This window comes from Phocoena phocoena, chromosome 5 (genome assembly GCF_963924675.1).
Source record: "Phocoena phocoena chromosome 5, mPhoPho1.1, whole genome shotgun sequence".
In the NCBI taxonomy this organism is placed as follows: Eukaryota; Metazoa; Chordata; class Mammalia; order Artiodactyla; family Phocoenidae; genus Phocoena; species Phocoena phocoena.
Window position 1 is genome coordinate 129,884,478 of NC_089223.1, and position 144,179 is coordinate 130,028,656.

Consider the following 144,179-nt stretch of genomic DNA (forward strand, 5'->3'; position numbering starts at 1 on the left):
TAATTCATTTGCACTGGAACGACACGTATTATGAGGAAGATAATCTAAGGTTAGCTGACAAGCAGTAGGTTTAGTTCTTAAATATTTAAGAACTCCCATAGCACTAATCAAATGACATGACCCTAAGTGCTGAATACAAAATATTTCATTAGCTTGCATAAAATAAAGAGAGATTATTTGGTAGACACTATTAAAAATATGTTATTCTGATATAATCGTGTAGACATTTCTTACTTCTGGTGACCTACATACACTATTTCAATGGAATTTAAATTACTAAATAAAAATAGCTTTGGGGATTTAGTTTGTGCTAGCACTGGGCTCAGTTCTAGTACTGGGTCCCTATAACAACAAGGATTAGTGATTTCAGGTAATCAAAACAATTTATTCTTCAAAAAATGCATGAAACTGCATAATGTGTCTAAAAAGAATTAGCACAGGAGTACATACTTCAATATACCACCATTTAGAAAATTCCATCTCTATCATATGTATCACATATTCTAACTGAGGAAAATTGCACACATGGGAATTAAATGATTATCTAAAGACAACAGGCCAAATTAATAATTGAGGTGCATGATTTGTATAATAAAGTAAATTTATTTAAGGGACTTGATAACCCATATTCATAATCTGCGCAGTGTGAAGTGCTCTACTTTTAATTCTGCTTTAACTAATGAGAACATCTTTTTACCATAATTGATGTTAAAACAATCCTGATAGATCTTATTATTTTTTATGTATTGATGTTACATAATTTTTTCCTAAGGCAAGCATATTTAGGTTTCCTAAATATTCACATATATGACTCTATGATATTTTAAAATATTAACCTCATGTTAACTGCATATTAATATTTTTAACTTTTCTATTATTTTCCCTGAATTTCCTGTTTCTTTGTTCATTTTCAAGTAAAAGATACAAAAAAGAACAAAACTCCACAGGTTGTCTGTAAGTTTGGGGGTTTGATTTCTAAATCCAAATTCCTAGGGGTGTTTATAAGGTTGTACTAGTTAGTTTAAAAAAGGGGGTGGGGGTTTCCCTGGTGGCGCAGTGGTTGAGAGTCCGCCTGCCGATGCAGGGGACACGGGTTCGTGCCCCGGTCCGGGAAGATCTCACATGCCGTGGAGCGGCTGGGCCCATGAGCCATGGCCGCTGAGCCTGCGCGTCCGGAGTCTGTGCTCCACAACGGGAGAGGCCACAGCAGATAGAGGCCCACGTACCGCAAAAAAAAAAAAAAAAAAAAAAAAAAAGGGGGGGTGGCGTGGATTTCAGATACGTACATTATGCACAGAGCCGTTAAGGGATTCCTTTATGAATTTGAGAGAGTTGGTGAAAACAAAATACTGGTAGTTTCCAGCACAGAGATTTGGTAGCAGAATAATGCTCCAACCCCAGGTGTCCTCCTACTTCCCAGAATCTGTGAATGTGTCTACTTTATCTATCAAAAGGCACTTTGCAGATACGATTAAGATAAGAATCTTGAGATGGGATGATTATCCTATATTATCTCGGTGGGCTCCATGTAATCATAAGGTTCTTATAAGAGAAAGAGGGATGCAGGATGGTGAGAGGGATGTGAGAAAGACTCAGCAGATCTTTGCTGATTTGAAATCAGAAGGAAACCATGAGCCACTGAATGTGGGTGGTCCCTAGAAGCTGGAAAAGACAAGAAAATGGTTTTGTCCTGGATCCTGCTGATACCTTGACTTAAGCCCAGTGAGATCATTTCTTGACTTCTGATCTCCAGAATTGTAAAAAGATATATTTGTGTAGTTCTAAGTTGCTAAGTTTGTATAATTTGTTATAGCAGCAATAGAAATAAATACAAACAGAAAGTCAGGAAGGTGAGAAGAAAACAGATTAAATGGCTCTGTGGTAGTTGTGCTTAGCAGAGGGAGGATTATAAATAGACTCACAGAAGGATTCTCATGGCCAAGCATGGCACAGAATCACATCAAGACAACGGATCTGAAGAGCTATACTATGAGATTGATGGGTATCTCTATGTGGACAGAAGTAAAAAATGACAGGATGAATTTGGGAACCAAAAATTAATTTCTATGCATAGTTCATGACATTATGTCTGATTTTGATATCATACTCATTTGAGAAATAATTATCAGATTCTTTGTTTAACTCATGTTTTATTCATGGACAAAAATTTACGAACGTTATTTATGTTTCTCAACTCCTAGTTCTTTTATTTATTGGCAAATCTCAAAATACTGACTTGATACTCCTTGATAATAAGCAATGCCAAAATAAAAATATCTATAATACACTTAATTTTATTGCAATTCTATTTTAGACAGGAAACCAAATACTCTGTTTTTTTCATTTTTCCTATCTCATTCTTATTTTGTTTTTCCTTCTTTTTTTCTTGTTTCCCATTTCATTACGATCTCAGTAAAATATGGTTATGGACATGTTAAAACTTTTAACATGTCCATAATTAAATTCACAATATCATAGTGTTTGAAATATTTAGAAACTCATATGAAAAACAAAATACACATAGTAGATGGAGAGTATTTGAGAGTACACACTTAAACAAAGATCAGAGTACTTATTGGGGAAGAATTTTACCAAATTAAAAAACTTCTTTAGTTAATCACTAACCTAAGATTAATGTATATAACTACATAGTTGGATTCACTTTTCTCTTAAATATTTTCAGTTTCAGGTTCTGGAATTTTTTTTAACAAAAGATAGATGAAACAAGGTCTTTGGCATTCAATTTGCTGAATTGTTAAAATTGGCAATTATATTAGAAGCACTAAAAATATCATATGTAAATAGCAAGAGCTCTCACTTAGTTTCAGATAGTTAAAACATTTGAAATGATTTCTTAGATGCATAACTTTACCCCACTCTTTCCTTTAATTTTAATAAATTCTTAACTTGATTCAGTGTTTATTTAATGAGGATTTTAATATTAAAAGAAGAATCAACTCTGCTAATGTCAAAAGAAAAACAAGACTTTAAGATTATTTGTAAGGGTGTATGTGGGGTGCAATTTGCTTCCATTAAATCAATTTGTACAGCCCAAAATATTCTTGTCATTATAATTGCACTTTAAAATTCAGGCAATATTACCAATTTAATATATGGATAACGTTTAGTTTGCTCTTGATTGCTAGGCATATAGTATTTTCGATTATCTGTACTAGAGAGAAAATAGAAAAATGGACTCAAATTTCATTTAGTGTCTATTTATTACATGATTATACCTGCTAGCTATTCAAATTAAGTTGGTTATTGAAGAAGTTCAGATCTTATTTTTCATACTAGTATAAAATATGAAGGAAATATTTTCACTGTAAGAATAAAGGTAATTAATGGCAACAAAATTATAATCCTATATTGATAGAGTATTGGTGATCATCTGATCTAAATTTTCTTTTTAATAGGAAAGAAAATTGAGATTGAAAAGTTTATTGACTTGCCCAAGGTTTTTAACTACCTAGGAGCATTAGAAAATATGAAACTTTATCCTCCCTTTGGTTTTATTTTCCTCAGATTATTGCAGTAAATACATTGATTTTTACATACAATACTGTAAGAATTTTATTGCACACAGTTTTTGAGTACTGTAATATATGTTATAAATGAGAAGTGTGCATTTTGTTAAAGCTGGTTAATGCATTTTTCCAATCCTTTACCTTACACTTTGACTGCAAAATCAAAGAAATTTCTTGAAGATGTTGCTACAGATTACAAAAAATGTACACCAAATACCTCTATCTTTTCCCCAGTCCCTCTTCCTACACTTCAACACTGGAGAAGATAAATAGGTGCAGAAGAAATAGAATGAGTGGGAAAGAAGAAAGAAATTAAAGATACCATGCTCTGCTTTATCACGTGGGCTGCCTGAATTTTAACAATCAAGTATGAACTGAAGGGATGGATGATAATTCAATTAAATTTAACATTAAAGTTTTAAATGAATTAATGTAGAAGAAGGAAGGTATCCAGGGGAGAAAGCTGGAAATAACCCTGGGACTGCATTAAAGGCACTGGTTTTAATGGCCATGTAGGGAAAAGGAGACCTTGCACTCATTCAACTGGCAGTGTTGGAACTGAAATGACTGTACAAAACCAGGTTTCTCAAAAATTCAGCTTACTCAGTGAATGATGGGTTAAGGAAAAAAAAAAATTAAATTGAGATAGAGGGTGACCAGAAGGGGATTACTCTATCTTGACTTCTATTGGAGCTGGATAAAATTTGAAAAAGAAAGGAAGGAAGGAAGGGAGGCAGAGAGGGAAGGAGGAAGGAAGAGAGATTTATTATAAGAAATTAGCTCATGTGATTATGGAGGCTGATAACTCCAAGCTTGAGTCCAAAAGCCTGAGAACCAGAATAACTGATGATGTAAGTTCCAGCCCAAGGCCAAATTCAAAGGCAGAAGACCGATGTTCCAGCTCAAAGACAATCAGGCAGAGAGAGAATTCTCCCTTACTCAGCCTTGTGTTCAGGCCTTCACTCAAATGTTAATCTTGTCTGGAAACACACTCACAGCACACTCAGAAATAATGTTTATCCAACTATCCAACCATCCAGGCACCCCATGACCCAGTCCAGCTGACACATAAAATTAACCATCACAAGACTTATATAGTCAAGGAAACAATGAGATGGTGTTTTCAGGAAGGTGGCTTTTTCAGATGTATCTATTACCCGTTATTGACTGTGGAGGTTTTGTAGGTTCACATTTCATGGTTCTAATGAAACTGTGAACATTTCTAGTACTGCATATCTGTATTTTCGTATGAACTTGAAATCTGTGTTGGTGACCTTCACAATTGTCTTAATTAGCTGAGTCTTACTAAGTGAGGGCAGTTCCACTGGTTTACCACATTACTTAAATATGTTCATAGCTTAACATTATTTTCTTCAAAGGAAAACTGCAAACATGCCCTTAGCTTGACCCATTCTATTCTTTTAAAAGTCTGGAAATCAAACAGAATATGGAATTAGGCTTTTGTATAAAATTGGGGTTTAACTAGAAACACATTTAGGTAGCAATGTAATGAAGCAGTGAAACTCTGAGAGAGTTTTATTGTTTGCTTTCATGATGCTGAGATCATATCTGCTGCTTGTGTATATCTATATAATATACACAGTATTTAAGCATAGACAAAATATTTATTTAGTTTATTATCTGAACTTACCTAAATCGTGGGTCTTATCTTTAATAGTTTACTTAATCCTCTTTTGCCAGGGAGGAGTAAACTGTGATCACTCTAATTTATTTAGAGAAATGCCTGCCTGGTATTTGCTCTACCTTCTCTACCAGGAAGTTAGGATGACACTTTGAACAACCAATCACATAGCCAGTGACAGGCTTATTCTCATGCACCATATAAAGAACATATTTTCATGAATGAAACCTAAAAGAAAAAAATTACCAAAATCAGTTTTAAAGCATTTAAAGTTTCTCTCTCTCCTATTAGGACATTTTAAAATGTCTCTCAAATAAATTCAGGAAAGCTATTTTTTCGTAAACCTAATGTGTACCTTGCACGTTGCATAAGTTTAATGGATATTAGAGAAAACAATATATGTGTATAGTTATTCCTTTGTATAACATTCACCATATGATTATATATATCTGCATATATGTATATATATATATATATATATATATATTTTAAAACTCCTTTAGGGCAGAAACACAATCCCCTGAGTTTCTAGTATAATTACTGACTCCTAGAAATCATAATATACATAGTGAATTTTTGGCAATAAATGAATGAATGGGTGAATGAATTCTAGAAATATCAGGACTTATATGTTTTGACTTTCTAAATCAAATATTCCCTGAAAGATAGTCATTAGATGTCATGGGTTAGCTTTATTTTCTTTTTAACTTATCCCTAATCTAAACAAACAAAGTATGATATTTATGAAAAACAATTTAAAAACCAAAATTTCCAAAGTTAATATTGAGTGAGTAGAAAAAAAATTAAATGAAAACTTTCCCATATGTTCAGTAGTAAAGGAAAAAAAAAAGAAAAAAAAAACACTTTAAATATGCCTTTAAAAACATGAAGAGAAGAGGAGGTCCTGAGAGCCCAAGATAGAGTGTTTCAAATGGCAGGGGGATAATATGAAAATGTGAAATGTGAAAATGAGTGAGGAACACAGTCCTTCACTCCATCAACACCCTCTGAGATGCTGTAAAAGGGACATATGGGAGCTCAGGCTTAACTAAGAAGTGGGAATTTCCTTGCAGTGATCATAATGATTTTATAACATTTCTTATACTTCTGAGGAGACAACGTGTTTTAAAGATAACAAAAAAATGTCATATTTATTATAAGCTGTTTAAATGTTTTCTTTTAAACATAACATTATTCTCATGGCATATATACATGAATATGAATATATACTTCCAATCATAATTATTTCAGAATATCTTATTTAATGTTGCCAAAAGATGTATTTAGATAATAAATTACAAATTCTTTCTTAAAAAGTCTGTTATGAGTCCATTTATTTTACATTAAAAAAATTTGAAGATGTTATCTGCATCTAGGACCATCTTACATAGAAGACACTGTTGCATACTTAATTCTTGATGAGAAGTGAATAGGATTTTAACTATGTCTAATCAACTTGGAAGCACATTGTTGACACAGATACCTACAGGGAATGTGGAAGTAGGAGTTGAAATATATGTTGATATAGGTAGATGATATAAAAAGTTAATAATGCTGAAGACAATGTATATTCACAGATAACATCCCCTGCCACATCTGTTTTGATAGGTGAACTGTGGACGTGATATGAGATGTATCTGAAGTAGTTCTACACAGAAGAACACAGAATATGCCAAGCTTAGTGATTTTACTCATGTCGATGTAAAAAAAAGAGTGGCATGTTTAAAAATTATATATATATGATATATATATGACATACACACATTCTATACATTTAAATCTATACATATATAGAGAGAGATTTGTATTTATATTCTTTTGTCATCCCCAAAATATTGTGAAGAGATTACTAATTGGCTAGTCTGAACTAGATTGAACACACCTGTACTTTTTATGGTTTCACTCTCAAACTATACAAAATGTTTTCATTACTAGAAAGATCGCAGTTCTCAAAAATCCGGGTTATATCAAAACAAATTTTGTAAAACAAATCTAGTTTTGTAGTTCAGTTAGTGGATTCATTCATTTGAGATCATCGGGGACATATTCTTTTCACATGCAAACATGGAGGTGGTGAAGAAACCTTTGAAATATTAGGTCATTCTCCATTTATATTGCATTTTTTCACTTGAATTCCCAAGCCTCTATCTTCCACCCAACTCCAGGCAGCTAGACCTAAGTCACTCACTTCCTCAAGGTAACTGTTGTTTCTGTGGAACCAGTATAGTACAGATGTCAGATGAATTGCTTTATATTTCATGCCGTTAGAAAAAATACTATGATCAACGCAGTGAATATTAAACACTGTCTGAAATCCCCTGTCTAGGGATATTTGGCAATACGTGGACTCATTTCTGGTTGCCATAACTGAGGGCGGAGGGGTGCTGTTGGCCTCTAGAGGGTAGAGGCTATATCTGCTATATTCTAAAATGCACATGATGGCTTCTACCACATACAATTATCCAATCCAAAATGCAGTAGTATCGAGGTTGACAAACCCTGGGCTGGAAGAAATGAGGAAAGAGGAACCTCTTTAACATGGGAGAAGAGGCAAAAGTAAGAGATCACCAAGTTCTTTGCACCCTTCCCCAGAATTAGGGAGGCCTGTTGGAACCCAGTCTGTTGGCAGAGAGCATGAGTCTCCATTCCTGTGAGTGCAACACCTACGCTAACAATAATTTAGCTGCCTTCTCTTTGCAAGCTAATAAGGATTTTCCTATAGACAAGCAGCAAGCATGTCACCCACTAATTGTGCAAGGAGTTCTGATGCCACTTTTGACCCCATAATTTGTTGCCTTATCAAACAAACACTCTATAGGCCACCCTTGTTTCGATGACCCAGGACACTAGACACTTTTAAGGGAAATGCTGTGGAAGGGAAAAGCCTCTGCATTTGACCCCAGGGGTATCAGAGAACATCATCTGAAGACTGACCCTTGAGCAGTGTGGTGACCGAACACCCTCCACCTCATCATGTACACATCTTCCTCTTGAAAAGTAAAAATTTTGCATGATGTTACCCTTCAAAAATGATTTAAAATTCTCCATCCTAGCAAACAATTAAAAAGAGATTAGAAAATTGTATTGAAAGTAAATATTTATTTGTATTGTTGTTTGCCTTATATGCATATTTCCCTTGTTAAGTCCATCGTAATTTCCAGGAAAAGTCATCGTGATGTAATTACTTTCATGAGATTGACAGCAAGAGCCAATCTATTATAGATTTTTATGACATGCTAATTTCCCATCTGTCCAGGGCACTTCTTTTCATGTGCCAACATTTTAGAGAAAAGTTATAAGAATTGAAAGCTTGCTCTTCTTCTAATTGCAGGTTGACAATTATTAATGAAATATTCTTGCTAAAAGAGAAGACATGCCTCTTCTTTTTCAAAAAGGTCAATTTTATTTAAAAAATTAATGTTCATTATAACCTCCAAACCGAAAATTATTTTCTAGTCATATAAGTAGGGTCTTATCCCTAATCCTAAAATGACTTCCTTTCTCACATTTATTATTCCCAATATTGTCTGTGAAATTTAATTGACATTGAAAACTTCTCCGAGAATTCTTCATTGAAACATACCATGTAGAAGATTATAAAATTAACCTAACTCTTTTAAAAAAAACATTGTGGATGCTATAAATGAATCAACCAGTGACAAACTGAATCATTTTTTTCCCGGTTATGAAAGAAAGCAAAGCAATAGGCATAGAAATCTTAAGAAATCTCAAGTCAAAGTCCACATTTAATCTACAGCAGAAAGCATTAGGAAAGCTTGTTTTTACATTTCACTCAGTGTGCTCTAAGTGGACTACAGTTATGCCAATATACTGCTTCTTTGTCTTTCTGAGTGGCTTGGAGGCTCTGGGATCACCAGAGTCCTGGACTGGTTGCTTCACATCATGAGAAATCTCATACTCTTACTCATGTATGGGACAGATGTTGTTTGAGTGAAACATTTGAAAAATGTTGAGAGGCATTACTTCATATTTCAATGTTTGAATACATCCTTTTATTATTAATTAATTTGGGGAAAAAAAACAACACAAGATTGATGGCACTGAAAGGGAAGAGAGGATACATGGAAAACTGGTAGGGAAACCATAGTGAAATACACACAAAAAAGGTACTATAGAAATCATTTTGATTAAAAACTATATAATGTTGTTATAAACTCATGAAGTTTTTGAAAATACTGTGTAAATATAGATTTTAAACAAGATTCCAGAATGAAGAAGAAAGAAAAGAGCTAACACTCCTAAGTACTTCAGAGGGATGGGTCTTGACAAGAGAAGCATGTATTTAAAAATGACCACACACTAGTTTTTCCCACTTAATAAATCCCTCTACAAATAAGGACATTATAGTCTTCTTTGTCAACTGATTCAGGGGGAAATCCTCAGTTTGACTAAAATGCCATTAAAATGATGTGACAAAAGAGAAAAACAATATTAGTGAGAAAGGTAAATTTAGCAGGGCTGATTAGATAAATACTCAGCTGATGTGACAATTATTGAAACCAGCATTTGCAAGTTACATTAGATCTGCACCTTTTTCATTTAATTTATTTGAATGCTCTGAATACAGATTAACTCTCTTAGCCTAATATTTCTTGGTTCATTAGCATTAAAATGAGAACTGCAAGTTCCTTGGAATAACCTTTAAATTGTTTCTTCTAACTTCAGCATAACTTCTGACAGTATCTCTAAACCTCCTTGAACTATTATTTTGTCATGCTCAACTCTTCTCAAGCTCTTTTTAGTTTAGTTTTTTACCAATGGCTAGAGTTTTAAAATTGATTTTTAAAAGCAATCCACAAATTTTGTCTTGGAGACTGGGGGCACACAGCAAAGAACTTCCAAGCCTTTATTTAGATATGCTAGCAAAACTTCAGGCCATATGGTAGCTTTGAGAGTAAGTCCCTAAAATATACCAAGGGGCATAGTCAGGGTGGTCAGACAAAATATTTTATGCATGATGTTTTCCCCAAATCCTCAGTAGCAGGAAAGAAATTGTAAACAATAAAGTTCTTGTTACCTTCTCTGCTGCTTTTTCGAAAGACTTAGAAAGGAAATTTGCTGAAGGCACTGCACAGTATAGGTTACACCAGATACACTGCACAGAAACCAAATCGTTTCATAGAAAAGTATTTTGAAAATGGAGTAAAAAATAAAGGGAAGAGAGGAGAGAGAAAGAAAAACTAATGAAAAGACTGAAGAAATATCTACAGGCAATGCTGGACAGAAAACAGTCTCAAGATTTTTCAGTCGACAGGCAGCTTAAAAGTATCATATAGAGTAAATCAACTATACTTCAATAAAAGAAAAAAGTATCATATGGACTACTCTCATTTAGATGAAATGACAGTGAGAATATGATTATATATATATATATATATATATATATATATATATATATATATTTGAATAAGTGTTGTAGTAGGGGTTTTGGAAAAAAATCTGGTTTCTGAACATTTAATTCAAATATTAAAGTGCATTTCAAACAGGCAAGCAAGTCAGATTTTCTAGGTCAAAACAATCTTCAGAAAATAAAAAGGAATTAACTTTATGAATGCTCCAATGTGAAATGGACCAATCTCAAGCTCCATGATTTATAAGTCTGAGAGAGAGTTTTTGAATGCACTTCAGGAAATTTCAATTTTATGCTTCTTTTTCAAATGTGCCCAACTAAAATAATCATTTAAAATATATCACAAAATCAAACATTTTGACTTGAGTTATCAACAAAATTGAGAGGTAGTTGTATTACTGATATGAAATTATTATATTTTACTAAATCTCATTATATGTCTAGTAGTTCAACAATATTAATTATGTCACCTAAAATAAATTACAAAGATTATCTATAGTTTCCTTAGTTTTCCTATTCCTATTTGCAATAATTTCTAGTTTTTTATAACACATGAAACAGAATTTTATATCTTTTTCTTTTATTAATGATATTGATTCTGAAATATATGATTGATCTGCTCCAAATTAACCATGCTACATGAAATTAAAGATTGACTTTTATAACAAATTCAATTTTTTATGTAAGTGAAATCTTTCAGTCTGTATGAGAATAACCATCAGGGTACACATGTCTGTAGTGGCCACATATCCTTTGCAGAATTTTATTACTTAGTAAGAAAACACAGTGAAATAAATAACTTTGTATTGTCACTTCTGGTTTCCCATTATGACCCTCACAGGGGTGTATTCTACTCTAGTCTAGTGCTAAGTGCTCAGAAAAGTTAGACCACAGATTCTACCCATTGAGAAAATGCTTTCGAATAAATTTCAATTTCTACAGAAAGAAGAGTTAACAAATATACATTTCTTACTGACCCTACTTTGAGGGAGAATTAACAGGTTTTTTTGTAGCAAAGAAGTACTTTTTCCATGCACTACTCCGTGTATGCTACATTGCATGCTCTACATTTCTATGCATTATATTTCACCCAGACACTTCCCATTTAGGCAAATAATTTCAAATTGATTTTAAAAATAACAGCTTGAAATCAATAAAGCAACTCTGATTTTGTCTGCCCAGAGGTAATAACATATTAGCTTGTATTTTGGCAATAATTTTTTTTTTTTTTTTGGTTGACATTATTCTGTCATTTAGTTGTTCCATATATATTTGAAATAATGCAGCAGGGTCAAACTTATTTTAAATATTTTCAGATACTTATGTTAGTCATAGGACATAGGAGTCTGGAAGAATCCAAGGGGCCTCCTGCTGGAAAGGACCACACAGTCCTTGAGGCTAAATTAAATCCCCACTCGAAGTTGAATGCCCTCTCCGGCATCCTTGCCAAGGTCATGTCTGATTGGTGACTGATCTGTTTTAGTTTGGCACATTTGAAAAAGAAGCATAAAATTGAAATTTATTCGAAAGCATTTTCTCAATGGGTAAACTTCTATTTAGTGAGTAATAAGATACAATCTTCTTCTTAACAAATAGCAGCATGTTACAAGAAAGTTTTAAGATCTGTGATTAGCAGCCCTTGTTCTGCTTTTGGATATATGAACTTTTACTTGTTGCAAGATCTTCAAACTCTTAGGAGCTGTGTATGCTTACCTGAAAATCACATCTTTTGTCCTTGTTAGGCAAAGGAGATGTTCATGAATTTTTAAATCCCTGCCATCTCTTAAAACAAGTGGGCTTTTTTTTTTTTTTTTTAGTAAAATCACCCTGGTTTCTTCATTTGTGGCAGATTTGATAATGGATCCAAGGACTCTAGGTAAAAGCCATAAGTTTTTAATTTTGGTTTATTTTTCTTTGTAAAGCGTAACCTTTGATAATTATTATAGTGGCATTCTGCAAGTGGTAAACTCTTTTTTTATAGTAAAAATTTAGCTATATTTGATTTTACCTGTAAATGATGGATAATTTAGATGTAAATTCTAAATCAAGAGGTTTTTGTTTTTTCCAACAGTTGGAATCTATTACTGCATGCTTTCTGGTACCTATATTTGTTAATGGGAAATAATGTCTTGAAATCATGTCTTTGTAGGTAATTTGTCTTTTCTCTCAAAAGACAAAAAAATTATGTTTGTTGAGATATAGTTTCAAAAATTTGTTGAGATATGGCTTCACTTCAATGAATCTATTTGTACATTTTTTTAAATAAATTTTATTTAGTAATCCAATGTTTAAGATGGTATAGCATAAGTTCTGCCAGTATAGGTATAGCCCACACCCAGGGGAATCAGACTTCATAAAAACTACTCTGGGGGATTATCTAAGTGTTAGCTTAAAAAACAAACAAACAAACAAACAAAAACAGTGGTTATGAGGATGGAGATTGTTGTTCTGGACAATATGAAACTCATTTTCTAATTTTTTAGAAAGCCCAGCCCTAACAGGCTGGACCCTTGATGCTGGGTAGCTAATTCCCTGTGATAGTTTAGGTGCTAATGTATTTATTCATATCACATCCAAAGATTATCTGTACATTTATTTTGCTTAAGAATCAAATAGACCTGCACATTTTCCAATCTAGTGCACAGAATCACTGTAAAAGAAAAGTGAAAATATACATAATATGTAATTCCCATCATCAATTCTGTTTGGAGTGTTTTATTCTGATTTTTTTTTTTACCATTAAGTCCATTATATATCAGTTTTGCTTTTCCCAAGAACTAGATGTTAGAGTTTAACAAAATGTTCATTTCTATATTTTAGTCATTTTCATTTTCTCTATCAATTCTGTGCTCTACCTCAATAAATTATTTTCCTATTTTTATTAGTCATCGTTTATTTCTATAGTTTGAAAATAATGAATATAACCAATAGACAGTTATTGGTTGGACATGAACCATTTTCATTTTTATGTGATCTCTATATCTCTCTCTCTGCACCTCCTCTCTTCTCTTCTCTTTACCAACCGTATCATTTTTCTAACGCATAGGGTTGTCTATCATTGTTTCTCTGACTTTTTGTATATCATATCCATTTAGATTTGCCAATTTGTCAACCCTAAAATTGGGCTCAATCATTTAGAATTTCTTAGATAAAATTCCCAAAAGAGAAAATCCAGTTCATCCATTTTTATTCATGTCAGGCCATAGGCATAATATTCTGGCCACACTACTGTTGGGCTCAATATACCTGGATTAGTCATCTACAGCCTAGGTGACTGGGAATGATACACCAGTCAAACAGTAATATCCTAAGGTAACTTCAGGGAGGACGGACCCATCTATGAGCAGAAGGGCAAAAGTGGGCTTGATTTTTGGAACAGACACAATCTGTGAAATCAGGTCCTTGAGATCCTTCTGACCCTTGGGGTCTTAAGCAGGAAGTATCAGAAAAGTTACCACAAGGATAACTGCAATGTGTTGGCCAAGTGTTCATAGCACTTCTGCTTTTTAGTCCTTAGATATCAGCTCTTCATTATGAAGCAGACCTTACCCAGTGTTGGATTGTTCACCTACTAATAAGAATGTGAGGTGGGATCAGGCCATCGTGAGATAAAAGTTTTACCTGACTGATGATGTGTTGTTGACACAGTAACCCTGATCAGCACAAGTGGAACAGCAAGTTCAAGTCTATGGATAGCACATATGGCCAGTACTATATATAAATAAAATTCAAAGTTAAAAAATTATATTCAAAATAAATTGATTAATGAAATGATCAAATGTCATATTTCTTCAAAAATGTATTTAAAATGTGTGTATACATTTTCTCATGTCTAGATGGGTATGTCTAAAGGAGAGCATAGGTGAAACAAGGTTGAATGTACAAAAATTATTCCAGAGAGGAATATCAATAGATCTTAAATGAGTGGTATGTACATTTAAGATTGAACTAATTATATTAATTAAAATAGAATAATTTTAATAAATGAATGGCAAAGACTGTGTATGTATGTGTGTATACACACTATACATTAAGACTATGTAGAAATTATTTTAGAATGCAACGTGATATAGTTTTTTTTACTATATGAGCTCTACTCAATTTAATTCATACATATTAAAATTTTTTATTATATGCAAGCTACTTTACTAGCTCCTGGGGATACAATTGTAAATGTAGTAAGTATTCTTCAGAAAACACATAAATTCAGAAAGGAGTACAGACAAGTACACAGAGAGACATATGGTGTATTACATGCTATGTTGACAAAAAGAATAGGAATTTTTAAATAGAAAAGTCTCATTAGATGAAGTGGCATACCAGACAAGACATAAAATACAAGTAAAAGGTCTTGTATATACAGGTGAAAAGGAGGTATAAGGAAGAGTATTCAAGGAGAAAATATGATACATGTAAATGTCCCAAAACAAGGAAGAAAGATCATGAAATTGCAAGCCACAAAATATTTATCTCCCCCAAGTAAAACTCATGAAGGCTAAAAGGTAGATGGTAGTAGAGTGATAAGATATGAAGCTAGAGAGACAACAGAAGGCTAGTTCATGTAGAGTTCCCATAGGTTATGTATAGTAGTCTATATGTAAATGTATAATAATCTAAGGCCAATGGCAAGTAAAAACTTGGAAAGTAGTGGGGGGAAGGGGGGAAGAGATACATGATTATGTTTGCATGTTGAAAGCCTTCTTTATTTCACCATGATAAATTGATGAGGAAAACATCTGGGAGAGGCAGGGAGGCCAAGGGGGAGGTAATTGCATCTTTCCATGTGAGCGTGAATCAGGAGCTTCAGTATTTTTTATGAATCATAAGCCAAATAAGCAATCTGCTACGTATATTAAGAAAAGGAATATAAGTGATTTAAAGTCATGCTTTATAAGAGGATCATCTTCAAAAAATTATTCAAAATATTACTGTTTCAGAACACAAATATTGGTTATTAAGTTGAATGAGACTACCACATTTTTATGACTAAATTCAGAGCTGTCCATGTTCTTAGTAGATACCCTGCACTAGTACTGAACACCATTTAAAATACAAGCAGTTGAAAATTTCTTTGTTTATTTTACTGACATTTAATCTAATAAAAATTTCTTCTAAAAACTATTTAGGACTCTTAAGTCTATATGGGATATGTCTGCCCTTAGCTTTGCCAGAGGCAAAATGTATTTTTCTTGATAGAGTGAGCATTATGCTTTCCTCTGAAATTCCCTGTTCATGGCTTATTCAGTAAGTCTTCAGTTTGTTCAAAGTAGTCTTCTTATCTTCTTATGTTTTGGGTTTTTTTTTTGAATACTGGTGAGAGCCTGTATGATTTTGTTTTCTGTGAATTAAGGTGATAGAGCATTCTTTTCAAAAATGAATTAAATGGAATATAAATAGACCCATCTTTTCTCAGTGACAAAGTAAAGCATTACAGGGAAACAATTCATGGGGAGAATTGTATTATGCAATAAAAATGTGTGTGTGTGTTCTATGACTTTAGAAAAATATAAACTGTTGATTCACAAAATGATATTTATTTTACTTTAAAATACAGTAATTAGACTAAATAGGGCTTGGTGACCCATCCTTCTTCCCCTCAAATCTTCTTCCCTCCTCTTTTGTCTTCTTTCATTTTATTTTGGAAGTATTTTTAAGCTATATAAATGTAAAGACACTTGGTTGGATTATTTGTTTAAAGTTATAAAGAAACATTTTAACATTTACCTCAAAATAACACTTTATGAAGGAAGTAATGGATAGACTTAATGTTAATTAATATTAAAACTTAATGCTCACCACCAGTGTGTTAATTCCATTGCACCAAATACTAACATATTAAGGAGTAACCACTTAAAAGTGTAGTAATTTTCAAGTTTGTTAGTCTTTTGTTGCCATAATTTAGGATCCCTTTAAGAAAGTGAGGCTATAGGTTAAGTTTATGTGATAATTCACTAATAAAGATTCAGATTTATATTTACAGTATGTGAAACAGGGAAACTACCTATTTTTCCTTTAAAAAGGATAGTCAATAAATTTAAAAGGCTTAGAAATAAAGAGAGCATTTTTCAGACCACATTAAGTGCAAGTGAAACCAATAACAAGGGGGTATCATGGGAAATACCAATTATTTAGAAATTCAGCATTATTCATATATATAATTGTTGGGTCACATAAGAAAAAATTCAAACCTGATGATAATGAAAAAATCATATAAAAATTCGTGATATATAGCCACAGTAGGCTTTAGAGAAAATCTTATAGTTTTTATTTGCTAACAATGGAGGAGAAAAAAATTTCTAGAATATTCAAAATCAATCACCCAAAATTTCACCTTAAAATATATAAAAAAAGAAAAGTAAATGACAGTCAAACCACAGAAATAGGATACCGAATACAGACAAATAGAAAAATTACAGAGCCACACGTTGATTCTTTGAGCAGATTTTTTTTAAATGCACCAATGAAAACAAAACAAAAACCATTATAAGCACCTACTCAGATTGATAAAGAAAAAAGAAAAAGAAATCCCACAAATTATAATAGAATGGATGAGAGAGGGGTTATCACTGTAGAGCCTATAGATAGTCAAAAGATAAAAGATATTTTGTCCAACTTAATACCAACTAATTGGAAAACTCTGTTGAAATGGACATATTCCTTGGAAATGCAACTGAGCAGAACTCACATTCTGTGAAATTGGAACTTGTAATTGCTCTGTATGTACTAATGAAACAGAATTCATCATTAAAAACTTTGCTACAAAGAAAATTTCAGACCCAGATGGTTTCACTGTTGAATTTTGTCAAATACTTAAGAAGAAAGACAAGTCTTACACAGACTCAACCAGGAAGAGGTATCCATCCCTACTTGCTTTATGAGGCTAGAAAAAGCATAATCTCCCAATCTCACAAAGACAAAAAAAGTAATTTATGAACTAATATTGCTCATAAATATAGATGCAAAAATACTTTAAAATACTGACAATTGAATCCAACAACATGTTAAAAGAATAATACATTATGACCAAGTAAATGTTATCTCTGTAATACAAGGTTGTTTTAACAAACCATTTCAATAGATACAGGAAAAGAATTTGAAAAATATCAACATTAATGTCTGTTAAAATCTCTCTCTAATTTCACTCTTTTACATGTAGCTGTCCAGTTTTCCCAGCACCACTTATTGAAGAGGCTGTCTTTTCTGCATTGTATACTCTTGCCTCCTTTATCAAAGATAAGGTGATGACCATATGTGCAGGGGTTTATCTCTGGACTTTCTATCCTGTTCCATTGATCTATATTTTTGTTTTTGTGTCAGTACCATACTGTCTTGATTACTGTAACTTTGTGTATAGTCTAAAATCAGGGAGCCTGATTCCTCCAGCTTCTTTTTTCTTTCTAAAGATTGTTTTGGCTATTCGGGGTATTTTGTGTTTCCATACAAACTGTAAATTTTTTTGTTCTAGTTCTGTGAAAAATGCCATTGGTAGTTTGATAGAGAATGCATTGAATCTGTAGATTGCTTTGGGTAGTATAGTCATTTTCACAGTGTTGATTCTTCCAATCCAAGAACATGGTATATCTCTCCATCTGTTTGTATCATCTTTAATTTCTTTTGAAGAACATAGGGGCAGGACAGGAATAAAGATGCAGACGTAGAGAATGGATATGAGGATGTGAGGAGGTGGAAGGGTAAGCTGGGACGAAGTGAGAGAGTGGCATTGACATATATACACTACCAAATGTAAACTAGAGAGCTAGTGGGAAGAAACTGCATAGCACATGGAGACAAGCTCAGTGCTTTGTGACCACCTAGAGACAAGGAGGACACTACATAATGATCAAGGGATCAGTGCAAGAAGAAGATATAACAATTATAAATATATATGCACCCAACACAGGAGTACCTCAAAATATAAGGCAACTGCTAACAGACAGCTATAACACAGGAAATCGACAGTAACACAATAATAGTAGGGGACTTTAACACCTCACTTACACCAATGGACAGATCATCCAAAATGAAAATAAGGAAACAGAAGCTTTAAATGACACAATAGACCAGATAAATTTAATTGATATTTATAGGACATTCCATCCAAAAACTGCAGATTACATTTTCTTCTCAAGTGTGCATGGAACATTCTCCAGCATAGATCACACCTTGGGTCACAAATCAAGCCTCAGTGAACCTAAGAAAATTGAAATCATATCAAGCATCTTTTCTTACCACAACGCTATGAGATTAGAAATGGATTACAGGAAAAGAAACGTAAAAAGCACAAACACATGGAGGCTAAACAATATGTTACTAAATAACCAAGAGATCACTGAAGAAATCAAAGGGGAGATCAAAAAATACCTAGAGAAAAATGACAATGAAAACACGATGATCCAAAACCTATGGGATGCAGCAAAAGCAGTTCTAAGAGGAAAGTTTATAGCTATACAAGCCTAAATCAAGAAACAAGAAAAATCTCAAATTAACAATCTACCCTTATACCTAAAGGAACTAGAGAAAGAAGAACATACAAAACCCAAAGTTAGCAGAAGGAAATAAATCATAAAGGCCAGAGCAGAAATAAATGAAATAGAAACAAAGAAAACAATAGCAAAGATCAATAAAACTAAAAGTTGGTTCTTTGAGAAGATAAACAAAATGATAAATGATTAGCCAGACTCATCAAGAAAAAGAGGGAGAGGACCCAAATCAATAAAATTAGAAATGAAAAAAGAGAAGTTAAAACAGACACGGCAGAAATACAAAGCATCCTAAGAGACTACTACAAGAAACGCTATGCCAATAAAATGGACAACCTGGAAGAAATGGACAAATTCTTAGAAAAGTATAAACTTCCAAGACTGAACCATGAAGAAATAGAAAATATGAACAGACCAATCACAAGTAATGAAATTGAAACTGTGATTAAAAATCTTCCAACAAACAAAAGTGCAGGACCAGATAGCTTCACAGGTGAATTCTATCAAACATTTAGAGAAGAGCTAACACCCATCCTTCTCAAACTCTTCCAAAAAATTGTGGAGGAAGGAACACTCCCAAACTCATTCTATGAGGCCACCATCAACCTGATAACAAAACAAGACAAAGATACTAAAACAAAAGAATATTACAGACGAATATCACTGATGAATATAGATGCAACAATCCTCAACAAAGTACTAGCAAACAGAATCCAACAATACATTAAAAGGATCATACAACATGATCAAGTCGGATTTATCCCAGGGATGCAAGTATTCTTCAATATACACAAATCAATCAATGTTATACACCATATTAACAAATTGAAGGATAAAAACCATATGATCATCTCAGTAGATGCAGAAAAAGGTTTTAACAAAGTTCAACACCCATTTATGATAAAAACTCTCCAGAAAGTGGGTATACAGAGAACCTACATCAACATAATAAAGGCCATATATGACAAACCCACAGCAAACATCATTCTCAATGGTGAAAAACTGAAAGCATTTCCTCTAAGATCAGGAACAAGATAAAGATGTCCACTCTCACCACTATTATTCAACATAGTTTTTGAAGTCCTAGCCACAGCAATCAGAGAAGAAAAAGAAATACAATGAATACAAATTGGAAAAGAAAAAGTAAAACGGTCACTGTTTGCAGATGACATGATACTATACATAGAGAACCCTAAAGATGCCACCAGAAAACTACTAGAGCTAATCAATGAATTTTGTTAAGTTGCAGGGTACAAAATTAATGCACAGAAATCTCTTGCATTCTTATACAGTAATGATGGAAAATCTGAAAGAGAAATTAAGCAAACACTTGCATTTACCATTACAACAAAAAGAATAAAATACCTAGGAATAAATCTACCTAGGGAGAAAAAAGACCTGTATGCAGAATATTATAAGACACTGATGAAAGAAATTAAAGATGATATCAACAGATGGAGAGATATACAATGTTCTTGGATTGCAAGAATCAATATTGTGAAAATGACTCTACTACCCAAAGCAATCTATAGATTCAATGCAATCCCTATCAAATTACCAATGGCATTTTTTACAGAAATAGAACATAAAATCTTAAAATTTGTAAGGAGACACAAAAGACCGTGAATAGCCAAAGCAGTGTTGAGGGAAAAAAAAATGGAGCTGGAGGAATCAGACTCCCTGACTTCAGACTATACTACAAAGCTATAATAATCAAGACAATATGGTACTGGCACAAAAACAGAAACGTAGATCAATGGAACAAGATAGAAAGCCCAGAGATAAACCCACATACCTACTGTCAACTAATCTATAACAAAGGAGGCAAGAATATACAATGGAGAAAAGACAGCCTCTTCAATAAGTGGTGCTGGGAAAACAGGACAGCTACATGTAAAAGAATGAAATTAGAACACTCCCTAACACCATATACAAAAATAAACTCAAAATGGATTCGAGACCTAAATGTAAGACTGGACACTATAAAACTCTTAGAGGAAAACATAGGAAGAATACTCTTTGACATAAATCACAGCAAGATCTTTTTTGATCTACCTCCTAGAGTAAGGGAAATAAAAACAAAAATAAACAAATGGGACCTAATGAAACTTCAAAGCTTTTGCACAGCAAAGGAAACCATAAACAAGATGAAAACACAACCCTCAGAATAGAAGAAAATATTTGCAAACAAATCAACAAAGGATTAATCTCCAAAATATATAAACAGCTCATGCAGCTCAATATTAAAAAAACAAACAATCCAATCCAAAAATGGGTGGAAGACCTAAACAGACATTTCTCCAAAGAAAACAGATACATGGCCACAAAGCACATGAAAATCTGCTCAACATGACTAATTATTAGAGAAATGTAAATCAAAATTACAATGAGGTATCATGTCACACCAGTTAGAATGGGCATCATCAGAAAATGTACAAACAACAAATGCTGGAGAGGGTGTGGAGAAAAGGGAACTTTCTTACACTGTTGCTGGGAATGTAAATTGATACAGCCACTATGGAGAACAGTATGTAAGTTCCTTAAAAAACTAAAATAGAATTACCATATGATCCAGCAATCCCACTACTGGGCATATACCCAGAGAAAACCATAATTCAAAAAGACACATGCACCCCAATGTTCATTGCAGCACTCTTTACAATAGTCAGGTAATGGAAGCAACCTAAATGTCCATCGACAGATGAATGGATAAAGAAGATGTGATACATATATACAATAGAATATTGCTCAGCCGTAAAAAGGAATGATATTGGTTCATTTGTTGAGATGTGGATGGATCTAGAAACTGTCATACAGAGTGAAGTAAGTCAGTAAGAGAAAAACAAATATCTTAGGTTACTGCATATATGTGGAACATAGAAAAATGGTACAGATTAACCAGTTTGTAGGGCAGAAATTGAGACACAGATGTAGAGAACAAATGTATGGACACCAAGGGGGGAAGCCACAGGGCGATGGGGGTGGTGGTGTGATGAATTGGGCAACTGAGATTGACATGTATACACTGATGTGTATAAAATTGATGAGTAATAAGAATCTGCTGTATAAAAAAATTAAATTAAATTAAAAAAACAAATAAAAATAAATAAAAGCCTAAAAAAAAAAGAAAAATTTTCCTTTTCACCCTCTGCCTGTCCTAACAGCATAACAAATTAAAGAGAAAGTTTTCTGATATTTAGCAAACATCATGTAAAAAAAAAAAAAAGAAATCACCTCTCCTCAAAATGAAAGATAGATTCAATACAATCCCAGTAAGCTTTTTTTCTTTTTGGTAGTAATCAAAAACTGTTTCTCAGATTAACATGGAAATACGAAAGACCTAGATGTCCAAATGTTGAAAGAAATCAAGGATTTATACCTGACTTCCAAGATGTGTATAAGTTTATATTAATAAAGACTGTGTGGCATTTGAGTGAGGGAAGACATATAGATCAATGGAATAAACCTAGAAAGTCAAAGTGAAAAACAAATCAACAACAACAAAGGGGTATTGCTTTAAATTGCAAATAATTCCCCTGTAAGTAAACCATTTTCTGGATTTACACCTGACTTCAAGATGCGTATAAGTTCATGTTAATAAAGACAGTGTGGCATTTGAGTGAGGGAAGACATATAGATCAATGGAATAAACCTAGAAAGTCAAAGTGAAAAGCAAAACAACAACAAAGGGATATTGCTTTAAATTGCAAATAATACCCCTGTAAGTAAATCTCTTTCTGAATATTTAATAATTACCCATTCAAATACAATATATTTTCATTTTATTTTGTTGTGTTTCCTGTATCCCTTATAAAGAGATATTTATTTATTATTATCTACTTTAATCATGTTTATAGTAATGATAAATATTTATCAAATGTCTCTTTATTTTTTCTGATATGTTGTTACATAAAATTCATTTTATTCTTACAATGTGAAATGTACCAGGAGATGTATACATATTCTTTCACTGGTTTTATCTCTTTTTTTTTTTTTTTTTTTAACGGTATGCAGGCCTCCCACTACTGTGACCTCTCCTGCCATGGAGCACAGGCTCCGGATGTGCAGGCCCAGCAGCCATGGCTCACGGGCCCAGCCGCTCTGTGGCACACGGGATCCTCCCAGACCAGGGCACGAACCTGTGTCCCCTGCATCGGCAGGCAGACTCCCAACCACTGCGCCACATGGGAAGCCCTCTCCTTATTTTTGATCTCTTTTTCTTCTCTCTAATAGTTTTCAATCTTTAACTTAATCTATAAAAATAAATTACTGGAGACCTTCAAGAGGGCAGAGGAGTAAGACATGGAGATCACCGTCCTCCCCACAAATACATCAGAAATACATATACATGTGGAACAACTTCTACAGAACACCTATTGAATGCTGGCAGAAGTCCTCAGACATCCCAAAAGTCAAGAAACTCCCCACGTACCTGGGTAGGGCAAAAGAAAAGACAAAGACAGAAGAATAGGGATGGGACCTGCACCAGTGGAAGGGAGCTGTGAAGGAGGAAAGGTTTCCACACAATAGGAAGCCCCTTCACTGGTGGAGACAGAGGGTTGTAGGCATCGGGGGGAAGCTTCGGATCCACAGAGGAGAGTGCAGCTACAGGGGTGTGGAGGGCAAAGTGGAGAGATTCCCACACAGAAGATCGGTGCTGACTAGTACTCACCAGCCCGAGAGGCTTGTCTGCTCACCCACCGGGGTGGGTGGGTGCTGGGAGCTGAAGCTCGGGCTTCGGAGGTCAGATCCCAGGGAGAGAACTGGAGTTGGCTGCATGAACACAGCCTGAAGGGGGCTAGTGTGCCACAGCTAGCTGGGAGGGAGTCTGGGAAAAACTCTGGACCCGCCTAAGAGGCAAGAGACCATTGTTTCAGGGTGCGCAAGGAGAGGGGATTCAGAGCACCACCTAAACGAGCTCCAGAGATGGGCATGAGCCGTGGCTATCAGCGTGGACCCCAGAGACGCGCATGAGATGCTAAGGCTGCTGCTGCAGCCACCAAGAAACCTTTGTGCAAGCACAGGACTCTATCCACACCTCCCCTCCCAGGAGCCTGTGCAGCCCTCCACTGCCAGGGTCCCGTGATCCAGGGACAACTTCCCCAGGAGAACACATGGCATACCTCAGGCTGCTGCAATGTCACGCTGGCCTCTGCCACCACAGGCTTGCCCCACATTCTGTATCCCTCCCTCCCTCTGGCCTGAGTGAGCCAGAGCCCCCTAATCAGCTGCTCATTTAACCCCATCTTGTAGGGGCAGGAACAGAAGCCCTCAGGTGACCTACATGCAGAAGCAGGGTCAAATCAAAAGCTGAACCCCAGGAGCTGTGCAAGCAAAGAAGATAAAGGGAAATTTCTCCCAGCAGCCTCAGAAGCAGCGGATTAAATCTCCACAATCAACTTGATGTACCCTGCATCAGTGGAATACCTGAATAGACAAGGAATTATCCCAAAATTGAGGTGGTGGACTTTGGGAGCAACAATATATTTTTCCTTTTTCTCTTTTTGTGACTGTGTATGTGTATGATTCTGTGTCTGATTTTGTCTGCATAGCTTTGCTTTTACCATTTCTCCTATGGTTCTGTCTGTCCGTTTTTCTTTTTCTTTTCTTTTTTTAATTATTTTTAATTTTTAATAATTTTTTTATTTTAATAACTTTATTTTATGTTTTTAATTCTTTGTTTCTCCTTTTCTTCTGAGCCGTGTGGATGACAGGGTATTGGTGCTCCAGCCAAGTGTCAGCCTATGCCTCTGAGGTGGGAGAGCCGAGTACAGGATATTGGTCCACCAGAGACCTCCTAGCTCCACATAATATCAAATGGCAAAAGGTCTCCCAGAGATCTCCATCTCAGTGCCAAGAGCCAGTTACACTCAGAGACCAGCAAGCTACAGTGCTGGACACCCTATGCCAAACAACTAGCAACACAACCCCACCCATTAGCAGAGAGGCTGCCTAAAATCATAATAAGGTCACAGACACCCCCAAACACACCAACAGATGTGGACCTGCCCACCAGAAAGACAAGATCCAGCCTCATCCATGAGAACACAGGCACTAGTCCCCTCCAGCAGGAAGCCTACACAACCCACTGAACCAACATTAGCCACTGAGGGCAGACATGCAAAACAACAGGAACTACGAACGTGAAGCCTGTGAAAAGGAGACCCCAAACACAATAAGTGAAGCAAAATAAGAAGAGAGAGAAACACACAGCAGATGAGGGAGCAAGGTAAAATTCCACCAGACCAAAGAAATGAAGAGGAAATAGGGAGTCTACCTGAAAAAGAATTCAGAGTAATGATAGTAAAGATGATCCAAAATCTTGGAAATAGAATGGAGAAAATACAAGAAACGTTTAACAAGGACCTAAAAGAACTAAAGAGCAAACAAACAATAATGAAAAACAAAATAAATGAAATTAAAAATTCTCTGTAAGGAATGAACAGCAGAAAAACTGAGGCAGAAAAACCAATAAGTGACCTGGAAGACAAAATATTGGAAATAACTACTGAAGAGCAGAATGAAGAATAAAGAATGAAAAGAATTGAGGACAGCCTCAGAGACCTCTGGGACAACATTAAACACAACAACATTCAGATTAAAGGGGTCCCAGAAGAAGAAAAGAAAAAGAAAGGGACTGAGAAAATATTTGAAGATATAATAGTTGAAAACTCCCTAATATGGGAAAGGAAACAGTTAATCAAGTCCAGGAAATGCAGAGAGTCCCAAACAGGATAAATCTAAGTGGAAACATGCCAAGACACATATTAATCAAACTATCAAAAATTAAATACAAAGAAAAAATATTAAAAGCAGCAAGGGAAAAACAAAAAAATATATACAAGGGAATCCCATAAGGTTAACAGCTAATCTTTCAGCAGAAACTCTGCAAGCCAGAAGGGAGTGGCAGGACATATTTAAAGTGATGAAAGGGAAAAAGTTACAACTAAGATTACTCTACCCAGCAAGGATATCATTCAGATTCAACAGAGAAATTAAAACCTTTACAGACATGCAAAAGCTAAGAGAATTTAGCACCAGCAAACTAGCTTTACAACAAATGCTAAAGGAACTTCTCTATGCAGAAAACACAAGAGAAGGAAAAAACCTACAATAACAAACCCAAAACAATGTAGAAAATGGTAATAGGAACATACATATCGATAACTACCTTAAATATAAATGGATTAAAGGCTCCAACCAAAAGACATAGACTGGTTGAATGGATACAAAAAAAAAAAAAAAAAGACCCGTATATATGCTATCTACAAGAGAACCACTTCAGACCTAGGGACACATACAGACTGAAAGTGAGGGGATGGAAAATGATATTCCATGCAAATGGAAATCAAAAGAAAGCTGGACTAGTAATTCTCATATCAGACAAAATAGACTTTAAAATAAAGGCTATTATAAGAGACAAAGAAGGACACTACATAATGATCAAGGGATCAATGCAAGGAGAAAATATAAAAATTTAAAATATTTATGCACCCAACCTGGGAGCACCTCAATACTTAAGGCAAATGCTAACAACCATAAAAGGGGAAATCGACAGTGACACAATCATAGTAGGGGACTTTAACATCCTACTTTCACTGATGTATAGATCATCCAAAATGAAAATAAATAAGGAAACACAAGCTTTAAATGATACATTAAACAAGATGCAGTTAATTGATATTTATAGGACATTCCATCCAAAAACAACAGAATACACTTTCTTCTCAGGTGTTCATGGAACATTCTCCAGGATAGATCATATCTTGGGTCATAAATTAAGCCTTGGTAAATTTAAGAAAATTGAAACCATATTAAGTATCTTTACTGACCACAATGCTATGAGACTAGATATCAATTACAGGAAAAACTCTGTAAAAAATACAAACACATGGAGGTCAAACATTACATTACTAAATAACCAAGAGATCACTGAAGAAATCAAAAAATACCTAGAAACAAATGACAATGAAAACACGATGACCCGAATCCTATGGGATACAGCAAAAGCAGTTCTAAGAGGGAAGTTTGTAAAAATACAATCTTACCTTCAGAAACAAAAACATCTCAAATAAACAACCTAACATTACACCTAAAGCAATTAGAGAAAGAAGAACAAAAAAATCCCAAAGTTAGCAGAAAGAAAGAAATCATAAAGATCAGATCAAAAATAAGTGAAAAAGAAATGAAGGAAACAATAGCAAATATCAACAAAATTAAAGCTGGTTCTTTGAGAAGATAAACAAAATTGATAAACCATTATCTAGACACATCAAGAAAAAAAGGGAGAAGACTCAAATCAATAGAATTAGAAATGAAAAAGGAAACATAACAACTGACACTGCAGAAATACAAAGGATCATGAGAGATGACTACAAGCAACTATATGCCAATAAAATGGACAACCTGGAAGAAATGGACAAATTCTTAGAAAAGCACAACCTTCCAAGACTAAACCAGGAAGAAATAGAAAATATAAACAGACCAGTCACAAGCACTGAAATTGAGACTGTGATAAAAAATCTTCCAACAAAGAAAAGCCCAGGACCAGACGGCTTCACAGGCGAATAACAAACATTTAGAGAAGAGTTATCACCTTTCCTTCTCAAACTTTTCCAAAGTATAGCAGAGAGAGGAACACTCCTAAACTCATTCTACGAGGCCACCATCACCCTGATACCAAAACCAGATAACGATGTCACAAAGAAAGAAAACTAAAGACCAATATCACTGATGAACATAGATACAAAAATCCTCAACAGAATACTAGCAAACAGAATCCAACAGCACATTAAAAGGATCATACCTGTTGATTGAGTGGGGTTTATCCCAGGAACACAAGGATTCTTCCATATACCCAAATCAGTAATGTGATACACCATATTAAGAAACTGAAGGAGAAAAACCATATGATCATCTCAATAATGGAGAAAAAGCTTTTGACAAAATTCAACACCCATTTATGATAAAAACACTCCAGAAAGTAGGCATAGAGGGGACTTATCTCAACATAATAAAGGCCATATATGACAAACCCACAGCCAACATCATCCTCAATGGTGAAAAACTGAAACCATTTCCACTAAGATCAGGAACAAGACAAGGTTGCCCACTCTCACCACTATTATTCAACATAGTTTTGGAAGTTTTAGCCACAGCAATCAGAGAAGGAAAAGAAATAAAAGGAATCCAAGTTGGAAAAAAAGAAGTAAAGCTGTCACTGTTTGCAGATGACATGATACTATACATAGTGAATCCTAAAGTTGCTACCATAAAACTACTAGAGCTAATAAATGAATTTGGTAAAGTATCAGGATACAAAATTAATGCACAGAAATCTCTTGAATTCCTATACACGAACAACAAAAAATCTGAAAGAGAAATTAAGGAAACTCTTCCATTTACCACTGCAACAAAAAGACTAAGATACCTAGGAATAAACCTATCTAAGGAGACAAAAGACTTCTATGCAAAAAGCTATTAGACACTGATGAAAGAAATTAAAGATGTTACAAACAAATGGAGAGATATACCGTATTCTTGGATCAGAAGAGTCAACATTGTGAAAATGACTTTACTACCCAAAGCAATCTACAGATTCAATGCAACCCCTATCAAACTACCAAAGGCATTTTTCCCAGAAGTGGAACAAAAAATTTCAGAATTTGTATGGAAACACAAAAGACCCCGAAGAGCCAAAGCAATCTTGTGAAAGAGAAACGGAGCTGGAGGATCAGTCTTCTTGACTTCAGACCATACTACAAAGCTACAATAATCAAGACAGTTTGGTACTGGCACTGAAACAGAAATATAGATCAATGGAACAGGATAGAAAGCCCAGAGATAAGCCCACACACATATGGTGACATATCTATGATAAAGGTGGTAAGAATATACAATGGAGAAAAGACAGCCTCTTCAATAAGTGGTGCTGGGAAAAGTGGATAGCTGCATGGAAAAGAATGAAGTTAGAATACTCCCTAACACCATACGCAAAAATAAACTCAAAATGAATTAAAGACCTAAATGTAAGGCCAGACACCATCAAACTCTTAGAGGAAAACACAGGTAGAACAGTCTATGACATAAATCACAACAAGATCCTTTTTGACCCAGCTCGTAGAGAAATGGAAATAAAAACAAAAATAAACAAATGGGACCTAATGAAACTTAATAGTTGTTGCACAGCAAAAGAAACCATAAACAAGATCAAAAGACTACCCTCAGAAGGGAGAAAATATTTGCAAATGAAGCAACTGACAAAGGATTAATCTCCAAAATATACAAGTAGCTCAATATCAAAAAAACAGGGCTTCCCTGGTGGCACAGTGGTTGAGAGGCCGCCTGCTGATGCAGGGGACACATGTTCTTGCCCCAGTCTGGGAAGATCCCACATGCCACGGAGTGGCTAGGCCCGTGAGCCATGGCCGCTGAGCCAGTGCATCTGGAGCCTGTGCTCTGCAATGGGAGAGGCCACAACAGTGAGAGGCCCGCGTACCACAAAAAAAAAAAAAAAAAATCAAAAAAATCCAACCCCAAAATGGGCAGAAGACCTAAATAGACATTTCTCCAAAGAACATATACAGATTGCCAACAAACACATGAAAGAATGCTCAACATCACTAATCATTAGAGAAATGCAAATCAAGACTACAATGAGGTATCACCTTACACCAGTCAGAATGGTCATCATCAAAATATCTACAAACAATAAATGCTGGAGAGGGGGTAGAGAAAAAGGAACCCTCCTGCACTGTTGGTGGGAATGTAAATTGATACAGCCACTGTGGAGAACAGTATGGAGGTTCCTTAAAAAACTAAAAATAGAACTACCACACGATCCAGCAATCCCACTACTGGGCATATACCCTGAGAAAACCATAATTCAAAAAGAGTCATGTACCACAATGTTCATTACAGCTATATTTACAATAGCCAGGACATGGAAGCAACCTAAGTGTCCATCTACAGATGAATGGATAAAGAAGATATGGCACATATATACAATGGAATATTACTCCGTCATAAAAAGAAACGAAATTGAGTTATTTGTAGTAGGTGGATGGACCTAGAGTCTGTCATACAGAGTGAAGTAAGTCAGAAAGAGAAAAACAAATACCATTTGGTAACACACACATATATATATATATATATAAGGAATCTAAAAAGAAAAATGGTTATGAAGAACCTAGGGGCAGGACAGGAATAAAGACACAGACCTACTAGAGAATGGACTTGACACAAGGAGGGGGAAGGGTAAGCTGGGGTGAAGTGAGAGAGTGGCATGGACATATATACACTACCAAATGTAAAACAGATAGATAGTGGGAAGCAGCCGCATAGCACAGGGAGATCAGCTCGGTGCTTTGTGACCACTTAGAGGGGTGGGATAAGGGGGTGGGAGGGAGACGCAAGAGGGAGGAGATATGGGGATATATGTATATGTAGAGCTGATTCACTTTGTTATAAAGCAGAAACTAACACACAATTGTAAAGCAATTATACTCCAATAAAGATGTTAAAAAAATCAATTATTTATTTGGTTGCATGGCAGAGTGATCATGTTGAGACACTATTCTAATTTTATTTCTCCCCTACTCTTCCTCCTTTCATAGGACCTGTAGCTTAAAATTGTGTCAGCCTAGGCACATATAACTTTGTCTGTCCTAACTTTTCAGTTAATCACATAAGAAAATTCTAAATGGGCAAAAAATTTTATAAAAACATCACTAATTAAGAAAGATCAGTTATTGTCAGAACTCATGTCCAACGGCAAACAATGAAAACTCTGAGTTAATATAAAATGGTGAAGTAATTTCTCTTCCAATGTTTTGAATCACTTTAAAAGAAATAAGTAGAACTTTCCATTTCAAATACTGTATTATCCTTTTTCATCTCATTTTTGTAACAATCAACTTTAGAAAAATTTTTGAGGCACAGTCAACTTTTTTAAAAAAGATTAATTTGCTTTTTATCAGCATTTCTTTCAAATTTGGACACAGTTTTGTTTATAATAAATACAAGATTACCAAAGAGAAGGCTGAGTTCATGGTAAATATATTGAGTTACTATTTCTGAGTGATGTTTGCCTATATTTTTATAAACCATTAGCCAATTTTATCATTTTTTACTGTCGTTCTTGTTTCTGAAATCTTAGAATGCAACTTAAAATATACTATTAAAGACACTAACTTTTTATATAGATTTGATCATTAATTTAAATTCACTTTTTCTTTCATCCTTTTTTATGAGACAATTTGTAAGTTCTTATTCACGTAGTCTATTTTTTAATGTTCTATATTTTAAATAATAGATTCTTTTAATCTCTAAGAGATGATTCACCTTTCTACTTAGTATCTGAAATAGTCATCAGGATTAAAATATTTCAAGTAAAGGAATTAAATGTGTCATGTAAGTATTTATTTATGATTACCTGCTAAGCAATTTAATGTATAGATTTTGAAACCAGATAAAGCATATCAATAGGAGCCATAATGTTTATAAAAACCATAAATATATTAAAATTTTAATATTTTAATGCTTTATCACTTGTTTTTTAAAAGTATGCAGAAGATTATTTGAAACTCATTGTCTTCTGTATGAGATTTCATTAATTTTTCAGGTGAATATTTCTCAGAGATGCTTGACTTAAGAACCGATTAAAATTAAAATGTCCCTAAAACCTCTAAGAAAAGATGCTGCTCTGAGACATGTTCCTTGAACATGTTTGTCAGTTTGGGACACCTGAAAAATTCTCAAAAGAATATTTTTACTCCACTAAAAAATAATATTACACATATGACTGATATATAAAATATGTTTATACATTTTTAAAATCTATGTGTATAAATTTTAAAAAATTAAAATCTTTTATTTAAGATTATTTATGTGACACTTCTGATTTTTTTCCACAATAGGAATTTATTTAGAACTTTCAAAAAATTTTTGTTTTTTATTGAAGTATAGGTGATTTACCATGCTGTGCCAATGTCTGCTGCACAGCAAAGTGACTCAGTTACATACAGACATTCTTTTTTTTAATATTCTTTTCCATTATGGTTTATCACAGGATATTGAATATAGTTCCCTGTGCTCTACAGTAGGACCTTGTTGTTTATCCATCCTGTATATAAAACAGTTTACAGCTGCTAATCCCACACTCCCAGTGCTTCCCTCCCCCACTCCCCTCCCCCTTGGCAACCACAAGCCTGTTCTCTATGTCTGTGAGTCTGTTTCTGTGTTGTAGATAGGTTCATTTGTGCCATATTTTAGAATGAATTTTGAATTTAAAATTTTTACATAATATTGTAGGATTAATTCGTTGTTAATGAAAGACTTTTTTTCTCTCCTTTGACTTGTTGTTCATTTCAATTTTCTTCTTTCTGTGACTAGCCTCAAGTATTAGTATTATCATCTGTTTGGAATATGTTTGCACATCATAGATTTCATCAGCGTCTTCATTTGTTCAAGTACAGACTTGGGCAGCAACATTTTAGGGTTTTTGTTTCATTTTGCTTTGTTTTGTTTTGTTTTCCTTTACTTTCTGAGCCCTCTTTGTTTACTCTCTCACACTTTCTCCATTAACTTACATTTTACCCCAGTAGCTGGTCAACACACATCGTTTGGTATTTGGTAGTGATCTACATGGTGAACAATCACACAATACCTTCTTTAAACATTAAACCAAATATGTGCTGCAGTTAGCACCAAACAATATACAAATTTATGTATAAATATAAATACTTTAAAGAATAAACATATAGACTTCAAAAATCATATTTTGTCTTATATTGTCTAGGTTTTGAATTACTATAATTAAGTGATCATTTCATTGTTTACATTTGAAATCACCATTTATTTACAAGAATAAATCTGACTTGGACAGCAAACTAGATCTTGAATCAGAAGTTAAAATTCTGATTGAAATGTTACTTTTAAGATTGTTAAAATATAATGGCTTTTTTTTTTTTTTTTGCTGTAAGTTTGAGATCTTGAGGATGAAGTCATAAAAAATAACATTTTCATTCAGATATAGGCTCTCTGCCCCTTAGGCTCATGAAACACATATCCACTCTTATCATAAGCACACAGTCATTGTAATTCATAATAAGCCACATTCTTGGTGCTAACTTTGGCTCTCACGAAGATACATTTTTAAGATTTATTTCCTAGAATGTTTTTGGAAGGACTCAGAGATGTTTTCTTAAGGTAAAACCTCCTTTAGAGCTTTAGTTTCCTTCAGACTAGTTGAAGCAGGGAGATGTCATAGGTGTGTTTTATATTAAGGTTCTGAATGATATTCATACTTGGATTCATTATCCCTGTTTCTTCCTTGCTTACAGAACTCCTATTTTATTCTGGTAAAAAGTTCTCTGATAAAGGGGATGGATTACATTATGCTTTAACCAGTGAATCTCATACCCAGGTGCACATTATATTCACCTGAGGAACTTTTATGGACTGCTGATGCCCTGGAGGTTTTCGACTAATTAGTTAGGGATACAAGCCAGTATCAACACTTTTAAAGACCTCCAAATGTTTAATGGTTAAGCCAATACTGGCATCCTTTAGGCTAGAGGTTGAATAGCCATTACCTAGACTTAAAGGGAAAATTTTTTATTTTTGATGATATGAAAAATTGAGATGAGGAGAAAGTCTTTTTGTTTCTCTAGGTGCCTGTCCCCTCCTTCCCCAAATTCTTTGTTTCCTTATTTTTAGAAGACTGAGGTGTGACAATCTCATGTTTGAAAATGTGGCAGTCCTTTTGTAAACTTGAAGGTGATAACGCCACACCACTAAAGTTGGAAAATTAAAAGGAGTGAGGAAACCGGAATTTGTATGATATTAAATTGCTGAATCAACTCTGAAGATTTCTTGACATATAAGTAATAAATATTCTCTGCAGATAAGTTTTCTGTTACTTATCACCAAACATAACCTAACTGATTTAATTACTGAACCAGGCAATAACTTAATACTTAGTACTTAATTCAGGTAAGTTAAAAGCTATGAAGCTTTTTAGGCAATAGGTTTAAGCTCTTACGATCTTTCATTTTCTTCCATTGAGGCATTCCCTAAAACTCATGTCCTTAGGACTAGCTTAGACTTATTGTGCATTTTGACTAAGTCATTGCTTTAGTTGGACCCACCCTGTCAAATGTAACACAATATATAAAACTAACACCCAGTTTAGACACACTGAGGTCCAACCATATTGTGGCATTTTGTTGTGTTCAGAATTTAGTTATTCAAATACATTTATTGAGAATCATTAATATAAGTCTGTTTAACTCTGTGTATAAATATATGAGACTTGGAATAAATGATCAAATTCAATCTTTCACATTTATGATTAGTTAAAGCACTCTGATAGGTGAAAGAACCTGTAGCCTTTCTAAGGACAGTAAAAAGCGTTAGAGAGGTGGAACAACAGAAAAATACATGAAGCGTATAGGACAAGGCAGTACAAACTGTTGTATATCAAGGAATCTGTAACCCAAGTTCCATAAGGAGAAGTCATTCAAAAGATTGAGAAATATATTATTAAAAATCATTGTTATCACATTTTTTCATATGAAGGCAAGGAGAGATCAGAAAAATTCCCCCAAATAAATTGGATATAAACTAATGCAGCCAGAAGTGGAATCCTTCTCTAATTTTAAAAGTACATAATACTTTAAAAATGTATGCTGTTATATTATTTCATCTTTCTGGTACATGATAAAACTATAATAAATATTGAGTAAAAATGAGAATAACAGAAGATTATCGATAGCCAATGAAACCAAAGCAATAATCAATGAAGTAAAGCTATAAGAAGGTTGAAACCAAGACTGTTCAGGTCACTTCAGGGACCAGACCCAGAATTGAAAAGCCACCAGGATTCATTCCATTTCTCTCTTTATTCTAACAGATAGCCTTTCTTCCTGAGTCAGGAGCTAGAGTCATTCCTCGTGTTACAGGAGAAAAAAGACTTTATATTCTCACATCCAATATATAAAATAAAAATCCTTGTAAACTCCTGGTTGTCCTAAATAAGGTCACATGCATTCATTACTGTGGCCACAGAGGGTAAGTCCCATAAGAACCACCAAACTAGAGTTGAAGTTTGGGAGATATACTGAAAAACGTTCAAAAAACAAAGAAAATAGATGTGACGATTCATTTGAAAAGGGAAAGTGCACTTGGGAGACAAAATTTAAATAATATTGTATCATGTAAGTATTTTGGATCTTACTGTAATCACAGTAGAAGCTACTGAATGGTTTAACTAGGAGTTATGTAAGCACATTTCTGGTTTAACAGATTTTTTTGGCTGCCATGTGAAGATTGAATTAGGGAGACGTGTGCATGAAAGTACAATAAATGGGGGAATACAGCCTTTTAAATAACCTTTTTAAAACAAAATTTAAAGGAAAATGGACTACTAGGATGGTAATGATACACATACAAATTTAAATCTTTTATACATTATGTAGTAAACACACTGAACATACCTCCGATTCCAGATGATTCCATGATTTTTTGCATATTCTGTAAAAGAGAAGAGAGTTAGCTGAAGTTAATGATACACAGAATCAAAACATTTAATATCTTATTATAGGACAGAGTGGGGGAAAACAGTAGGTGGAGTAGGGTCAAATAATTTATTAGGAAAAAAATGTTCAGTTGATATTGTCAAGGTACCTCTCTCATTATATTCAATCATGTTTTAATGGTGGTAAGTAGCTTACTAAGCAATTTATGTATGTATTTCTTTTTATATTCATCTTTTAATTTACTTGTTATGTATATTTTTCATATGGCATGTCCTGACCTATCATTCCACATTCCAAAAATAATTTAAGGTCGGTTATGCCATACAACATTTGTCTAAATAAGAATGGAATGCCTGAAGACTTTGCAAAAATATATTTGCTCTAGACACTGAAAATGCATCATTTTCATATATGTAGAGCCCAGCATAGGCAAACTTGTGAAGAAAATAGGATTTCATTTCCAAAATTTCTTATCACAGTCTCAATGTTCTCTTTGGAAAACTTCTAACTTCAGGCCCTGTGTTCCTTGAGATGTGTCTTCCTTGTCAGTGTTACACTGGAACTTTGAGTGAATGAATGATCATCTCAGGCCCCTGGGCAGCAGCTGTGCCTGCAAGGTAGCTGGCTAGGTGATAAATCTAATCCATGCCAACATAAAAATAACAGAAAATGACTAAGATTTATTCAATGTCCAATATCATGCCAGCATGCCTCCCTCCATCCACACTATTTTTAACCTCAGAAGAGGTGAAATTACTCTAAGAGTAAAGGTTAAGACAAAGCAGATGCAGAAATGGTGGTGTCCTCATGTCAGAGGAAGAAACTTTTAGGCAGTATTGGAGCCCAATGCTCCTGTTCAAAATACAATATATTAGTCATTGCCTAGTGAGCACATAACAAAACTCAAAAAGAAAATAAGCTGTTATGAGTGTCATAATATACACAGGATTTTAAAATCTTGTATGTGTCAAATAGGGAACATATGAATTGAATATCTACCACTCACATAGTTTTTCATTAATCCTTCTACATAATTGTGTGGCAACTTAAACATCAGTTCATTGTGAATTAATTAAACCATTTTATTTCTTGTAAGATGAAATTTGTAAATCTTGTTATGTCCTTTTGTAAAACAACATTTTGAGTGGTCAGGGATGTTTTAAAGAGAGAAAGTCGTTTCTATTACTTATTATGAGTCCTTCGTAGGTGTCTTAAGGGAAAGTAGTTATTGTGGTAATTATTTTGGGGGGAAGAAAAAGCTGAGGCAATAAAGACCAAGCAACTTCCCCAAAGCAGACTAGATGAGACCAAGATTTAAGCTCTGCTGAACCTGATTTCACAATTTTCTTTCTTTATATTCTAGGTTTTCTTAAAGTCAATAAAGCCAAGAGACATAAATAGTAAAAGATGATATTATTATAAATCTACATGTGTCAATAGATTTTTAAATGGTAAAATTTTATAATATTTTCATGCTAACAGATGGTACTACTTCCATAAAATGCTAGCACCAACACAGAAATTAATAGATTTAATTAACATTAATTTATCTGAATTAATGAACTATTTTTATATCAGTGTTGATTTAGATTTTATGTAAAACACAAAGATGGCAAAATCTTCATGTGTTTATTCTACATCATATATGTTTATGTATATATATCATATATATAATACCACCTATTTATAATTTTAACACAAAAATAGTTTTACAGCCTCGTTAATCCACGAATGCTCTGGTATAAGTAATCATTATGTTCACTGACAAGTGTACCAGGTCTTATAAAAGGAATCTCTTTCACTGGCTCTAGCAAGCAAATTTCCTAGTTCCCAAGAACATTCTTTTAGAGACTGTTGAATGTGTATCTGCCTTGAAAGGATGGCCTATCTACATTGCGGTTTTCCTTTTTATCTTCAGTATTTGGAATTCAGCTCAGGTCAAGACCAAAGAGGCAATTCTGCCTTGCAAGTGCTGCAGCTGGTTTCCTCCAGTGCCCCTCCATTCATAGCAAGGGAAGGAGTGCCAGACTCACACAAGATTAGTTTACAAGGAAAATCAATACTGCTTCCTCATCCTCATGAATTCTTGAGGTACATTGGCCAGGATCCAAAGAAGAAAGCCTCAAGTGGAAAAAAACTGGCTGCAGGTGAAAATGATACTCGAAGGTGTTAACCAGGTTATTTGGACTTTTGACAATGAATACATCACTAGGAGCTGAAGATGGCATGGCTTCCCTCCACCATCTGGCTTAATTGACAAATAAAAATATTGGGAAGCAATAAGCCAAAGGTTTCTTTCCCTTAGCCATATGTTATTATTGTCTAGTTATGAATTGAATTATGTTTTTCAAATATTGAAAGTCTTCCTAAATATATGTATAAATATAACATAAGAAGCAAATAATGTCATTCTTATTATACTAATATTACAAACTAATGGTGAATTCTATCAAAATATCATTGATGAAACTATTTGGATTATCTCAATAGTATGTTTTCCCTTTTTTGTAGACATAAATTAGGAAATATTAATCAAAACACAAATCCAGAAATTATTTTAATCTCATAGAAACATATTGTTTTCTTCATGTTTTGCTTAGCCATTTTAAATTAAAAGTGCCAGTGCCAAACAGAATCAAAAGAAATGTAAAATTCTATCATTATCAGGTGAAAATTTGACTGATACATATACATTTTCTCAATTTGTGTAATTTTTTTAATTCTACAAATAATTTCCATTATGTTCCAGGTGTTGTTTAAAACAGTGAAGAGTAAAATAATGAACAAGGTAAAGATCGACCCCTTTCTCGTGGAGATTGAGTAAAATAGAGGGAGTTAATCTGACCATGTGAACAAATCACTAAATGAACAAAAATCACTAAATGAACAAATCACTAAATGAACAAAATATGGTACAGTGTTTCCTTTAACCCTAATACATCTTTTTTCCCCACTAACATAATTCCTTATTAAGTTGAGAACCACATAAATACAATTAAAAAAATATTCTAATCAAATCCTTTTGGGTACAGTGACACAAATGATGTCATTATTTTCCTGGATGAGGGTACACATGGACTCTTAATGTGCTCCACATTTTTATCATTACAAATCATGCAGAAAATACAAAGTGACACGATACCAAAAATTTAATCTAGATTGTCTAGATAAGGATTAGAAAAAAAATGAAATTCTACCTGATATAATCAGTCAATATTACTCTAATCATTATTGGATATTTTAATACAAGCAAATTAAACTTTAAACATCACCTTCAGGATTCTAAATATAAATTTAAATGATTTTAAAGTTAAAATACTACAGCATCAAAAAAAATCCTCTTAACATCAAAGTCTATTTCAGGTAAATTGTTATATTATATATATATGTGTGTGTGTGTGTATCTATATCTATCTATTTACCTATCTATCTATCTGCCTACCTACCTACATGTCATCATTTGCTAAGCATTGGTAATAGAAATAATACATTAACCCTACCTGGAAGTGGAGATACACATTTAACTGGGAAAACTATACAAGTTGAATAGATTTTCCCAAATTTCCAAAATTAGTTTCGGTAACTAACTTTAAATTAGAGAAACAATGCATTTCCCCTTCCAACATTCTAACTCCTTCCCCTTTCACATATTTATTTCTTCTTATACTATGCCTGAATATTATATAGAATCAGAATAAATAAGATGTAGAAAAACAAAACTTCAATTAAGTAGCAAAATACTATTACCATTAGAAAAGACAGATAATTCACAAGGAAAAAATAAAAATATAAACCCAAAGCATAATGAAAAAAGACGTGTTAGGTTGCTAAGGCTGCCGTCACATGTATCATAGATGAGGTGGCTTAAACAACGGGAATTTTTTTCTCACAGTTCTGTAGACTAGAAGTCCAAGATGAAGGGGTTGGCATGGTTGGTTTCTTCTGTACATCTCTTCTTGGTTTGCAGATGGCTCTTATCATTCTGTCTTCATAGGGTCTTTCCTATGTATGTGTCTGTGTACTAATTTCCACTTCTTAGAAGGACACCAGTCATTGAGTCAGGCTCATGATAATGAATGACCTCATCTAACCTTAGTTATCTCCTTAAAGGCCCTACCTTCAAGTGCAGTCACATTCTGATTTATTGGGGGTTAGAACTTCAACATATGAATTTTGCAGGGATGCAATTCAGCAAGTAACAGAAAACAGACTATCTTTTAAAATTAAAAATGATCCCTTTGAATAAGAGTAAAATATAAATTTTAATATAGAAATATAAAATAATTACTATAACATTTAAATGAAACTAATGATTGTTGAATGTTTATATTAATTATTATATACACATAAACCATGATCACAATGGACTCTACATAGTGAAATAATAACTAACTTTTATGCAGCTTTATTTTCTAGACATTTTGCTATTTTCAACGTGTTAATGGTTTTATTGTTCAAAACAATTGTGTGAAATTGGTTCTGTTATTATCCAGAATTTTCTGATACAGAAAATGAGCCTATAGATTTTTAGTAACTTTCACAGGGTAATATAAATACTAAGGAATTCAGCAAATCTATATTGCCCATTCTGTCTGATTCCAAGCCCAAGCAATTATTTACTATAGAATATGACCTTTTGAAAATTAATTATAACATATCTTGGTTGTATTTGAATTAGGGTTTTAAGAAATAAAGTATAACAACATATATTTTATACTGCTAGTTTACTATAATTTTTAAGGATTCTAATGAAATAAGGAGTACTATATTTTGCTCTATCATGGAAATACTTTTTTCCACCATTTATTGTACAGCATGATAGCAATGATAAATTCACAAAGTCACATTCTGAATAAACCACTGTAATGTTTTGCTCTCCTGGAATCTGCTTGATTACACAAATACGTAGCCTAAGTAAAGATAAAACTTCACACACATTTCACATAATTCTCTTCCACCTTTACAAATAAATAACTAAAATTTTACAAAGTTGGGAAATTCATTTGATATAAAGAATTTAGATGCCAGATCTATTTTTTTCCCCACATTATTTCTTTAGACTAATAGGGTCAATAATACCACAAAAACTACAATATTGACTCTTAGGACCACAGATATGTGTTTTTCTTTCAACTTCTAACTGGAATTAAAAAGCCAGACTTCAAGAGCAAATTTAATTTTCTAATGTAATTTTCTTGGGAATACAACATTGAGAAAGTGTAGCAAAGGATATTCCCCTTTTGTCCAATATTATATTTTAAAATATACAGACACATAATTGGGTGTTAACTTTGTTTTTTCACTTTTAGCTTGTCAATATTTTTGAAAAAATGTATAACACAGATAATTGCCTTGTAAAGTAGAAAACAATTTCAATCTTTCATCCTCAAGGCTACTTTGCAAAGAGTGAATAATGCTGTATAATATAGAAAATTTTAAATAAATCATAATTCTTTGAATTTAGAAAGATGAAGAGCAACTGTAGTAACAAAATTAGATGTCACACTATGCTAAATATGCAAAAAAAATCTTTGTGCAGATGGTGGAAATCAAATCCATTCTCAACTTCACAAGGCATGTCTATATGATGAAAAATATCAGTTTAACAAACCATCCATCTGCCATATTCAACCATCTTAAAACTAAATAAATGAAATATCTTGTGGCTAATTGTACAGAAATATTTCTACTTTAAAAAAATTATAAATAATAGATATAACTCCATTCCACAATTCTTTGATAAACCAATTTTATAGTCACTATTAAGATGAATATGTTAAGATATTTTTAGTTGATATTTTAAAAGTGAGGTCATTAATTAAAAATGAAAAAAAAACTTAGTCCAATGGAACATATATATAGATACAAATATCTATTTTGATATCTATATCTTGGTAGATATAGGTATCTATATAGATATTAATAAATCTATATTAATATATATATACTGTATCGATCTATGTATATACACACATACATATATACCTCATTTCTTCTCTTCTGAAATAATTTTACAAAATAAAAATCATAGAAAACTTAATGTAATGTTAGTTTATATAATACATGTGATGTTAACATGTTTTAGTTTACACAGTGATTATAATGGTGTTTGTGGTATAAATTGTTTTAAATAGTGTACTTGAAATTATTTCTCAAGAAAAATAGAATCTAAAATATTTTTGTTATATATATATATATATATACAAGTAAATACAAGAATATATATAAAAGTATTATACTTTATGTTTTTGCATTACAAGCTCTTAAAATATTTTTATGTAGACATAGATTTCATTTTTCTTGATAGAATGTTTTTTATGTCTTTTGAGCTAAGAAGTGCTCACTTGAGTCAAAGATTATATTACAATGTGATTATCATATCTCTCTGATCAATTCTATCTCTTTGCTTTATTTCTAAATTGAGGAACAGATCTTTGAGTTTTCCTTTACTTCACTGATTAGATTATACGCGATAGCAACTGTTTTGACTGTTTCTTAAACCTTCTGAAAATTTTATACACTTTTATCTCTGTTACCATCCCAACCGGTTCTTTTTTCATTAGATAGCCTATCGTTTTAGAAAACAAGTATCCAGGTTATGCCTCAATGGAAGTACAAATATTTTCTTGCCGCAGAATTGTAGGAGATTACATCATTGCTCTTCGCAGATTCCCATTGATCTCTTTTATGTTTCTGTGCACAACTTCTGTGGCATCTGTGTTTGTTTCACATGCATCTTATATAGGATTCTCTTCCGATGACTATGCCAGGTTATTTAGCTTGCTTTTCAGAGAGAAGTGCCTAGGAGTTTTCATTTTTGGGGTGAAGGGAAAGAACAAGGATTTAGCCAATAAGTGACTGGTTGGGGTGAATCAAAACTCAACTCCCTTTCCTAGAGTTTGGATACATTAGGTCATGGTTTACACTCGCGAGATGCCCTGGAGTGCAACAGGAAAGGTGGAAGTTGGGGTGTGGCCTCTTTCTTCTCGACCTTACTCTTCCACCAAACTTCCTGGTAAATCCTCATCTTAGAATCTGATTCTGTGGAACCAGACTTATGACCAGGATTTTCCTCTGAGATTTCACAGAAATGCACATCCATGTTAAACTATATTATATTGTACATATTATTATATAACATATGATATATATGTATTATATATGAGCTATAATATTATATACAGACAGTCCCCAGCTTACAATGGTTCAACTTAACAGTTTTTTGACTTCATGATGAATGGCATGAAAGTGATAATTCATTCAGTAGAAACTGAACTTTGAATTTTGATCTCTTCTTGGGCTGGTGATATGAAGTAGGTACTCTCTCATGATGCTGGGCAGGGGCAGTGAGTCACAGATCCCAGTCAGCCACATAATCACAGGGGGAAACCACCAATATGTTTATAATCATTCTGTACCCATACGACCATTCTGTTCTTCACTTTCTGTATAGTATTTGATAAATCACATGAGATATCAATATTTTAATTATAAAATAGTCTTTGTTTTAGATGATTTTGCTCAACTGTAGGCTAATGTAAGTGATATGAGCACATTTAAGGTAGGCGAAGTTAAGCTATGATGTTCAGTGGATTAGGTGTGTTAAATGCATTTTTGACTTATGATATTTTTAACTTACAAGAGATTACCTGGATGTATATACCTGGATTTGTACGCAAGCATATACAGCCAATTAATATTTGACAAGAGACCCAAGAATAGTCAATGGAGATAAGGCAGTCTTTTAAATAAATGGTACTGGGAGAATTGGATATTCACATGTAAAAGAATGAACTAGACCTGTGTTTTACACCACTAACAAAAATTAACTCAAAATAGTTTAAAGACTTAAATGTAAGACCTGGAATCATGAAACTTCTAGAAGAAAACAACAGTAAAACTCCTTGACATGAGTCTTGGTAATGATTTTTTGTATATGACACCTAAAGCACAGGCAACAAAATCAAAAATAAACAAGTGGGAATATATTAAACTAAAAAAGTTTCTGCCCAACAAAAGAAACCATCAACAATGTGAAAAGACAACCTATGAAATTGCAAAAAATATTTATAAACCATATATCTGATAAGGGGTTAATATCCAAAATATATTAAAAACTCATACAACTCAATAGCACACAAACAAACAAAAATCTAAGGAAAAAATGGGGAAAGGGCCTGAATAGACATTTGCCCAAAGAAGATATACAAAGGATGAACAGGTACATGAAAAGATGCACAACATCAATAGTCATTAGGGAAATACAAATTAAAACCACAATGAGATAGCACCTCACACCTGTTAGAATTGCAATCCTCAAAATGACAAGAGATAACAAATGCTGACATGGCTGTAGAGAAAAGAGAACCACTGTGCACTGTTGGTGGGAATGTAAATTGGTACAGCCACTATGGAGAACAGTATGGTGGTTCCTCAAAAAAGTAAAAGTATAACTAACATATGATCCAGCAATTCCCCTTCTGGGTATATCCAAAGGAAATGAAAACACCAACTTAAATATCTGCACCTTTGTGTTCATAGTAGCATTATTTATAATAGCCAAGACATGGAAACAACCTAAGTGTCCATAGATGGATAAATGTATAAAGAAGTTGTGGTATATATATATACATATATATATATATACATATATATATATATGTATATATATATATATATATATATACACACACACACATATATATATACATACATATGTAATATTGTTCAGTCTTCCAAAATGAGAAAATCCTACCATGTGACAACACAGATGGACCCTGAAAAATGCTAAATAAAATAAGTCAGATAGAGAAAATCAAATACTGTATTATCTCACTTATATGTGGAATCTAAAAAACAACAAACCAAAAACTCCTAGAAAGAGAGATCAGACTTGTGATTACCAGACGTAGAGGATGGAGCAAAGGGAAATTGGAGTCAGGTGGTTAGAAGCTACAAACTTCCAATTATAAGATAAATAAGTCTTAGGGATATATGCACAACATGATGACTACACTAACACTGCTGTATGAGCTACAGAAAAGTTGTTAAAAGAGTAAATCCTATGAGTTCTTATCACAAGAAAACATTGTTTTTCTTCTTTTCTCTTTTTTTTCATTGTATCTGTATGGGAAGATGGATGTTACCTGGACCCACTGCGGCAATAATTTTACAATATATTAAATCAAACTATCATGCTGTATGCCTTAAACTTATACAGTGATATATGTCAACTATTTCACAATAAAAGTGGGGAAAAAAGTCTCATGCTTCTAACAGCTCTTAGCCTTGAGAAAATAAAATGATAGAACAGGAACATTTCACATTTACATGGTTTTAGCTCACGAGTCAGCAATCTTTTTTCTATGGCCAGACACACATTTTAGGCTTTGTAGGCAACATATGATTTCTGCTGCAACTACTTTGCTATTATAGTGAGAAACAAGCCATGGATAACACGTAACAAATGTATATGGCTGTGTTCCAAAAACATTTATTTACAAAACAGGCAGCCAGTTAATAGGCCATAGTGTGCTGACTTCTAAATGAGATTACAAGATTGATAGGTGCCTTCTACATGAGGAGTTGCATATTAAGTATCTATAAGATATAGAAATAATTGTTACAGTTTTTAGTTTGCCTTATCAAAGTTTTGATAGTTTCTATATAACTCACTTGAACAACAAATTGTGAAAGTGGTTCTTTCTGAATCATTCTCTAACATCACTTGGTATTAGGGTGAATATTCTATTTTCCTTTCTGATACAAATCAATCAACTAACAATAAATAAATAAAAGCATCCATTCTTCAGGTGGAGAATTACTATCCTACATGGGTATGCCTAGGTGAGTATAGCTTTCTTGCTATAACTTAATATATGTATTCCTGAAAATTTCACATTCTGTAAAATTACACTAAAAGTATACAACTACAAATATGGTAACCATATAATTTGTCAACTAAACTAGGGCACTCTTGGGAATGAAAGACGACACTATTCATAATTATGCCAGAGACAAAAAACTTAACCCAGGACTGGCAGGGGCCACCCCGGACTTCAGATTTTCCTATTTATGGGAAAACAAGTTGGAGGAAAGACAACTCAGAACACATACAAATCTGTACCAAAGCTGTAAGGCAAACAGTAATTGGTCCTTGGGGGAGGACCACTTAGGCATCTCAGCCTGTTTAGAGGCTGCCCCTGCAATATGAAATAGGCACGATAGCAACAATCTAGGAGTCCTGACAGCAGTTTAGTTAGTGCTAAGGCTACTCAGCAACTGTGAGTATGGGCGAAAGTGGAGTCCTGCATTAGTTGAGCTGCCATTCAGGTCACCACAGTGAACTATGCATCTTGTGGGCTGCCGAGAGCTGCTCAAGGTTGAGAGTACGCCTCCCTGTAGAAGAAACCCCAGGACCATTTTTAAGTTTGTTGAAATACAGCCCAAAGTGGTCTAGCTTCAGCAAAGTACATTTGCCTTTTTTTCTGTTGGATATTTAACTGCACCCCTATTATTTTAATTTTTCTTGCTTAGGAGAGACTGTGAATGAAACAATGTGACTTCTACATTTTCCTGATGTTTCCCTATTTAGCAATCAGGCACAGAAATTCATGTTACAAAAAAAGGGCTGTTTACAACTTTGGGTAAAACAATACACTAAAAAAAATGTTTTAAAGAAATAATTGTAGATTCACACGTGGTTGTAAGAAATAACAAAGAGAGCTCCCTTGTACACTTTGCTCTGTCTTTCCCCAGCTTAATACTTTGTAGAACTATTGTATAATATCATAAACAGGATATTGACATTGATACAATCCACCAGTCTTATTCAGGTTTGCCTAGTTTTACCTATATTTATTTGTGTGTGTTCATGAAGTTCTATACAAATTTATCGTATGTGTGGTTTTCTGTATCCACCACCATAGTCAAGATACTGAACAGTTACAAGAATCATTTTTGTTGCCCTTATAACCACCCAACCTCCCTCTTCTTTCACTCCTTATCTCTACCATATACCAATCACTAATCTGTTCTCTACTTCCAAAATTTTCTCATTCCAAAAGTATTGCATAAATGGTATCATACAGTGTGCAAGCTTTGGAGGTTAGTGTTTTGTCTTGCTTACCATAAATCCTTTGAGATTTATCCAAATTTTTGCATGTATCAATAGCTTCTTTCTTTTGTTGCTGATTAGTATTCCACTGTATGGATATAACCGGTATATAATAAGGTGTACTTAACCATTCACCAGTTGAAGAACTTCTGGGCTTTTTCCAGTTTTTGTCTATTAGACACAAAACTGGCATAAAATTCTTGTACTGTTTTTTTTGAAAATAAGTTTTTATTTTTCTATTGATCCATGCCCCAAAGTACAATTGTTGGGTCGTATGGTAATTATACACTTAGTCTTTACAAGAAACTGCCAAACTGTTTTCCCAAGTGGTTATACCAATTTTATATCCCCACTGCCCTGAACGAGTGATCTAGTTTCTCTGCAACCTTTCCACTATTTGGTATTGACATGTTTTTAAAAAAAAATTTAGCCATTTTTGATAGGTGTGTAATGATATCACATTGTGGTTTTAATTTTCATTTCTCTAATGGCTAATGATGCTGAACATATTTTCATGTGCTTATATGCTACTTATACATCCTCCTTTGTGAAGTGTCTATTCATTTCATTTGTCCATCTTCCAATCAGATTGTTTTTTTCTGTTGTGTTTTGAGAGTTCTTTATATTATAGATATTAGTCAATTGTTGGATATGCAGCCTGCAAATATTTTTACCCAACCTATAGCTTATTTTTTTCATTCTCTTTACACAAGCCTTCAAAGCACAAAAATGTTTAGTTTTGATTGGGGCTAATTTAACAGTTTTTTCTTCTGTGGGCAATTTTTTTTTTTGGTAGAGTATTAGAACTTTTTACTTAGCCACTATCCCATGATTTTCTTTTTTCCTAGAAATGTTATAATTTTATATTTTAAGTCAATGATCCTTTTGCATAAGGTGGGAGATTTGGGTTAAGATACATTTTACCTATGGATGTTGAATTTGCTCTAGTATCATTTGTTGAAAAGACTATCCTCCCTCCATTGAGATGGTTGTGCAATTTTGTAAAAATCAGTTGAACTTATTGGTGTGGGTCTGAGTCCTCTTTTCTGTTCCACTGACCTGTATGTCTATCTCTCCTCCAATATTACATTCTTTTATCACTCTAGATATAGTAAACCTTTAATGTTGGGTAGAAAGTTTCTTCCTCTTCATTCTTCTTTGTCAAGATTGTTTTAGTGACACCAAATTTTTGAATGACTTTATGTTAACAGAACGCCTTGCTTTGATTTTGGTAGAAATTACATATTAAATGTGTAGATCAAATTGGAAAGAATTGGAATCTTTACTTCAATGAATCTTCCAAGCCATGAGTGATATCTTTCTCTACTATTTAGGTATTCTTTGATTTCTTTCATCAAGAATTTGCAATTTTCAGCATCAGAATCTGTAATGTTTTATTAAGTATATATTTAAATATTTCATTGTTTTTGTAAATAGTACGTATTAAGTCAGTTGCAGGATTCTCTTACTACCTTTTAATGGCTCCAGGATTTGTTAGTGATATATCTATTTCATTCCGATATTGATTTCTCTTTTCTTTATTTTTATGACCCTGGCTAGAAATTTATCATATTATTCACTTTTTTCAAAGAATCAGCTTTATATTTCATTTATTTTTATTTTTTTATATGTTCAATTTCATTGATCTCTGTTCTTTATACTTTCCGCTCTTTTGCTTGCTTTGGGTTTATTTTGGTCTCACTTTCTAGTTTAACTGAGGAAGCAACGTAGATTGTTGAACTTAGATTATTGATTTTAGACATTTCTACTTTTCTAATTAAGAATTTCATGGCATAAATTTCCCTCTCAGCACTGCTGTAGCTGCATCCCCAAACTTTTAATATATTGTGATTCCACTCTCATTTAATTCTATGTATTGTTTATTTCCTTTGAGACTTCCTATTTGACCTATGGATTATTTAGAAATGAGTTGTTTTATTTCTACTTGTTCAAGATTTTCCTATTGTTCTTCTGTAATTGATTCCATTATGGTTAGAGAACACACGCTATATGATTCCAGTTCTTTTAGATGTGTTGAGGTTTATTTTATGGCCCTGGCTATGGTATCCCTTTGTGAATGTTCTATTGGCATTTGAAAAAAAAAGTTCATTCTTCTTTTTAAGTGAATATAAATGTTAACAATTTTTTAGGTGTGTTATATATGTCAATTAAATCCTATTGATTGATTCTGTTATTCATATCCTTTATATCCTTGCTGAATTTCTGTATAGGACTTCTATCAGTTACAGAGAGGCAAGTACTGAAGTACTCAACTGAAATTGTGGATTTGTATAGATGTCTTTCAACTATTAGTTTTTGTTTCATGTATTTTGGGACTCTATTATTTGTTAAATCTTTCTGGTAAATTAAACTTGTATCATTATGTAATATTCCTCTTTATCTCTAGTACTTTGTTTTGAAATGTACTTTATCAGGATTTAAGTTTTTAAAATTTAATGTTTAAAAAAAATCCTAAGCTCCAATTTTCTTTTCTATCATTTTATTGATTTTTTTTGAATTAAAAATAATTTTTGGGCCATGCCATGCAGCATGCAGGATCTTATTTCCCTGAGCAGGGATCGAATACGTGTCCCCTGCATGGGAAGCATGGAGTCTTAACCAGTGGTCCACCAGGGAAATCTCTCCATCATTTTATTTTGAATATGTGTACTTCCCTAACATTCACCTTGATCTCTAAGTTATCTACAGGTATAAAATAAGGTTTATTTTATATTAAAACTTACTTTTAAGTTGTAATGCCACAATACCTACTGGCTTACCTCATGTTTCATTCTTTTCTAACTTTACTACACCTGAACTCAGAAGAGGAGCAAAAGAGAAAAATACATCAAATAGTTTTTTAAAGATTCCCTTTAATCCCACCAAGATATTCTAGAATTGCTTCAAGAATGGCAAGGGCTTTCTAATATTTTTAAGATTTAATTTTGAGCTAGGGCCTGAATATACTGAATATATTCATAAAAAGTTGAAGAGAAACTATAAAAGATGAAATTGAACAGTGACTTTCTATTTCCCTCTGGTTTAAGTCTTTTAGATAATATTTAGAAAAAGTCTATGAAGTTTCACTATATTAGGATATAGTAACTTCATATTCTGCAGTTCATTTTAAAATGCCTGTTACAAAGTGAAGCAAAAACAGGTCTGAACTACTTAAAATTTTTGATCATTTAAACATCTAATTTACCTCAAAATCACATATATGTGTACTATTGTTATGTTTATATTTCATATCCCAATGAAATGTGAGATTTGGTCTATAAGAAGATTTTGTTTATCACACTTCCTAAATTACCAGCACATTCTTGGATTATTTAGTATTTTTCTTTTTATTTTTTACTTAGTATTTTTCTAAAAACTACTAGCACTTAATACTTGTCATCAAGTTGAGGACTCTGTCTTATTGCTTTTTTTTTCTTATAAAAGACCCTAAAATAATGCTAGAAAAACTTTTATGCTGTTAACCAGTGTAAGAGCATTTATAATGATAAATGTGTTTGTTTTGATATCAGTTCACATGCTTTTATGATCCCATTTTCAAGTTTAATAAAAGTACTTGAAAACTGTAAATAATAGAAGACAAGAAGTTTTGAAACTTTTTATGTGACATAGGGATGTGGTTGAAGTATTTCAAAGTATGTTTAGAACTTAATTTTTAAAGAGGAAATAAAAGCTATAGTGAAGAACTAAATGAAGGTTTTAGTAAAAAGCAAAAGAAGGAAGACAATTTCATAAGATACAGGTTTGCAGTGTGTCTAATAGAGATTTACATATTGAAATATAGCAGCATTTGCTTATATTTTCACTGCCAAGGTACTAACTTATCATAAAAATAGGGTTTGACTTCTGGATATAACATTTTATTTTTCATAAAATAATGTCCTGAATTATAGATGAGAATTTTGCATTATGAATGTACTGTATAGAATATTCTGACAATTATAATAAATCCTTCTTCAAATTTGATTCTGATGTACTATATATAAGGAATAGAACCACAGACATACAAGGAAAAAATAAAATATTCATCTTATGTGGTACTTTTACAAATCTGTCTTGACATCTAAAGATATAGGTTTCCTATCTTCAATCAAACACATTATGTATACAATTATTGTTCTTGCTACTGTACTTTAGAATATATGTTTTTAAAGGTGAATTTTCTTTAAAATTGTGAGAAAAACACCTTTAGAACATGCTAAATGTGTTCTTTTTTATTGAAGTTACATATCATATATATTTTTTATCAAAGGTCAAAATCTCAATAACTGCTAAAAGGATAACAGAGAAATGTATGAAAAATATATGTTCATTGACATAAAACTATGAAAATGTCTGTATTACAGAGTTTAGAAGCTTGAAATTCAAATTCAAATTACTTATGCCAAAAGTAAAATAATACACATATATGAGGGTACTAAAAATAATCATCCACTATAAATTCCAAATTTGCAATACATTTACTGAAATAAGAGAAAACACCTACATAAGAAGAGATGTAGACTATAAAGCAAAACTCAACTTTTATTTGTAATTTTTTACAAATAACAATTTGAAAGATTTGTGGAAATGATCCAAAGTGATGAATTTTGTTTATAAATGAGATCCAAAAAATTATTTTGCAATTTTATTGCTGTTTTCTAAAATGACATAATGCTCAAAATCCACTATTTTAAAATTATTTTTATGGGAACGTTTTTTTCTCTTTTGTAATTTTAAGCAAGCTACCATAGGTTTTAAAAATTTCAAACAGTGACATGCAACTTAAGCATTACACAATAACAGAAAATCGTGTTCTTTCCTTTTGTTCAGAGTTTTCTGCAAAAGAAGTGATAGGTTAAATTTTTACATGCAAAGAATGAGAGATTTGTGATCTCCCCTTAATTTCATACAACTTTAAAAAATTTTTCAGGTGTTTGAAATAAGGAACTTAAAACAAAGTAAAACAAAACAAAAACATAAAAATAAATTTATGATAAAATATATTGAAATATTAAATATAGCTGATAATATGTTGAAAATGTTTAAATACATTTAAATATGAATAGCTAAAATGTATTAAAGTCCTATCACATTTCAAGAACGAATAAACTATCCTTGGATGAAATATCTGAGGCTTCACAGCCCAGTGAATTTGCTGGTACTCAGTTTACAACTGAAAACTCTTCTCTATTTCTTTCTGTCTCCCTTTCTGTCTGACTCTCTCTGTCTCTGTGTCTCCATTTCTGTCTCTTTTTCTATACATATATGTTGTTAAAAGATAAACTGACACATATTAAAAATTTTAAGTCTTTTAAGCAAATATGATTGGAATAGGGCAACACCCAATCTAACAGGTAGAAAGGAGCTTCGAGGAGCTGTACAAAATGAGACTTTTTTAGACAGAAGGGAGCAGGAACAAGGAAATTATATTAGACAAGATTACTTGCAATTACTGCAAGATTAATTTCCTTTAGAGGATGACAGGCATCTATCAGGCAGATTACCTAACTAGTGTCAATCAGGTGATTCCTGATTGACTGGTTTAAGATTCCTTTTCTGGGAAAGGTTGAAACTATAATTAAGTCTTAGTTTGATGATATGGAGTTTAGCATAAATGACTCCATTTGGAGCTTATTGTCTTATTTTACCAAGGTGTATATGAGCTTTTGACTTCAAACCCATGTTTTTAACTTCTCAAGATATTTGATCTTTTCACATTTTATCTATGTTTGTCTATTAATCTTGTGGCTTTCTAAGTCGTAAACTTACATATTCAGCTCAATTTGATAAAAAATATAAATAAGTAGAGATCTTAAGAGATCTTCCTGCTTTCCAGGTCATCTCCATTCACATCATCCTCTTTACTGCCATCAGAGTGTTGTTTATAAAATGCAAATTTGCACATGTTCCTGTGCTTGGTACATCTTCTCAGTGGTACTTCATCCTGTTCTCACATTTGTTATCCCAAACTTGCATTTTATAACCTAACAATGTTAAAATATTTGAAACACCAGTATTCTCCTTCCTTCTCCCCCAGCCTTATTCTTCCATCGTCATCCTTGCCACTTAATAAACACAGGCACCTGTGTGCATATGCTCACCACAATCACAGCTCTGCCGTGGCTGCGCTCACTCTGTCTGGCTCATCTTCCACATTACCTTTTGCAGTATGGTATTGATCTTGGGTAGCCTCGACCTGCAGCAGCTTGAAGCAGGGTTTTGGTTCCCGGCCAGAGACTGAGGTCGGGTTGCAGCAGTGAGAGTACCTAAACCTAGCCACTAGACCAGTGGCCAGTGCCAAGCCCCTGGCCCTTCGGCTTTGCAGAAAAGAATTCCCACAAAGATGGAAAGTAGTGAAACAAGTAAAGTATTTATTAGGAGGAAAAAGAGTACAGTATGTGTGGATAGACACACGGGAGGACTCAGAGAGAGAGTCGTGGGCTCATGGCATTTTAAATCACTTATATGGGGCATTTCTTCTGGGTTTTCTTTGGCCAGTCATTTTGATTTGCCTGGTTCCAAGTCTGTATTTGGTGTATCTCAGAATCTTCCCATGTGTGTGCATGCATCTCTAAGCCAAGATGGATTCCACCGAAGATGCCTATGGGTAGACTTAGCATCACTCCGCTTTTGACCTCCGAGGAGCCTTTCTGCGCAGGTGTAGTTGGGGAGGTCCCCTGACTTCGAGAACGAGGAATATGTGGTCTCTTATCTTCTATCTGGGCAGGGCCCAGCCTCCTCTCTCAATAGTCCTGCTATTCTTGTCTCAGAGTATTGGTCCACAGGGAACTCCAACTGTTTACCGTGGGGAGGCCATCTGTCTCCTGCCTCAGTATCTTCTGTTATTATTTAAAACTCCAATATGCATCTCCTCACTAGGACATCTTGTTTGATATACTAAATATGGTTAAATGCCTATCTTTTCTTTCAAGATTTTTCTTTTTCTTTCATTTTCCATAGTTTGAAAATAATATGCTTAGATGTAGTTTGTTGAAATTTATTCTTCTGAGCTTCCAGGATCTGTGTTTTGCTGTCTGACATTAATTTGGGGGAGATTCTCAATCAGTATTGCTTCAAACTGTTCTTATGTTTCTCTTTTTCTTCTCCTTCTGGTTTTCCCATTACCCATATGTCACAACTTTTGCAGTTGTTCCACAGTTCTTGAATATTCCATTTTGGGTTTTTTTTTTTCTTCAGGCTTTTTTTCCTGCTGCTTTTCAGTTTTGTAAGTTTCCCTTAACATGTCCTCAAGTTCAGATCTTTCTTCAGCCACATCAGTTTACTAATGACGCCATTAAAACCATTCTTCATTTCTGTTAGAGTGTTTTTGATCTCTATCATTTCATTTTGGTTCTTTCGTAAAATTTTCATCTCTCTGCTTATGTTACCCATCTGTTATTGCATGTTGTCTACTTTTTCCACTAGAAAAGTTAGAACATTTATCATAGCTATTTTAAATTGCTGATCTGATAATTCCAACATGTCTGCCGTATCTGACTCTGGTTTTGATACTTGCTCTGTTTCTTCAAACTGTGTTTTTTAGTCTTTTAGTATACCTTGTAATTTTTTGTTCAAAGCCAGACATGATATATAGGGTAAAAGGAACCTGGTACTGATTCCATGGAGGTTCTCTGCTTGTGTGTCTCTGCTCTGGTAAGTTGTGATTCTCTGCATCCTCCTGTGTGTCTTCCAGTTTGTGGGCTGTGGGGGCCTGGCAGAGATTCATCCTGTAACCTCAATCCTTTGACAAATCTATTAAGAGTTGCTAATTTTTCATTTGTTTAGGCTTTTATTTGTTTTTAAGACAAAGTGATGACTTTGAAATTCCTTACATTGCAGACCAGAAACTGTAAGTAAGAGCTTTTTCGGTGCCTCTTTTTTTCTGTCTCAATAAATATGCATTTATGTTATCTTGTTCCTCAGGAAGCTGTATATTACTCCAATAATTGTCCATATCAATTTTTTAATAAAACTGTGTGTTTACTGTATTTTCCTGCTGAATAGTATATAAGTATTTTGAGAATATTTATTACATCTTTATTCATCATTCTAACACTTGATATTAATTCAACGTTCGATAGTGATAAATGGTTTTGGAACTGAGTTAGAAGTAAGTGATAGTTATATTAAAAGTGATTATTTTGTTATAGGTTTACTCAGTTTAATTTGGGCTTAGATATTTGTTAATTTATTTCATCTTTTAAATACAAATAGGTCTTTAATCAAGATATGCCAATTTATATTACATAATTAAACAATCCCCCAATCTTAATATCCTCCACTACTTATTCACATTCACAGATGATTGTCTGAGGTCTCTGATACATTTGAGTTTTATTGAGACTCACAGGGTGACAGAATTAAACATCTGGGATATTTCTGGTGAATAAAACCTTTGCCTAGAATTGACACACTTGACAACCACTCATCTTTCTTTGGCTGAAGAAGTCACATGACCATACTTAACTATAAAAAGAGGGAGGACACGCCAACCTACCATGTACTGGGAAGAAAAAAATGTACCTTCATTTTTTCTAGTTTTAAAATTTATGTATTTCTATGTATTTTCTAAACTGGCTCTATGTAACAACTTGCCCCTAGGCTTTGCTGTTTAATGTGAATATTGGGACATTTAAAAAAAACATTTTTGAATATTTCTTATTACTAACTAATTTTCTTATTTAAAATTTTATTTTACAAATTTCCTTTCTTATTGTATGATAGTAGGGAATATTAAAAATCTTAAATTGCTATTTGAGTGTGTACCATATTTTAACCTAAATCTGATGAAATAACAGATGTCTCCAAGAATTTGATTAAAAGTAATTTCAAAATAATTGATTAAGATGGAGAGGTAATATGCTATAATGAAAAAGAACATTGCAAAAGAAGTCAGCCATGGAAATGAAGCATTGTACCTAATAATAGAGGGCCCTTGGGCACATTATTTAACCTTTCAGGATGTCATAGTACAATGTTTATAATAAGACAGTTGGATTAAATGATGTCTATTGTTCCTTAGCCAGAAAATTCTGATTTATGAGAATTGGTAATGAAGACATATTATATACTTGTAACTTACTTTTACCTGTTCTGTTTATAAACTGTCAGACATTGAATTCTCAGTATTCCCAAGCCTGCTGTCTAACTTTTAACTTTTATTTGACTAATTAGACAGAAGAAACTAAAGTGGATTAACATAATAGTGATTTTCATGGTCTGCAGTTGCCTGGAAGTACAATATCTAGAAGTTCTAATTCTTCACACATTATGTTTTTAAAAAATTTACTGATTAGAGGACTGAGCATTGGATAGTTATTTTAGAAATATAATTCAACAATACCTTTTAAGTAATTCCCACTAATTTTAGGTAGGTTTAAGTCTTTGCTTCTACTAGAATTAATTATACTAAATGCGTGGGTTAGATATTCATGAGATGCATATTTATATAAATTGTTACAATATTTTTTCTTATCAAACTTATATAAGTAATAAATTAAGGGAACTTATATTAATTTTTGCATCAAGAGTTAGGGGGAAGTGATTGAAAAACTGATGTTTTATCTTTCCTTAAGTGATAAGTTTAACTAAGCAGAAGGAAATTGAGAGTTATATTATTATTATCATTTATGAAAGAAGTTTGAAAAGCACATATCAATATTTTGTTTTAAGATACTACCCACAATTTTCACATTAATGACATACATTTTCAAGTATTTTTGTTTTAGAATCATTTCACAAGTCAATGTTTCATGTTATCTTGCCGTAAGTTGTTGTATAGCTCTACATTTAATAAAGTTTTATTTTAAAAATCTTAATATTCAGTTTATTCATCAATGTTTATAAGCTTACGTATTTGGAAATTCTATATTTATCCTCTACAATATCCTCCTCATATTTGCTACATTAAGAAATTAATAGGTTTTTCTGGCAAAAATTGAAATACTTTAAAAATATTTTTAAATAAATAATTTTTTCCAAAGAATAACTATATTAGGTGAAATGATTTTTTATTCTTATGTAAAACACTGATCATTATTTTAGGAATTTGAAAGCAAGAGACCTTCAGTATGACTTGTGAACTACTTTGTTTTGTTATGCTTGCACTGGGCATAATTGAAAAAAATTATGGTTTCTGTAAGATAAACTTAAAATCCCATCTAATTCAAGAGAGGCCTAAAGATTTAGCACAATTTCTAACATGGATATTATATTTCTGTTGTATATCCATCCCTGGAATATGCAACACTTTTGTATTTATTCAACACAATCTTTATTTGTTGTTGTTTTATTCCAGAAGTAGTTAACCTAACAACAGTAAAACAATCAAATTTCTAACATGAAAATTAAAAATTTCCATCTTGATTTAGTTATATCTTACAGGAAATAAACTTGACTCGAAGTGCTCTTAGTAAACTTATTGCTGTCACTCTCCTGCTGGTCTGAGGTACACTCATTTTTATAATACATTTCCCCAAACCTAGATGCCTACTCCCTATTTGCTTTTTAGCATAGCTGAGGGAAGCTTGGAGTTCTTGAACAAAACTTTGCCAGAATTTAAAAGAAGGAGTACCAACGTAGAAACAAAGAAAGTAACATATATTTTCTGGTCTACTAGCTGTTCCCTGTTTTGCTTTCATTAGCTAACTGTGATAACAATAATTCCTATTGTTGTATTGTTGACCCAAGAACCTAAGACATCTCTCTAAGCCGTAGATCTGTTTACAACCAGTTTGCCATATGAGGGTAAATCTCTTTTCTAGGTGATTGACAGACAACTAGAAGATATCCAGCTCTAGGAGCAATCTCATCTACCTATGTGCCAGATAGGCCTATGTATGAGAGTATATTACACTATTATCCAGTAAGCCCAGCAATGATACCATACACAGTGCAATACTAAAAACTATCATAGAGAGTATTCCATTGTAGGACTAAAGGTACCTGATGATTTTAGTTCAGCATTGTGGCTGAATTAAAGCATTTATTTCCTTTATTTTATATTCCCCATAAGTCAATGATAGCTTTTACCCACAAAAATCAACACAATGTGGTTTTCAAAAAGATAGTTTTAGTAAGTCTCTTGTAGATAAATCATCCTTTGAACATTTTATTTATAGTGGTCAACATGAATCTGTTGGTATACTGTGGGAAATTAGCTCAAATTATTTTTGATGATAAAAGGCCTACGACCCCAATTAGTCAGTAAACCATTTTAGTTTATTTCCATAGTTATTAAAACTTAATGAGAGCCTACAATGTCCCAGGATTTATGCTAGGTACTTTACACACATTATTAAATTTTTTAATCCTTGTTTTGTGAGGTGAGTATTATGCCCAATTTCACATGAAGAAGGAATTGAAGGTTAAAAAAACAAAGCAAGCTGTCTAAGGTTATGCATCTGGTAAAAAGTAGGGTGGCTACATCTATGCAATTGGAATAAACAGTTTTTCAATATTTTTTCCTTTGACTGAGAACATTTCTTCTTGTCTAGAGATAATAACTATTAAAATCCAGCACTGTGTGTTGATCAATAAAGCATCCAAAAAATTTTATAGTTTTCAGCTTAAACTATCAGTTTTTCAGATACAAAATTGATACTTAATTTTAATCTCTAAAAATTTTTTATTATTAAAATCAAATAATCTGCTTGAAGAAAATTAAGCTTCTTATGGTGATAGTCAGTTTTCCTTTACATTTATTCCTGAGTTAAAGGCAAATCTATTTCTGGGGGAAAAATGATTTTAACAACATATGTTACTGAAAATACTAGATACATAACTCATATTGTTATCTAAGATTTTTATAGTCAAAACCTAAATGCTTGTAGCCATTTTGAAAAGAAAAAGAACATACTATATTGAAATTTTCCTTGAAACTCTTTCTGATTATAGATCTAAGATTATAGGACAATTATCATATTCCTTTAGTGTAGTAAACTTAGTATATATATGAATACACAATTTCCTCTTTATTTTAAGGCAAGAAGTATTACAAGCCAGCACTCATAAATTTTATCAATACAGTAATGAGAGCTATGTAGAAATAGGCTTCATGAAGAATGTTCAGTATAAATCAGTGGTGCCCAACATTTCATTCTTTTATTCATTTATTAAACCATTGATTAATGATTTTTTCATTCATCCATTCCTTCCACTAAGCTAGTAATACCTATATTTTAGGGTTAGACAAGTAAATGACAAGAATTCTTCAAAAAGCATCTTTCCAGGTATACTTTCATAGCCATAGCAAGAAGTTAATTATTTGAAGATCCTGAATATCTATTGATAAAATATGAACAGTTAGATGAGCTAGACCAGAGAGGTTTTAAAATATAAAAATGTTTGATAGAAGCAGTACAACACAATATGGGACTCATTCAAGCTGAATTTGTATTAAATTTCATATTCATATACACATATTTATTCAGCAATAGACTCCAGCACTGCATATACTTGAAATGATTAAGAGCATAGGTCTATCCTTAAAGAACAATATACTTGTCAGACCTACCTATAGGAGTAGTTGTTGAACCTCTTGACTCTCACGACAGAAGGATTTCTTTGTCAATCTGTGCATTGTTTAATTTACAAATTGCATTATGTTGGAGTACTAAGTGGTTGATATCTTTGTGTTTCTTGACATAGTTAAAACACAGATCCAACATCATAAGTTTGAGAGTTACCTGTAATAAATGTTAGAGGAACAATACCTATTCATCATGATGTGCTAGTTTACACTCAGGAATCAGTAGACAACTCTTTGTTGAACTTAAGTAAATAGCTGCTTGACTGCAGAAATAGTTCTTAAACTGAAAATCTCAATGCAATGTAATACTTTTTTTCAAGTAATCAGAGAAGTGACTTAGAGATGGTTGTTTAAAACATGGAAAAAACATGACAGTCATTTACTATTCTAAAGCACACTTCACATCCTAGATGTGAATTTAGAGGAGGGAATAACAAATTGTATCGATATGTAACTTATTTGTATAGAATGGGGTGAGCAGCATGCAGACAGAGGCCAATGAAACTAGGATTGGAAATTCTCTTTCATTTGTATCTGAATGTGGATGGCTTTATATTTGTGCCATTTCCTGCTGATCCCATGATCAAACCACTGTTAGCACATAATACCATAATTTGATTTATATCTTAATGCCCACATAAAAGCACTAGAAAAAAATTCAAGAGCAACCAGAATTCTAAGGTGAAGACATAATCTAAATTTCTTTATATAAATAATTATTTTCAGGCCATCAAAGATTGATGTTACATTAACTACGTTAATATAAAAAATGAATATTTATTAATAACATAAATACTAACAAAAGTCCTGGTTTTGTAGTCAAGCAAACTTGGCTTTGAATCTTAATCCCTCCATTTCTTATGTGCAAATAATTCCATGTGACTTGTACGCTTATCTAGAGAACAGAAAAAAGCAATAATTTTACTTAACATTAACTGTTATTTTATATAAGGTACTTCATAGGTAACCAATATTGTTGACACTTAAAAATATCTTTGCCAAATACCCTTTATTAAATACACCTCCTTTCTTTTTCACTCTGAATAAACAAGAATTCTGTAGGTCTGGAATTTGGTGAGGATGAAGTCTGTGAATATCAGTTACCACTTTACTAGTATTTTTTATGTTTAATCTCCATGACATTATAAGAAATGTTAACCAGGTTTCTTTCCAAAGACAAGAGGCATTTGTGTTTAATATTGGCTTATGTTGTTTTATAAAAAGAGTAATGACTTGTATCTGGAAGGCTTGGGTTTAGATGTCATCTCTAAAACTTTTAGTTATGTGACAATGGGCAAATCATTTATTACTCTTTCAGACTCTTCATATGAAATTCTGTGAGATAATATAAAATGTATTTAAGTGAATGCATTCAGTGTTAAATGGCATTTTGAACAAAAATTCTTTTTGCATCTGATCTGGCTTTTCAGTCTTAAAAATCGTTAAGATCAACTGATGTCAGGTAATATGAACTGTATTGGCTAGATCTGGTCTTCATTCTAATTAATTCTGTAACATGCCTCTTGTTAAAATGAAGTGTTCTTAAGAAACATCTACTTTTACATCCTTACCTACAAATTAACAGTGTTTTTCTCTAAAATATACTTTGCTGTTAGTAATTTGAGCTAATATAGAGATATTTCTAGGTATAAATAATCTATTATTCGAAAAATGATGGAAGTCTTATACTGGTCATTATATTAATAGTTGTTCATACTAGTAGTTTAGACTAATGATTATTCTTTTGTGCCTTGACAAATAAGTAATTTACACTCAGGATATATTTTAGTCCATAACAAATATAAAATTTAGTTCCCTCAAGATTGATCATTAAGATAAAATATTATTGTACACTAACACATCATATAAGATAATATCACAGCATGTTGTTTGTTTTCTACCACTTTTTTTCGAATGTTTCTGGTTACTAACAGGTCATCTACAAAATGTCACACAGAAATAAATCTCATGATTCTGTAAGACAAACAGTAATGTATTCACCAGATTATGGATTCTGGGTCTAAATTAACAATGCCTGATGCTTTCTTTTAGAAATGTATGTACATTAATCCCAAAAATATAATAGTTGTAAGAGAAATAGAGGATATTTTTTGGTAGATTATCAAAAACCAGAACATCTTTTTTGAGTGCACTCTATTTCCATGTGACACATTTGAATTCTCTCCCTGGATTTTTAATGAAAAGACACAAGGGAATGTTGTTCTTTAGCATTGTAACATAAAGATACTTAAAGTGCACCAAAGTAAGATTCCCTTCTTGCTGTTCTTTGATACATAGCTCTTTAGTTTCCATAATCCTTTTCTATTTATGACAGTAAATTTTGCTTTTTTATTTAAGCTACTTTGAGACTATTTCTTTTTCATACAACCCAATTCAGTTCTGGCAGTTTTATTCATAAATGTGAAATGGAAAAATGTTTAAAATCAAAACTTTGTAGCTCATTTGGCAGCAAAGTATGGTGAAATCTGTGTCAACCTAAACTTACATAGGCTACTTATAGAATTCATTACTCCTGGTTGGAATGAACATTCATATATTTTACTTAGAAATAATAACATGGAGCTGTCCAGACTCTGGTAGAGGTATTACATAATATGCAAAATGCAAAATTCTGACATACATGAATTTGCAAGATGTTTTTTTATATTTTATAAGCTTATTTCAGTAATCTGGGGACTTAGCTCTTGACTTTTTATATTTATTGCCAAAATAGTTTGATTTGATGGTCTGTTTCCGTTGTAATATAATTAGATGTTTTTAAAAGTTTTTTTAGAGAACACAAAAACAGATATCTATGACCATATGTCCTTCACTTTCATTGAATAAATGATCTGGGCTGCCATTTTAAACTATGACTTATTCTTAAATTCATTTCAATGCAATACAAATATTAACAAGTCTACTAGAGTTTCTGCAATGTTTGCAATAGTTACATATACAGAAAAAAATATGTTCTAAGTGCGTAGTTATAAATTGTACTTTAACTAAAGCAATCAGGAAACAATTTCTGAATACTTTGTGACATATTGCTAAACTGTATACAACAAAATGTTAAAAACTGTTGGACAAAGAATATGAATTATGCAATAAATTTTGATATCCCTAGTAAATGTATAATAAAACAGAACTGACTTACTTACCCTTCTGACATAAGTTTTATGAGATATCATCCAGGTAGTATCTTGTGACACACTCTAAATTCATGAACTGTTTCCTGCATCGCATCCAAATTGATATCAGAAGAATATGACAGTACAACACATGGGATATAAAATTCTTCATAAAACATTACAACACAGTGAAGATGGTTTCAAGCTGCTTCCTGACTCTGTTTAGAGTATTTAGAATATTTAGATTTTATTTGAAGCCACATGTTCTATTAATGTATAATATTCAAATGTTTCTTTTTCTTCTATAAATTGTACTTTGTCTTTATCTCAAATTTCAAGTGTTCAGACCAGGCTTTATAAATAAAGCATAAAAAATTCACTTACAGATATTGTGAATTGTAGGCGAATCACATGAATACCAAAAGTTAGTGCAGATGTAAGGATATGGGCAATTTTTGCTTGAATATGGTACTTAAAGAATTTTTTTAAGACGTTAAGGCTAGCCAAGTTATCTATATGCAATTTAATTTTAAAGCAAATACATGAATATACCTTACTGGCATTGTCTGGATAACCCAAAAGCAAAATAAAACAAAACAAAACATAACTTGGTATTGAAAAACAATGGAGTTTTCTGATTCCACTAAATCACCATTTTCTGAATATGAGTATACAGGTAATAAATGGGTAAACATGTAATAAACTTGCTACACAAATAGAATTTTATGTTATTTATTTTATAAATAAATTTTCAGATAATAATGCCAATGAATAAGCAATTGAAACTGACAAATGGAAAGTTCTAAAGCAAAGGGTGGCTACAGTGTTTTGCTCCCTGAAGTGAAATTGAATAACTACTACCATTGCCATTGCATCCTTAGGCTTCTTCTTCATTCCTGTTTCTTTAGTAATGGTTGGCTGATGCATTACTACCCACTGGGGCAATGCCACTAATGCTGTTGCTGCAATTGCTGCTGCAATGGCATCAAAAGAGTTCTTCAGGCTATTAGGCCAGGTATAAAAGCGAGACACAAGTTCAATCTGGACCCCTGAAGAGACGCTCTCCAAGGTCTTATCAGCTGTAATCTTTCTGAAAGCTCACGGTCATCATGTCTGGACTAGAGCAAATAGAAAATCTCAATAGGTAGTCTGTTCAAGAGAATAGAAAAATCAGTAGAATTAGATGATTTTATGGCAATTGTATCAATGAATGAGACAATTTTTCCGCTTTTACCTATTTTTTAAACATTTTATTTGACAAGTGCATAGGCATAGCTTCTGAAAATTATTTGAAAAGTCAGTGTTTATATGCTCTGCACTTAATTTTCTATACTGTGCTTGCAAATTACTATCTTTGGACAGCACAGGGTTTCTGAAGACAAGGGAAATAAATTTCAACCAATGAAATCAATTCTGTAATGAACAGTTTAGTGCAAATAAATATAAATTCCATTTGTTTCCATATTTCTTATACTAAAAAACCTCTCACTTTGTTACTATATTATAAAATCTATTGCCTGGTGTTTTGACATATACTTGCCTAAAAATGCTAGATTCTGTAATATTTATATAATACTAATCTAAGAATACCATGAAAATCTGAAGTTTTTGATTCTTCCATGAATAGTATTTTTAAAAAGAATGAGAAAATATTTATGATCATTAGATTCATTAACTTTGATTTAGAATAATTTACATGTACTTTTTATAATAATTAAATGATTGTATAATTTTCCCAAAGATACCAGAATGGTCTTTTATTAAGTATTAGAATAGAATTACCAAGTCTTACCTTTGATTAAAAATAAAGATAAATCATTTGATGTCACTTTGTCCTTTTTCACTGACAACTATGATACACTTCAATTCCAAAGTGAGTAACAAGATATCGTCAAACAATTACTTTATGTTCATTTAAGTTCTGTGAAAATATTAGAAAAACTAAAACTCATAAAATTTTTAGTTTTTTTCCTTCTTGAGTGATAAAATAATCTGTGATCATTCCCACACTTATTACTGGTATCACTAAGAAATAGGAGGAAGATGGTTTTTAAGTAATATGAAACAAACTGGCCTTAATGTTTCTGTTATTAAAATTTGAAGACAGCAACAAATACAAAATTATCTTTTATGTTTATATAGGGGATGTTTATATATCACTATATTTTAAAATATTAATACTTATGTAAATTCTATAAGTTTCATATTCAAGACTATGAATTGTGTGATTGTGTGTATGCAGAATATGATCTCATCAAGGCTCAGAATATTTTGTTTAAATATAACAATTGTAATTTTAATAATTGTTTTGATAATGAAGGAGGTACTTAGAATTGCTTATAAGTACTCCTTCACAGAAATATAAACTTTTTCCAATATGGCTATGTCTTTTTCAAAATAGAATTAAAATATGGTCTAAAGACATGTTTAGTTTGGTTCTTCTGTACTCTTATTGGTATTGTCTCAGCCAAACTTGTCATAGTTTTGATTTATATAGCAGACAAGATATCTGCAATAACAATACTGAAAGAAATAATTTCTTAAATATTACACCAAAAAGTCTAACCATGAAAAAATATGGGTAATTTAGATATCATTAATTTAAAAAAATGTTTTGAGGGAGGGAGACACAGAGAGAGACTAGATTAAGTATTAAAATAACATGTTTTACACAATTGCTTATTTCTCTTTACTTTAGAGCAGGGGCTCTTCATCTGGGTTCTGTGAATTTGGGTGGGAAAAATTCATCCTTGTTCTCCTAATCTATCTCCAACTGAAATTTACCAGTTCTTTTCTTTATGAAATAAACATAGTGATACTACAGCAGGATTGCATTGCCCGTGACACTGTTGCCAATTTAAACCATAGATATTTTTGTATCATGCTACAATTGTTGCAGATAATATGGATTCTGCTCCATGTCTGCTGCTTCAAAATCAGTCGTGACACCTGCTGCTGGACCTTCTTAGTTAATGTTATCAGTAAAGAAGCACACAACACAAGTATAATGTATTTTATAACAACAACAAAACAACAAGATTTAAATGCTTCATTGACCTGGTATAGGAAAAAAAAGGAAGAAAAATCTTAGAGACTAAAAACAACAAGAAAACTGAAAATGACTAAGTCAGAAGGAAGAGTGAGTCCTGAGGCTGGCAATGACCTTTAGCATCTGTCAATACTTGCTGGTCTAGATATTTGATTTTATTGGTCATAGGTCAGAAAAAGATTCCTACATAAAGCTCTGACTCCAGAAACTGTCATCCTCAATGTGTGATCAGGAAAAACAAAAATCAAAACCAAACATTAGAGGGAAAAAAAATATGAATAAGAACTTTTAATTTTCTTGGCCTTGGTTCTGTTTGATGGTGGGAAGGAAAGAAGCCTGATTTGAGAATGTGTAACATAAACATAATTCCATCTTCAACTGGGTTTGAAGGTGGAATCTGTACAACTTGTGTTGCTGGGGGTGGAGAAGGTAATGGGGGAGGGCACAAACCACAAGAAAATTTTTTTCTTTAAAGCCATTTAAGGCTATTGATGCCCACAGAAAACTGGCAGCAACAAGAAAAAAAGTAGTATCTATAAGAATAGACTATGATAAAAGACCTTAAAGAATTCCAAGACCTAGTATACCATAAAACATGAGTTCATTCTATAATAAAATAAAACAAAAATTCCACAAATACAGCAACAAGAAAAAGCATTAGCAATCGAGTCTGCAAACATGTCTTAAGGGGGAAAGAATGGCCTTTCTAATAGATACTCAATTGATTGGATTTCCATAAGGAAAAAAATAAACTTTGACCCATTCTTTTCATCATGCATGAAAATTAATTGATTTAATTTTCAATTGATTGAGACCAGATTGATTGAGACCTAAATGCAAAAAGTAAATGAATAAATCTTCTAGAAGGTAGTATAGGAAAATATTTTCTGTATATCAGATTAGGGGAAACAATTTCTTAAATGTGACACAAGGGTCTAACCATCAAAAAAATGTATGGACAATTTGGATATCATTAATTTTTTAAAACCTTCTGTTTGGTAGGGAGGAGAGAGAAAAAATTTATACTTGTAAAATTTATCCATAAAAGGATCCATTTAACAATTTACATAGGACTGTGAATGGACTGTAAAAAGAATTCCTACAAATCAATAAGTAAAAAGTAGATAACCCAATCATTTAAAAAATAGGCAAAACCTTGAACAATCACTTCAGAACAGAGGATATCCAAATAGTCAATAGTCACATGAAATGTTGCTCAATTATTTAGCAACATGGAGAAATGTAAATATAAAATCACACCAAGATAATACTACAGATCCAACAAAATCCCTGAAAAAGAAATAATTATAAGCTGGGCGTTAACAAATTAGAGGAACACCTGGAAGTCTCATACAAAACTAGAGGATTACCACCATAGTGAAAATCAATTTGGTAGAATTTACTAAAACTGGAATTCACATACCCTACGGTTCATTAAATAGTATATTATTTACTATATGCTCAGGGGAAACAGGTGTCTGTGCAACATATGGGTCAATACTATTCATACTGACTTGATTCAAAATGAAAAACTGGAAGCCTTCTAATTATCCATCAATAATAGAAAGAATAAATAAACTGAGGTCTATTTACAAAACACAATACCATATCCCAGTAAAAATAATGAATTATTATAATAATTATAACATGGATGATAATAATAGACAAAATGTTAAACAAAGGAAGTCAGACATCAAAAAATGTATTCTATGCTTTTCTATTTAAAAGAAAGTCAAAAACAGGCAAACTTAGTATTTGTTGATAGAATTCAGAATACTAATAACTTTTGAAGGTATATTCAAAGCAAGAGGGAGGCTTCTAAAATGCTAGTAATGTTTCATACCTGGATCTGTGTGATGGTTATACAGGTGTATATATTTGTACATCAAATTATATACTTAATAACTCTGCATGTTACTCTCTATAGGTTATTGTCCAGTAAAATTTAATTTCAGAATGGAAAATAACCTTGCTCAGGAATCAGCAATAGATCAATCCCTACCAGAACTAATAGAAGGAGACTATAACATTTGGAATTGCCATACACAGATTATAAAATATATTTTTTTTATGTAAGTAAAGAAAAATATGGGTGAATGATGAAGTAACAGATTATATAGTGAGATCCAGTGAGTCCACATACAAGCACATACCTTAGAGAACTATTGCATATTTGTCTAACTAAGGAGACATAAATTAGAATATTAGAATATAAATAGCAATATTGTAATAGCAATATTTGTAATAATAAACAAGTATATAAACAAATAAATAAACTTGGAACAACCTAAATGCCTATAGCTATATATACTTGGTTTTTTAATCCAATATATACTATGAAGAATTAATATGACTAAAATACAAATATAGATATTAATGAGGATAAATCTGATTTAACATAATAATGAAAGAAACAGTTCTAGAAGAGAATATATCATATAGTTAAATTTATAGTAAGTTAAAAATCCAAAACTAGGGCTTCCCTGGTGGCGCAGTGGTTGAGAGTCCGCCTGCCAATGCAGGAGACACGGGTTCGTGCCCCGGTCTGGGAAGATCCCACATGCCATGGAGCGGTTGGACCCGTGAGCCATGGCCACTGAGACTGCGCGTCCGGAGCCTGTGCTCCACAACGGGAGAGGCCACAGCAGTGAGAGGCCCGTGTACCGCACACAAAAAAATCCAAAACTAAAAAGTATAATGTTTAGGATACATACACATACAGAAAAACTATAAAATAAACAAATTTAAACAAAAAATTCTGGATTATGAGGATCTAGGAGGGACACAGTGTGTACTTCAAATTTTGAGCAGAACTATTCCCTTAAGCTTTGTTATGAGTGCTCAGATTTTCATTTTATCATTATTATTCATGCTTTTCACATAGCTTATGAATATTTCTCAATGTTCATTAAAATTTATTTAGACTTGTATTTAAAACAAGGGAATGATAATCTCACATTACTATCCTAATAGTATTTACTTGAGATGAGGAACTGGGAGAAGGAAGTAATATGAATGAAGGAACAGCACACTGGAGGCTTTAAATGGTTTGATAATCCCATTCTTAACTAAGTGGACATGCAAAGGTATTTTAAAATTACCATCATGTGTATTTCATATATCTTTGCATATTCATTTATATAACATTTGATATATGATATATTGTACTTAATTTATATATGTGATAAATACTTTTGCATATATACTTTGGAACATCCTGAAATTAAGTTGTTGCCAACACTTAAAATCAGAAAATTAATACATATCTATATTTTGTGTTTCTCTGGAAGAATAAGAGACCTGTGCAAAACATGTACAAATAATGGCCATTGTTGGCTGAAATGAAACAATGGTATCTACTTAAGATTAATGCATTTTCCTTTAGTACCCACCCATTTTTCCAGAGCACCCACCAGATCAATTCACTTATAAGTGTTATCACATTCACTCCTCTTTGTACTGAAATTTATAATGACAATTAACATGCTTTAAAATGTCCTAACCATCTGAATGAACAAATATGTATTATAATATCAAAACAAGTAAACAAATGCAGCTTCATTTCAAGATTAAAGTTTAAATAAACATCTAAAAATTTTTAATTGGAAAATATATATTTTACTCACTACTACTCCTGTTATCACGTATGTTTCTTATAAATAGAATTAAGTAATTTTTCTGCTAGGTAGCACCTGAAGAGGGGAAAGCATGAAAATTCCCAGCAAAAAATGTTACCAGTATTTGTAAAAACTCAGTATATGTTTCTGAAATAGGCTACAATTTCACTAAATATATATTAGCACTCTCCGTAAATATTTTATCATACTGTATGTGGGCTTGTAGTGTTGGTATAAGCAACCATATGAGTGGTTATATACATTGAATGGTAAATGTCCATCTTAATGTTGAATAAACTCAAATTTTGTCAACAGGTAAAGAAAATATTCCAAGAAAGTTGAAGTGATACCATGTTTATTTCCTATCAAATGATTAATAATTATTAAAGGTAATTAAATAGTTGAATAATCATATTGAAAGGATGAAATGTGTATTTGGAGAGGAAAATTCAGGAATAGAACAAAAAAATAAGGAAATATATGATTAATAGATTTCTGAATATGTATATGCTTGGCTCTAAATAAAGAGTACAAAGTGCTGTGTGTACAAGATTCATGATTTCTTAAATTATCTATCATCTCCCAATGTATCTCAATTCTTTGTTCAACTGTGCCCCTTTTTCTCTTTAAATATCCGTTTATCCTCTTTGTGGATATTGTTGCTTGATTCACAATTTTGACTCGACTTTTGAACTTGGATACACTTCCCACTAACCTATAATTTAAGGTATTCATCCTACCCATTCATTCCACACACATTTTTTTTTTTTTTTTGCGGTACGCGGGCCTCTCACTGTTGTGGCCTCTCCCGTTGCGGAGCACAGGCTCCGGACGCGCAGGCTCAGTGGCCATGGCTCACGGGCCCAGCCGCTCCGCGGCATGTGGGATCTTCCCGGACCGGGGCATGAATCCGTGTCCGCTGCATCGGCAGGCGGACTCCCAACCACTGCGCCACCAGGGAAGCCCACACACACATTTTTAAATGAGAAAAAAGTAAATGTGTAATATTTTGAGCTAAAATAATGAGTAAAACCACCTGGGAAAAACCATGGTAATCTATGCCTGGCCTGCTGAATAACTGAAGGACACCAGGAGTGACTTAGATGCAGACATCAGGGTGGAGAATAGCACGAAAGAAGGAGAAGCAGATAGGGGCAAACTTGGAGGACCTTGCTGGCCACTTTGTTATTGTTCTTCAGTTCAAAGAGAAATGGTAATATTTTTAGGTGAATTTCATCAGAAGGGAATGCAGTGCTACTGTATTATATTTTGATAAAATCGTATTTGTTGCAGTATCGTTATGGCTTGAAGGAAAGCTAGAGGAGCTGAAAGAAATTAAGTTAGGAGGCTGTTCCAGTGTCAAAAGCTGAAGGCTAATTAGAAAAGGACAGTGCAATGAAGATTCTGAGTAAAGGGCAAATTAAGTGACAGAAGTTAAAATCAACAGGGCTGGTGCTCAACATAAAATGGTGGGAGTGTAAGACATTAAAGTTAAGTCTTATATTACTGACGGATACCATAGAATGGAAGGTAAGGTCGTTTATCGAGAGGCAAAAAAGTGGAAGATGGCTGAGTTTGACAAAGATCGCAAGGCTTCAACTTTCAATACATTGAATTCAAGGTACCTTTGAACTAGCACCATGAGAGTTCATACAGGAGGTTGAATTCTTCAGTCTGAAAGTAAGGTACTAACTGAAAGATGCTCATTGTTTTTAGTAGAATGGAGGTTTTAGTTGCGATTAGCTGTTTCAGAGGAATGTTGGCACAAAACCCAGATTATATTGTTCTAAGGAGTGAAAGAAAGAGAAAAGAGTGAGAAAATGGAAACAAAATACAAGCAAAACTTTATATGAGCAGAGCACTTTGAGGGATTACTAGGGGTGTATTACTGAAATTACTGTCTAGATGCAGATCAAATGGCTTTAACAGAGAGATGGACTTTCAACACAAAAAACAGAGGTGAATATTGATTAACAGAGTGTTTCCTATGACTGAATTAAGAAGTGAACATTCAAAATTCAAGGGAAGTTTTAGCCACACAATGTATAGGGAAGAATTTATACTGTAAGAACAGCAATGAGGAGAGAGTGGTTTATATCTGGTTTGTATATGACAACACACTGAGTGAGGGTTCCTGTTAGATTGGTGTGACTCTTGGTTCCTCTGGGAGATGGAAGTCTCACTGCTGGCAAGATGGGCAATCAGTTGACAGCAGATAAAACAGCCTTGGTAAGCAGGATACCTCGCTGTTGTACCCATCTACAGCCTCCTTCTCTGCCACCATGGCTACGATATCCACGTGCCCTCTGGCTAGCTCTAGGATGAACAGTGACAAAGTCTGGCTTGTAAATGGAATGGTTTTGTCTGTTTGGTTGTTCATGCCTTTTCCATGGCGATGCTTTATCATGAGAACTAATATGTGACACAAAAATCTTCACACTCTATGTCCACATTCATCCACAGGGCCTCTTACTCAGACCTCCTTGTCTACCATCTTCCAGTCTTTTTCTTTTCCATGTACCTGGTCAGCGGGTCAGGCCATTTGACACCTAGAAGTAGTCTTCTAAGCACTTTTAAATATATTAAATATTTTAAGCCTCAATAAAACCCTATAATATAGGTATTAGTATTATCGTCTCAACTTTAATGATGAGGAAAGTCTTTATTTGCCCAAAGTCATACTGTGAGTAAATGGCAGAGCCAGGATTTGAATCTAGGCATTATGGCTCCTGTGTCCTTTATGCTTGTGACCTTTCATTAGATTAGCTCTACCCAATTAAGAAATCTGACAAATATGTTGTACACTTGCCAGGTAACTCATTGCACCGATGTGGAGCAAGAATCCAGGAATGTTTAGGGATAACAAACAAGTGTGCATAAAAGTCCTCTACCTCAAAATGGGATCTATTGTTTCTATTTGAGTTTAACTGTTCTACAATTAGATAATAGACTACGTTTACTAAATGTGACTCAACGTTATTAGACATATTCGATAAAGCCAGCCTTTATGGCCTCAAAAATAACATGAATAAAAGCAATTTTTACCCTGGTTATCATGATACAGAATTCACAGTGGCAAATTGAGATATTAAATTCATAGTGGCAAACTGAGATATTAAATTCCTCCAATTCTGTGACAAACTGTGACTGTGATGGAATTACATTTTAAAGTAAATAGAATAGCACATCTAATTATTACTCATTCTAATTCATGACCAACATGACCCAACAAGATTAATTTGCAAATAAATGATACACAATTTAAATGGATACACAATGTTTTAATTGCCGAGGGTATTTGCCTATAAATAAAATAGGTTTTTCCCCCCTAGAGTGTTTATTTCCGTTTCTTCTCCAGCAAACCTATGCATTAAAAACTGTTACCTTAGGGCTTCCCTGGTGGCACAGTGGTTGAGAGTCTGCCTGCCGATGCAGGGGACACGGGTTCATGCCCCTGTCCGGAAAAATCCCACATGCCGTGGAGCGGCTGGGCCCATGAGCTATGGCCGCTGAGCCTGCACGTCCAGAGCCTGTGCTCCGCAACGGGAGAGGCCACAGCAGTGAGAGGCCCGCGTACCACAAAAAAAATTAAAAAGTTGAAAAAAAAATTGTTACCTTAATATTTCCTAATCTTTGTGTAATATTGGAGTGACTCAGAAGGGAGGCTCCGGCTCCCTAACTTCCAGCTCAAAGGACACAGAAGAAGTTCAGACTCTGATCTACATTAGTAGAAATTATTCAGAACTTGTGTATCATATTACCACAATCTAAGGAATTGGGAACCTTTGATCAACTTACCTATTTCTTTCACTTTTATATTCTTATTTTCCTAATGAGTACAGAAAACATGAATGGAGAAATAAACCCCAAAATAAAAAAGAAGTATAACTATCTTTCTTTTTTTTTTTTTGAAATATGATCAATTGGGGATGATACCTATTAGCTACCTTCAGGATTTATGCTTCAGTTTTAGTGTTTCTGAACAAATTTTGTGGTAATAAGGAAATGTTCTGCATAAGCAAAAAGCTTAGAGTTAATGTAAATCCTGATCCAGCTCAGGTTCTCTGTGGATTATACTTTCTTTGAGTGACATTTTTATCTGATTTAACAAACAGTGGCATGCCTGGTACTAGTGGGAGCTGGAATTAGAAAAAAACACAGCTATGGTCCTCAGTCTACAAGGACAGATAATACAATGTACAAAATGACAGTCTCAGAATGGGATTTTGATGTGCCATTGGCACCTAAAAAGGGGAAAAGTTCCTTGAATGGGAAAGATTGCAGTAAGTTTCATGGAGAACGTAACATTTTATTTAACCCATACTTTGCAAAAGTTTCAAAATGCATGCTGAGGCCTTCGAGCTCAGAAAGTAGGCCAAAGAGTTACAGGTATGTGAAAGGGGGAAAAATACTTAGACTAGAGATGAAGTTGATTAAAGGAAAGTACACGAAAGGGAGGTGTCTTCATTCTGTATCATGTTTCTCACATCCATTTTGTTTCTATCTTTTTTTTTTTGCGGTACGCGGGCTTCTCACTGTTGTGGCCTCTCCCGCTGCGGAGCACAGGTTCTGGACGCGCAGGCTCAGCGGCCATGGCTCACGGGCCCAGCCGCTCCGCAGCATGTGGGATCTTCCCGGACCGGAGCACAAACCCGTGTCCCCTGCATCGGCAGGCGGACTCTCAACCACTGCGCCACCAGGGAAGCCCTCCATTTTGTTTCTACAATATTACTCTTGTCAAAGTCACCTGCTAATATTGTACGATTCAGTGATCAATTCTAAGCTCACATATTTGACAAATATTAGCAACTTTTGGCTCATTCTCTTTTTCTTTAAGTGTTTTGTTTGCTTGGCTTCTGCGGTAACATAATCCTCTGCACCCACCTACCCCACTGGCATTTCTGTCTCAGTCTTCTAGTATGAATTATTCTTATTCCTGACCTCTAAATGTGGCTATGACTGGTGTTTGTCCAAGGGCCTTTCTCTAACTATTTTCCATGCTAAGTGATATCATCTGGCGCTATGGTTTTAAATACTATCTATACACCAATAACTCCAAATTGATATCTCCAATTCAATCATCTTGGCTAAATTACAGTTGAATGATCTCTTAAATGCTACACAGGCCATGCAAAATTAATATTCCCAAAGTCAAACCTGAATCCCAGCTGGCTTCTTCTCTCAGATTCTCCCATAACATTTAATAACAAGTCCACATATTTATTTTCTCAAGTTAATTCTTGATTAGTTCGTTTTTCCACATCAAAAATCAAATTGCTTAGCAAATTCTCTCAACTTTACCTTAGAAATACCGTTGACCCTCGAACAACACAGGTTTGAACTGTGCGGGTGCACTTATATGTGGATTTTTAAACTGAATATATTGGAATTTTTTTTGAGATTTGAAACAACTTGAAAAGACTTGCAAACAAAGTAGCCTATAAATATTGAAAAAATTAAGAAAAAGTTAAGTATGTCATGACTGCATAAAATATATGCAGATACTAGTCTATTTTATCATCAGCTACCATAAAATATATACAAATCCACTATAAAAAGTTAAAATTTATCAAAACTTATGCACACAAACAGAATGGACATGGAGTCATCCACAGAGAGCTCAATGAGAGTGAATAAAATAAGCAGATTTTAAAGGGGAGATGGTACATGGAGGAAGCAAACAGCATCGGGTGAGTTTGTGATTTCAGTGGCTCTGCCCAGCCTACAGACTTTCTGGATTCTGGTTTGCAGTATCAGGGGAAGGAGTCAAGGCACCTAAGCCTCCTAGACAGGTTAGGGGGAAGATTACCCGGAAAGGAGAGAGCCAGAAAAAGGTAACTCCAAAATGTATGGATAAATTCTACCCAGATCTCAGGACAACCTCTGAACCATGCATTTGAAGGGTGAACTGAGGTCATTCTGAACTGAAGTTTGAGCTACCATCCATGGTAGGCAAGAGAGAGTTTGCAAAGTGAGTCTGATAAAGTTAATTGCCTGGTAAAACAAATATAGCAATAGCCTGCAAAGAAATATAGTAGAATCAACAATCTACACAACACATTTCTAATGTTGAGAGTATAATTCAAAATCATTCAACATACAAAGAAACATGAAAATGTTCTCGAAGGAAAAGATGATCAATAGAGTTCACCCTGTGATGGCTCACACATACATTTTATATTTTATTGGAAATATAAAATAAGAACTTGAAGGAAGCTATCTTAACCAAGGGGAATAAGGTAAAGGAATTTACTCTTAACATAAATAAGAAGATAAGAGACTTCAGAGAAATAAAAAAATATTGGGAAAAAACAAAAGGAAATTATAAAACTGTAAACTCAAGATCTTAAATTAAAAAAAAAAAATCACTGGGTGGATTAAGTGGCAGAAAGGAGTTGAAAGGGAAAAGGGCCAGTGGACTTGAAAATAAATCAATGAAAATTATCCAATAAGAGAGAGAAAAAATGGACAAATAATGAACAGAATCCCATAGACCTGGAGGACAATGTAGAAGGTCTAACATGTGGGTAACTAAAATCTCAGAAGGAAAAATAAAAGAAAATGAGGCAGAAAAATACTTGAAAAATTAATAGTTTAAAATTACCTTCAAATACTGGAAGACATAAATTTATAAATTCAAAAATCTCAGCAAAACTCAAATGGCTTAAATTTGAAGAAAACCACTCTTAGCCACAACTTAAACTACTAAGAACCCAAAATCAAGAGAATGTCTTACAAACAGTTTTCACTCCCTAACAGCATGTAACATAGAGGCATCACAATGTATGGTTAAACACCCTGTAGCTGAAGTCAGACTACACATGTTCAAGTATTGTCTCTACAACTTGAGGAGGCCAAAAATATATTTGTGACTTTTCAGGCCAGACCATGGACAACTACAATGGCTTTACCTGGCAGGCCTTATGGGGGGAAGCTGCCCTCCCCACACTACCCCTGATGCAAGCATCACAGTCTCTGGAGGGGTTGCAGTCAAGGATTCAGACTCCCCTGGCCAGCCACGCTATTATGAAGTTTGCATTCCTGGCTCAGGCACCTACATTCCTAGATTTATTTATGTAAGGTTTGCAGCTAAGATCTTCTTCAGGCACCTCAGCTGCAGCCTTGTTATGGGCCAGAGGGTTGGGGGTAGGGGGTACCTTGAAGATATTTTTGTCCACTCTCAGTATCTAGAAGTATTCTATTCCTAGCCCTCTCCCTTTATCCTTCCTCTGACTGCTGGGTCCATAAAATTTTAGAAGCCTTTTGTTCTGGGCTCCCTTGGAGGTGAGATGGCTTTCAGATCTGTGCTGATTCACCTGACTCTTTAATTTTCTTTTTTTTAAAATTGATGTATAGTTGATTTACAAAGTTGTGCCATTTTCAAGTGTAGAGCAAAGTGATTCAGCTATAGCTGAAAAAGAATACATATATATATATAAGTTCTTTTCAGATTATTTTCCATTATAGGTTACTACAGGATATTGAATATAGTTCCCTGTGCTATACAGTAGGTCCTTGTTGTTTATCTATTGTATATATAGTCTTGACCGGTGCACTGTTCTATGTGGGAAAATGGAACCGGGGAAGTTGATGCTTTCCCTGGTTGAGTCTCTTGCTTACACTATAACAGTAAATAATTAAAGTCTTGATTCTTACTTCCATTTGACCTGTTGATTTAATCCACTACTCCAGCACTTGGCAATTTAACTCTCTTTCTAGCTCAAATGAACTCTAAACCAGTTGGCTCAGCGAGCAGGGTAGTTCATTAAGCATAATGCCATCGTGAAGAGCAAAATGGCTGAAAATCCTGCAAGGCACGTCTCCGAGTCTGGGGCACATTCTACATGAGTGCTATGGATTATTTGCAAGAGTCTGAGGGTCCCATGAAGACTTCACCAACAGGTCTTGGAAACTCCTAGAACAGCTCATGGACACTTCATGTAATGTGGCAACTGGTGATGGGGAGTGCTAACAGAACAGTGTAGCATTCTTGGGGGATGATAGTGCATTGTTGATATAAGTGTTTTTGGTTTTTTTTTCATTTTCCTTTTTTTCTTTTTCTTCCCAGGAGAATCTTTGATCCTTCTCTTTTGACCCTGACTCCTGGCTAAGTTCACTTAGTGTGTCAGATTAGAAATCCAAAAGAAGAGTTTGAGAAAAACTAGGGAAGCAGTTCCCTAGACACTGTTTGTGGCTTTCAAACAATAGGACCACAGATGGTCGAGGGACCGCCGGGAGCTGAGTAACTCCAAGCAGGTGCCGATAAAAACTCAGCAGTGCAGCAAACTGTTGACATTTCAGAAAAAAAAAAAAAAAGAAGAGAGAGAGTATAGAGCTGTTCAGTATTGATTTGTCCAGTAGCAAAGACACCTTCGAGATTTAGTTGCGTCTTCTCCGGAGGTATCTTGCCTAAGCCAAGAAGGGAGAGTGGCCAAGTGTGGGGCAGTTGCTACAGACTCCCTCCTCAGAGCACCCAGAGAGCAGGTGCTACCAAGAAATGACATGAGCTGCAGCAGGGGTGCCAGCCTGCCCTGCACAGCCTCCTGGAGACGGGCCAGGAAACAGCTGCCCGCTCCTGCTGGCTGCTCTGCCCAGCTCTCCACCTTCCTCGCCCCAACCCAGAGAACCAGTGGCTAAATCCTGCTGGGCAGCCCTGTGACTGACAAGGGCTCTGTTTCCTTCACCCATCCCCTATGGGCTTTCAGAAGTAAACTGAAGTAGAACTTAAGCCCACATTCTTCTGTCCCCAGGGAGAACCAGAGGCCACATGCTAAGCTTAGAGTTAAGTGGGGAAATAAAAGAAAATTGCACTTTTCAGGCATTTTAGATAATGGTGTACAGGTGACAGTGGTCCTGGCAAAGCTTGACATCAAAGTAAGGGAAAAAGAAATAATGATTTCTGCTTTGGGGGTTGAAATCACCACCACTGGGACACCTGCCCTGATTCTGGGTGGGCCCCTTTGGGTCCCTACAAACCTCTGTAGGAATGTATTCTTGCTGTTGACCTATTGTCTATGTGCACCTTTGTTAGACTTCACCCCACATTTTTCTTTTGATAACTGTAAAGAAATGGTCGACTTACATTTAAGATTTTTCAAGCTGTGACCTCTCAAGATAAACAGTAAGAATTAAATTCTAAATTTTAAATCAAAGATTTTAGGATTAATATTACTTTAAGATAACTATCCAAAAGATGGGCATACCTTGGAGATATCACAGGTTCGGTTCCAGACCACCAAAATAAAGTGAACATCAAAATAAAGCGAACCACACATTTTTGGTTTCTTGGTGCTTATAAAAGTAATGTTTACACAGTACTTTACTCTATTAAGTGTGTGACAGCACATTTTTTATGTTTAATAAAACAATGTATATACCTTAATTTAAAAATATCTTATTGCTAAAAAAAAATGTTATAATCATCTGAGCCTTAAGCGAGTCTCAACATTTTGCTGGTGGAGGGTCTTGCCCCTATGCTGAAGGCTGATGATGGATCCGGGTGGTGGTTACTGAAGGATGAGGTGTCTGTAGAAATTTCTTAAAATAAGACAACAATGAAGTTTGTGCATCGGTTGACTCTTCCTTTCATGCATGATTTCTCTGTAGCACACAGTGCTATTTCATAGCATTTTACCCACAGTAGAATTTCTTTCAAAATGGGAGTCAATTCTCTCAAACCCTGCCATTGCTTTATCAATTAAGGTTACGTCATATTCTAAATTCTTCATTGTCATTTCAACAATCTTCACAGCTTCTTCAACACGAGTAGATTTCATCTCAAGAAAACTCTTTCTTTGCACGTCCATAAGAAGCAACGTATCCGTTAACGTTTGATTATAAGATTGCACAAAGTCGCATCTTCAGGCTCCACTTCTAATTCCAGTTCTCTTGCTATTTCCACCACATTTGCAGTTACTTCATCCACTGAAGTCTTAGACCTCTCAAAGTCATCCATAAGGGTTGGAATCAACATCTTCCAAACTCCTGTTAATGTCGATATTTTGACCTGTGCCCATGAATCATTAATGCTTTTAACGGCAACTAGAATGGTGAATCCTTTCCAGAGGATTTCAGTTGACTTTGCCCAGATCCATCAGAGGAATCAATATAAATGACAGCTATAGCCTTACAAAATATATTTCTTAAATAATAAGACTTGAAAGTCAAAATAACTTCCTTACCCATGGGCTGCAAAATGGATGTTGTGTTAGCAAGCATGAGAACAACATTTATCTTGTATCTCTCCATCAGGGCTCTTGGGTGATCAAGGTGCATTGTCAGCGAGCAATGATATTTTGAAAGGAACCTTTTTTTTTTTCTGAACAGTAGGTCTCCACAGTGAGCTTAAAATATTCAGTAAACCACGCTGTAAACAGATGTACTGTCATCAGGCTTTGTTGTTCCATTGATAGCGCACGGGCAGAGCAGATTTAGCATAATCCTTAAGGGCTCTAGGATTTTCAGGATGGTATATGAGCATTAGATTCAATTTAAGGTCACCATCTGCATTAGCCCCTAACAAGAGAGTCAGCCTGTCCTTTGAAGTTTGAAGCCAGGTGTTGACTTCTCCCCACTAGCTATGCAAGTCCTAGGTGGTATCCTCTTGCAATAGAAGGGTGTTTCATCTACATTGAAAATCTATTGTTTCTTGTAGCCACTTTCATTAATTATCTTAGCTGGATCTTCTGGATAACTTCCTGCAGCTTCTACATCAGCACTTGCTACTTCACCTTGCACTTTGATGTTATGGAGATAAAGCTTCTTTCCTTAAACCTCATGAAACAATCTCTGCTAGTTTCAAACTTTCTTCTGAAGCTTCCTCACCTCTCTCAGGCTCATAGAATTGAAGAGAGTTAGGGCTTTGCTCTGGATTAGGCTTTGGCTTAAGGGAATGTTGTGGCTTGTTTGATCTTCTATCCAGACCAATGAAACTTTCTCCATATCAGCAATAAGGTTGTTTTCCTTTCTTGTCATTCATTTTTTCACTGGAATAGCGCTGTTAAGTTCCTTCAAGAACTTTTCTTTTGCATTCACAACTTGGCTTAACTAATTGGTGCAAGAGGCCTGGCTTTAGGCCTATCTCAGCTTTTGACATATCTTTCTCACTAAACTTAATTGTTTCTGTCTTTTTTTTTTTTGCGGTATGCGGGCCTCTCACTGTTGTGGCCTCTCCCGTTGTGGAGCACAGGCTCCGGATGCACAGGCTCAGTGGCCATGGCTCACGGGCCCAGCCGCTACGCCGCATGTGGGATCTTCCCGGACCAGGGCATGAATCCATGTCCCCTGTATCGGCAGGCGGACTCTCAACCACCAAACCACCAGGGAAGCCCCTGTTTCTGTCTTTTGATTTAAAATGAGAGACATGCAATTCTTCCTTTCATTTGAAAACTTAAAAGCTATTGTAGAGTTATTAATTGGCCTAATTTCAATATTGTTGTGTCTCAGGGACAAGGGGGACCCAAGGAGAGGGAGAGAGCTGGAGGAGCACGTGTTCAGCGGAGCAGTGAAAACACACACATTTACGAATTAACTTATTATATGAGCAATTTATTGGAGCACCCAATTTGTGACAGAAACATCAAAGATTACTGATCACAGATCACCATAACAAATATAATAATACTGGAAAAGTTTGAACTATTGATGGAATTACCAAATAGTGAGACAAAAACAGGAAGTGAGCAAGTGATGTTTGAAAAATGGTTCCAATAGACTTGCTCAACGTAGGGTTGCCACAAACCTTCAGTTTGTAAAAAACACAGTATCTGCAAAGCACGATAAAGCAAAGTGCTGTAAAAGGAGGTATGCCTGTATTCCATTCTTCATCAAATCAACATATATTTATTGAGCACCTATAATGTTTCAAGGATGGTATTACAGACTCAATCTCTTTTGTCATACAGATCAATTTTTAAACAAACATCAAGAAAAGTAGTTCCAAATAATTAACTAAAATTTGAAAGATGTCACAAAGAAACATTAGTGATAACAAGATACAATATATCTCCGAGTCTAATCTGGTTGGTTACTATTTAATCAATTTATTCATAAAATCAAGTTAGTACAACTAGATACAACTCACTTTGATAGATTTTATGGATAAAATAGCAAACAGATTCAATATATGGCTGCTCATTGAATTTTGCTTATTATATTAATAGGTAATTGGACAAATAAAACATAATAAATACTAAGGATGTCACATGATGTTGTGAGCACAAAATTTAAAAATGTATACAAAAATAGGGAGACCAGAAAATTATGTCAGTGAAGGAGTGAGGAGAAAGCAGAGTATACATATAGCTGATTTGTTATACAGCAGAAACTGACACATTGTAAAGCAACTATACTCCAATTAAAAAAAAAAAAGCAGGAAAAAAGAGATTTAAAAGAAATATAAGCATCTTCTAAATAAATAGAACTTTGACCTCTGAAAGAAAGTAACAATAACACAGATAGTGGATTGGACAAGATTTTTAGCTACCTGCACTGCTCCTATTTCAAAAACACAGAATCTGTCTCTGCCAGAAAATTAGTCATTATCTCTATGGGGAGCATAAGCTTTGTGATGAGATCAGGGCCATTTCCATTCACTCTTCCATTGCTGACCAATCTCCAATTTTTGCCTTACTTTTTATTTTTTGTTGACCTCTTCACCCATTTTGTCCACACCCTTCGCCCCACATCTGGCAATCACCAATCTGTTCTCTGTATCTATGAGCTCAAGTTCTTGTTTGTTCATTTTATAGATTCCACATATCCTTTGTTTCTAAAGTTATTTTAAATCTTTAGTTAATATTATAGGGCCGTGATTTGAAGGTATATATTATGGCCCATTGTAACAAGGGATAGTAGGGCAATGTGTGGAGACACTAAAAAGGCCCCAGTACACTGAACAACTGGTTCTGTAATTTTCAATGCATCACTTCTAATAAACTTAAAAATAGGGACTACCTGAAATTAACCAAAAGCAAATGTTCTCCTCAGGGTTAAATAAATTTGAGAGTGAGAAAGGATGTTTTCAGGCAAGAAAGTGAAATAATTCCAGATAAATGCCTAGTAGATTTCAACCAATCTACTTGGTTAGAAAACTCTTGACCAAAGAGTTTTCACGCCACTTTGGAATCTATTAAAAGTCTAAGATAGGAACTCCATCACCACCCAAGTGTAAAGTGAGAGCTTCAAAGAGAGAACATAACCTACATATTTGAAAATAAGTCTGTAAAGATCTTTCCAAGTTCAAAGATGAGCTAAGCTTCCTGTGCCCCCACATACACACACAAGCATTCTAGGGTCAATAACAAATTTGCTTCGTAAGAGAAATGAACAATTTCTATGAGAAATCAAAGAAATAATAAAAATATGAAATTATTTACCAGGGAACATTTTAAAAAGTATCAATATATAAAGTTTCTGTTTACATATTATGATCCAAATATAAGAAAATAAAGATGACACAGAGACTGAGAGGAATAGGGAGGGAAATGGTTATAAAAATAAATAATCTGATTATAAAACTACAAAATAAGAAGTGGTAAAAAGTCAATCAATATTCAAGAAAAAGCAGATATGCAAACAAGAAAAACAAACCTATTTGAAATGCTCTTCAAAATACTGTGGGTTCTCATTGCCATTGGTATTCCAGAGTTTGACTACAATGTGATTATGACATGTAGAACGTAGTGAGAAAATTGCTGCCAATAGAGAATGGTTCAGTGAAACTCTTTTTAATGTATGGAACTAACAGATGTTTCCCATAAATATAAACTGATAGAGGTTACCACCAGCAGATCCACTCTAAATGATATTCATAAGGAGGGATTCTAATAAGGAGAAAAATCATTCTGGAATAAAGTCTGAGATGTAAGCAAAATATGGTCATCAAAAAATAATGGTAATTTTATAGGTAAATATAAACAGACACTGACCATATAAACTAGTAAAAATAATGCACCAATTATTGGGTTAAAAAGAGAGAATGTTTGGGCTTCCCTGGTGGCGCAGTGGTTGAGAGTCCACCTGCCGATGCGGGGGACACGGGTTCATGCCCTGGTCCGGGAAGGTCCCACATGCCACGGAGCGGCTGGGCCCGTGAGCCATGGCCGCTGAGCCTGCACGTCCGGAGCCTGTGCTCCGCAACGGGAGAGGCCACAACAGTGAGAGGCCCGCGTACCGCAAAAAAAAAAAAAGAGAGAGAATGTTTAAATATCAGAAAACATCATATAATTCACTAAGGGAGTAATCAGAGTTATGTTTTAACCACTTAAGACAGTTAATAGAGTTAATATTTCCTAAATGAGTAGTAATAAAAATGAATTGAGAAATATAAAAACATAAACCAAATGAAGGCAAAGAAGAGAAAGATGACGAGAAAAGTCTGGAAATGCTTTTATATAACTCAACAAAATCATAGCTTTAAAAAGCTATGATTATTTGGAAATATTAAATATTTCTGAATTAACCATGCATCAAAAATCATAAGAATAATTTAAAAAATTTTAGAGCTAAACAATTATATATCATTACATATTTAATTGGAAAGAATGAAACTAACATAGTACTTAGAAATTTTTAGCATTCAATGATTATATCAGAAAAGAAGAGAAGCTAATATTTACTTAAGCCCACCACTTAAGATGTTAAAAAATATAAGAACAAAAAATAGAAAAAAGAAGTTACAAATATGAAGACTTGAGAGTAGAAATGAATCCATTTGAAAATAAAAACATAATGAAGGGAGCAACAACGCCAACAAGTTTTTCTCTGAAATAGGCTGTAAACATTGATAAATATCTGGCAAAAGTTATCAAGAAATAAAAGACATGAATAAACAAAATCAGTTGGGAGAAGGAAAATTTCTACAATATGCAACTTGTGAAAGTTTACTAAAGAGAAAACTTTAAAGAAAATTTGTATTATTCTGTAATCATTAAAAACATTAAACAGTAGTTTAATTTCTTCCAAGGTTAAAAAGAAAAAATTGAGAATTTTTTTATAACTGCTGAAAAACATTATATAATTTTCACAAAAAAATCCCTCTAGAGAATTTTTTTTAAGTGACACTTTCCTTAAAACCTATACATTATTATAAACCTAATTCCAAAGCAACATAAGGATAAAGAAAGAAGAAAAATTGTAGGCCAATCTCTCTTGTCAATGTGAATACAAGATCTGTAATAAAAGTATTAGAAAACTGAATCCATCAGTGTCTATTAAAAAATAATGCATCAAGAGTGTTAGAGGAGGTAACTGTGAGGGTGTGATCACTAACTGTCCTGAGAAATGGACCTGGACCATCGGAGGCTCCTCCTTCCCTCTCCTGTTCTTGGAATGTGTGCTCTCCCTACACTTCCCACAAGTGTAAGCTGTTCCAAGGACGTAACCTTGGGAGAGTGAGGTGTTGCGACTATCTGCAAGGCACATGGGACTGAACACCGTTGAAGCTTCTAGAGAAACTTTTAAGATTCTGGCAGGCAAGTGTGGAAATCTACTTATCTTGAGGTCGACCAAAACAAGCTTCCTGAGTAAGTTTTCTTGCGTATTAAGCCTGCCACCTACCAATGTGGAGTGATTGGCCTCTTTCCTTGGCCTCTCCTTGCCCTCTCTGAGGACAGGGCCCCTTTCAGATTTCACTCAGTAATCTCTGAAGGAGAATGTGAACCAACAATGGCAAGAATGGGTATCCCAATGTAATTGTAAGCAGGGTTTCCAAGCCAAATGTGATTTGCAAAATTCTTGCATCATGGAAGGCTTGGATCCCTCTGGAGGTGCTGTAGAGCGCTGAGCAAGCGGATATTGAGGAATGGAATAGGTGATACTGTTCCCAGGCCCAGGACACAGCCATTGGTGTTGCCCACTTGAGGCGGATGGGGCAGTGTAGATAATGATTCAAGTGCATTTCTGTGAGTTACCACTGTCACAAACAGGGCTTTAATCACTTTCTCACCAGCCCTTCCCCCTTGTTGGGCTTCCCCTCCAGGCTAATCACTAGGTTTAGCCCTTCAATAGCTCAAAACCTTTTGAAACATTTTTCTTCAACTTGTTGACCCAATTTATTGCTGGGGAAAACCATCTTTTCCTCCCTTAGTTCCCACCAAACACTCTTCCTTTCTGCCACTCCTTTACCAATCCCAAGCCAGTGTTTTTTTTTTTTTTCCCTTCTCTTTAATGTCTATTAAATTCTGAACTTAAATCATTAGCCATGACAAATTTTAATCAAACTTTCCTCAAAACCAAGGAAAGTTTCAATTTGAAAACCTCTCCAGAAGGTGAAGAATAAAATATGGGAATGTTGTTCTTTTAATATTAAAAAAATCATAAAATGTGAGGTATCACATTTAAAAATGTTGAATTCTTTATCATGCCATATAAACAATGTTTCATTCACATTAATTTCTTGTAGTATATATAGTATGAAGCAATTATGTTGAATAAAACATTTTTTCTTGACAACATGAGTCACATTATGCTTTATAAAATGCAAGGATCCAGTCTGTCAGTATCCAATAGACATTTCTGATGGTAACTTATTTCCAGGCAGGTGAGTCCATAATACAAAAACTAGCCCTTTCTTTGTATAATTGTACACAACCTACAAACACACAGAGAGTAGAACAATTTCCACAAAAATAAACAGGTGTTTTTAATCTAAACTGTCATGGAAAACCAAACATTTCAATAAACCTCAGGCCTGTCTATGTGGCCTATGTTATCTGATTAAGGAGTTTTAAAAGTTTAGGGATATTTCATAATATGACTTGACTATATTATTCCATGAATATACTACTATAAAATCACATGAAAAACTAAATATTTCTTATAATCTTTTGAGATAAATATTAGTTTGGACTGCCTAATATAAAATTTCTCAAGTTCCAAGTAAATGATTAAGACCTAGACGGTAAGTCTCTGAATATGTACCTAGAGTTAAAACTATTTACTGAAACTATAAACTTATATTCATGACAGTGTGTATTAAATCTTTCTTTAGAGAATTACTCTTCTCTTATTTTGGTTTTATATATATATATATATATATATATATATATATATACACATATATCTTTATTAAGATATCAACATAGTTCTCTATATTCACCTGTGGAATTTTTGTTTAGCCATAGCTAACATGACTAAATGTATAGCGTTTGGATAATAGAAATCTGATTTGTAGAGTCTCCTTTTTAGGGGAGTGTATATATATACACACCTATTGCTTCACTGAACTCCTTTACCTCAAGAAAAAAGCTTATCTTAAAGTAGGCAGTAATGCTTTGCACGTGATTTCTAAGGAATAAAAGAATAGGTTTTTAATTCCCCAGAAACTTTCCACATAAGCATAACTTTCAATAAATTATTTAAAACATTTAGAAAATAATTAATAACCCTTAGTTTTAAACTACTTGTATTTGCTGCTATTTTAATTTCAAGATATTAAAAATCATTTTCCCCAGTAACAGGACTATATCATATCATTTCAGTCAAGGAAGTGAAAATGTTTATTTAAATCTGTGTTCAGAAAAAATAAGAAATAAGATATTTTCAACCAAGAATAGATTTCATAAAATTGTAAGAAAAAGAGCGAGAAAGGTATAGATAAAAAGCAGAACTGCTAAGGGCACTATGTTTCAAGTAGACAGAGCAGCAATCTTGATGGCGGCTATCCATGAATTTTAAAGGAAGTGAACAAGAAAACCAGTGAACCTTTAACTGACATTTTTTAAAGTTCACTAGACTTGGGAGAGATTCTAGAGGATTTGAAAGCAGTAAACATGACTATGTTATTTCAAAGGGGTCAAGATAGAAGCAAAAAAAAATATTATGAGAGCAGCAAGTGGAGAAAAGTCTTACTAACTAAAGCTGCACCCTGAGAGAATATTAGAAAAATTATTTTAATTTAAAATAATCAGCACAAATACACTCACAGGATAATGTGCTAAAGTAACATAAACATCACACACAAGAAAACACAGGTTTAAATTTGAAGTCAAAGTTGATATTGAAATAATCCCCTAATAGTCGCCAACACAGAAGGAAAGGAAAATAAAATGTTAGAGTATTTGAAATGTTTTGAGATGAAGAGAAGATAAAGAACATACCTTAAATTTAGGAAACACTGATTTGGCATAGCATCTCATCTAGGGATAACTAAGTTGCAAAGGACAAGAGCCCATGAAATGGGTTTACATAAAGGAGGAAATATGATAATGCATCAGCACACCCCATGGGACCTAATTGTAGGAAAATCTTCACACAGCAGGGCTAAGTGATGCTCTGTATCTCTTTTCTCTGTTTAATCTCCCTAACCCTTCTCCTTTATCTGCTCTCCCCTCTCGCGCTCTCTCTCTCTCTGTCAGCTTTTGTTCTTTAAAGGCTGTTATGTCTGTTCTTTCACAGTGGCGAAGCGGTTTTGGTTATCACTGGCCCAGTTCTGTCCTTGACTCAACATGAACTTCTTAAATCCAGTGGCTGTCACTATAGACCTAACCATGTGCTTCTAATTCAAATTTGAGAGAAATCAGTTGGCTTAGGTTGGGTAAGATGCCCACCCTTGAGTCAGTAAGCTGTGTTCAAAAAACATTTGGTCATCTGGCCTCCTAGCTCCATGCTTTAATCAGAGGCTGCAGCAGTACACTTCCAATAAAGTGGTGGTATAGGTAATCTAAATCTTCTGAGCTCAGTATACAAGGCCTTGCTTGAAGACTTTGGAGACTTTGTCCAACCCAAGATCATGATCGTGATAAGGATGTAAGTCACATACATTGTGTGTTAATGAGAGAACAAGTGTATGTCTATGTACTTACTGTATTACATGTAACAAAACAATGCTACGGTTGTTACTGGTTCTTATTCTGGTTTTGATTTTTATCCAATAAGCAATGGGTAGAGACTTCCCTGGTGGTGCAGTGGTGAAGAATCGGCCTGCCAATGCAGGGGACACGGGTTTCAGCCCTGGTCCAGGAAGATCCCACATGCCGTTGAGCAGCTAAGCCTGTGTGCCACAACTACTGAGCCTGTGCTCTAGAGCCGAGAGTCAAAACTACTGAGCCCACACACCACAACTACTGAAGCCCGTGTGCCTAGAGCCCATGTTCTGCAACAAGAGAAGCTACCACAATGAGAAGCCCACACACCACAATGAAGAGTAGCCCCAGCTTGCCAAAACTAGAGATTGTTGCACAGCAACGAAGTCCCAATGCAGCCAAAAATAAATAAAATAAATTAATAAATTAAAAAAAAGATTACACTAAAAAAAAAGCAATGGGTAGCCATTGACCAACCTATAGAAAGGTGATGACTAATAAAATAATTAGATTTGTATTTTAGAAATATTTGTCTGTCATTAATGTTAATATTTTGCCAGCATTAATATATGTTTTGGATAAGGAAAACAAAGAATGTAGTTATAAGCTTCACAACACTCTAGTTGAAATATTACTAGGGCCTTCAGTAAGAAGGGATTAGTCTGGCAAGGAGGCATTGGGCATAAAAGATATGTAAGATCTATAGAATTAATAACACTCAGCAAATAATTAGATATATAGAGAGAAGAACAAAGATTGCACTCATATTTCTGGTGTGGATGACTTTTGGGTGAAAGTGCAAATCACTACAATAATAAACAGTGAAGATGTGAAATGTTCAGTGTGTAGCTAGCCTGAGAGGGAAGTTGGGGGATGGTGTCCATCAGACCTTCTTTTATCAAACGTTTCAAATAGAAACGGTTATTTTTAAACAGAAAAATGAAATTATTTGAATCTTACTGAATGCGTTACAAAATCAACAATGTCTACAGAACTAGGTTCACAAAGTTGGCAGAGATCTTTGAATGTGAGGTGGTGAAAGTTCACACACAGTAGGCATCGCTGTGGCATGCCGGTTGGTGGTCTCTTGGTGTCATCACAGCCTCCTGCACCATTAACTACGGACAATTTTGTACTGAATTTCCCTGCCCTTCACTATGGATTCAAGTCTCAGATAAAAGCTAAGTAACCAACCAAGCCTACATAACACGTCATAGTTTGGCACTGGGGAGAGGTTTCTGGCTACTTGCATAGAAGACAAAATCCTGCTCTACCACCCAGGAAAACATCTAGGGTGTTCTTCTCAAATAAAAAGTGCTTTCTCATGTTAGCTGGCTGAAAAATAAAATAATTAAACAATGACGCATGTCCTCTATGGAGAGTAAATGAGTGAGAAACCTCTGTGGAAGATTCTGCCTACATAGTGGCATATACGATTTTGGAGCCTCAAATAGAGCTTCAGGGTTTTCACTCTTCAACGTAACGGGTGTTCACTAAAGCTGTAGCAGTAGCTTTAATCACTCAAGGAGTAAATCTAGATTAGGAAGAGGAAAGATGGCAGAATTTTAACGATTGGTGATATCTGAACATAGGGAAAGACATGAAGGCCTATAAAACAGCGGAACTGAGAATGAGTAGTATTCATAAATTAAAAAATCAGGTTTCAGAGCAGAGACTAGACAACCATGTTAAAAGCTACTGCAGTGGAGTAACGTGTCAGCTGGGAACTGAAATTAATGGTAGGAGGTCTTTGATGACTATTAATTCAGTGACAGCTTGAAATAGAAGCCAATAATTACTGGATTTAAAAAGCAGTGGAAAATGATGACTTGAAAGTAGTAATCATGAAATATATATATTGAAAATTTTTGCTGTTAGAGAAATAAGAGAAGGATGGTGGATAGGAAGAAAAAGGTTTTGTTGCGCTCTTATTGCCGTGAATATTTGGCAGTAATATTAGTGCACTGATAAGCTAATAGGGAGGGGGGTGTAGGTTTGGGGTTTGAAGTCATGGGTGAGAGAAAATTTTGGAAGATCTCTAGACTGACACTTTATGATGAGAGATTGTAATTACCGAAAGTCATGTCATCCCTTTTTGGTTTTTCTCCTCAATTTGAAATACTTCAAAAAAGAATGGAAGGAAGGAAGGAAGGAACGGAATAATATAATGGAAATGTAAAAAACAAAAGAAGATAAAAATTTAAAAAATAAATCACTGCAGAAGAGCACAGACAGAAGGCATAATATATTCTGCACGGCTATCTACTTTTCTTTCTGGAAAAGACAAGTACTTTTCTTCATACAAGCTAAATATTTTGTAACAATACCTTTAGATCAGGAATCCACTGATGCCTTCTCAGGCAGAAATTTCTATATAAAACAGAGGTAATTAGGGCCTCAGGTTATGTATGAGCATCTAATGGCCCAATGACTCCAGGGAAGCTAGCTTTATTGTTCTATTGTTTCCTCTGTAGTGTTTCCAATTTGAATGCAGCCTTCTTATTTAGAAAACTTGCTTTGTACTTTGACTGACTCCACTTGAAAATTAAGGACCTTTTAACATTTGAATCATATATATATATGCATATGTACATATAGGGTTCTCTCTCTCCTTCCCTCTCCTCATACACACAGGATAGCTCAAACAAGGTCAGTATAAATGTAGATGACCCCTGACAAAGACCCTCTCCTGGACTAAACTTTAGTCAGGCTCTTCTGACGCTCTGCTCCACTAGGCCTCATGCTTGCCAGGCTGTACAGGTCTGAGACAGCCCAGTTTTAGCCAGAATCCTCCTAAGTCAGTTTAGAGTGAATCTCCCACCCTTGCTATCTGATCACTCTCCATATTTCATCAAGTTCCTCATCCTCGATCATCCACCCAGGTGATATCTGATCCCTCTGGCCTGCCTTCAGCAAGAATCCAGTTGGTAGGTCCAGAAGAATCCCCTCTACCTCTGATGTCTCCTTTTAGTAATTTTCCGTCCTCTGACCGCCACACAACCCTGTACCTTGGCTATTAATCCCCACTGCCCTTTGTCATATTCAGAATTGAGCCCAGTTCTATACTGAGGTCTCTTTTCCCCTATTGCAATAGTTTCTCCCAACCCTGTACCTTGGCTATTAATCCTCACTGCCCTTTGTCATATCCAGAATTGAGCCCAGTTCTATACTGAGGTCTCTTTTCCCCTATTGCAATAGTTTCTCCCAACCCTGTACCTTGGCTATTAATCCTCACTGCCCTTTGTCGTATCCAGAATTGAGCCCAGTTCTATACTGAGGTCTCTTTTCCCCTATTGCAATAGTTTCTCCCAACCCTGTACCTTGGCTATTAATCCCCACTGCCCTTTGTCATATCCAGAATTGAGCCCAGTTCTATACTGAGGTCTCTTTTCCCCTATTGCAATAGTTTCTCCCAACCCTGTACCTTGGCTATTAATCCCCACTGCCCTTTGTCGTATCCAGAATTGAGCCCAGTTCTATACTGAGGTCTCTTTTCCCCTATTGCAATAGTTTCTCCCAACCCTGTACCTTGGCTATTAATCCTCACTGCCCTTTGTCGTATCCAGAATTGAGCCCAGTTCTATACTGAGGTCTCTTTTCCCCTATTGCAATAGTTTCTGAATACAATCTCGTTTTACCTCTTTAACCCTTGTCCAGCTCTGACTTTCTTTAACGTCTCTTTCAGTTGTACCATAATCTAAAGTGAGGCTATATGCCTTTGTATATGCCTTTGTATTACCAATAAAATCATTTAAAATATAATTTAACATTTTCCAACTTTCGCTTAATAATCATTGTACTGTTCAATAACTTTTTATTCAGGCATATTATAAATTTGCTTCCAAAATATATATCCCTCACCTTGCTCTTTTTGTTTGCAACGGCCCATATCCCTTTAACTGATAATGTTATATGATTGATTTGACCTTAGCTATTCCTAGCTTTGGTAAGATTTGAAAATAAAAAAAATTCTTGCTGGTATTTCATAAAAATCATAGTCATTAAGGAACACCCTTTCTTATCAGATTAAGAGAAAACTTTTATAATATGTGTATTTCCTCTCAATAAATGAAGTAATATAGAGTCATTTTAGAATACTTAAGTAGTCATGATAATTATAGGGTGTTATTCTTCTTAATATATTTTATATATTTTCATCATTCTTTACATTCCACAGTTCAAAATGCCCTATAATACATTCATATTTGTTTGAAATAGAATACAGAGAAATGCATGGGGATTTTCACCTTCTTCTTGAGTGTGCTTTAATATCAAGTGCTATCCAAACATCTGACATGATAACAAAAACTGTAAATAATCTACAATACTTAACCTTACTGTCAAACCTTTCCTTCTCCAAAGTAATTTGATAGAAATTAAAAGAAGAAGTGATAAATTATAATGAATCTATTGTCTTGGTAAGTTACTTTATAACAAATACGTTATTATAGAATATGAAGAATTCACATATTCATTGGGCTATCTTACTTGTTTTATATTCTAGAAAAATACCCATTTTGATCTTTGATCTTCTATTCCTGATGATTCTTTGTATGTTTCTTGCAGCAGTACCTTTCCAGGAGTCAAAGGCATTTTATCCTATTTAGACCAAAACTGCTGCCCTCTGTAAGATCTGGTTCATTTCATCCAAATGAACTAGAGTTAAAAAGGTATTGCCAATTTAGTAATCTGCCACTCTGCCCACTCCCTGCCAGTTTCCACCAGGTCAGCCTTTGATTGGATGAGAAATTTATGCATTTTTACACAAGTCTAATCAGAATGCATGCAGAAAAACTCCACTGCACAATGGAGATGACTGCAAAAGCCCGAGAGTTTATGTAAATAAGGGGGTGTTTGAGGCAGCTGATCTAGGATTCAAGAAGCTTGATTTGAGAGTACCCAAGAATAGCTATAGAAAAGCATCCCTAGTTTGCATTTTAGCAGATGAGTTCTCCTTGCCGACTTCTGCATCAAAGTAAGTTAGTTCAGCTCTTTAAAGAAATACAAAAGCATTACAGAAAGTGCTTTTTTTTTAAGGTAAAATCAAGGACCGCCGGCTAATTAAATTAATTCACATTTTTAAAGAGTTATCATTACATACAGAAAATGAATGTAAATCCTTTCTTTTTCCCCAGGAATCAATTCAAACATCATTAAAGTCACTAAAAAAATCCACCTCTTATCTATTCCTGCCATTGACATATACTAGCCATTCAATTGTATTAGATGTTTATCTATGCAATCTCACTTTTATTTATTTTGCAATATTTCTATATAAAATATTAAGTAAGTAAAAATAGTGGTTTTCTCAGTTCTTATTTTGTATCAATCAGAACCAAGTAAATATGTTCATACTCTAAAGGGAGTTTTTGGAAGTTGTCCAAAAACCTCCATATTATTCTAAACTATTTAGTACTTTGGAAATGGTCAATATTAATTTTGCTATAGCATAAAAGAGTTGTCAGTGCTCTCCAAAACCTCTTTTTATCCCCTGAAGAATTGGTCGTATGTGAGGATATGTATTTCACCATAATTGAAGCTGTGTAAAAAGATCACCATTTAGAGGTGGCATTTTCCTTTTGCTTCCATGACAATAGTGGTAAATAGCCTGGGGTAAATTGAAAAATGCCAACCATATCCCAAAGATAAGTCTATGTCCTAATCCCTGGAACTTGTAAATGTGGCCTTATTTGGAAAAAAGGTCTTTGCCACTATGATTAAGTTAAGGGTCTAGAGATGAGGAGAACACTCTAGCTTATCAGAATGGTCCCCAAATGCCACCACAAGTGTCCTTATAAGAGAGAACCAGGAGGAGATTAGACACAAGCGCAAAGCAGAAGGTGATGTGGAGACAGAGGTACTGATTGGGGTGATGACGCCAAAAGCCAAAGGATGCCAGCAGCCACCAGAGTCTAGAAGGGACAAGGACTGTGTTCTCTCCCAGAGCCTCCAGAGATAGCATGGCCTTTGACGTCTTGGTTTTGGAATCCTGGCCTCTAAACTACGAGAGAATAAATTTGTTTGTTTTAAGCCATCCTGGTTTTAGTCATTTGATACAACAGCCCTGGAAAACTCAAGTCTCATCCCCTGGCTATTTTCTTCTGCAAAGGCCTGGGCATTTTCCTTCTTTTTTACATTCTTCTGAGTGTCAAGTGTCCAGCTAGGTAAGGTTCAGGTACGTTGACAAATTAAAATCCTTTCAAACTTTTCTTTATTTTCCCTACCTTGAAGAAGTCTGAGACTAAAATCTGAGACACAAGTTTTTCTGTTGGAATAGGGAGTGAAGTAGCCAAAATTAAGTTCTTGGTCTGAAGTTATTCAGACATGACAATTTTAGGAAGATAGGGATTCCCTATGACAGACTTAGTTGTGATATTTATCTGACTTAGAGTTTGGGGCAAATGCATAGTCTAATAGTATGTGCATCATGGTATTTACTATCTTTGTTCTGTATATATTTCCTACATTTTCTTATAAGTTGGGATGATTATTTCCATGCAGTATTTAGATATTGTTATATCTTCTGGCCAATAATTAAATAAAAATATTTAATCATAAATACATAAAATTTGTTCCTATTTCAAAGTAAAATTTTGAAATTGCATATTTATATAAGGTATTATTATGATTCCTGTTGGTATTATTACTAAAGATGGCAAAGCAAGCTTTTTTTCAAAATTCTGCTAGTAATCTAGCTGCTAGTTTAAGTTGGGAAAAACAAAAGAACAAACAAACTAGACAAATGAAAAGCCCTATTCAAAAGAATCTCTCAGGGATGTGATAAAGCATTATTTTATGTGGCACTGAAATTGTGTATTATAAAGGAAAAGCAAACTCTTAAAGACCTGTGCTCAGAGTCAAAAAAGGAAGGCACACACAGAGAGAGAAAGAGAGAGAGAAAGATCTCACACCTACAGTGGGTCAGTATGTTGATACATCTGAAGGCCCTGAAGTAGTTAGTACTTGATTCAAGGCAGAAGTGGAGTTTCTCCACTCTTCATCTTCAAGTAAAGACGGATGGCCTTTCATAATGGACCTTGCTCTGACAATGGGAATAAATGACTGTGATATCTGAACACTTTCAAGGAGACCCAGAGATTCAGTATGCAAAGTCTTTCATTTTATCATTGGAAGTGCAGCCTTGGATTATTACTGACAGCAACAACGCAGTTAAAGTAAAGGTCATGCAGACTATTGACAATAATACATTTTAAGATTTGTTATCTTTTTGCTGAGGCCTTCTCTGAGTCATTTCTCAAAAAAATAAATAAAATAAAAGATAAAGAAAAGGAAAAAAAAGAAATAAGTACTACTTTGTCCTGGTGTAGTTTAAAACATGCATTTTCCAGATTATTTCTGAATAAATACCAAAACAACTGTAGTTTTTAAAATGTGTTAAAAACTACTCTCTAAATTCCTAAAGAAGTTTATCAAATTTTATAAAAACTGGTAGTATAATGTAAATGAACTTAGTAAATCTCTGTATTTTGGTAACTGTTGACTGTATATAGTAGGAAGTTTATTTTTTATTATATATGCTAGAGGTTAATAGATCCTCCATTTTTTGAGTGTTTATTTTAATTATTTATTAAATATTTCTTCTCTCAAGAACAACAAAATATAGTTTTCAAATTCAGTGCTAAACTGTTGTTGAAGTATTCATAGTTAAACTGTTTGGAGACTTAGAAAATGATTTATTTATTTTCTTTTAAATCAAAACTTGCCTTCTTAGTGTAGCAATATATTTCTATCAACAAAATTATCTATTTCTAAAATTATACTTCAAGATAAACTTTAAGAATTTATTTTTATGGCTACAATTTTCTCCCTCATTTGCATTGCCCTTTACTTTTGACTTTTAATTTACTAGTGCTTTCATTTCTCCATTCTTACAATGCATATATTTTATGATTTACTGAAATATAGAAAAATTAGTTTGGCTTAAGGTTTATTTATTTATTTGAAAGAATATCTTAGAGATATTGTAAAGAATATCTTGGAGAAAGTAAACTTTCTGATTATATAACCTTTTCTATTTGCTTTAGTTCCCCCGATGCACAATTATTGGCACTCCCACAGGGAAAATTGTCATAACTATTGTTTATACATAGGGTCTGAATTGTGACCATGAAAATCATGTAACAGGACAAGCATCTGGGGAGCTCCAGCGATCTCATTATTTAATTTATATTCCTTCGGCACAATCACAATTGAAGAATATAAAGGAAAACTTTCCAAGAAGAGGTTCATTTCTAGCAGGGACACAGATTAATAACAATAATCTCTGATCCCAAATTGGCAAAGCCCTTCAAGAGTAGTAGTAGATCCAAATGCATCTTCACTGTGTAGATTCCAAGTACACAGAGCAACTGGGTAATGTATTCTGGAAGTACAGGATGTACATTTTAACAATCTGTTGCCACTTAGGTTTAGACAGTGACAGAAAACACTTTAATATCTCATTGTAATTTAAGAAACATATATTAATTATCTACAGGGTGGTTGGCACAGTGTCATTTACTTTGGGGAAGGAAAAGTCTGCACTGCAGTAATTGTAAACTTATTTACATATCTAGATTTCCTTAGCTTTACAGATACTGTGAATATAAGCATATTACTTGATTTATTTATAAAAACATGGCAATAGAAATTTAGAAATGTTTTATATTAATAATTATGGATACTATTAACAAGCAGAGAGTTTGCACTAATGTAAAAATTTTCTATTAAAAGTTGTATAACAGATTATGGTTCCTGGTATGGAATGGATGTTCTATATTACTAATTGATTGTATATAATTTAATGACTCTGTACAAAAAACCCATAAATATGGCAAAAAGTAATATTAAAAAATAAATAATTATTTTAATAATAAACTTGTGTTCAGCACTTCTTACATATAAAAGCATTGTCAGTTCTTTATATGTATTAAATTATTGAACTATCTCCAAAATGTATGCACCAAGTGATTATTATTTTCTATTTTAAATAAGAATAAATGACCGCAAAAGACCCTGAATTGCCAAAGCAATCTTGAGAAAAAGAACAAAGCTGGAGGTGTCATGCTCCCAGACTTCATACCATACTACATACTACAGTAATTGAAATAGTATGGTACCAGTACAAAAACAGATACATAGGTCAGTGGAACAGGACAGAGAGCCCAGAAATAAACCCACACAGTCTTGGACATTAATCTATGACAAAACAGGTAAGAGTATACAATGAAGAAAAGATAGTCTCTTCAATAAGTGATGCTGAGAACACTGGGCGGCTACATGTAAAAGTCTGAGATTTCCTCACACCACAAACAAAAATAAACTCAAAATGGATTAAAGACCTAAATGTAAGACCTGAAACCATATAACTCCTTGAATAGAACATAGGCAGACACTCTCTGAGATAAGACGTAACAATACTTTTATGGATCTGCCTCCTAAGGCAAAAGAAATAAAAGCAAAAGTAAACAAATGGGACCTAATTAAACTTAAAAGTTTTGCACACAGGAAATATGTAAACAGCACATACAACTCAATATCAAAACAGCAAACAACCCAACTGCAAACTGGGCAGAAGACCTGAACAGACATTTTTTCAAAGAAGATATACAGATGACCAACAGGTACAAGAAAAAATGCTCAACATTGCTAATCATCAAAGAAATGCAAATCAAAACCACAATGAGGTATCACCTCACATCTGTCAGAATGGCTATCATCAGAAAGTCTAAAAATAATAAATATTGGTGAGGATGTAGAAAAAGGGAACACTTGTATACTATTGGTGTAATGGTAAATTGGTGCAGTCAACTGTGGAAGACAGTATGTAGGTTCCTCAAAAAACTAAAAATTGACTTACCATATGATCCACCAATACCACTGCTGGATATGTATCCAAAAACAACAACAAAAAAAGAAAAACACTAATTTGAAAAGATACATGCACCCCAATGTTCATAGCAGCATAATTTATAATAGCCAAGATATGGAAGCAAGCCAAGTGTCCATCAACAATGAATAGATAAAGAAGATGTGATATATATATATATATATATATATATATATATATATATATATATATAATGAAATATTACTCAGCCTTAAAAAAGAATGAAATTCTGCTATTTGCAACAAGGATGGACCTAGAGAGTATTATGCTTAGTGAAATATATCAGAAAGAGGAAGACAAATACTCTATATTATCACAATGTGGAATCTAGAAAATAAAACAAATGAATGTATATAAGAAAACAGAAACAGACTCAGATACAGAGAACAAACTCGTGGTTACCAGTGGAAGAGGGATGGGGGGGAGGGGCAAGATAGGGGTATGGGATTAAGAGATACAAACTACTATGTGTAAAATAGACAAGCAACAAGGTTGTATTGTACAACACAGGAAATATAGCCACTATTTTGTAATAACTTTAAATGGAGTATAATCTATAAAAATATTAAATCACTATGTTGTACACCTGAAACTAATATAATATTGTAAATCAACTATACTTCATTTAAAAAATAAAAACTAAAATCAACACTTTGACTTGTATAAATCAATCAATTCATCAATCAATGGAGGCACAAAGATAAACTTGGCCAAATTTACAGAGATATGAGGGGCAGAGCCAGGATTCATAGCCTGGTAACTTGAAATATTTTGGAGCTTAGATACTTAACTTTTCAGTTCTATGTTGCTTCATCAATTAAGGCATGGCATTTTAGTTGATAAATTGACATTTCAAAATGACTGATGAGAAGGTTGGTGACACTGTTGAATGCATACAGAATGGCATCAAAGCCAAGGCACTGCTTGCAGCCAGATTTTAAGGTGTTTTTTGCCTCTCTACTTACTCTATGTGTTCTATTGGTTAAGTCAGCTCCTGCGAGCATCAGTTTCCTCATTAATATAATGAGGGGGCTGATAACTCCTCATAGCCTCATAATGAGGACTGAAGTGTAGGGAATGCCTGGTTACTAACCTATTATTAAACACAGTTGCTATTTTGTTAAAATTTAAAGTTTCAGATTAATGTTGAAATAATTTGTTTATTGCAACTATATGGACATATTTTCTAAAATACAACTCTTGGAGCTGCAAACCTTAGAATTTTAGCATGAGAATTCATATTTTATTTTACTCTAAAACTTCCTTGCATTGTTATACTTTTCATTTCAAGAAGTTTTGTCCCTATTTAGGGCTGAAGCTTTCTTTATGTACATGACACAAGCAAGGGTCACACTTTTTTAGCTATAAAGTCTAGATATATCAAGTTCTAGTGAATCAATGGGAACCACTCTTTCCTGACCACAACACTTCATAAACAATTAACTAGGAGGAATAATAACACATGCGTGCACACACACACACACACACACACACACACACTCGAGTCTATTTTATCTTACAGTAGTCTGGCACATCAAAATGTTCTAATTCCAGATTTCTAATTTTAAACAAGAAATGTGTCAATGAAGTTATTCATTTTACATGCCCATGTCAAGGGGTCAGGGAAATTCTATTTGATTTATTCAATTATCACTTATTGAATACTGAGATATGACTCACTTGGTTCTTCTCCATAGAGTATTCATCATTATTTTAATACAGGTGGTAAGGTGGGTTATTAGCAATGATAAAGATAATAATAATGATGATATACTATTTACTTAGTATTTGCTATTTGTAAAGGATGTCAATTAATTCTAACAAAAATCTTGTGAGTTACGTACCATTGTTACGTTTTCACAGATGGGGAAATTGAGAGTTAAAGCGGTTTAATGTTTAATGTCCTATCCAAAACTAGTATCCACATGTCCACTGTCATCAATATCTGTTAATTAATTTGACAGATAGTAGCTAACCAGCATGTTTAGTTTTTCTTTTGTCATACTATTGTTATTTTCTATTTTCCCTCAGTAAGAGAAAATAATGGTTTGGGGGTTACAGAAAACCTATAAGCTATTCAGCATCACCATTCCAATCTTATACTATATTTACTAAAAATCTGGGTTCTTTTGCCCCATATCCCTCCATATCATAAGCTAATTCACACACGTGATTTAAACTGATGCTGTATATTAGCCCTAGAAGTTGGGGGTTCCCTTCCAATTGTATGCCTGTGGTGTGTAGCTACAATTTCACATATTTTTTATCCAATAACTGCATACTTGATAAGAGTTTTAAGTGTGAGGAAATAATTTTCAAGTTTCTTGGAAACTCAGAGGACAATTGCTTTATGCACTGCTGCATTTCTCAAGATGAAACAAACTTCTGTTCATTAATTCTTCTAGCACCTGAATCTTTTGTTCAGTAATTCTCCTAGCACCGTTTTCCCAAACAAGTCAATGGTTTAATCACTTTTTAACAAGTCCTGGAAGATTCATTTTCAGATATTACTAATCCTGGGAATAAAATGTATTCTAAATTATTTATTGAAAGATGTAAAGCAAGACATGTATCACCTAATTCCAAAGAAACAGCAGAAAAGGAATGGCTCTGGGAAGTAGGTCTAGCATTCATTTCCTGGTTGCACAACATGTATTGAGAACACACGATGCTTCAAGGTTCCTAAGTTTATAGTTCAGCCCAAAATGTGGAGTTATTTTGCATCATGACATGCCCATTCTTGAGATGTTAATGTTTCATGCCTTCACCAACAGGAATAAATCTTGTTTATTAGCATTTAGTTGTTGGTTGATGGGTTGATTAGTTGGATTTCCTATGTTATTTTGCTGTTTGTGGTGGTGTTGTCATGGGTATTTTCCATATTCATGACTGTCTCTCATCTTTTGAATAATCTTTTCAATATTTGGAGAAATTCCTAAGTATTCAACCTGACATGCTCCTCACATAGAAAAGTCAGAGCTAAGTATCCGTTCTCCTTCACAGTAAAATCATGCCTATGTGACTCCATTTCCCAATCAGAACACCTGCATAAGAATTTAATTCAGAAGTGACCAATGTGATGAAATAGGCTTTTATAGGACATTCACTTTTGCTGGCAAAGTGAGGGGCAGAATATCAACACTCAGTGGTAGCAGAGTTATCTGTAGTGACCACAAATTCTCAGTGTTAGCAAACCTGGTTCCAGCAAAGGGACCATATCAATGCTAGCAGCAATAGCAGGTGCAGTAAAGCATTGATTCCTCCAAACTTCCAAGCAGTTCTGAAAATTGCTTACTATCATTTAATAAATCAACTTACTGATTAAACTATCCAGACTTGATTTGTGGATTTTACTTTTTTTCTAAGAACCCTAGGTGGTTTTGTTTGTATATATGCTTGCTTTTAAGAATAAGAGAAGTTGAGTAGAATAGTTTCTGAGTTGTATGTTTGGGACTGATAACATACATGGAAAGAAAGCTCCCAGGATATAAAATTTGGGGAACATGATTGTCTTCCCTTAAAATTTTGTAAGCATTGATTACTTTCTTTCTAGCATTTTTATTGTCCCCAGTTGATGAAGACAACCAAAATGTGACCAGGAAGTGTGTTATCATTTAGACTCTCTCATTAATTTTGCTGTTGAATGCAGTGTGACTTTCAACTTAAATGCTTATATATTATTTTTAAACCAGTAAATTCACGGCTTTTTTTTGGCCGTGGCATGCAGCATGCAGGATCTAGCAGGATCTTAGTTCCCTGACCAGGGATTGAACCTGCGCCCCCTGTATTGAAAGCATGGAGTCTTAACCACCAGTGAACTCCCCACAGCTATGTTTTATATGATAATTTTCCAAAAATTTGTCAGGTTTCTCTGTCAAAAACACATTTATATTCTTATATTGGATCTCGATTCTCTGTCCTCAACTATAACTGCTCTATCCAATTTTTTCATCCTCTCATATCTTTTCTCTTCATTCTGGAAAAGAACACTAAGTTGGTTATCAACATCACTGGTATGTTTTTCCACATCATAATATCTTATTTTAAACATATCCAATGTGAATTTTATTATGATCATCAAAATAGGATATAATTTAAAATGTTTATATTTGTTGATATACCTTATGACAGATATAAGTTCTAGCTTCTACTGAAATATTTATGTTAATTCATATAATAAGATCTTTTAGCTGAAAGCATATAATATTATGTGTAAATATGGCATACAAATGCTATAGTGTGTCTCATTTATGACAAATATAATAAAGAGAAAAAATCCAGAATATTGGTTTTAGTGCCAAGATAAATGCACTACTTAATTTTGCTAGGAGTTCTATGATGATCCTGAAGATCTGACTCTCTGGACAAAAAAAGAAAAAAAAAATCAGGGTCCAACAAGAGGCCCTGACCTATATTCATTGTAAGATTCATCAGAAGCATCATAATCACCGTTTCTGCCTTGGAGAAGTGGGATTTAATCATATACTTTCAGAAATATGTCTGCACGGAGTAGCTTATAATTAGGGTCAAGGTTTGAGGAAGAAGTTTCTTTTATCATTTTTTAATATGTTGATAGTCTTTAGGAATAGCCTTCTATTTTAAAGTCTGTATGGTATTACTACCTAACTAAATCAGTTGAGTACAGCTAGGAAAGACATTAGAAATTCCAGTCAATGTTGACAGGTGTAAGTTTACTTCATGATCTAAGGCTTAACAGGAGATAATTATCTATCTATGCATTTTTGCTATCTGCAATCTTTTCCCCTCAATCTCCATTTTAGCTTTGTTTTTGGCTTTTTAATCAGGTGTTCTGCGCTTCCTGTACCCATTTAATATATGACATTACTTTTCATGTCCTATCAAGGATGCTAAACTGTCTAAAATACTATATTTTTAGAGTAGATCACTTCAGTGAGACTCTCTCCTCTGAATTCTTGGAATTCATTCATTCTCTTTCACTATTTCATTTAATAAATATTTGTCAAGCACCTATTAGGTGTCAGACAGTCTTAGAAGTGCAGAGAAGAGAACAGTGAACAAAACAGAAAAGGATTCTGCACTCATTGAGCATATAATCTAGTCAGCAAAATCACTATTAACAGAGAAATAAATAAATAAGTCATAGTTCAGAGGTCATAGGTACTACAAAGAAAAATATTGCAGGATAATAGGAAATTGAGTGACTCAGTGTGTGTGTGTGTGTGTAGGGGAGGGGCATCTCAGATAGATGTTGTTATTATTAATATCGTTATTCATGTTTTCCTATCATTAAAAAGGGAGGTGGATGTCCAAATCCTGTCAACTTCGGCAAATAATTGCATAAAGTTACAGATTGTATTATACATAATTCCCAGCCCAATTTCCAACATATATCTGCCATTTATTTGATGAGTGTTTTCATCTGTTGATGTGGGTCTTCTCCCATTTACATTAAATGTGTCTAACAGCCTTAACAGATGGAGAGCAAACACAGAAAAGAGTCCTATTAGGGTTTACTATGCTTTCCTTTCCCCTCCTCAATTAGTACTCTAGTCACAAGAATCAGTCTCAGCTTTCAAGTCATTTTCAATAATTCTTTTCCCTCCCTTGTTCCACTTTTTTGAAATTATAATATCTGAAGAGATAAAGCATGAGACATAGTATTAGGGGTCGGGGCAGGGGGCATGGGAAACTGAAACACTGCCTAAAATTTAGCATGCAGTCAGTAGAAGGATGGCTATTCAGTTTTCTGCTTTGTTGAGATTTTGTTTCTGATCCAGGAATTAGAGAAAGAGGGAAGGAATAAAGGTCTTTCTATCTACTTTCTGGCAGGCAGGCACACTAGCAGCATCGTACTATATCATGTATTTAATCCACTCCCCTTAGCTTTGTAGTTAATGGAAATTCCTCTCATATTCTAACAATAAGTTGACAGTGAGTCCCAGTTCACAGTGGTATGCAATTTCATCTTAAGTCTCTTCCTAACTTCTTTAGTGAAAAGGTAGAGGAGGCTGCTTCAGGCCTACTAGCCAGATGACATTTTAAACTGGAAATGAAAGTCGAGGTGTTTGAGTTTCCAATATATATATGAATTCTGTATAAGAAGTGATTTGTTCCACAGCAAAACAGATATGCTATCCTTTGACCATATAGAAGAAGCTGAAGAATGAAAGCTAAATAAATAGGACATGTATCTGCTAAATTTCCATTGTGATCTCCATTACTTTCTCTTTCTTTAACCTGTGTATCATTTATATCATTTATAACCTATTTCTAATGCACCCTTCAAGTCAATTGTCATGTTAAAGACATAAAAACGTTACTGAATAAAAGAGAAGTTACTTGATATCTTTAATATAGTGGTATTTTTCCAGGAAATTATTATGTGGAAGAATTGGATCGTTTTTTAAATTAAAATGTAAAAATCATACACAAAACATTTGTGCAGTTTCCTATGCTAACAAAGGCATTTTCTTGAAGCACTGTTCCAGGCACTACATACAAGAGTAAATAAAACAGATAACTACTGCCTGCAAGGAGCTTACATTTTCCATTTTGTCTGTTAAATTTTCATTCAATTTGTTAAATTTTCATTCATTCTTCAAGTTTTGTGTGCCAGGCCATTTTTCACGACCTACTAGTTCTTAACGGTAAGCTCTTTGAAGATGAAAACCAAATTTATAGCTTTTAAAGCTCCCGATTTAGTTCCTCAATATATGCTTATTGAACAGAATCAAATTTAACTATACTGATATGTCTTCAACAGAAAATGCCATTTTGAGTGCCCTTGTATTTGCCCCTTAAGAGGAGTTTCTCTTTTTATGATATTTGTTTGAAATAAATAATTGTAATTATTAAATAGGAAATAGCTGTCTCGAGTTATCCATTATTAGAGGTTAAATTTTTCATAAATGTTAAAACATTACAAAACTTTGTCGAGTAATACTAGGAAGTCAGCTCATGAATTCTAATGAATCTGAGAAATATTTGAATAATTCATAAGTATATTCAAAATACACACACACACACACACACACACATCTTCAGATTAGCAGATGATAACATCAATGTCCAGAACAAAAGTTAAGTTTATGGAACTTACAAATTTGTGGAACTCAGTAGTATATTAATATAAAAAGTGATAGAGGTGCTAATAGAAAAAATCAACAGCATTACATGACTTTTGGAACTTTATTTCACATTTCTTAAATTAAATCACAAAAGAAGCCAGTATTCATAATTGGGTGTATATTTTCATAATGCCTCAATTTCAGTGTGTGAGAATTGAGTGTTTTCTTCTTAGCAACTGAATTTTTTTCTAAAGTGAAGAAGTTTGTTTTTTGCTCTGTTAATAAACTGAGGTACAGATGTGTGGTCAAATTCCACAATGTAAACAAGTTCTTAGGCTGAATTATCAAATTCAGGTTTGTTTCCTCTGATTTTATCACTTCATTTTCTTTATCTTGACTAATAGTGCCGACTATTGTATTTTATGCATTTTCAAGCTCTTTTCTATCCATTTTGGAAGAAAGCAATGTGTCAGTCATTAACTAGACAGGGATAAAAGGTAAAATATAAACCTCAGGTAATTGTGTTTTTTAGTGAACTGACATTTTACAAAACACATTATTTGACAAGGGTAGGATTAATAAACATAAGAATTATGTATTCCAAAAAAGTAGTCAGAGTTAAATGTGGAAACAGTTATATCATTAAGTCATACCATGTCATATAGCTAAAAAGATCAAAATAGTTTATCAGTTTCAGGCTTTTATTAGGGAGAAACATGAAGTAATACTCTTAAATATAAATCTATAATTTAACAAATTTCACAAGTAAAACTTAACAAATACCCGCATGCAAATTTAATTTTGCTAGAGTAATATTTGACGTAGTATCAATAAGATCATACTTAATAAAAGTTTCCTCTAGTAGCAGATCTTGCTTGGATATAAATCCTATAATTTAAGGATAATATTATTATAATTCAATAATACAGGAAAAAAATAAAGAGTTGTCCCAAAAGTAGTCCTGGGGACTGGACATTATCATGTTTGTTTAGTGGAGTATGGACGTCAAGAATTGCCCCAATGTGACACTATATGGACAGTATAAAGAAAGGTACTTCCTGTTATATACATATGCATGACAAGGTATTCAGAAGAGGCATGTGCTAGAACTGGGTAGCTGAGGACCTCCCAGCTGAGGGTCTCCAAACGCATTTGAGAAAGGTAAGGTGTTGTTGATCTTCTAAGGCATAAAATAAAATTAACAAAGAGGCAAACAATGGAAACTAATTCCATCACATTATTTCTCTTCTTGCAGGACATGGGGGTGGGAGGGTTTAACTGTGATACCAGTTAAACAGTGAGACTAGAACATACAGGATAGTTGCCAGTAGCACCAGTGAAATGGTCAATTAGCAAAGACCAAAGCACATGGGGTGTATTAGCCAGAGTTCTCCAGAGAAAGAGAACCTAAGAGATGTATGTATACATATACGGAGAAACTTAAGGAATTGGTTCATGTGACTCTGGAGGCTGGCAAGTCCAAAACCTACAGGGTGTGCCGACTAGAAACCTAGGAAGAGTCAGTGTTGCAGTTCAGTTCTGAAAACTGTCTGCTGGTAGAACTCCTTCTTGTTCTGGGAAGATCAGTCTTGTGTTCTATTCAGGCCTTCAACTGATTGAATGAGGCCCATCCACATTACGGAGGGCATTCTGCCTATTCAAAGTCCAGTGATGTAAATGTTAATCTCATCCAAAACACCCTTATAGAAACATCCAGAGTAACATCTGACCGCATGTCTGGGCACCTTGCTCCAGCCAAGTTGACATATACAATTAAACATTATACCGGGCCAGTCCTGGGCAGAATGAACCATTTACTTCAAGAAATTTTAAGCCCCATTTCTTACATTTCTTCTTTCAGCAGGACAATAAATGGTCTGAAGTGAGAGACCAAAAAAGGAATCCACAAGAGCTCAAGTTCTAGTGACTCAGCCGATGACCGCAAAGTCCAAAGTTAATGAGTCTGACTGGTGAGTAGGTACATTTGTCATTGTAGTTTTTACTATTATACGTCTAGGCTGATGTATTTACCATACACTAAAAAGTCAGAACTTACAAAAATTATTGTAGGGCAATTGGCTGTCACCCTAGAGAGTAAAATATAATTCTATGCTATTACAACAACATACATAAATTTGTTTCGGTCATATTAAAAATTTAAACTGAACATAAATTATTTAAATTTACATTAGAAATGTAGAGAAGAATCTTTATAAACTTAGGTAAGGATTCCTTAAGCAAACTACAAAAGTACTAACCATAAATGGAAACTGTATAAATTTGACTACCATGCAATGATTATGCAATGTCAAAAGAAACTCTAAACTAAATAAAAAATACAACCCACAGACTTAGAGATAATTATAGAAAGATTGCAGACTCAAAGATCTGTAAGCAGATTATAAAAATAATTCTCAAATAATAGAAGAACAAATAACTCCAATAAAAAAAAGGCTTGAAAAGACCATTCACAGAAGTGGAAATATGAAATAAAGGTGAAAAGGTGTCAAACTCAGTATTAATCAGGAAGAAAAACTAATTTGAAACAATACTATTATTCCATTTCATATCCATCAGATTCAAGCTGGTATGTACCATAATTTAAGAAGGATAATAAATATGGGAACTCTCATTTACTGCTGTTGGGACTGCACATCATTATGTCCACTTTGGGAAGAAATTTAGCACCAACTAGTATAGTTGGAGATGTACATACAAAAGTTGATATTTCCACTTAAAACTATATATCTTTCACTAAAACTCTTGTATATGTACACAAGAAGATGTATACAGAAATTTTTACTGTATCATTATTTGTAATAGAAAAACATATTGGAAATATGTTTATCAGCAAGAGAATATATAAATACCTATGTGTGTATGTATGAATAACACATTGGTATGTGTGTTTTCCTTTGTACCCATGTACATAAAGTTAAACTAACCACATCATTTCATGGCACTATGATCAGGAAGTATATGATTAATTTTGTTTTATTTGATTGTATATTAATTTTTGCCTTTTTTCTGATATTTCTTTTTATTATTTATTATTTGTGACTCAAAATGGCCTCTAATGATTCCTACCAACTGTTGTGTAGTCCCCTGCCACATCTACCAGGGTAGGGCTGTGTGACCTAGAGAATATTGCAGAAGTAATGTTATGTTAACTTCTGATGTTGTCTTACAAGACCTTGGGGTTTACATCTTGCTACCTTTCTTTCTGAATTCACTTGCACTGGGGACAGCCAGATGCCATGTCTTGAGGACATTCAAGCCAGCCCCGTGAGGATGCACATATGGTAAGAAATTGAGGTCACCAGCCAACAGCTATGTGCTACGCAAGCCATTCTGGAAGCTGGTCCTCTAATCCCAGTTAAGCCTTTAGATGCCTGTAGGGCTGACCCACCTTTTGACTGCAACAAGAGAAATCCTGAACCAGAATCACCCTACTAAGCCATTCCTGGATTCCTGACCCTCAGAAACTGTGAAGTAAAAATCATTATTGCTTTAAGTCTCTAAGGTTTGGAGTTATTTGTTAAGAAGCAATATATCACTAATACTTTCCTTTTTGCCTTAGTCACCCATGCTAATGTGTTTGACATTGATTTTTTGTGAGTATATATCCTTGAAAGATATATAATTTTGCTTTTTGTGCATGTATTTTTAATTTATAAAAATGCCGTGTGCTACAGATGCCATTCTGTTTCCTTTTACCACGACATGTTTTTAAGACCTACCAATTTTGCTTATAATTAGTATTATTTTTCTCTAAATGCAGAAAAGCATCCTATAGTATGAATTCTTCATAACTCATCTTGCTCCATATCCCCTTAGAGACCTGTGACTAGTTTCCTCAAAGGTATATACCTTGAAAGGGATTGTTGGGTCATAGAGTACACTCTTTCCATTTTCTTTTTGAAGACTTGCTTCATTGCCTCCCATCTCTTCCCTATCCCATAAATATATATATTTTTTTAATTTACTGTTTTATTGGGTAATATATTCATATAGGGCAACATTTAAAAGTCTGCATTGTGGCTATTTCCTTCAGCTTTACATTTCTTTTCCCCATAAGGAAGATAATACCATTAGTTCCTTTTGAGTCCTCTTAAAATGATGTTTGTATCCACAAGCAAGTACAGATTCTTTACATTTTTACCCAAATAGTAGCACGTTAAACACAGTGTTCCATACTGCACTATTTTTTTTTTTTTTACTATGTAGTTTATCTTGAAGAACTTTCTACTTTAGAACATAAACAACCTATTCTTTGATACAGGTACATAGTGTATCATTGTTGGATTTTATCATAATTATTTAACAATGTCTTTATAGATGGATTAGATTAATTCTCATTTTTTGAACTTTCAAATAATCCTGAAAAGAATCATCTTAAACAGAAAAAATCATTTTATACATGTGCAAGGTTATCCATAAAATATATGTTTAGAAATATATTTCTGGGTCAAAGGGTGTGTATTTATAATTAAAAGAGATTAATATTTAAATAGCTCCCTATAAAAGTTGTATTAATTTACAAATATATATCAAAGGATCAATGTTTGAGTTTACTAATTCCTCATTACCTTCCCTTGCCAAAGTGTGAATTCAAACTTTTGTTTTGTTTGCTTAATGTGTGTGTTTATGTAATGCACGCAAATATTGAAATGTATATATTTGAAAGGTTTATATGCACATATTCAAAATTGAGGAAGTATAGAAGGTAAATGGGGAAAAGTAGATTATCTCACATCACTTACTCATTCACACAGTAATTTCTCCTGTGGCAGCCATACTTGTCAGCTACATACACATAAAATTTGGGTATATAGATTAATTCCTCTAATTTAGACGTATTTGTACTTCTTTCGTGTTGCAGGAACTGGAATGAGAAAGCTCTTGCCAAGGTGTTATTTTAAAAAGAGGCACCAGATTTCTGCATAACCATTTATATTAGGAATATATTCCTTTATCATCTCAACGTTCAGCCTCAGGCAAACACCATGATATATGTGGATCTTAACAAAGTGATATACTTTTTTTTTTAATTGGGGTATAGTTGCTTTACAATGTTGTGTTAGTTTCTGTTGTACAACGAAGTGAATCAGCTATATGTATACATATATCCCCTGTCTCTTGGACCTCCCCCCGACCCCCCCTCCCATCCATCTAGGTCATCACAGAGCACGGAGCTGAGCTCCCTGCGCTATACAGCAGGTTCCCACTAGCTATCTGTTTTACACATGGCAGTGCCCATACGTCAATTCCAATCTCCCACACCCCTTCCCCCTGCCCAGTGTGTCCACATGTTCCCTACGTCTGCGTCTCTATTCCTGTCCTGCAAATAGGTTCATCTGTACCATTTTTCTGGAGTAATGGGTTCTACACTACTCACTACTGCTGGTCATAATGTTTGAGCCTGCTCACATCCAGCCAGTGTGCTGTACAGCAGTCATCCTGGGATCGTCCCCTGCAGAGCATCTATCATCTCTGTCCAACCAATGAAAGGCGAGAAGAGACATGCACACAGGATGTCTTAAGTGTCTTATCCCAGAATTTCTGAACATAACCTTTGTTTGCTTTCTACTGTAGAAAATGTACTTACATGGTCACATCTAATTTCTAATTTCAAAACTAAACACAATTTAGTTTTGAATATGTTTCTTTATTATGTGCCCACATGTGAGCCATATTTTTGTCTTTTATTGTTTTATTGTTGTTGTTAAGCTGTTTACTATGAAAAGTGAGAACAGATTGAAGAGCAGAAGTTGTCTTTGTCACGTTTTAGAGCTTTAGCTTTCACATTTATATCTATAACCCACACAGAATGTACATCTAGCTGTGGTGTGAGAAGATATCTGTCTTTTATTTTCCTTCTAAGGGATGAATTTTCTCAGTTTAATGCTGCTGTTCTTGACCTACATATTTCCATATATATGTGGAACAATTCCTTCAGTTTTCTAATATGTTCCTTTGTTTTCTTTATCCCTGTGCTAATATTATACTATATATCTTTTTACATATTTTGTAAAGCAATTTTCTCAATATAATTCTTCTTTTAATTGTTGTTAATTTAAGAACTTACGTCAAAGATTTATAAAAGATTTTTGAATTTTACACACCCACAACTACAGACACAAACACCTATTAAAATTTTTATTAGAATCCCTTTAAGTGGAACAAATTATAAAGCGTTAATAATCATGATATAGATGTATCCTTTTCATAAATATGATATCCCATCCATTTATACATGGTCATTTTCATATATTTTAATAAAACATTTAAATTTTTCCCATAACTTTTATATATGCTCTATTAGTAGTTTGACACTTTATCATTTTTTGATAATTGTATGCAATGTCTTTGTTTCTATTATGTATTCTAATAAGTATTTGCTACTGTAAAGGAAAAATAACAATGCACTCTACCATCTGTGGCTGCCAACATATTAAGTAATAAGTTCAGGATCTTAAATACTAATTTTAGAATATTTTAATGTTACCTTTGGGTGAGAGGAGAATGATGCTAGGGAAGTTTGCAAAAGAATTTCCAACCAATGTAAAATGTCCTATTTCTTTATAAATTTAAACAATTTAGCCAAATTACTATATTCATTAAATTATCATCCGTATGTTACTATTTGTTTAATATATCTTCAATAATGTGTTCTTAAAAGTGGAAGAGTAATATTTTAGTTTACATGAGGGTTTAAAAGTGTATCATTCATAATAATAGTTTAAAATGAAGTAAATTATTATATCCCTTTCTGAATTTTTGTATATGTTTTCTATTATATAGGTTCTTCATTGAAGGGTACAAATAAGGCTACTTATGCATTTGCAGTGTCACAAATGTGGTAACTATAGTTGAATGAAATTTAACCTTAGAGGTAAACATACCTGGTTCTAGTTTTTTTTTTTTTTTTTTTGGAACTCAGTGCTCTGTATTTACAAAAGAAAACTAATAAAGGAAAAATCTGAAGCTAATCAGCTGGAGACACGGGGCAAAGGTGGGAATCTGGGGAAAAGGGTAGGGTCCTCTGCAGGAAGAGAAGGGGAGGGGCTCCGACACCAAGGAAGCCTGAGGGTCCCAGCCTCTAGGGGCTTCCCCAGGGCCAGCCCCGGCCCGCCCCCCGCTCCCGCAGAGGCTCAGATCGAGGGGCCAGAAGCTGAGTCAACCACAGCCCCTTCTGGTTTTTCCAGGAGCCTGAGTTCCCAGCTCCAGGGGTCTGGGATGGCAGGGGAAACTGAGGCCAGAGAGAATCCATGGGTCCTGCCACCACTTCTCACTGTGGCATGATCTTGGCAGCCTCGGCCGGAATAAGGGCAATGAGGTCCCGGTTGATGAGGAAGACGAATCGCAGGCTGGCAATCTCCACCACGGAGTTGTTGCTAAGGCGCCATTTGGAGCCACACAGCACAGGTCGTCCATCGATGTAGATGGGCCGCCGGCCCTCATTGGCAATGAAGTCACCATCTTTTTTCCAGCTTGATGACACCTTGCTTCCGGGAGATCTTCCAGGCCGGACCCTCCAGAGACAGGTCCACGTCAATCTGGTTACCCTCGGTTGCTCTGCCTAGGGTGCTCTTTCTTAAGCGCCTCAGGCACCGCACCATGCGGCCCCGCAGCACTGCCAGGGTCTGGCTGTCAAAGTCTGGAGAGCTCATGCCTGTGATGCTATCTACTAGCACCTGCCACTTATGCAGTTCCTGTTCCAGCTGACAAATCTCTCGTTTCTGGAGCCGGTCAGCCACCATCAGCTCATGGTCTAGGACTTCATCTCACATGTCCTTGAGCTTTACTGTCGTCAATCAAGTCCTGTACGTCCGAGAAGTTCAGCACTTGGTCCCCCTTGGGCAGCGGTTGCACTGTCTGGTCCTCCAACAGGTAATACTGCTTCATGAGCTGCCAGTGGGCCTGTAGAGTCTTGGCAGTTGGGGCCAGGTAGAAGGCATCAGGGCGTCTGTGCAGCAGGTCCTGGAAGTCTCCAAGGTGGGCTGGTTGGCCGATCTCACTTCGCTCAGCAGCCGCTCTTCAGCCTTGCTAAACAGGGCCTTGCTCTGGATGGCGGCAACGGCCTCTGAGTGCAGCAGTGGGTCTCATGGCCTGGCAGGCCAGCTTGGAGATGACAGGATCGTAGAGCAGGACGTACCGGTGCTGCTGGGTGAAGCGGCGGCTGAACTTCACGCCCAGGTGGACAGATGTCAGGTCATTGGTCTGCAACACGGCATCGATGAGCAGGAGGTAGTCCGCAGGCTTCCAGCAGCCCAGATCCTTGATCACCTGGAGTGGCTGTTTGCTCTTCTTCACCCGCTTGGTGAGTCCAGGGGCTGGGGCTGGGCTGGGTGGCACAGGGACGATGGGGGCCTTGGACACCTTCTCCTTCTCATTGGAGGGGGGAGGGTTCACTCCCCGAACAGTGCCCTGGTTCCACCCCACTGGCCCCCTTCTCCCGGGTAGAGGACTTAGCCAGGCTGCTCTCCACCAGCTCATCATCAAACTTCTTTCTCTTGGTGAACCTGGAGGTGCTTCTCCGTTTAGTGATGGTGCCAAAGCCTGTGAGGAGGCCCGCTTCTGCCAGTGCCATCCTCATCCTCTGAGCAGCTGGCAGTGCCTGATGCCATCAGGGGTGAACCTAGCAGTCCCTGAGAATCTTTGTAGATCCTCTTACAGTCCCAAAGCCACTTGCTCCAAACCACAGGGCTAGAAGGAAGGGTCCCACAGGTTCATCCAAGGATTCTGACCAGGTGAACTCAGAGGCTGAGAGGAGACTCATTCCTAGGCTGCCGGCTCCAACAATTTCTCCACGGCGATGATGGCAGCAGCCGCAGGGCCAAAGCCGGCTTCCTTGAGATTCGTCTGCTTCCCTGGTTCTAGTTTTGACTGCACTGTTGTTTCCATGTAACCATGCCCAAATTCTTTAACTCTACATGGCTTGACTTAGTAAATTAGAAATAACAACACGTTTGCTTTATTTCAATGAATTTACCTAACAATAATATGGTACAACATATATAATTTCTGTGTCTATAATAATAAACTGTACAAAGTAAAATTAATGTAATATTGGTACTTTGCAGAGCTCAGTTCAGTAAACATTTATTGAGTGCATGCTATGTCCCAGGTACAGAATTTGGGATAACAACAACAAAATCATAAAAGGAGTAAGTATGTGTTTTGGCTTAAGGTGCTTACGTTCAAATCCTTTTAAAAGTTTTGGGGTGAGTGTTCCATTAAGAACACCTATTCATGGTTTCTAGGGCCTCAATCTTACAATCCTTCTCAGTGTTGACAAATGATTTTGTGAGTCTGTTAGCCTGAAAAGTTCTTATTAAAATTAAAAACAACAGATTTGTATATTACTATTTTAGCAAAAGATGTTGGTATTCCTAAAAATTGAAACAAGACATTCAGTAAACTTACCTATTATGTGAAATAAATTTTATCTGATGGTGGCAAAAATCTAAAATACTATAGTAATCACTTAACTCATGACTTATATCATTCTTCCCCCTCCTTGGCTGAGTGTCCTTTCTCTGCACACAAGGTCAACATAACAGCGGTCAGCTAGCGAGTTGAATAGTAAAGATCAGACTATCTTTGCATAGTTTCTAAATTTAGCTTTCTAATCATTATAACTTTTCATCAGTTATAGCTCTGAATCTTTGGTTTTGGTTGACAAGATATTTTATTTTTATATAGTAATATAGTAAAATATATAACATTATATATTATATATATAATTTAGTAATAACTTTAATGCCTCTATATGAGAGCTAAACTGTGCCTCAAATTTCAGGAATTATTACTAACTGAAAACCAATCACAACCACATATGTCCCATAAGAATCTCAATATGTACGTCAGAAGTCTAAACTCATTTTAGTTTTCCTTAAAAAATATTTCATGTGTAGTGTTTCTTATCATCACCCTATAGTCACTTTAGTTAGAACCTGGATGGTCATGAGTGCCTTTCTTTCCCTTGACTCCTAAACGTAACTTTAAATCCCATGGGTGCTCAATTCTAAATACCTTCTTCAAACATTTCTATTTATTTCATCCCCACTGCCCCTGTCCTACTCAGAGCCCCTGTCAAGTTTCACTTACAATAACACTAATGTCTTAATAGGTTCTCTGCCACCTTCCTGCACCGCCGCATTTAGTCTTTAGCATTGCAGTTAAAATGAGTTTAGTGTGTGCATTTGCCCTTGTTTCAACCTACTGTGATCTTTCAGACTCCCCAGGAGGTATAAAAACTCTTTGTGATTGGGTCCAGCAAAACTGTCCAGAATCATCTTGCAAACTATATCAGAGCCAGAATAAGCTACTCGTAATAGCCTGGACATAAGACTATCTGCCCCATATACTATACTGTGTTGCTACCTGAATTGCACATGCCTTTTCTTTCATGGAAATTTCTACAAAGCCTTTTGCCATTTCTTAAAACAGATTCCCTCCTCTCTACCTCAATAATGTTTTGCTTACACCCCAGAAAGAGCACCAACAGGATTCCATTTGATTTCTTTGTTTTGTTTGGAATCCGAGATGATGAGTCTCTGCAGGAATCCATCTTTCTTCTTTAGCTTCTTACACAGTGCTTTGAGCATATACGCAGATATTTGCTAACTGTATACATTAATGAATATGTATTGTGTTTTCTATTGTGTGCTGTGTTTTTAAATTTTATTTGAATAATTTTTCTCTCCCTCCCTCCATCTATAGCTGTGAGTATATGTTTACATAAGTAATGAATAGTTTATTATACCACAATATAGAAATAAATGGGATTGCTATAATGCAAATCTCATTTAGATCCCATTCTAGGAAAGACTTTGTAAAACAAACAAAAGACATAGTACATACCAAATCATGAGTTTCTGAATTTCTTAATATACATTGTGAGCTCTATGTATATGGCAGGTAAATCAATTATTCAGAACATCTGGCCTCATCTCATATTGCATATACTTGCTATAATGTATGTAAAACAGAAACAGTAAAAGTGAGTGTAACACACTCATTTTTGTGAGCATTCTTTGTGCACAAATGCAAGTCTGCCTCATGTTTATACCTCAACGATTTTTGAAAGAAGATTAATGACATGAATATTTGCAAAGAAAATGTCTATGTGACCTACATTGGTGTGGTTCTTGAATATCAGTGTCACAGTGCTTTGCAATGGTTGCCATATTGCCACACAGCCCTATTTTATGGAGGTGACAAGCTGTCACATGTAAGGTTTATTTCTATTACTTCTTTTGCTGCTTTAATTCAGTCTATTTTCAGTGTCTTTTCCTTTCCTTTTCATATGTTAATTGCGATTTGAACCAATTAACATATCTAACAAATCCTAGAATTAATTTTTCAATTCAGACTGAGGCATGTATTTCTACTGAAATGTACTAGTCTTTTTTAATAGTTCAGTTTCCATTATTTACCCACATTTTGGAACAAGGTTATGCCTATAGTTACTCACTTTGTTGCCCACTCTGGCTTCACTCAGTGGCCAATTTTAAGAACCAGGACTTTACTACAATTGCAAAACATTCTTGTTAAGCTCTGTCTCTTGAGGCAATCTCTAATATTTCCTGAAAAGTTAGATTTTTGTACAAATACCATTGTGAATTCAAATGAGATAGTCTTTTAGGTCATAGAAGTGGGGCTAGACCTATGAAGGCATGTATGAAAGGGATTTGGGGCAGGAACATATGGTTACATTTTTTAATAGCTGAGATGTCAGGGCTGGCAGGAATAAATAACTGCATCTATGCTTCTATTTTATAAAATACTATTTTATAAAATTGTGATGAACAACTGCACACATGCCAAAAATCATTTAGTTTCATAGAAAGCCTTTTATATTCATTTGGACTTATCAAGGATTTTATATTTACCATTCAGAGATATTTTCTTTTTTTCAAACTTGAAACATAGCTTAAAGACAAAATAGGTCAAAATCTGAAGATTATGGAGTTGAATCACCTATAGCAGAGAGTTTTTAGATTAGCATTTGTTTACTTATTATGTATCCTATACCATTGTGATTTTATTTAGATGTGAATAAAAAATGTTTGTTTACTGAAAATCTAAGTCTCTCTCAAACAATTTAAAGATCCACAAATATAAAATCTAAAATATATGAAAGCATAATAGATGATGTTCTGTTCACTACCCAGTCTTCATTACATCAGGTAAAATATGATCAATTGCAAACAACAGAAAATCCAACTCACACTGACAAATGACAAAGGATATTTAGGTACGTGCCTCATATTCTCACAAAGAACAGGGTCCACAAAAATGATCTTTTCCAACTCACAAATCACTAAAGACCCAGATTATTTTAGAACAAGTGACCACTCAAGATCACTGAAATTATCTCATCTCTGAACTCTTCTAGGTGTTACCTTCATCCACAGGATGGCTTATATGCTAGTAGTAAAATTGATGCTGCAACTTAAGATCTCACATTCCTTTTACACACTGTCCAGAAGAGAAAACTTCATTTTTTCCAACCATTAACCAATGTTCTGGGCTTGATTCCATTTAGAATAATTTAGGATCAGATTCTGAAGTAAAAACTTTGCGAAAAGATGTGCCATAATGGTCCTTCTTGGAGATGGGAGACGGAATCAAACTCACTCATACTACAAGGCTGCAAAACAATGATGTAGTAGCAGATGAGTGAATCAGACAACAGTATCCACTGTCTTCCTACGGTATAGAGACACGGTATTTAAAGATAAGTCACTGTAAAAGTCTGAGCTAGTTGTCAATCAGAACCGCTCTTTAAGTATTTTATTGTCAATTATTTTCAAACTGCAAAAGCAATAAATGGCCATTGCAACAAACCACACAAATGCAGACAACTAATCTGCGTATTTACTCCAATGCAAACCTTTACCCTATCAAGTCAAAAAAACATTTCAAAAGTGGATTTCCATACCAACCAGAGATGTGACTAAAAATTATATTCAGTTGTATATTGAATTATATTCAATATACATCTATTTTTATGAAAAAAATACCCTCCCTGTTCCTTTTTATAAATTTAGTCTATTATTTTTGGCTCTTTTATTGAGAAGTAAGATCTATGTAGAGAAAATTGGAAAATGTAAAAGTCCAGTGTAATATGGATTACTTAAAATCATACCCCTTCTCCAAAAAGAAGAACCCCTCCCATATCATTATCACCTAAGATAAGAAATAGAACCCCAGAAGCAATCCACTTTCTCCCACCAAACATAAATCCATCACTCTCCCTAAAGGAAATCACTATCTAGGCTTAAAGTAATCACTTCTTTCTTTACAAGATTATATCTGAATATGCATTACATTAGAGCTTTATTTTGTCTACTTCCAAACCTTTTATAAACGAAAATATACATTAAGTATGCTTTTGCCTCTTTATTCTTTAACTTATACATTTATTAGATTCATGCATTGAAGACATATACTGCTATAGTTTATTCATTTTCCATGCTGCACAGCATACTACTGAAAGAAACTATCATATCTCTAGCTACGACTAGCAATACATGAAAAAGTAGAAATTCCAGCACTGACTGTACCATGCATGATTGGTGCTCATCTCTGTGAACCCAAAACACATCCTGAGGAGAAAAGTGCTTTTAGGAAGCTGCATTTGACAAATTCAGAGCCCTGTGATTAGTGATGAAGCTTTGTTGTGGTTCCCTATTAATAGCATAGTTTGCTAATTATGAGTAAAGCTCAGAGTTGAATAAGGCTTGTGTATCATTACTCTGGAAATTCAGCCCTTTGTGATGGTGCCAAAATTAAAACAATAACTAATATTTATAGTGGTTTTATATGAAGTAACTTTAATAATCATAACAACACTAGAGTTTAGGACTACTATAATCTCTGTTTTCTAAATAAGGAAATGGAGAGCTTAGGTAACTTTACCAATGAAGCATAGCAACTATGGACTGGAAAGTAAACCAAGACATCTGGCTTCAGAGTCTATCTCTAAACCAAAACATCTGGCTTCAGAGTCTATCTCTAGCAGTGTACTATAGTATTGCTAGAATGCCTTACATTTTGTGTTGTTCAGTATAAGAGAGAAAAACCTGTGGAAATATAATTTGTGGAGGAACTTGCAACATTGACCAAAGATTTCTTTTTTCAGTTGTCCTGGGTCTTAAGATGGAGTGGTTTGAATGGGAAGAGTTGTCATGATTAGAATTATGACATAAAGTTATTTTAATTCATAGGATAAAGTAAATATACAAATACCATCACATTCTATTTATTCTATATCTGGAATTAAAATTAATTTTCATATACTCTAGTGGTTCACAAAATAGGTCAATATGCAAATTAATATTTTTCATTGTTACTTTGACTTTTCACTTAACCTGAAATACCACACAACTTGTTCTACTGTACATGGAAGTTCTGGGTATATGAACAAACAAGAATATATAAAAATAATAATTATCTAGGCCGAAGCTTTATTTTTATTCTTCTTCTATGTCTCCTTATATTTTATTTATGCCTGTAGTTACAAATTTTAATGATACAATTACCTTGTCTTCCTTTACACGTAATCACCTGCTGTCTCATTCTCAATATCCCGATGACTTTTCTGCTCTAGACCTATCGTGATGATGGCCCTGCCATAATGTTCATCTCCACTTGATCTTATTCAGTCTCTTTCTTCTTTTTCTTTGTCCATATTTTGGTTCTCTGTCTTATGATCTAGCTGTTTGGCAAACTGTCTTATATAAAAATGTGTTTTTTATCCAGTTAAGATTTATAATCTCAAAAGCACAGATTTGGAAGAAATTCTTAAAGGTCTGTTCATGCAGACATGTGTCTAATATTTTATCCTCGTTCTCCATGAGTTAAAAATCACAATTTTATACCAAGACTGGTTCTTGTATCAGTCAGGGGCTTAGCAGCAAACAATTCACACTTGTAAAGTAATTGAGACAAATTTATAAGCAAAAGTTTTAAAAATTATGAACAAGGTTTAAGACTACCAATACGATATCCGAAGGCTATGAAATAAGGGAAATTTTACCTTCCTTAGCCCTGAAAATATAGGGTAAGGATTCGTTCTTCCCACCCCCTGATCTCTTTCTGGAGTTTCTTATTTTCCAAATCCCAAACGTAAACCAAAGGATTAGAGAGTTTAGTCAAAACAGAACTGTTTTCTGGGACACAGACCATGATGGTGATGTATGGATGGTGGAGTTGGAGCAGATTGCAGAAGGTTTCCAAGAGAAAGATTGAAGTCCTTTATACATTTCTAAAGTTGGAAAAGTGTATGGATGAAGAAAGTGACAGTCCTTTTTGGTGTGTACCATTTTGTGAAGAATGTTCTCTAGTTCAAGTTTGAGCCAGTTTAGATATCATGCTGTTTTGAAAATCTGCTTACCTTATAGAATATTTATACTCTAAGAAACAGTATCATTGAAGAGATGAACAATTTCCAAACATTACAAAGCTAGCACACACACAGTGTGACCTATTTCTAATAATTATTGAACATTTTCATTACGTGGTAGGAGATTTTGAGGCATTGCATCACTACACCAATGTAAATTGCAGTGCTGAGACTGGAAGAAGATGAATAATTCTGTTGCTCTTTGGAGAGGTGCTTCTATAGATATCCCTTTTTTTGAATGGGAAAAGAATTTTCAGGACTCCCATCTGTGGATATCAGTATCTGCCCCAATGCTTGAATGCTATTGGCATCTGACATCATTTTTGGCCACTCAAGGATTATGTTTTATTGCGTTTTTTTTAAATATACTCATTGTATGCATATTAAATTTCAGTACTGTGACTATAAGCATCAGTGATAAATATTTAGCTTATGATTCCTCATAAATCAATGCCTATTACTGAACTTTAATATCTAGCTGGTTTTGTGAGAAGTTTTCTCATTTTGAAACTGTTTAAACTCTTTCCCCCCAAATTACATTATCGTTATCATCATGGATGTTAATAGTTACTTGATAATAAGCACTTACTATGTACTTAGCACTGTATTAACTGCTATATGCATATTTGATATTTACAGTAGTTCTACAGCTCAGTCCAGTGTGGTAGCCAGTAACCACATGTGGCTATTTACATTTAAATTTAACTAAAATTAAACAAAATTAAAGTTTCAGTCTGACTAGTGACATTTCAAGTGCTCAGTATCAGTGGACAAAACAGGTTTAGAACATTCCATCATCACAAAGATTCTATTTGGCTATTTAATGAGATAGAAATAGTAAGTAACCTGAAACTTTAACCACAGCTATCTGATTCCTAAACTACAGTCATAAATTTCATATTATACTGTACATTTCATGACAATAGAAACCATCTCTACTTTGTTTGCAGTTTTTTTAATCAGAAAGTCTATGCATAGTAAACCCTTCATGAATTAGTGGTAGAAGAAATGACTGAGCAAATTTAAAATATCAAGAAATATTACTTAAAGCTAATTATATATCTAGAATTTCTATGGAAAGTAATTATTCAATATCTGATTTAGTGTATGATCTTGTGTAAATTGTCATGTCCTCTATCCCTTCAACACAGTTATTTTAATTCCACACATGTTTTGTGTTCCTCTCAGAATTTGAGTTTTGTTATAGTACCTTATACCCACAAATTAATTTCCCCATTGAATATACTATATTTTTGCTTTATATTTTGCACATTGGTTAACTTTGTAAGATGTAATCCATCAAAATAGCAATCAATTTAGACTGAACAGAACTTGCCTTCTGAGTCTGACAAAAATAAAAATGAACTAAATGTTTCATTGCTATTTCCATTGGATTTTACTCATGTATTTCCAATACCCATTTATTGTTATGACATTGTTTTATCAATTTACAAGTACGTAGCCTTCTTACTATGCTCCCCTGACTATTCATTGTATCATCCAAATTTGAATTGTGCAAACTTTTCTTTCTACTATGTTTCTGTAGTGCCCTGAAAATGGCATAAATCTTTTATTTATATTCAGTTCTTCTAGAGACTCAGCAATTTCACAGGTACTTTTATTCATTGAATGGTGTTCAGGGAACAGTAGTGGATATTGGGAACTTCTCCTCCTTCAGTGCTTGTACAGCATTCGTTTTGATAACTAATGTGCATCTGGTATTATTGTTTTAGCTTGTGTATATTCTTCACCTTGAGAGGCAGCTTTCAACAACTGTCAGAGAGCAGCTTTCTCTACAATCATGTGGATTTGTAAAGACCAACTAAGAAGAAGAAAACTTTATTTATGAATGATTTTAATTTGTGGAAATACACTCCTTCTATAGGAACAAAATTTAAATAAAATTCCATATAATGTTTCTAGTTTGTGGTCACTGAAAATTCTAACCAATGCTAGAAACCAAAAACCTGCTAATCTCTGCATGAAAATAACATTAATTAGAATAACCTCAGTTTATATATCTGGATTTGTGTGATGTTTAAGGCCTAAAACTAAGGTCAATATTATGTGCTGCCTTGACAGTTAGTAAAATTGGGATCCCTCAAATGGCTTAACTTCAAGTAGGCCTCCCCACTCTGTTCCCACAGATAAGGTTCCCCAGAAAAACAACCCTCCTTATTTAAGGGGTGAGACACAATTCCTGCTTATACATGAGTAGTGAGTTTCAGTTCTCTGCCAGTCTCTGGAATTATTCAGACAAGCTAATCACATCCTTCCATAGGAAACAGGGGCACCCCACCCCCTTGACACTACAAAGCCAGCAACCTCCCATAGCCCCTGGTTTACCCTGTTCTCAAGTACAACCCCATATGGCCCTGCCTAGTACATGGTGTCCTCTTCCTCTGACCCGTGAGTATATGTGACTAATCACCTGCTGTCAGTCTCATCTGTCCCATGCAGTGTGTCAGGTCTGGCCATCCTCATAACCCTAGGGTGGAAACCCCTCCCTTAACAATGGGATGAAAGGAAGGTAATTAAAACAATTTGATGCTTTATTGAGTATCATATGAAATAGTATTTGCATGTCAGAAACAGAAGCACTATTAACTACACCAAATGACGTGCATATATATTGAATAGCTTTTTATAGCTAATTCTTTTAATACTGGATTTTCACTAGGTCACTACAATGATAAACACCTAAAGGATGATGACTATAACTTGAAGTAGCATAGGGTCCAATGAAGACACAAGGACATAAACAAGAAATTTAACAAGATGATAAGTATTGCTATATAATCACATTTTAAAGCTGTTTTTCTCAATGTGCTCTGAGAAAGTAGAAAAGACGTAGTGTCTGGCATGTAATATGTATTCAGAATGGTTTTCAGAAATAAATGAAGAAAAAACAGCATGCTAGCCCAATCAGAAGGAGTAATGAGGAAAGGCTTCTTTATGGAGCGACCAGAAACTAAGAGGGGATTCAAAAACACAAGTCAGAATAGCAATTCTGAGCTGACAACATGACAGCTCAAGAGACAGGACTTATGAATGGAGAATGGGGTTTTAACACACTCATGTTTATAAGATATGTGACCTTGATCTTCTACTCAGTGAAGAGGTAGATTAAGCTGAAGAGCTTGTGAATAAACATGAAAAGTAACTTGATTTAATAATCAGGTAATAAGGTATAAAGTAACACTTTATTGAGACACCAGCCTATATCCACCATATTGATATAATTCAAAATGTCTGAGAATGCTAACTATTAGGGATATGAGGAAAGGGAAATTCTCATATATTACTGGTTTCTCTAATCTATGGAGATCAAGAAGAGCATATATGAAGTAAAATATCTTGAGAAAAAAGAAGTTCTGTAGAATACAGTGGGGAAAAGTGTCATGTTTGCTCTTTTTATTTCTCATGGTGAATAGCATCATTTAGAAATTCACATGCACCCAGTAAAATACATTTATATTACATTATCTAGGGTTAGCTAAGTTAAGACTCATTAATGAATAAATGGTATAAAATCTTTTTTCCAAAAATATTGAATATACTACTAATAACATAAGATAAAAGTACAATATAATAATGGTTGGAAAAAATAATTGTCTAATCTAATCATCTCTGACATGATGTCAGCCAAAAAGTGAATTATCAAGATTATTTTAAATATAAATACACCCCTGTGATCTTTATTGCTGGACTAGACCCTAAGTGTATATTTTGACTTGCCCAGTTGGAAATCATCAAAAATAGAAAGATTTTACTTTTCTTCTCTCTTTCATAATTTTTTATTTTATATTTAATTGAATATTTTATATGCATATATTATATTAATATGGAAGAAGAGAAGAAATGCTTGAGTGTATTGACTAGAGATTTACTGAAATAATGAATTTTGTTATATAAACTCAATAGAGAATCACCTGGGGAAAAAAAGAAAAGCTCAGTGGATTGGTGGACAAATGGGGAGAAAAATTGAAGTGACAATGGTTTGGAGCAGTCTTTGATCTAGTTCACCAGGCCTGACTCGGTATAACAGAGCAGATAGGGTAGGAGGAGCATTAAAGATTTAGGATTTATATAAGTTCTTGCTTCTGATATTATTTTAAAAGTGATTGAGGGCTTCCCTGGTGGCACAGTGGTTGGGAGTCTGCCTGCTAATGCAGGGGACACGGGTTCGAGCCCTGGTCTGGGAGGATCCCATATGCTGTGGAGCAACTAATCCCGTGAGCCACAACTACTGAGCCTGCGCGTCTGGAGCCTGTGCTCCGCAACAAGAGAGGCCGCGATAGTGAGAGGCCCGTGCACCGCGATGAAGAGTGGCCCCTGCTTGCCACAACTAGAGAAAGCCCTTGCACAGAAACGAAGATCCAACACAGCAAAAATAAATAAATTAATTAATAAACTCCTACCCCCAACATCTAAAAAAAAAATAAAAACTATTAAAAGTGATTGATTTCTTTTGGTACGTCCACTCTAACAGTCTCTATCTTCGGCCTACAGGGAGATGAATGTGATAAATAATGGCACAATGTTTGCATTATGCGTGACTACTAGAAATGTGAACCTAAAAGTTAATATTATTTGTTTTCCTGAAACATAGAACCAAACTTAAGAATTATCTAGAGAATTTGATTCAGGTGCAATGACCTCATTCCAAAAAAAAAAAAACCACCAAGATAGAAGCTTAAAAAATACTGAGGCAGAGAAGGAAGGAATGAAATAGAGACAGTAAATAAAAAGAGGGAGAGATTGAGAAAGAGAAAAAGAAACTTGTTGGCAGTCTTTTATGCCAGAATGCTTTCTACAGGTGTACAGAAATATCCCTTTGAAATGACTGACTATATGGTCAACTCAGACTACACTCTCCATAGGCTTCTCTTCTGCACATAACTCACATTGCTGACTCTTCCCAGTGTTGACACAGTGTGATGCCAATCCAAACCTTAAACACTCTTAAGAGTACAACTATGCCTTTCTTCCCCTAACCTAATACATTAACATTAATAGGCTTTCAGGGAAAATAAAAGAATTTTATAGGAAATAAAGAGATAACACCTGAGGCAGGGGGAGTTAAAGGGAAAAAAATGGAATTCTAGTCTTTATTTCAATCAACACTTAATCAAATGTTGCTCGCCTAGTCAGTTTATGAAACAGCAAGTCCCTAATACTATAACCTTTTAACCCTATCTGGTTTCAGTGTTTAAAAAAAAGAGAATGAAACACAACAAAAAGTTGATAATAGAAACAAATAAGATAAAATTTCTATTCAGGGAAAGATGTGATATAATTCTGGTATCATTTCATGTTCTAAAGGTGTCCTAATCTTGTATAACTGCTTTTATGGTTCTTCAACATGTAGCTGCCCAAATTATCTCCTTGAGTCTCTAGAAAGGTTACATACTTTATGTGACAAAATTTTTCTCAGCACCTCAGGTAGGACTATGCAAATTGCCTCCTCAGAGGTGCTTATTTTTTCTGAAGACTATTCTTTGGTAGTGGTTAAGCCTGGTTCTTTCTTTCAGTAATTAAAAAAAATATATCCTTACCATATTTTCCTTTTTAATTGAGTTATTATTTTGAGATAGTTGTAGATTGACATACAACTGTAAGAAGTTACACTGAGAAGTCCTGTGTACCCTTAACTTGGTTTTCTTCAATTGTAACATCTTGGAAAACTATAGTGGTGATACAATATCACAACCAAGATAATGATATCAATACAGTCAAGGTGAAGAATAATTTCATCACCACAAGAATCCTTCATGGTGTCCTTTTATAGACACAGACACTTCCTTTCCTTTCCCTACTACCTCCTTAGTCCCTGGCAATCACTAATCTGTTCCCTATTTCAATAATTCTGTCACTTTAAGAATGGTATATAAATAGAACCAAGCAGTATGTTAATTTTTCTCTCAGCACAATTTACTGGAAACTGAGCCACACTGTGTGTATACCAGTAGTTTATTCCTTCGTATTGCTGAAAGCAACCAATGATGGGAATATACCTGTTTTTCTTTTTTATCAACTATTCACCCCCTTAAAGGACATCTTTCCAGGTTTTGGCTATTTACAATAAAGCTGCTATAAACATCTGTGTACAGGTCATTTGAGTAAACATAAGTTTCCATTTTTGTGTGTGTAAATGCCCATGAGTGAATTTCCTGGCTTATATGGTAGTTGTATGATACGTTTTTTAAGGAAATAACAACTTGTGTTGCAAAGGGTCTGTATCATTTTATACTTCAAGCAGCAAGAATGAGTGAAAGGAATCTCCACGCTGTTTTCCATAGTGATTGCACCAATTTACATTCCCATCAACAGTGCAGGAGGGTTCCCTTTTCTCCACACCCTCTCCAGCATTTATTGTTTGTAGACTTTTTGATAATAGCCATTCTGACCAGTTTGAGGTGAAACCTCATTGTGGTTTTGATCTGCATTTCTGTAATAATTAGTAATGTTGAGTATCTTTTCACGTGCCTGTCGGCCATTTGTGTGTCCTCTTTAGAGAAATGTCTACGTAGACCTTCTGTCACTTTTTTGATTGGGTTGTTTGTTTGTTTGTTTTGATCTGTTTACATATTGTCAGTTAGATATTTCCTCTATGTACATTTAGAAGCACATCAGTGTTAAAATCTTGCTTCCACAAACAAACATAATTTAGAACACTCAAAAAGAGGAAGACTGTAGTCCCCATATTTTTTGCTTATCATGTTCTTCTTGCCTCCTGTTCCAAGGTTCATTCTTTTCTCATTTCTTTTTTTGTTTAGGAAAACTCCCCTTAGCCATTCTTTTAGGTTAGGTCTCTAGTGATAAATTCTTTAATTTTCCTTCATCATAGAATGTCTTGATTTCTCTTTGTCTTGTATTCCTGAAGGTTATTTCCACTGGGTTCGGATTCTGGATCTACAGTTCTTTTCTTTAAAATGTTGTGCCACTTTATTTTGGTCTCTAGGGTTTCTGATGAGAAATCTACTGTCAATCCAATTGTTTTCCCCTAAAGCTATGGTCATTTTTCTCTTGCTGCTTTCAAGATTTTCCTTTGCCTTTAGTTGTCAGAAGTGTCATTATGATGTGTCTTGAAGGGGATTTCTTCGGGTTTATCCTGTTTGAACTTCACTCAGTTTCTTTAATCTTTAGGTTTGGGTCTTTTGCCAAATTTTCAGTCATCATTTCTTTGAGCTCTTTTTCAGTCTCACCCTTTTCCTCTTGTCCTTCTGGGACCATGATGACACAAATGTTAGGTCTTTTGTTATAGTCCTACAGAGTCTCTGAGGCCATGTTCTTTCTTTTTGTTTTTTTAGTCTATTTCCTCTTTATTGTTCACATTGGGTAATTTCTATTATTCTATCTACCAGTTCCTTGAGTTTTTGCCCCTGTCTTCCCCATTCTGCTGCTGAGCGGGTGGATTGAGATTTGGGTTTTTTGTTTGTTTGTTTGGGTATTTTTCTTATTGTATTTTCCAGTTCTAAAATTTATATTTGGTTCTTTTATTTCATTGCTGAAACTTTCTTTTTCTTCACTGTGACTTTCTATTTTTCATTAGTTACAAACGTATTTGTAATTGCTCATTGTAGCATTCTTATAATAGCTACTTCAAAATCTTTGTAAGATAATTCTGTGATGCCTATCCTCTTGATGTTTACATCTATTGATTGGCTTTTTTCATTCAGTTTCAGATTACCCTGTTTCTTGTATGATTAGTGATTTTTTTTATTGAGATATAATTGACATATAATATTATATTAGTTTCAGGTGTATTATATTATGACTTGTATGTACATAGTGCAAAATGTTCACCACCATATGCTAATTAATATCAGTCACCATACAGTTGCAGAATTTTTTTTCTTCCCATGAGAATTTTTAAGATCTACTTTCTTAGCAACTTTCAAATATGTAATACAGTACTATTAACTATAGTCATCATGCTGTACGTTAGATCCTCAGGACTTATTTATTTCATAACTGGAAGTTGTACCTTTTCACCCCCTTCACCCATTCTGCCCAACCACCTCTGGTAACAACCAATCTGTTCTCTGATGCTAAATGATTTTTTATTGAAATTTGGATATTAAGGATATTGTGTTATGAGAATCTGGATATTATTTAATCCTTCTGTTTTAGCTGGTATCTTCCGAATTATTCTTGCATTAGAAGTCCAAATTCCTCACTTTGCCTCCTTGACCCCCAGTGATGGGGGATCTTCATTATTGCTGGGTGGGAGTGCCTATTCTGGCTCCCAAGGAGAACTTCAATGTACTTCCTTGACTGGAAAGGACAGGAATACCTCCTATTGCTCCCAATGTGGCCTCTAGTGATACTACAGGGGAGGAGTTTGGTCATCTCTTAACCCCTGGGCTATGGTGTAAATCCTTATTAACTCAACCAGGACAGATCTGACACTGCTCTAGCAGAGGGCATAGGATGTCACCCAACTGCACATGGGGATAGATGAAGTAGATCTCTGTTTATTTTATTTTTTGAATGGATCTGATTTCTAACCTTCACATTATTAACTTACTTTGTGTTCAATTAGCCCCTCCAGCTGTTCATTTGCAGTTCAGGGATGACCTAAATACTTAAAGTCCAATGGTTCTAGACTACATCTTATCAATTTTAATATGTCTTTGATTGTAAGGTAATTGTAGCTAAAACTAAATGGAGGTGAGGTATATATCAAGTAAATGCTACACCACAATTCCAGTAAAACTATAATGGGTGGGGATTGTCTTACTTAGGATAAAGGAAAAGAAATATGTGATTTGCTTTTTCAAGTTTTCAATTTCTGACACTCAATGTAGGGTACTTTTATAATCAGCAAGCAAACAAAAAAGCAGCAATGTAGAGAATCAGGTACACTTTTGAGGTACAAGTATATCATCACTAAAACTATGATTCCAAAGAATATTTAATAATACATTGCAAAGCTAAAATTTTAATGCTGAATAAGCTTATGAAACAAAACCAATTGAAAAGCTAAATATGTTACTATATGTCCCGCTTTCTTACAAGTGCCCTGATTTTTTTATTCACAATTTTCTGTGTCTTACTTTCACGTGGGCAATATCATATATTTGTAATCATATATTAGGAAATGTTGAATTTTAAATATAGCTGAATATACACAGAATATCTAGTTTTTATTACCCATAGTTACAATGAACTCAGATAAAATTTGAAAATCATATACAGCTAAATAGCTAGTCTTGTGAAATAGCATAAAGGTATCCAACCTAGCCTTTGGACATGTTTGGGGTTCTTGAAGCTCTGGCTCACCAAAAGAATCACACTGAAGTCATGTGGACTAGATTTAGGTAAGTAAACTCTCTTTAAAAGATTTTGAATTCTGAACACAATGAAGCAGGGTAGAATGAAACATTTGAATTTTTATATACTAACACTGGTACCTTAATAATAGATTATTTTGTTCCTGTTTTATCCACTTTTATTTTTCTATCTCTAATTACAACAACTGATTCTGTAACCATCCAGGTATCTTTAAAGAGTTCTGCATTTTCTTTCATTCTTAATAAGATTTGGTTACTGTTATTTACTACCAAAAAACAATAAAACAAACAAATAAAAACCCAAGTGATATCTGCAGAAACTTAAGTAAAATTGTAAGTTGCTAGAAATATATTTAAATATACCATAATTTAGCAAATAGTGACTTACTTTAGTGATATTAGGAGCAATTTTACATTTTTTTCTTGTTTATTTTTCTCTGGCATTAACAAAATAAGCCAATTTTTGATATTATTTTTACAATCAATAAAGTCATTGTAAGAGTAAAGAAGGCAGAATATAGAGCAATAGGAATTAGAGAACTGAGGCCAGTCAGAGAGAGAACTTGCTCCCTAGATATCACAGCTCCCTATACTCCTGTTAGTTTATCCAACTGTGAGTAAGACAGTAGATGTAGAAACATTACATCAAGGTTCTATACCACGTTCCTTATGTCAAACTTTGCTGAGATAAAGATTTTAGTTAATTTCTCAATTGAAAAAGTCATTTTTCTAGAAAGAAAATTAAAATAAGGAAAACTACGTACACCAATGCTATTCAATTCCTGTGTTTTCTCCCATTTCTCTTTTTTTTCCCCTCTAATGATAAAATAATTGAATTGGTTTTGATAGTAATTGTATCAACGTCCCCAATCTTGGTTCCACCAGGGTCTTCCTTTGAAAATTGTGACATTTCTGCCTTTGCAATTGTATGACTTTTCCTGATGTTGATGTGATCAAGGACATCACACCATGTTTACAGTCCAGGTTTATCTGTGCCATTTTTATGTAAAAAATATCTATGAAAGTAAGAATAAAAGATGTGTGGAATCTCAAGTACCACTTTGGTATTTTAATAAAAGAGAATGCATTTTGGAAGTAATTTCCCATCTGATGTTGAACTATTTGGAGAATGGATTTGAGAATGCTTCAACATGTTTTGTACATAATCAATTACTTTCATAAAAAATGGTCATGAAGAACCTAGGGGCAGGACGGGAATAAAGACACAGACCTACTAGAGAATGGACTTGAGGACACGGGGAGGGGGAAGGGTAAGCTGGGACAAAGTGAGAGTGACATGGACATATATACACTACCAAATGTAAAACCGATAGCTAGTGGGAAGCAGCTGCATAACCCAGGGAGATCAGCTCCGTGCTTTGTGACCACCTACAGGGGTGGGATAGGGAGGGTGGGAGGGAGGGAGATGCAAGAGGGAAGAGATATGGGGATATATGTATATGTATAGCTGATTCACTTTGTTATAAAGCAGAAACTAACACACCATTGTAAAGCAATTATACTCCAATAAAGATGTTTAAAAAAAATTTTTAAAAAAACGGAGAAACTAAATGAGCTAGTCACAGGTAGGCCACATCTTTGGTATTATACATTAGGATAGAATTGAATCTCAAGTATGGATTCAAATATGCAGAATATAGAATTTTCTATTATCCATTATCTCAATGAACTCTAACAAAAATTTAAAATTCAACTACCATCTACAGCTCAACAATTATTCTTTTTAATTCCCATTTCTCCTGATGTAAATAGGTCATCAAACTAAAATATCTGAGGAGCAGACAAATTAAGAATTTGTGAATTTGTGTTCTTTGTTTTTTAGTCATATATGTATTTTGCACCAGAATGGCCACTTTTCCATGCTTTATTTGAAAATAAAGAATTTAAATTATTTAGTAAATTTAAATGAATTTTCAACTCAGGATTTTAACGTAAAAAATAGAATAATAGAGAATTTTTTTTAGAAAATTGACTCTTTGTGTAATACATTTTTATATGATACTATTTCAATGCTACCTGTATGTTCATATCATAAAAACTACAAGATGAATGGGCAAAGAATATTATTTTCTTGACGGGAAAGGTACTGTGCATATAAATACTGAACTAGTTTTATAGTAATTGTGTATTCTCCTAAAAGTTCATTGATCATTTAGATAGCAATGATTTTAATAAAACAATTGATAAATTACAATTGAATTATTTGTTGTTGTTGCTATATATTGTTAAAACGAAATAGCCTCAATTTAAAGGGAACATTAACAATATCCCATATTTCACATGTTTAATCTCAAGGATGGTAAACTCAGGTATCAATAAGCAAGTACATAATAGCCTCATCCACCAGAGGGTAAAGAGCAGAAGCAAGAAGAACTACAATCCTGTAGTCTGTGGAACAAAAACCACATTCACAGAAAGACAGACAAGATGAAAAGGCAGAGGCCTATGTACCAGATGAAGAAACAAGATAAAACCCCAGAAGAACAACTAAATGAAGTGGAGATAGGCAACCTTCCAGAAAAAGAATTCAGAATAATGATAGTGAAGATGATCCAGGACCTCGGAAAAAGAATGGAGGCAAAGATCGAGAAGATGCAAGAAATGTTTAACAAAGACCTAGAAGAATTAAAGAACAAACAAAAAGGGATGAACAATACAATAACTGAAATGAAAGCTACACTAGAAGGAATCAATAGCAGAATAACTGAGGCAGAAGAACGGATAAGTGACCTGGAAGACAGACTGGTGGAATTCACTGCTGCAGAACAGAATAAAGAAAAAAGAATGAAAAGAAATGAAGACAGCCTAAGAGACCTCTGGGACAACATTGAACAAAAGGATATTCACATTATAGGGGTCCCAGAAGGAGAAGAGAGAGAGAAAGGACCAGAGAAAATATTTGGAGAGATTGTAGTCAAAAACTTCCCTAACGTGGGAAAGGAAATAGCCACCCAAGTCCAGGAAGCACAGAGTCCCATACAGGATAAACCCAAGGAGAAACATATCAAGACACATAGTAATCAAATTGGCAAAAATTAAAGACAAAGACAAATTATTGAAAGCAGAAAGGGAAAAATGACAAATAACATACAAGGTAACTCCCATAAGTTTAACAGCTGATTTCTCAACAGAAACTCTACAAGCCAGAAAGGAGTGGCATGATATACTTAAAGTGATGAAAGGGAAGAACCTACAACCAAGATTACTCTACCAGGCAAGGATCTCATTCAGATTCAATGGAGAAAACAAAAGCTTTACAGACAAGCAAAAGCTAAGAGAATTCAACACCACCAAACCAGCTCTACAACAAATGCTAAATAAACTTCTATAAGTGGAAAACACAGGAGAAGAAAAGGACCTACAGAAACAAACCCAAAACAGTTAAGAAAATGGTCATAGGAACATACATATCGATAATTACCTTAAACGTGAATGGATTAAATGCTCCAACCAAAAGACACAGGCTTGCTGAATGGATACAAACACAAGACCCATATAAATGCTGTCTACAAGAGACCCACTTCAGACCTAGGGACACATACAGACTGAAAGTGAGGGGATGGAAAAATATATTCCATGCAAATGGAAACCAAAAGAAAGCTGGAGCAGCAATACTCATATCAGATAAAATAGACTTAAAAATAAAGAATGTTACAAGATACAAGGAAGGACACTACATAATGATCAAGGGATCAATCCAAGAAGAAGATGTAACAATTATAAATATATATGCACCCAACATAGGAGCACCTCAATACATAAGGCAACTGCTAACAGCTATAAAAGAGGAAATCGACAGTAACACAATAATAGTGGGGGACTTTAACACCTCACTTACACCAATGGACAGATCATCCAAACAGAAAATTAATAAGGAAACAGAAGCTTTAAATGACACAATAGATCAGCTAGATTTAATTGATATTTATAGGACATTCCATCCAAAAACAGCAGATTACACTTTCTTCTCAAGTGCACATGGAATATTCTCCAAGATAGATCACATCTTGGGTCACAAATCAAGCCTCAGTAAATTTAAGAAAATTGAAATCATATCAAGCATCTTTTCTGACCACAACGTTATGAGATTAGAAATGAATAACAGGGAAAAAAACGTAAAAATCACGAACACATGGAGAGGCTAAACAATACATTACTAAATAACCAAGAGATCACTGAAGAAATCAAAGAGGAAATCAAAAAATACCTAGAGACAAATGAAAATGAAAACATGATGATCCAAAATCTATGGGATGCAGCAAAAGCAGTTCTAAGAGGAAAGTTTATAGCTATACAAGCCTAACTCAAGAAACAAGAAAAATCTCAAATAAGCAATCTAACCTTACACCTAAAGGAACTAGAGAAAGAAGTACATACAAAACCCAAAGTTAGCAGAAGAAAAGAAATCATAAAGATCAGAGCAGAAATAAATGAAATGGAACAAAGAAACAATAGCAAAGATCAATAAAACTAAAATCTGGTTCTTTGAGAAGATAAACAAAATTGATAAACCTCTAGCCAGACTCAACAAGAAAAAGAGGGAGAGGACTCAAATCAATAAAATTAGAAATGAAAAAGTAGAAGCTGCAACAGACACCGCAGAAATACAAAGCATCCTAAGAGACTACTACAAGCAACTGTATGCCAATAAAATGGACAAACTGGAAGAAATGGACAAATTCTTAGAAAGGTATAACCTTTCAAGACTGAACCAGGAAGAAATAGAAAATATGAACAGACAAATCACAAGTAATGAAATTGAAACTGTGATTAAAAATATTGCAACAAACAAAAGTCCTGGACCAGATGGCTTCAGAGGTGAATTCTATCAAACATTTAGAGAAGAGCTAACAGCCATCCTTCTCAAACTCTTCCAGAAAATTGTGGAGGAAGGAACACTTCCAAACTCATTCTATGAGGCCACCATCACCCTGATACCAAAACCAGACAAAGATACTACAAAAAAAGAAAATTACAGACCAATATCACTGATGAATATAGATGCAAAAATCCTCAAAAAAAACCTAGCAAACAGAATCCAACAGCACATTAAAAGGGTCATACAGCATGATCAAGTGGGGTTTATTCCAGGAATGCAAGGATTCAATCAATGTGATACACCATATTAACAAATTGAAGAATAAAAACCATATGATCATTTCAATCAATACAGAAAAAGCTTTTGACAAAATCAACATCCATTTATGATAAAAACTCTCCAGAAAGTTGGCATAGAAGGAACCTACCTCAATATAATAAAGGCCGTATACGACAAAGCCACAGCAAACATCATTCTCAGTGGTGAAAAACTGAAAGCATTTCCTCAAAGATCAGGAACAAGACAAGGATTCCACTCTCACCACTATTATTCAACACAGCTTTGGAAGTCCTAGCCATGGCAATCAGAGAAGAAAAAGAAATAAAAGGAATCCAAATTGGAAAAGAAGTAAAACTGTCACTGTATATGACATGATACTATACATAGAGAATCCTAAAGTTGCTACCAGAAAACTACGAGAGCTAATCAATGAATTTGGTAAAGTTGCAGGATACAAAATTAATGCACAGAAATCTCTTGCATTCCTATACACTAATGATGAAAAATCTGAAAGAGAAATGAAGGAAACACTCCCATTTACCATTGCAACAAAAAGAATAAAATACCTAGGAATAAACCTACCTAGGGAGACAAAAGACCTGTATGCAGAAAACTATAAAACACTGATGAAAGTAATTAAAGATGATACCAACAGATGGAGAGATATACCATGTTCTTGGATTGGAAGAATCAATATTATGAAAATGACTGTACTACCCAAAGCAATCTACAGATTCAATGCAATCCCTATCAAATTACCAATGGCATTTTTTACAGAAATAGAACATAAAATCTTAAAATTTGTATGGAGACACAAAAGACCCTAAATAGCCAAAGCAGTCTTGAGGGAAAAAAATGGAGCTGGAAGAATCAGACTCCCTGACTTCAGACTATACTACAAAGCTACAGTAATCAAGACAATATGGTACTGGCACAAAAATGGAAACGTAAATCAATGGAACAAGATAGAAAGCCCAGAGATAAACCCACACATCTATGGTCAACTAATCTATGACAAAGTAGGCAGGGATATACAATGGAATAAAAGACAGTCTCTTCAATAAGTGGTGCTAGGAAAACTGGACAGCTACATGTGAAAGAATGAAATTAGAACACTCTCTAACACCATACACAAAAATAAACTCAAAATGGATTTCAGACCTAAATGTAAGACCGGACACTATAAAACTCTTAGAGGAAAACATAGGAAGAACACTCTTTGACATAAATCACAGCAAGATCTTTTTTGATCCACCTCCTAGTGTAATGGAAGTAAAAACAAAAATAAACAAACAGGACCTAATGAAACTTCAAAGCTTTTGCACAGTGAAGGAAACCATAAACAAGACGAAAAGACAACCCTCAGAATGGGACAAAATATTTGCAAATGAATCAACTGACAAAGGATTAATCTCTAAATTATATAAACAGCTCATGCAGCTCAAAATTAAAGAAACAAACAACCCCATCCAAAAGTGGGCAGAAGACCCAAATAGACCTTTCTCCTAAGAAGACATACAGATGGCCAAGAAGCACATGAAAAGCTGCTCAACATCACTAATCATTAGAGAAATGCAAATCAAAACTACAATGAGGTATCACCTCACACAAGTTAGAATGGGCATCATCAGAAAATCTACAAACAACAAATGCTTGAGAAGATGTGGAGAAAAGGGAACCCTCTTGCACTGTTGGTGGGAATGTAAATTGATACAGCCACTATGGAGAACAGTATGGAGGTTCCTTAAAAAACTAAAAATAGAATTACCACATGATCCAGCAATCCCACTACTGGGCATATACCCAGAGAAAACCATAATTCAAAAAGACACATGCACTCCAATGTTCACTGCAGCACTATTTACAATAGCCAGGTCATGGAAGCAACCTAAATGCCCATCAACAGACGAATGGATAAACAAGATGTGGTACATATATACAATGGAATGTTACTCAGCCATAAAAAGGAATGAAATTGAGTCATTTGTTGAGACGTGGATGGATCTAGAGACTGTCATACAGAGTGAAGTAAGTCAGAAAGAGAAAAAGAAATATCGTATATTAATGCATGTATGTGGAACCTAGAAAAATGGTACAGATGAACCGGTTTGCAGGGAAGAAGTTGAGACACAGATGTAGAGAACAAACATGTGGACACCAATGGGGGGAAAGCCACGGGGGGGTGGGGATGGTGGTATGATGAATTGGGATTTACATGTGTACACTGATGGGTATAAAATTGATGACTAATAAGAACCTGCTGTATGAAAAAATAAATAAAATAAAATTCAAAAAAAAATAAGCAAGTACAGTTATATATTAAGAAGGATATCTAATAAAAACATTCTTAAAGATGGCTAATCACCTAAAAAGCTATATTTATTTGAACTCTAATTAATGAACCGACAAATGTACTAAAATATGCAACATCACACGCCTTCTCTTAAAATAGTTCTAAATCAGTTGGGAAATTACTTCAGAATGCATTCTCTTCTATTAAAATAATTTCAGCATCTAATTAGAGCAGGTATCTTTTGTTCAACAAGCTCTCTTTCACTATTATATAAATAATTGTTTTAACTCTTAACTTGCCTAGAGAATTAAAAATAGCCTACAGTGTGTTAAGTTTTGCACATTATCCTTCTGTGGCTATGGAATAAATTGTTGGGAGATATATAATGTCTTTAAGAAAGATCATGTTATTTTAAAGAGGTGTACCGGAAGAAGAATGGGCTTAGGGTTAGGACACTTCTTGAAAGTTACTTAAATTATTTATAGCTCTGATTGCTCATGTAGCATGTGAGTATTAGGATACGGCATACCTACTTCAAAGATTATTCAGAGGATAAGATACTAAATGTATAGAGGTACTTTATAAAATATACATGGTTTATAAGAGAGAAACAGTGACTAAATACACACCTAAAGATAGTATATGTATGCAGGATCATGTGTGTGTATATTCACAGACATTACACAAATATTAGAGGTGTAGAGACATAAGCCTCTGTTTTGCACACAGAGTACCTGTGGCTATGTGACAAAACTATGTCTATGTGACAAAACTATGTCTATGTGACAAAACTATATCATATTTATATTAAATAAATGATATTATATTAAATAAATATTTGTATTAAATAAAACTATATCATATTTATATTAAACATTTAAACTGCATCATATTTATATTAAAATTGTATTAAACTTACATGTACACATGTAAATTAATTAGACACAGCACCTTAATAATCAGCTATTTCAATCATAGTCTATGTCAGTTTTTTATTTTTTCCCAACCATAGTTCTGATGCTCGCATATCAACTTTGATCCAACAGAAACATAAAGGAAAGACAAGGAAATGCTTCTGGTACATTATAGTCTGCAAAAAGGAAGTCAAAAGTGAATGTGGTCTGGTAAACTGACCAGGAGAAAAACACAAACATACTTTTTAGCCCAAGTTTAACATTAGATTGGCTTAAAATCCATGAAGCATAATTGGTTGAAAGTACTCTGAATTTTGTTTGCTGGGTTTCTAATTAGGACAAAATTCCAAAGCTGCTCTTTGAGAGGGGTTCTTAGCTCTGTCAGGAGAAAGCACTGGAAAATCCTGAGAACACCCAGCACTCACAGTAGAAGTGGAAAGTTAATTGGATGTCATTTGTGTTAAATAGAGAATTGCCAGGCTTGATGTAAGCTGCTCTTTCCGTTTCTACCCAATTGCACCCTCTGTCACAGATTTCCCAAAACGAATAAAGGAGTATTGTCACATCTGTTTGTCAGGTAAAGAAGAAAGACAATCATGATAAACCCTAGGATGAACATAAAACAGCTGAGCTTCCCAAAGGTGTGAGTTAGAAGGAAAATGCAGCCACAAGAGAGCTCACTGCATAGAGAATCCTCGGCTGACAAAACATCAAACCAATAAAAGAAATGATACCACAGTGTTTCTGAGATCAAATCACTCTTGAAAGCTGTGCTTCCACCCTCACTGTTAGCATCATTGACAGAATGCAAACCTTGGACACTGAGAAGTCATGTCACAATTAAAAACTCCTTATCAAAGTAACGTGTCTGATTTGATTCTATTTTACTTTTTTCGGCATTCACGTTTCAGAGCTTAGCAATATTTTCCTTCTCATTATAGCATGTGTTGTCACTATGAACAAAGTTAAAAATTTCTCCTAGGTAACTTAATTACCTGCTTCAAAATAAATGTTTCTTAGTTCCTAAAACATGACTTTCATCTCAAAGATTGGTGACTAGTTGACCAAAATGTTGGAGTCTGAGCATATGATAAATCTCCAAAGGCTCTGTACATTTTGTTTCCAGTAAACTTTAAAAAATTATGTTAGAAGTAATAACTATTTTTTCTGCACAGCAAAATCCTTGTCTCAGGCACATGTAAATCATATTTTCATGCTTTGTACTTTGACTTAAAAGAGTATTGTATGGATAGAGAGCACATTTTGAGATTTTATTTGTGCTGGTGTCTATATCTCTCCAGTCCTGAGGATGACTTTATGTAATTAACATCTATTCTTCACTGATCTGAATAGACATAAAGTGTTTTACCTTTGTAAGATTAAGGCAAAATCTAATTACGTAGAGTAAATTAGATGGAGAGATAGTAATACCGCGGTTTTGGCTATATTATCTCTGTATTTAAGAAACAGTTTCACTGCTAACCCATTTCTGAATTTTTAAATAGTGGTCATATGCACACTAAAGCATACATGTTTTCTATAAACATATTGGATAGAGGGGCATATGTTTAGCTAAAGCAGCCAAGAAGAAGACAATTGCCTCAATTTTCACTGAGATCCTGGCTCCAGAGATACACCCTATGAATTTAAAATGGGTAGTGCTTTAAAACTCTTATTAGGTAGCTTATTCCCTGCCTTCCAAAGGTCCCTTTGAACTTTTACATTTGAGGAAAATGGGTGGAGTTGCTTTCTTTCATTCTTACTCGATTCATGTTAGAGTCTTCTTTTCTACAGCTGCTTTACTTTTATCCTACCATCTCTTTTCACAGTAGCCTTGAAGCTACATTTGCTGCATTGTATGAAAGTCTAGGAAGATCACTCACCCTTTACGATGCTTCTACTGGAGTGCTGAACTTGGGGGGTGGGGTGATTTGAGCAAAGATGTGATTCCCCTGAATGTACCATTACTTAATTTTGAGTCCTATCATGAATACATAAAATGGCTTTATACATATATAAAGATGTGCAAATTCATTCGTAATCTCAAGAATGCATATTAAAGTGACGATGAGATCTAATTTTACCACTATTGGAAGGAAAAACATGTCAGACTAACAGTATTGATGGCAATGGGGAGTTCTGGGAACTCGCATTGACTACCATAGGAAGTGTAAATGAACACAACCATGCTGCAGACAGAGTGGGAGTTGCTGTGTGGTTAAACATGTGAATAGCCTATGTTAAGCATAAATGCTAGAGAAACTTAAATATGTGCATTCACAGTAATCCATAAAAATGTTCATAACAATCTTTAACAAACATCGTGGGGAATCCAGTTGTCTTAATAGAGAGAACTAAATATAAAAAAAGTTAACTACATATAATTTTTTAATTAATTAATTTATTTATTTTTGGCTGTGTTGGGTCTTCGTTTCTGTGCGAGGGCTTCCTTTAGTTGCGGCAAGCGGGGGCCACTCTTCATCGCGGTACGCGGGCCTCTCACTATCACGGCCTCTCGTTGTGGAGCACAGGCTCCAGACGCGCAGGCTCGGTAGTTGTGGCTCACGGGCCCAGCCGCTCTGCGGCATGTGGGATCCCCCCGGACCAGGGCTCGAACCCGTGTCCCCTGCGTTGGCAGGAATATTCTCAACCACTGCACCACCAGGGAAGCCCCAAAATGTTAAGTACATATAATTTTTAAAGTAGGTATCAGAAAAGGCAGAAAGAAAACAGAAATCTTTCACAAATGTCAAACTGCAGGGAGCAGCTAACAAGCCTAGGGTTAAGGTGAACAAGTAAAAAAATTGGAAGTATTAAAACTCAAAAGCTTGGGCTTCCCTGGTGGCGCAGTTGTTGATAGTCCGCCTGCCAATGCAGGGATCACGGGTTCGTGCCCTGGCCAGGGAAGATCCCACACGCCGCCGAACGGCTGGGCCCGTGAGCCGTGGCCGCTGAGCCTGCGCGTCCGGAGCCTGTGCTCCACAACGGGAGAGGCCACAACAGTGAGAGGCCCGCGTACCACCAAAAAAAACCCCTCAAAAGCTTAGGGAGAAAACCCTACAGAGCTGAAAGATAGCTGAGGTCTCTGAGGGAGGAAAGAGTGGTGGGCTTAGCTCTAGACCTCTGAGTAAGAGGCACCTGTTACCTGGTGCTCATGTCTCTCTGAGGGAAGACAAGGCAGTTTTGTGAGTTTTGGTAAAACTGCAAAGTGGATCTAGCTATTGCTGTAGGAAGGAACTGCTATAGCTGAGATCTTTTGCTAGGATGATTCTCAAGGAAGCAGAGGGAAGCAACAGGAAGCAAATAGGAAAATGTAAGACCATGCTTCATCCTCTAGCTTGGTAGTCTCCCCAGAACACCTCACATTAATGGAACCTAACCAGAGTCAGCTGGTAATGTGGAAAAGTGACTTTCAGAAGTTCCAGCCCCCGAATCACAGAGTGGGTGTACAGTTACAAGTTTGGAGTTGAAGATCAACAAGCTAATACCGGCTAAAACTGGGAAGAACCTAAAGGTCCACCCTTGCATTAAGGATATGCAATTACAGTGTGTTAATAAGTAATATACTATACTTCTGAATCAGTTAACTGTTGTACAAAACCACTTTCTACAAAACAACATTGGAACACAAGAAAAAGCGTTTGTGTCTCACAGTCTTCCCTCTTGGGCACAATTACTCATAACCGTCCCACATGCAAAATGCAATCACCTTCATTTCAGGACCTTGTAGACCTCATCTAATCCTGACCAAGGTCTCATCAAATACATTAGGCCCTCAGGTCTGAGTGAAGTTGCTCTTAATCCAAAGACCCGTGAACTAGAAAGTTGTATCTGCTCTGCACAAAAGCAACCTTCAATCAACAGTGATGATCCTTTGTCAGGAAAACCACAATAAACACTTCAATTAAAAAAAGATAGAATGGGAAGCATGTGACAGTCTTCAGTCCAAAGAAATTCTGAATTTCTACTGGGAAAAGACTGCTAAATACCCTTACTTAGAGTAGGAAAAGTACCTTGTTCAGTCTTCCGTTCTACAACCTGGGAGTGTCTTCTTCAACCATTTTTCTCCCATGCTCCTGACTCTGCTCTTTGGAAGTTTCTTCCTTTTTTTCCTATTATCCTCCTTTGCCATTTCTAAAGAGGACTTTGCAATATATGCTTTTTGCATACCCTGCTCCCTGCCTGTAGAAAGTTGGGGGCTAAAATGTCTTCTTATATCACTTAGTGTCTCATTCTCTTTCAGTTCAATACTTTTTGCCAATATGGCTTTCTCTAAAAAAAAGTTTTTGGATATTTGGTTCTAATCAAGTTAGTGTGCCTAAAGTCACCCGCAGAATTCTTGCTCAGGTGTGCTTCTCTCTCTAGAGTCAAGTAGAAATACTTGGAACACATCAGGCTTCTGTAAGTCTATTCTCCCAATCTTTCTTGTAGTCTATTTTCAGTTGAAATGATAAGTTGTCACCATAATTCTTTTAAAGTTCTTTACAAAACGTTGTGATGATTTTGGCCTTGACTCGTTCTGCAAGTCCAATGCCACATATTTTAAGATTTTGTTCAGTTCAAGGCCAAAACATGTCAACATTTCATGGTCAAGCCCACATTCAATGTACAGGGAAGTTTACTTGCTCATGATGAGGCCTTAGCAAGGGTGTGGATGCAGGAAGGGGTAAAGAATTGGGGCCAATCATTAAACAAAACATCAATGAAGAGACATATACATTGACATAGTTACATTACAACATTTTAGTAGTAAGTAAAAGAAGTGAATCACAGAAAAATTTGCACCATAAATTTACTTTTAAATAAGATTAAAAGCATGGACAATTAAACAATGTATACTCTAAGGAAACACACATAGATGATTAGAACTATTTGAAAAGAATACCAGGGAATTGTTCACCAAGTTTATGACAGCTTTTAACTCAAGGTGGGGGAGAGATGGAATGAGACAAGGGAAGAAAGCATAGGGGATTCTATGATAGTAGGCTTTTGTAGTGTTTTGTTTTTTGGAGGGTGGGAGAGTTGATTAGTATACAAGATTTTATTTATTATTATTTTATCTGTTTCTCTAAGTTGTATGAATAGATTTTTATATGTAGTGATTATACTACAGATATATTTTATGGTACATATCTGTATATTATAAAAAGTAGGTTTTAATCCACTTAGCTTTGAGAACAGAAAAATCAAGGAAGTACATAGTGAGAGAGGTGGTTAATTTTGTTTTCCCCCAGAGGAGAGAGTGATGGGGAATGTGAACAGGGGAGGACAGAATGGAGGAAAAAACCAAAAATGGGGCCAAATTGTGTCAATCTCAAATTTTCCCTGCCCATTCTTGTTTCTATGCCCAACAATGCAAACTGGGGTAATTATTGTGCTCATGACAAGCATAATCATTAAAAAGATTAGTACCAGTGTAATTAAGTGATATCAACATGGAAAAAAAAGAAAAACTGATTGGCCGGTCTGTGAAGGAAATAGAAAGATAATCGGGCTTATGGAACATTATGAAAAATTAAATCTACAAGTTCACAAATCTCTTTCAGTCTACTCATGATATATTACCCAAAGCTAAGTAGTAATTTAATACTACTTTGGAACAATTGAAAGAACGATTTAAGAGATGGGCTTTCAAAAGACATTTTTATTTTAAGTTGCCTCATAGCGAAAAGAATCACTTTAACTGAAGGTAATATGCCAACCTGATGCTCATCATAATTCATAATACTTCAAAAATGCACCGTTGTTAAATTTTCAAGTATTAATCAAATAGGTAACTCATCAATTTGGATGGTAGATATTTGAGATTAAATACCTTAGACTCTAAAACTTTATTGCAATTACTAACAGAGATCTGTTATATATTTTAGATATGTTATGAATATATTCATCCATTTTACATGTATTTATTTTTATACAGATATAATACACAGTTTTATAAGAATTTAAATTATGAAATTAAATCCTAATTTCATGCAAAATGACAGGGGAAAAAAACCTTTTGTAAAAGGCAGTTGAATTCAACAATACCAAGAAGGTGACTTTTGCCTTGCAGAAGCACTAGCAACAGATCATCAAAAGAATTGCTGCCAGTGTCTGGGAGGCATCTCTGATTAACAGTGCCTTAGCATTGGTGTTATGCCTGTAGTTTTAGGACGCAAAGGTTCAATTATTAACACACTATTCAGAATGACTAGGTTAAGATAAATGTGACGATTTACACTCCCTTTTTATTTTCAAGAGTCTTGCAAAGAAAAATAAAAAGTTGTCTCTATGTTTCCTTTTCACCCCTAGTTATTGAATCTATCTTGCAATCGACTAAAGAAGTGTCAATAACTAGCTCCTTGTCAGCCCTTTAGTGGCTTATCCATTAAATTAATTTGCATCTTTACCCA

The 144,179-nt window shown here is 34.4% G+C and overlaps 1 pseudogene; it reads right to left on the bottom strand.

Moving 5' to 3' along the window:
* Positions 1-112,032: 112,032 nt before the first annotated feature.
* On the bottom strand, positions 112,033-113,404 carry LOC136123780 (microspherule protein 1 pseudogene; annotated as a pseudogene).
* Positions 113,405-144,179: the final 30,775 nt, after the last annotated feature.